The sequence below is a fragment of the Symphodus melops genome (assembly GCF_947650265.1).
Source record: "Symphodus melops genome assembly, chromosome: 9".
Lineage (NCBI taxonomy): Eukaryota > Metazoa > Chordata > Actinopteri > Labriformes > Labridae > Symphodus > Symphodus melops.
Genome location: NC_136699.1, coordinates 18144814 through 18263169, shown reverse-complemented (window position 1 = coordinate 18263169; position 118356 = coordinate 18144814). Strand labels below are relative to the sequence as shown.

The 118356-nt window shown below is 42.1% G+C and overlaps 10 protein-coding genes and 1 long non-coding RNA gene across 13 annotated transcripts; 7 read left to right on the top strand and 4 right to left on the bottom strand.

Annotated features, from left to right (window-relative positions):
* Positions 1-5632: 5632 nt before the first annotated feature.
* On the top strand, positions 5633-18636 carry clint1a (clathrin interactor 1a). Of its 2 annotated transcripts, none has more exons than XM_079352604.1 (12): positions 5633-5851; positions 8982-9086; positions 10851-10947; positions 11440-11548; positions 12193-12357; positions 12450-12636; positions 12792-13011; positions 13092-13179; positions 13694-13759; positions 14281-14582; positions 15942-16143; positions 16273-18636. In XM_079352604.1, exons 1-12 carry the CDS (start codon positions 5811-5813, stop codon positions 16572-16574), a joined length of 1884 nt encoding a protein of 627 aa, XP_079208730.1. In that variant the 5' UTR covers positions 5633-5810; the 3' UTR covers positions 16575-18636. The 2 variants fall into 2 exon arrangements, with proteins under 2 accessions (XP_079208730.1, XP_079208729.1); XM_079352603.1 differs by having other exon boundaries at positions 14278-14582.
* Positions 18637-19823: 1187 nt separating this feature from the next.
* lsm11 (LSM11, U7 small nuclear RNA associated) lies at positions 19824-22613 on the bottom strand. The gene is made up of 4 exons (XM_079352605.1): positions 21906-22613; positions 21281-21420; positions 21086-21169; positions 19824-20417 (listed from the first exon to the last, which is right to left on the bottom strand). Exons 1-4 carry the CDS (start codon positions 22360-22362, stop codon positions 20073-20075), a joined length of 1026 nt encoding a protein of 341 aa, XP_079208731.1. The 5' UTR covers positions 22363-22613; the 3' UTR covers positions 19824-20072.
* Positions 22614-22751: 138 nt separating this feature from the next.
* On the top strand, positions 22752-23414 carry LOC306829528. The gene is made up of 3 exons (XR_013779869.1): positions 22752-22944; positions 23125-23242; positions 23346-23414. It is a non-coding gene; the product is annotated as an uncharacterized lncRNA (long non-coding RNA).
* A 65-nt stretch (positions 23415-23479) lies between these two features.
* On the top strand, positions 23480-27318 carry thg1l (tRNA-histidine guanylyltransferase 1-like). The gene is made up of 6 exons (XM_079352998.1): positions 23480-23687; positions 23788-23964; positions 24058-24227; positions 24326-24414; positions 25799-25906; positions 26781-27318. Exons 1-6 carry the CDS (start codon positions 23491-23493, stop codon positions 26934-26936), a joined length of 897 nt encoding a protein of 298 aa, XP_079209124.1. The 5' UTR covers positions 23480-23490; the 3' UTR covers positions 26937-27318.
* A 1883-nt stretch (positions 27319-29201) lies between these two features.
* On the top strand, positions 29202-47386 carry adam19b (ADAM metallopeptidase domain 19b). Its single transcript, XM_079352615.1, has 23 exons — positions 29202-29499; positions 29763-29872; positions 30018-30088; positions 37489-37567; positions 37820-37896; positions 39306-39516; positions 39610-39675; positions 40371-40442; positions 40555-40721; positions 40919-41003; positions 41652-41791; positions 41909-42086; positions 42172-42261; positions 42404-42599; positions 43164-43272; positions 43400-43616; positions 43826-43903; positions 44454-44562; positions 44654-44783; positions 44926-45016; positions 45104-45412; positions 45502-45599; positions 45682-47386. The coding sequence occupies exons 1-23, from the start codon at positions 29385-29387 to the stop codon at positions 45728-45730; spliced, it is 2847 nt and encodes a 948-aa protein (XP_079208741.1). The 5' UTR covers positions 29202-29384; the 3' UTR covers positions 45731-47386.
* A 4220-nt stretch (positions 47387-51606) lies between these two features.
* Positions 51607-53948, bottom strand: gpr151 (G protein-coupled receptor 151). The gene has a single exon (XM_079352558.1). The coding sequence runs from the start codon at positions 53198-53200 to the stop codon at positions 51890-51892; it is 1311 nt and encodes a 436-aa protein (XP_079208684.1). The 5' UTR covers positions 53201-53948; the 3' UTR covers positions 51607-51889.
* Positions 53949-54917: 969 nt separating this feature from the next.
* On the bottom strand, positions 54918-100331 carry ppp2r2ba (protein phosphatase 2, regulatory subunit B, beta a). Of its 2 annotated transcripts, none has more exons than XM_079352554.1 (10): positions 99903-100331; positions 67480-67577; positions 65570-65735; positions 64543-64655; positions 61907-62084; positions 60910-61074; positions 58465-58634; positions 57804-57895; positions 57602-57725; positions 54918-56111 (listed from the first exon to the last, which is right to left on the bottom strand). In XM_079352554.1, exons 1-10 carry the CDS (start codon positions 99979-99981, stop codon positions 55956-55958), a joined length of 1341 nt encoding a protein of 446 aa, XP_079208680.1. In that variant the 5' UTR covers positions 99982-100331; the 3' UTR covers positions 54918-55955. The 2 variants fall into 2 exon arrangements, with proteins under 2 accessions (XP_079208680.1, XP_079208681.1); XM_079352555.1 differs by lacking the exon at positions 99903-100331 and adding an exon at positions 75174-76015.
* Positions 100332-100942: 611 nt separating this feature from the next.
* Positions 100943-104206, top strand: rpl26 (ribosomal protein L26). Its single transcript, XM_079352565.1, has 4 exons — positions 100943-101082; positions 101749-101920; positions 102007-102147; positions 104041-104206. Exons 2-4 carry the CDS (start codon positions 101753-101755, stop codon positions 104167-104169), a joined length of 438 nt encoding a protein of 145 aa, XP_079208691.1. The 5' UTR covers positions 100943-101082; positions 101749-101752; the 3' UTR covers positions 104170-104206.
* A 2754-nt stretch (positions 104207-106960) lies between these two features.
* Positions 106961-109430, top strand: atp6v0e1 (ATPase H+ transporting V0 subunit e1). The gene is made up of 4 exons (XM_079351546.1): positions 106961-107242; positions 107803-107850; positions 108824-108945; positions 109078-109430. Exons 1-3 carry the CDS (start codon positions 107139-107141, stop codon positions 108915-108917), a joined length of 246 nt encoding a protein of 81 aa, XP_079207672.1. The 5' UTR covers positions 106961-107138; the 3' UTR covers positions 108918-108945; positions 109078-109430.
* A 185-nt stretch (positions 109431-109615) lies between these two features.
* On the top strand, positions 109616-113522 carry bnip1a (BCL2 interacting protein 1a). Its single transcript, XM_079352335.1, has 6 exons — positions 109616-109854; positions 110835-110927; positions 111007-111098; positions 111372-111476; positions 111698-111816; positions 111930-113522. The coding sequence occupies exons 1-6, from the start codon at positions 109774-109776 to the stop codon at positions 112124-112126; spliced, it is 687 nt and encodes a 228-aa protein (XP_079208461.1). The 5' UTR covers positions 109616-109773; the 3' UTR covers positions 112127-113522.
* A 1301-nt stretch (positions 113523-114823) lies between these two features.
* Positions 114824-116464, bottom strand: nkx2.5 (NK2 homeobox 5; the record flags this gene model as incomplete). Its single annotated transcript, XM_079352992.1, has 2 exons — positions 114824-115498; positions 116113-116464. The coding sequence occupies 2 exons, from the start codon at positions 116462-116464 to the stop codon at positions 114900-114902; spliced, it is 951 nt and encodes a 316-aa protein (XP_079209118.1). The 3' UTR covers positions 114824-114899.
* Between the last annotated feature and the right edge of the window lie 1892 nt (positions 116465-118356).

Sequence of the window (118356 nt, the reverse complement as noted above, 5' to 3'; positions counted from 1 at the left end):
TTTCCTTCCTGTCCCCTGAGAGAAAAATGAACGAGTTCATTCACATCTTCGGATAACAAAAAACAGCAAAATAACATTTTCCATTCAGTTTTCAGTCTGTGTTTTCCTAATTTATATCTTTATCAGTCAAACATGAAGAAAAACATGTTTTTCTTGTAGATTAAAATTGCGCACAAAAGCACAATTACAATCATGTTTCTTTCTGTCAACCAACTACTGACTCATCACTCCCTCAAAATAATATTGAGTAAAGTGAACGTATCATCGTGTTCTACAAATGGCTCTCCACAAATGTGCAAGCACTGTGCCCTTGACTATCCCCCTGCTGAAAGTAAGTCTTAGCCAATTAACAACGCCTTCCACTAGGTCTACATGCGCACACTCACACACACCCAAAACCTCGCTGCTCATGGGACCAAACCTCATTAACTGCTCTGAGACAGACACTCTCTCTTTAATCAATCCTTTTCTAAGACTGATGCACACATGGAGGAACGGCGACAATACAACATAAGCACACACACACACACGTGTGTATGTATAGAGAGAGAGAGAGTGACAGAGAGAGAAAGAGAGAGAGAGACAGAGAGGGAGAGAGAGAGAGGCTTAGGTACATTCACACAGATCTCCCAGAGAGAAAAACATGGTCATTTGCCAGGGTGATTCAACTCTAAAACACCCTAATTACATCGACAAAGCCACTTTGTTTTGGTGCCGGATAAAATGTGAATGATTTAGCATATTATTATTATGCCTCTGAAATATTAACCAACCCCGAGGGACTTTATCTGCTCTTTTAAATATATGCAAATTATTTTATTTTGGTTTGGTTTGTTTCCAGTGACTTTTGTGAATTGTGTTTGGATAATTAAATGAGTGCGTGCAGATGTAGAATCGCAGCCAGTGTCTACACGATATGATGATGTGCCAGATTAGCATACAAAGTAGGAATGTTGCACCTCGACTGCTAATCGACTAACTTTTGTTTTCGCTTCAACCTTGACCTATTTGAAACATCCGCCCGGTGTCTGGCCTTGGAGTGGGAATGTAAACATTGTTTCCTGACTATTAATTGATAAGACTCATTTGATATCGCCCTTCATTCTGAAACTTTTCCCATTTAAGGTGTGTCAGGCTCTTTTAATTACAACTGCCCTCCTATCTCACTGCATTTTTGCATTGCAGATCTGCTGCACTGACTAAGCACTCTTGGCGTTGCTGCCATACTGCATGAAAGAACTTGTGTGTGAGGAATCATTATGCTCTGTCCAAGGTTGAGGAGTTCTTCTGATGACGTCTTGAGCCTGGAAGAGCTGATGTGCAGAGCTCCAACATTTCTGCTCTGTCTTACTTCACTGATTGCCTTGTGGATCCCTGATGGGTTCCGCTTCGTACATAATCATTTCCCTAACATGGGATAATTTGATTCTACTCGAACAACAGCGCAAACAAATTGCCTACGTAATTTAGTGTGCCAATAACCGCAAAAACAGATGTGGTAATGGTGCTGCGGCTTTCCGACCTCACTTTTATATGGACTTAAACCAAACTGGATGTCCTCATTAAAAGACATATAAGAATGCCCAGCCTTGAGTTTGCATCAACACTTTTCTGTGTCCAAATATGCACCATTATGGTTTGGCAAAGTGGTGATGTTAAGCCTCTGTTTCTTAATTCTTGCCCCCACACAGCTCCAGGACGGTTTTCCCCTGTTTCCCCACAACTTGTCACAGCTTTCCCTATGCTTATCTAGGTTTGTTTCCTGTGAGGAGGTTAAAGCATCCATGTTTCTTCTCAGATGTCTTTGTAAAAAAAAAAACTGCATTGCACTCCCTCTACAGTATCTCACCGTCCTTTTTCTCTACCTCTCCATTCACTGGTGTTCCCTATGCCCTCTAAAGCCCTCTGCTCTGTCCCATTTCTCCCATTGCCTCAGGTTCTTTTTGACACCCCTGGCATGTTAATGGGCCAATCAGAGACACTGTCCTTGAGAATCTCACTTTGGCTCATTTTCATACCCCCCTTTTCCTCTCTCAGATTTATAACCTCAGCTGCTTACAGCTCCAGATGTTTTGTTCTGCTTTTTACTCTCTGTAATTGCTAATTCAATCTGGTTGTAAAGGAGCAGATGCTCTCAGGACTTGAGCATACCTGTGTAGGTTTATGTCTTACTTGTCCATGTACAAAGCAACAGGATTTACTGTAGCCTAACATCTTGACTCATAAACATAAGCCCTCAAAATTACACCAAGCTCAATTCCTTGTGCAAAGGAATACGGGCACAGTGGTTTTAAACATGCAGAGAATTGCACACTGGCATCAACTTCCATTATACACTGAATTACTGTCACCCTTAAATCAGTGCTGTGGAGGTTTGCTGCTCGAGCAGGACTGACAGTTGGCTTCGGAGGTCTAAACTACAAGCCTTTCTCATCATCCTACTGGTATATTTTTATCGTCTTCTATCCTTTTTCTCACCAGGAAAAGTGGCAATCCAATCCAGTTTGGAGAGAAAAATAAACAGACTGGTTATCCACAAGAATGTGAATGCTACTTCAGTCCCATTAGGAACATCTGTGAGTGTGGTTTGAGATCAGAGCGGGTTGTCTGTGCAACTTTGAACATGTGACAAGTGGTTTCATTGTTTTAGCATATTCAGTACTTGCACACTGTGCCAGATATACTCTGTGCACTTTAAAACATATCTTTGCTGCATTTTGTGAATGCACACTCTCTCTCTCACACACACACACACACACACAGACTCCCACATCAGTCCAAGCTCACATGCCCCACACACGCATTGCAGTGGACCTGTCATGTGTCATGGAGACAGGGGTCAGATACTGTGTGATGTTTGTGGGGGTTATATCGCTTGGGAAAAGGACTAAAGATCTTACTGAGGCTGTCGGAGGGCCAACAATAACAGCCTGAAATATAACAGCAGTGAAAGAACCCACGCTCTGACAGGAGGGAAGCTGGGCCCCAGCGAGTGACTCCACACACATCACAACCTCTTCTGTGGGCAGAAAGATAGGCGGGATGTTTAATTCAGAGCTAATGTGCAAAACAAAGAACATTGTTTGGTAATGACACTGTAAAACTGCAGAGAGAAAAAAAAAAGCACAGAGTGTTTCAGGAGATTGGAAGCACATGTTCGCAGAGAAAGAATAATAGCTGAGTTGTAAAAGCGCCATCTTTTTTTGTGCACATTCCCAAGTCAAGATGATGTTTTGACCACATTTGTCATGGGAACTTCAGCCATGTAAACACACTTTGCCTCTACCCCCAGTGGTCCCCCTGACTGACACACACACACACACACACATTTCAAGATATCGAACACATTCACCCTCTGTGCAACACTCAGCAGTCGAGAGTACAGGAAAAGACAGAGTGCCCCCTAGTGCTACTTGTGTTACAATGACACTGTGTTTATCTGGCTTACTTTTTCATCTCCTTCAGCTCAAAAGTTGCAAGTGACAACTTGGTCTCTGTAGACCAAATTGATGATCAACCGAAGAACAGGATGATGAATGGAACTGGGTTATAAAATATGAAATATCAAGGAACAGCTGACTTTTTTTTTCCAGATCCAAAGACAGAATATGGGTCTGGTTTCTTGCAAAGAATGTTTCTGCGTCTCTCTTTTTGAAAATTAGAAAAAGGCTTCTTTGACAGCATGATTTAACTGAACAAACATTTATTGAAATCAGATTTCTACAATTAAACCTCCTGCCAGTTCGTTTTTTTTCAGACTGCAAAGCATCATTCTGTATTTAAAACAAAGCCTCATCCCTGCACACATGCACACACAGACAGACAGACACTCACACACACACACACACACACACACATGCATCCTTTGACATCAGTGTACACAATTCTGATCTTTAAGGACACAAGGGTTTTCAATCAAAGCTGTGATTGAATACTTTGCCATCCTCAGCATTCACACACTCAGAGAAACACACACATTGTTGACAGAGAGTGTCTTGAGCAACATCATTTACCACTTAGGCCCCTCCCTGAGGACCGTGCCATTCTTAATGCGTGGCAGATAGGTTGATAGCTCCGGTATCTGTCAAGAAGTGCATGTCAATCAACAGCTCACGTCAACGTCACTGAGGCAAAGTGTTTCTGAAAGATCTTTTTACTTAGTGCTTTTCTATTCGTCCTGCTGCAACCCACACACTCACACATGCACAAACACACACGCAGCCATTTCCATCTCGGCAATCACTTCTCCAGGAGTTCTCCTCTTCGGACGTGTAACCGTAATTGAGGTTGCTCCCTTGGGTGCAGTGCATTCTGGGCCGTTAAGTGCTGTTTCTTGTTGTTTTATTCTCAAATGGGTTGTATTTTGGCTATTGTGTTGTTTCTTCTTGCTCTTCCAGAAGTGTAAGCCATGGGCTGTATTTACACGTATCATTAGAGAATAGAGGCTCTGTCTGATGTGGGCCATTCTAGGACTTACCTTGCACACTGGAATATCAATCAATAGGACAAAGAGTCTTAATAGTTTTTTTTTGTAAATGCCCAGTCACAGGATAATCAAGATATTTACCCATTTCTAGGGGCCATCGGCTCTTCAATTCTTCGATTATACCCTTATATGTTTTCCTGTTCCGTATAGGCCTGTTGTGTATGTATGGGATATAGGAGGATACTTAGTAATTCAAGGGTGTTCACTTTCTCTGCTGACCTCTCTGCTCACATCAGGCCTGGCTTGAGTACACCCCGTGACCTTTCTATGCGTTGATGACGTTGTTCGTCCAGAAGAGGGAGTGATGGATCTGGATTGACACAAACAGCCAGTGCCCTGCCTGGCCTGTCACACAGCATCGCTGGGTCATTGTAGCATGCCTGAATGCCAGATGATGAGGGATTGAGAACACACCAGGCAGTGACCTGATGCAGGCTGCAGTTCTGGGCAAACTGGAAACACATTTGATCAAGAAACAAAAGGTTGTACCATACATACAAAGTATAAATGAAAGTCAATAAATGTTACCTTACAATCTGAAAAAAAAGAAATCTATGTATTGTTTTTTTTATTGCATTTTTAGGTCACTGACTCAGTGTTACCTGCAATTAAACTGAATACTTGTCATACTCATAACATTTATAAATGGCAACTTCATGTGTTACCATTATGCTATAAACAACATACAAATCAAGATTTTAATGTCTACTGGCCTAAAAACAAGAATTGTGAATGTTGCTGGAACAGTTTTCCAAATGACTTTGGCTTTTATTAAGAATATTTTGTACTGGATTTGTCTTAATGATTACTTTTTAACTTACACGATCCCATATCACAGGGAGTTTTTTTACTTTTATGCTTTTTTTATTGTGATTTTCCATCTTTAACATACACCACAAATTTACAAATCCTGAACAAATTTCAACGCAAGTCAAAAGAAAGAAGACAACAAAACATGAAAACAGATAACATATCACAGGGACCTCAACAAAATAGTGTTTTCAGAAATAAAAGCACGTTAATATTTCACAGTATTGGTTAAAATGCCCCCAAAATAGTAATGCATACAATTACAGTATGAATTAAGGTGCCTGAACACTACACAAATAAACTACAAACTCCAACGCTGCCTTCCGCATGTTTGATGACGTCACAGGGGCATTTCCCGTAGTAACCTTTCCTGTCTGGCTGGTGGTGCGTTTGCGCCTCCTGTCTTGAAATAGAGGTGAAGAAGAGTTTACTTTTCAGAGTTCAAGGTTTGCCCGGAGTTAAGGGTTTGCGAAGGCAGAAAGCCCCCCTTTCTTTTTTTCTTCACGGAGCAAAGATGCTGAGCATGTGGAAGGTTAGGGAGTTGGTCGACAAAGCGTAAGTATCTCTCATCTGTGCCTTTTTTAGTTTACCTGTTTCAAAGAGACACGTACCCAAAACTTTGACGTCACTCTAACAAGTTAGCTAGCCTGGATGCTACTAGCCAGTTAGTTAGCTTACCTTAACGCATACTATTTATTCTTCTTAAGTATGAGTAACCCTCCTGTCTCAAACTTGTGTCGCCCTGTTCCCAGTCAATGTAACAAAACATTTACGACATTGTGATATTATAAGAACTGTGTTTTGGGGTGTTTTCCCGACAGTTCAGTCGAACTCACTTAGCTAAACCAAGCTAGCTAATTATCTAGCTTGCTGCCTACGGGAGCTAACATACTCGGCTAACAGGCTAAGCTACTTTGACAGCTCCTGTCTTTCTTATCAGCGTCTACTTTACATCCAGTCCTTGTTTGAGCCGCCCTGTCGAGAAAATACATGTTAAACTTCTCTGAGAGGAGACATGAGATACTCTTCGGTCATAATGACACTTGTTGTAGCCGAGTTTATGGAAACAGCAGCTTAGTTGTTTATTACTGAAAACTACTTACACTTTAGACATTACATCACACTCAATGATTAATGTTTGTCCTGATCCCTAACCCGAGACTGCAAGTAAAACTAGTCCGGACAATAAAGACCTAAAATTAAAAAAACCTGTCTTTTACTGTAGATATTTCAGGGACAGAATAATTTTTAAAAAGTTGTTTTTTTATTAAAAACACGGAGGCTGTTAACACATTTAATCCAATCCACAGTGACAGTCTGATCAGATGTTAAATAACTTTGTTGCTATATTTACACCAAAGATCAATAATAACGTAGTGCAACAAAGGAGCATTGCTGTTTAGTGAAGCTTGTTGTTGGACATCCAGGGGATTTTCTAACTGCACTAAAGTAGTTTGTTTAAGCAGAAAGTGCACATTAGGTTGTGTTTACCTTTCCTGTTGCTTGTAATCTCACATGAGAAGCAGCACATGAGTTTTCTGAGTGTCTGGCTGGACTTAGATAAAGGGATAAGAAGTACACAACATGGTTTGTGTTCTCTGTGTCCTCCTCATGGTTATTTGCATAGTTTGAAGGTAATGTGATTGAAGGCCGACTGTTTTCTCTGAAGACTAAGGGTGAAGAACGTGTGGAGAGGTGGGTGATGTTGTGTGACATTTAGACATGGGCACTTTTAGTTTTATATAGATACAATTATAGTGTTTGTTATAATGTGCCACAAAGCCTCCAGTCATTACATCAACTGGCTCAACACAACCCTTCCTGATGTGATAATGGTGAAGATTTTGCTGAGCCAAGATAAAAAATGAAATGTTTCTTCATGTTTTCAGAAGGGCTTCCAAGCATAAAAGGAGCATATGATATATTAATTAGAACATATAGTTTGCCTCATTAGTAACTGCAAAGGATGTTTTTTTGACAGACGCAGCCTTACAACATTTGAACGGAAATCTGTGTGATGGTGTGTCACAGTGTGTGTATCACTACTTCCTTTTATCTCGATGATATCTAGGACAGAAGCCACCGCTGTGAAGAAGCATCTCCACATCACATCCTCTTGTGTCTCTCTTGCCACTCAGCTTAAAGACAAATACTCTGTGCATGGACAGCAAAACATGCCCCAAGTCAACTTCAAACTAAAGCCAGTCTTAACTAAGACACAACAGTAACGTTTGATAAACACCGATCAAGGTTCTGCCTAGGACCATTTGAAGAGAGAGTATTACCACCAGAAATCAGCATTAAAACAAAATCAAACCTTTTAACCTAGAATGTTGATTTGAATTGACCGAGGAAAATGCACAATGATCATTTATAATGTTGATGGCATGAAGCCATTTTACACAAGACAGTATGTTGATGGTGTGGTAACCCTGCCCTGCAGCTTGTAGTGAAACAGCCCTTCTCTACAACCACAGAGAGGGTGTATCTTTTGCACTAAATCAATGCTGCTCTTTCAGCCCGTGTGCGTTTTGTTGCTGATGTGGCAGTGGAGAGCGAGGGCTGAGAAGGTGCTTGGTTGAATGTTTTGGATCGAGATGTTTTTGCAAAAGCTGTGACAAAGTCTGGCTGTATTATCTGGAATAAGATTCTTGTCCTGTTATAAAATGTGCTCACATTGTCCTGTAACATATATTCTAACACTAAACTATGCGAAACGCAGTGCAAAAAGTTTCTGCTTTATGTTAAACATACTGTTTGGAAAATGCTTTCGAGGCTGATTTGTAGCTCTCCTTGCACCAAGCAATGCAGGATCCAGCATAACCAGTTAATCCAGTTATTTCAGATCTCCTAAACACATTTCTAATAAACCAAATTAGAATTCTGTCTTTCAGAAAAGTCAAACCCTCTCAAGTAGTCGATGTAATGTTAAGTACACACACCAGAGAGAGTCATGCATGTTGTACGTTACTAGAATATTCTTTGTCTTCTCAGCCTGCTCCGTGACATATCTCTGAGACAAATGTGTCGTTAGGTGGGTGGAGTTTACCTGTCGTCATAAAGGCTGCGTTTGACAGCACATATGTGGAGATATTGCGGGCCAATAAACAGAAGTCACACAGTTTGTTTGTGGTCTTTGTGAGCAGATAAAGGCTCATGCTTGGTTTGTCTTAGTTTGTTGTGTAATCATGATACTGAATCTGTTCGCAGATTGAACCTGCTGTTCTGCTGTTTTAGTTTTTTCTGTATTCATGACTTTGAGAGGTTCAATCATTTGTCCCATGTTGATTATAGAGACTGTTCGATTTCCCTTTTTTTTCCCCCTTACAACGTCACCAGGAGAGAGCTCGCACAGTGGTAACAGCGTTGTCTCATTTAGTGCTGTTTTAGATCTCGTTTATGTTTTTATATTGTCCCAGACTTGCTTGTATTGTATCTTGTTTCAGGTTTTGACTGGTGGTTAGTTTCAGAGCACACACAAAAGCACTCCCTATTGTCCCATGATCCTCAGCCTCTGGATGGAAAAGAGAGTGGGCGCGGCTGTAATGAGAGAGCCCTTCGTCTATTATCGTCTGTGCTGTTAGTCCCAAAGATGGCCACATCATTTGGGCTAAAATATGCTATGCTTTTTAAAGAATAATTTACACAGGCGTGATGTTTTTTTTTTTTTCCCTTCTTCTCACAGAACCAACGTGGTGATGAACTACTCAGAGGTGGAATCTAAAGTCAGAGAGGCCACCAATGACGATCCATGGGGACCATCAGGACAGCAGATGAGTGAAATCTCCAGGTGAGAATTACCACGTGTCCTGCTGCAAACATCCATCTCATTTCTAAATGCATCTTAGATGATTTTAAAGCACTCGGCAGCTTCAGGAAAAAAAAATTTGGAGCTCGGTGCTTTAGAAGTTCTCCTCTGTCCTGACCACAGTATCCTTTTTTTAGTTCTGTATTTTTTTGCCATGCCCACAAAACCCCATGTTTCCTAGGTAGTATTTATCTGGTAGGCTCAAACTACTGTAGTATCGGGGGCAGTCCTGAACACAAGCCTCACAATCACTACAACAAACAAACAGCATGCACTGAAACTGCTGAAGTGACTGGTTCTAGTATCAGAGGTAGGCCTGAAACGGTTCTTTAACGTTGTCAATCAAAATATCTGTTGTGCTCACTAAAAGAGTCAAAAACATATTTGAGTTGAAACTTTATTTTGTAATAGTTTCATGCTTGCTGCATACTTTTTTTTTTTATAGAAATGTTGGACAACAATCTGAGAATTTTTTATTATTTTTTTTGGAGCAATATTAGTACAAGTTAGTTACAAAGAGGAGCGTGCGTGCGTGGAGAGAGAGAGAGAGAGAGAGAGAGAGAGAGTTAATTAAATTAATCTCGTCCGTTATCTTGTCCTTCTCTGCCTTTTGGATCGCTGTCACCATTTGTAGCTTGTATCTAGAGCTGCAGCTATCGGATATTTTAGTAATCGAGTATTCTTTCGAATATCCTGATCGATTAATTAAATAAATCATACTTTTGCTTCATTAAGGTTTAACTCGTCTCAGGTTGTCCCTGCTTGTAGTCTTTGCTGCTACCATGGTAACACCTGCTTGTTACAAACCTCTGCTGACATTCACCATATTACTGACAGGGTCCCAAATAAACTTTTTGATTCACCAGCCGAGGTGGCAGGTCGATGAAACATACAGGGCTGACAAAACAAGTTCTCTCTTGATTTTAGCTTTGACAACATTAGACATTTAATATAATCAGTATGCTCATTATTAGCCATGTTTCTCTGACTGCATGCATTCAGCGCGCTCAAAGACTGAGACTACAGAGACTGTGAGAGAACGTTGCTATCGTTATGTTAGCTGCAGACACGGAGAGAGTGAACGGAGAAAAGCCGACCGTTTGACCAGATCACGTGTTCCCAACTCGGTCGTATGGATCTCTGATCAACTGTGTACTGACTAAAAGTTAAAGGGGACGTGCCGCACTCGTGTGTGTGTGCGTGTGTGTGTGTCAGACTCAGTGTGCAGCAGAGAGAGGAGCTGCAGCTGCAGCTACATTAAACGTGTTTAATTCTCATAGCATAGTTTTGATGACGCAAAAAAGAAGAAAAACAAACTAACCGAGGCCTCGAGGCAGCAGAAAATGTTTGTAATCGAATTACTTGAGTTACTCGAGGAATTGTTTCAGCTCTCCTTGTATCTGAAAGGTCAAATGTTTCCCTGCTGAGTCAAACTGCGAGGTGTGTGCACACATTTTGTTGTTGTTGTTTATTCTCTGCAGGTGTTTTTTTTTTTTTTTTTTTTTTTTTAACACAAATTCAGGCATGTTTGACTCTTTAATATATTATTGATCTTTATTTGTGGTGGAGATAAAAACTGAATGTTCTGAAACAACCAGCAGTTCCTGAAGTACTCCGACAGTGTGGAACCAGAGGCTCCCTCGTTAAAAGGACTGAGCATCCAGCTGCTGGTTGTCACACATTACAGACACAAACATAATCCCCCCCTCCCCTTTCTCTTTCTTCTGTGAACCTTTCTTTAATCAGATGCACGTTCATGTACGAGCAGTTCCCAGATGTGATGAACATGCTGTGGGCCCGCATGCTGAGAGATAACAAGAAGAACTGGAGGAGAGTCTACAAGGTCTGCCCCAGAACTGTTGCAACATCCCACAAACACACAGGCTGTGTCATGCACAAAGCCTCATACAACTCACGGCTTATTAGCTCAAAGTTACAGGTTGGATTTGAACTCAAATTCGGGCCAGACAAAACGGAAACAAATGTTCCGAATCCTTCTTTGAAATGAGCCTCTGCTAACAACATTACTGCTTTTACAGGCAGGACTGAGCTATCAGCAACGTTTAATTTGAAACAAAGAACAGGTGGTGAAGAGAAACGTTTCCAAAATAAATGAAATCTTTTTTAAAAATAAGTACCAAAATGAGTTTGGCCTCAAGGAAAGGATGCTCTGAAATAAAAGAAGTCTAAGACATAAAGGCATACCGTAACTCATCTAGTTGAAAACAATAAAAAGAAAACCAGGGCAGTGATTACAACAAGATGGAAGTGAAGATTGAGACGGGAGCCTTATTTTATTTTATTTTTTCCTAATGCTGTTGTGTGTGTTTCTCAGTCCCTGCTGCTGCTTTCCCATCTGATCAAGAACGGTTCAGAGAGGGTTGTTACCAGCGCCAGAGAACATCTGTATGACCTGAGGTCATTAGAAAGCTACCACTTTGTAGGTAAGCTATCTCTCTGGTCTTCCCTTTTCTACTGTACTCTTGTTAATGTATGTTGGAGGAGAAGAACTCAAACAAAGGAAACAAAACCAAAAAGAAAACACTTTCCTGTTTGTCTAATAGGTCAGGCACCTCAGCATGTAGTGTTTATTAAGAGCAGCATCAGTGTGAGCTGTAATGAACGCATGTGTTAAGCACTGCTTAGTCCACAAACTCTTAAAACACACAAGCACGCACGCACACACACACACACACACACACACACACACACACACACACACACACACACACGGGCACCAACGGCCTTAAAGCTGCTTTCATTGTTTCATGTGTTTATTTAAGGTGCAGTTTACAAACCAGAACTTCCCTCTGCAGCTCTATTTGTGTTGTGTTGTGTGTGTGTGTGTGTGTGTGTGTGTGTGTGTGTGTGTGTGTGTGTGTGTGTGTGTGTGTGTGTGTGTGTGTGTGTGTGTGTGTGTGTGTGTGTGTGTGTGTGTGTGTGTGTGTGTGTGTGTGTGTGTGTGTGTGTGTGTGTGTGTGTGTGTGTGTGTGTGTGTGTGTGTGTCTTTTTAAATGTGTTGTCATGTTAAAGGGGAAATTAATTTTACTTGATGTGTACTCGTGTGCCTCCACATTTCTTTCTCCAGATGAAAATGGGAAGGACCAGGGTGTGAACGTGCGTCAGAAAGTGAAGGAGCTGGTGGACTTTGTGCAGGATGATGACCGGCTCAGGGAAGAACGGAAAAAGGCCAAAAAGAATAAAGACAAATACGTTGGGGTCTCTTCTGACAGTATGGGATACCGCAGTTACTGTAAGCTCTGAATTAAACCAGTTATATCATTGTTTTAACTCAATGCCTGGTTCTGGTTTCCTTTTTCACCGACTTGAATTCCTTCTCTGCAGCGGGGGACAAGTACGACTCCAGCGAGAGCCGGCGGGAAAAGTGGGACGACGACTGGGAAAAGAATAAAGGACAATTTCCCTTCAGCGAGAAGTTAGGCGAGATCAGCGACAAAATTGGCAGCACCATAGACGATACCATAAGCCGATTTAGGAAGAAGGAAAGAGACGACTCACCAGATCGATTCAGGTAGGAGACTCGCATGGATCAGAGCAGAAAAGTCAGCCCAATCAAAACGGTCCAAATAAAGAAACAACTTTATAATAAAGTGCAGTAATTAAGAAAACAAACATCTGTATATCCTCACATAACTGGTTTTCTTCGATAAATTACGGTCTCCATAGTGACCATGAAGAAGACCGGGGTCGCTCATCTCAAAATGGCCAGTCAGCAAAAGACTTTAAAGATGAAGAGGAGACTGTCACCACCAAGAGTGTCCACATCGTCCAAGCAACAGAGACCACGGCAACACGGAAAAGAGGAGGGGTCCCCTCAAGGAAAGTAGACCTGGGGGCCGCGGCCAACTACGTGGGAGACAAGAGTCCCAACAGCGCCACCAAACAGGTAGAGCCTAACGCAGAACACACAGGTGAGGGAAGATGAAGAGTCGTTCATGTGATCGATCCTTTCGTTCTTTGCTTTAGCCGCAGCCTGCGGCCGCTCAGCCCAGCAGCACCGGCCTGGCCGACCTACTCATGGTGGACACGACACCGAGCAAGCCTGCTGCTACAGGTAGGGTACCACGAAATGACAGTCAGAAAACGTTGCGACGTTCTCCAGTTCATTACCTGACGAGGAGCGAGCTCACGTCATTGCTTTTATGTTGCAACCCTTTGGATTAAACCCCAGACTTGTACTAGCCCAGGATTTACTTACATGTCCCCTCCTCTCAGTAAACAAAGGTAACACCAGTAAATCCAGGATCAACTGTTTTGTTGAGTGTTACAACATTGTTGGATTAAGAAAACTCCACAGCGTGTGAAGGACTAGACTCTGGAGTGTCGCTGCTAAAGCTAGCTTCAGATTTTTGGGGACAGCAGGGGGGGAGGGAGTTGATGTATAGGAACTAAGTGCACCAGATGTTTTTGGAGCAGTCCCTGGTGCATGAAGAGGGCGGGAGAGCCGAACAGATGTTTGGTCTTCTCCACCTACACTTCTGACACTGAAGGAATGCTAACTATGTAAGAATGACACCTGGAGCTCGCGTGTGTAAAACTGATGTGTTCATGCGTCTCTCTCTGTGCAGACCTGATCGGTGGCTTTGCTGACTTCTCCTCGCCTGCTGCCTCCGTCGTCCTCTCCACAGTTACTGGTTGGTTTTAAGACTTTTCTGGGTTTTTTTTTTTTTTTTTTGTGTTTATGTGTGCATGTTTGTGCTCTGCTGTTGAAGCCACACTGCTAGAATATTCAAAGGGATGCTGGGAGGAAGCCCTGGCCATATGGAGCCTGCTACCTGCTCTGCATAACAAGAACAGACACACATCGACTCCTGTTATAGATGACAAGGAGACGGGGACAGAGGGAGATGTTGGTGGGGGTGGAGAAGGCTGGGAGAGATTGAGAGGAGGGGAAGAGAAAACGGGGGGGGGGGGGGGTCTATGAAAATTTAAAATGTGGCACCAGTGGTCACTGAGAATAGACAGGCCTCAGAGAACACTCCACCGATCCCTTCAATTGCTGTGACAGCTTAAAATTGTCTTGAGCCACTATTGTTTACAACATCTTGCAGTTATTTACACAGCTCGCTATACAAACATTACTGTTGGGATGGAAAAGTAAACATTCCTCATACTTTTATTTTTTTTTCCTCCTCTCTCTGTCTTGTTTCAGCAGCACCAGCCTCGAGTAGCAACGGAGACTTTGGAGAGTGGAACGCCTTCCCTGGAGGTCAGATGCCAGCATCTGCCCAGACTGTTGACAACAGTGGAAACAACCTTTTTGGAGGCATGACAGCAGGTTCCGCCTTGGCCCCTGCTCCCACCCCCATCTCGGCTGCAGGCACGGCTCCTCCCTCTGCAGACCTGTTTGACTTGATGGGGCCAACGCAGTCCCTCAGCTCCTCCCAGAGCCTCAACTTTAGTATGAGCAGCACACAGAGCATGAGCTCCACAGTCCTGCCCCAGTCTATGTCGCAGGTATGCATGACTGCACCCAAGCAACACACATGCATTTTATTAAATAATTAATTGATGTAAATATCATTACAGGACTTGTGAAGGAGGCTTAAATGTCACAGGTGGATGCAAAATATGTCCAGGGAAATTGCAACACACTTTCTGGTTTCAGACTAAACGAAACTGGTCTGATACGGTTTAGCATTATAGATGTGTTTAAGCTTTAATATTGTGAATTATCTGTAAACAAAAAAAAGTGAATTCTATACATAAATACACCACAGCTGCTAAGAAACTACATTTAGATACACAGATACTGAGTGGCTTGGGTCACACAGGAGCAAAGCAAAGATGATCAAGTTGCTGTTTTTTTGCCTGAAATAAATTCAGGACAAACGCTGTAAATTATATTAACAAAAAAAAAAAAAAAAAAAGATTCACTTCTAGGCTAATGCTTCATATCAGCAGTCAGATGAACTTTATGCTTTCAAGGCATTTCCTTGGATGGTCCAACAGCTCCTTCTTTTTGAAATTGACTTCTTTTTCAGCTCTGAAAACAATGAATCAGAGAGCCATTATAAGTCATTCAGTATCAATACTGTAGAATAAATAGTCAAACAATGGAAAAATGTAAATTAAAAAAAAAGTAAAGTTTGAAATCATGTTGAATTAAATGCATCTGTAAACATCAGCCTCTTAGATGCTGTGAGTGTTTGGATCCATTTCCTGCCTCGATCAGAGAAGGAGACGGGGAAATGAGTCAAAGTCAAATGAAAGAAACTTCAAGTAGTAATCCAATATGGAAAACAAAAGTTGCCACATTTACTGCAGGTTCACACTTCTTGTTGAACACACGAGCCGTTCTGCCTTTCTGATAAAGACGTAGCCTGTGTGACGGCACAGTGGTGGAGAGTGAACGTTCAGCCTCAACAGATGCTCTTCTACCCCAGAGACCGCCCACTAAGCACCCGCTCCTGCTGTTACTGACACACACAATGAGAGGAATCGGTTCTGAGTTACACAAAATTAAAAAGCACACAAAAGCCGGTAGATGTCGACTGTATTTCTGTTTTAAAAGGCTGCTGACCTACTTAAAAAAAAGAAAAAGAAAAAAAGTGCAGTCTTTGTTTCTCTGGAAAGACTCCCTTTATTCTCCTTCTTTGACGTGGTATGTGAGTTCAGAGGGAGATGAGCAGACTCCTCTGAAACTGTCAAGGTGAAGTGTGTCAGGCTCAAGGTTTAAGCACTTGATCGGCAGGAACTGCAGCTTTTCATCATGTATTAGTGAATTGGACCATATATGCATCTTTTCACTGTATCGTTCTATTAATGATTGATGAGCTCTTTTTTAAACTTTGTTTCTGTCTCCAACCTCTCCAGAACATGGGGGGTCCTCTACAACCACAGTCCCTCATGCCCCTCCAGCCTCTGCAGCCTGGAATGGCCTCTCAAGGTGCCGGAGCCAAAGCGTCCCTCCCCTCAACCTGGTCGGACCCCTCAGTTAACATCAGCCTGGACTTCCTGGGTCCAGGCATGCAGCAGCCCAAGCAGAGCCAACCTACACTCAACACCCTCCAACACGGTGAGAGGAACGGGAGATCTGGCACGAGCGGGGACAGCGCAGCGAGGCTCTCCTTCAAAGCACTCCGCATCAAATGTGATTTCAAATTTGGCATTTCTCATTTAATTGAGTTTGTTTTCTCATTTCCAGGCAACCAGGCACCCGCCAACATGCTCTCCCAGGGATTTTCCAGTATGAGCATTGGAACTACAACAGTCCGACCGCCTGTAAACCCAATGATGCATCCCAATGCTGGTATGGGGATGGGCATGGGCATGGGCATGGCCCCCAACCAGGGCATGATGGGGATGGGCATGAACATGGGGATGCCACAGGCCGGTATGACCATGGGGATGCCTGCTTCTATGGGGATGGGAATGGGGATGAACTCTACAATGGTCCAACAGCCCAAACACGATGCCTTTGCTGATTTTGGCAATTTTGGAAAGTGATGAAGTCTGGTGAGCGGAGATAATCCAGTGGAGCAGGATCAGCCTCTCTCTCTCTCTTTCTCTCTCTCTCTCTCTCTCTCTCTCTCCGTCCATTGGTAAAGGATTGTTAAGAGCTGCAAACAAAGAGTACTTGAATATATTAACTATCACATACCAACACCCTGCAATCTCCTTAATTTTTTTTTTTTTTTTTTTTAAAGGTATGCTGTGTCGTGATATGGATCTAAGTAAATGTGCGTTTGAACCAATGATCGGTCTACTCTGGGCCTTTGGTCAGACACTGATGACTGTGTGCCTCGTCAGTTACTCACGAGTCAGGGAGAAGAGGGAAGAGTGAATGTCGGGGATTTGCTTTATAACCTCAATCAAGTCAAATCACCAGAATAGCAAAAAAATATCTATCTATCAGTAGCTGCATAAATATTGTAAGATGAATTCTCAGTAACTTTACATGATCAGCAATTTTAACTTTCTAATGTACATTTAAGAATGTCAAGTTACCTCTTTTTTGTTGTCCTCGCTCTTCCTTTAAAGTGTAAATAGAACTCTGAAGCCCTTACAGATAAGTTATGAAGTTCTGATATGAGAGGTAGCGACGAAGATGAAGAGTTGAATCATACAGACCAAATCGGAGAGGAAATAAGACGGACAACGGAGCACATTGACACCTTCTCTTTGTATATACAGTATATATAGATAACCTGTCCACACACTCCACATGTGGCCTGTCAGTGCTGCAGGTCAGGAGTGAGCGGAGTGAAGGCGATTGATTCAGAGAAGCAGCTTCTCCTTTAATCGACCATCATTTGTGGCCTTTCTTATTGCTAAATAAATTATCTATTTTACTTATGAAAATTATAATCAGTTTGCATCCAAATGAGATAATCAGTAGGTAGAACGAGCCTCACATGGTGGGGGGGGGGGGGGGGGGGGTTCTTTATAATAGTGCCTGAAAGACCTGTTTTCCTCTTCAGTTATCCTCTTTGAAGGACGCAATGTGACTGTGTAGAGTTGAAGAGGGAGCGTCTGTACCGATGTACAAAAGGTGTTTGTACACACGCCTCAAGCAAAGCGTACTGTCTGTTCAGATATCAGATGCCATTGTATCATAATTTCACTCAGTCTGTTGTGTTTGTCCCACACACACACACACACACACACACACACACACCGTCGTAGTTTCCACTCAGTTCAGAGAGAAGAATCTAAACTTCTTTCAACACCTCGAGTGTTGACGCCGACTGTTATGAGGATCATGCATCCATCTGTTGTCTGTTAAATGTTCACCTGTGTGTCTCAGTAAAAGCTGCCTTCTTACCTTCCATTTTTACTATTGATACATGTTCAAAACTAAACAAAAACAGTGTTGCTGTCATCATCCTCACCAGTACTCGTCAGTCTGCAGGCTTTTTTTTAGTTCATCATAATGATGGAGTGAGAGGAGCAGACTGTACACACCCAGTATGTAAGAATGGTTGGATGAGGATGTGTGGTGGGACAGCGCTTCATAAACACTTCCATCCAGCTGTACACCGTGCACCTGAGCTGTCAGACGTACAAAGCATTGCTCTTCAGTGGTTCAAGTGCCTGTCGATGGTTCTCTTCTGACCCTTGTAATAAGTGATTGATAAGTGACTCTTGGCTGCCTGACATTTAATAAATAATTCACTGACCAGAGCAGAGGGCAGTGGATAGTGCAGCGCCAGGAGGATTCAAGTTGTGCTCTCCGGCTCTCCCGAGGGCTCTAGAGGCTGAGCGCACTAACACACGGTAGCTTTGTACGAGTCTGAAGAATTAAAAAATGACCAAAATCTGTTTGCTGTTTTATCTCAAATATATCACTAGAGGTTGTTTTATGCGTTATTTTTTTTCTACTTCCAATTGTTTTGATTTTCTCTGATATGGGATTGTTACTGAAACACTAGCATATGCAAATGTAAAAAAAAAAGAAAAAAAAATCTTCTGAGAAAACTTAATTTTTGCATTCCCCCCCCCCCCATTTTTATTTGATTTACACATCCAGATTCTTCATTTACGACATTAAACAGTTGATTGAAACGTCTTAATGGGGTGTGTTATTTGGTGTGACGTGTCATTAGCCTCACTCAAAAGAGCTTCAAGCAGCAAAAGGGAAGCCACTGCGCTTGACTTTGAAATTACATTTAGTTGATGTGAGTTTGTTAACTTCATTATTTGAGAAGATCAAACAACCCTCAACAAATATGCACAAGTCAAACACAAGGCAAAAAGATAAATGGAGCAGATGTCAGGATGTTAAATATTGACGCCTATGTAAAAAACAAAAAAAAGCTGAGGAGTATGCACACTTACATATTTTTGTGATAAGAAACTGTACAGAGTTATGAACAGAAACACTTAACTGAAACAACTGGATGAAGGTAACAGCTGAGCCTTACTCTTCACTGTTTGGAAACTCCTCCTGAATGACTCCTTTTCTTTGAGTTGGATCCTCAGTGAGTTATTTGCCTGATTACTGTCGACTTGTATGATTGTGTTCTTTCTTCTCAGCACTGGTGCTTTGACCTTCCCTTTAGTCGACTAAGCTCTGTTGGAGCAGACTGGTGTGACAAACAACTAAAACACAGCTTGCTTTGCACATTTGACCCCGTTTCATCTCTCTGGAGAGAAAGGCTGTTTAATGGGCTATATTACTAATATTGTGATAAAACGGTGTATAGTTGAAGCTTTACAGCCAGAATGTGTCCTATTTAAGTACAACAATATATAGAAAGAGGGTCAATTACACTCTGCAGCCAAGTAAGGAGACTGAAACATTTTAGCAACATACAATCACTGCGCGCCACTCATCATCCAAAAGTAACCTCCACCATTAAAAAAAAAAGAAGCAACATCTTTACAACTTCCATGAGATGCAGTAAATTGTGCTTTTATGGGTAATGTGCCCATTAAAGAGTAAAAGCAATCTGAGACGTCAAGACAAATGACAGCTTTTGAGTGCCATCTGCAATCTCGAGCTTCACAAACTCAATTATTCATAATGCATTTATGAAGCCCGCTGAGACTGCGCTGTCATTCCTGTTCAAACTAACGGGGGAAAGCAACATAAAAGGACAAGCTCTTTGAGACGACAATGGGCCCCCCCCAAACATGGCACTCGTGTGTTTATGCTGCCACCTTCTGGGTAAAAAAAGCATACTGCAAACACAGCTGTTACAAGAGACGTGTCACAAGAAAGAAAAGACAGAAAAAGACGAGTGACCGCTATAATTAGAACTGAGAAGCTTTTATTCTTCAAAAACAAGAGCGTTTCTCTGGTGGGCCGAGAAAATAAAGATTCATATCAATATGATACAACAGTCCTCGTTTGATTCTTTTGAATCTAATTAAATCATATCTCTGTCAGTTCATTGATGGTTTTTAACACCTATAGTTACAGATGTTTGGGGTAGAAATACACTTGAATTTCATTGATTATGGTCGCAGGAGTTATTCAGGGTAAATGACAGAAAACAGCAATCAGAGCGGCTGTGGGTTAACCAGGATGACGTTCTCGCCTCGGATAAAGAGCTGGTTGACGTGTCGCGTGTGGACCTTCCCGTACTTCTGTGACTCCTTCTTCTGACACACTTCTGGGCCCGGGGCCTTCAGCGAGACTCGTCGTTTGTCTCGTGTGGACGTATCGCTGTCTGGAAGCTTGGACTCGGCCCTGCCGTCTCCGCTCTTGTTAGCGGCTTGAGCAGACGCGTTTGTTGGGTCTGGAGGTTTCTGCTCCTGCGTGCTGGATGATGATTCTCTGGCTTTGCGCTTCTTTGCTGCCTCTTCAGCTGCTGAGCTCTCCTGCAGCTTCAGCTTCTCAAAGAGCTGGACAAAGAATTCAGGCACATTAATATTTGTGGTTTTAAAGATGGAGCAAAACTTAAACCTCCTTTGAGGTCAGTATTTCCACCAAAAGACATTCACCGGTGAAGTCTGCAGTTCCGCTGATAATCCAAATAAGTACATATGCTTACATAGAGTGTGCATACATTTTTTTACATTTGATGGGGTGATTGAACTAGTGTGTAACAACTGAAAAAAGCAGATGAGCTGCAGTTTTGGCTATTTATTTGAGTGTGGAATTTATTTCACTCTGCAGAAGTCCCAAATAAAGAAGTTAGCAGATTGTGACTTTAACCACACTGCTGAAATAAATGAAAAGGAACTCTTTAACATCATGCTATAACAGCGGGGCCAAGTCCACACGTACTGTAGGCGGGTATTTTCTTTAAACTGAGCTTCCACACACACTCTGTCAACGTGATCGTAAAAATGCAAAAATGCACAGTTACGACCGTCATGAGCACGTCGAGTCGACAGCTATGACCTTAACATGCCAACATTTTGTCCCCATTACTCGGCAATGATCAGTTCATTTTGTTTCTAAAAATCTTCAGCAGGAAGTAGTTTTCCCAAAAGGTGTGTTTTCAGTGAAACAGTTTGTGTGTGTGCTGAAGACCCCAGTCAGAACTACAACATCATCTGATGTTTACCCGTGTAAAGGTGAGAGCTTTCTCATGGTAGAGAGCTTCTCCAAGCAGAGGCTCTCTGTACGTCTCATCCACATCAACCATAGCCTGGCAAAGACAAAAATATCACATGTGTGGTGAAAGGTCAATAAACAGACAACAGATTATGCAGCTTGGTTCAAATGGAAAGAGCTGACGAACATGAACAGAAGAGCTCACCATGTTCCAGAATTTGTCGAAGGCTACGACAAAGCCCGAGCAGACTCCCCTCAAACCTTTAAAGGTCCTGATGTGGACCCGGACTCTTATCCTCTCCTGGACGCATCTGTACAGCTCCCCCAAAGGACTGCCTTTACATACTGAAGACAAATGAGCAAACACACCGATCACCTTTCTCAAACTCAGCTCAACTAAACACACTAGATTTACCTGAGGAGCAAAAAAAGAAAGAAAAATGTAAATCTAGTTTTGAAGTGCTTTAAGGTGGGCTATATTCTGTCCACTTCGATCATGTAGAAACAAGAGACAACATGCATTATTGCTGGATCATGAAGAACACATGTATCCATACAGGAGGTGACCTGAATAAAGTGCATGATGTGGATTATTGGCTACATGTCCCTCAGTAACCACATTCACTGCATTGCTTTTAACTACTATTTTAAAAAGGACAGAGTTCATTTTATACGGATGACTGAAGTTGTAGTCAAAAAGAAGTGATGGATGGATGCCAAGTGGGATGACTGAGGTCTGTAAACAAGACATGGGACACTACATGTTGCCTCTATTGTGGGCCTACGAGAGTTTAATGATGCTGAAAGGCACATCTAATGTTAAAACCTACAAGGCATCCTCGTCAGGACATTTTTCTGGACTTTGTGCCTCCTGCTCCTCCTCGCTGTGCCGCTCTTCTCTCCCTCCTCTTCCTCTCTCACCGGATTATTCACCATGAGCTTCTTCAGTCTGGCGATGCGCTCCGGGTCCGCCACTCCTTTCATCGCCTTTTGCCGCTTTTTCTCCACATTTTCCGGCTTGGCCCTTCCCTGTCCGCCCCTCAGAAAGCTCTCGTACGCTGACACGTTGTTAAAACATTTGACAGTCGGGAAAGGAAGCGGCACGGTGGGCGAATACAAGGCCAGCAGCGGGTCAAACTTGTCAGAGCAGACGTCTACTCTTTCTGCGTCGTCAGCTTTGCTGCTTGTCTCCGGTTGACGCTCCGAGGCCGACGGTGAGCTGGAGCAGGCTGCAGCGGTCCTCTCTTTGCTGCCTGTTGGTGCACTTTTTCTTTCCCCCTCCTCCATGTTTGAAAAACCCGCAGATTGAGCACACGACGAAGCAGGAAACCTGAGGAAATGTGTACTTTGTTGTTTAGGTTAAGCACTCACTCCGGACCCATTTGAGGAGACTACGTAAAGCAGATAAGTGAAGTGAATGTCTATTATTCCTAAAGCGTTAAATAAATGTTTTTTCCCTCTTCTCCAAGTCAAACTCCGTCTCAGGTTGTCACTTATAAAAGCTTTCTTAAAAACCCCATGGAAACCCCAAAAGAGGGGGGCATAGCATACACGTGCTCTCCGCGTTCAGTGAACGTTTTTTACGTCGCCTCTTACTAATAGACGATCTTTGTTTGCAGCGTCCACACGTTTGTCGCTAGAGGGAGCCAAATCATAGATGATGTTTGCTGGTTTCAATAACGCAATACTTTGAAATGAAATACGTTCTTATGCTGTTGCATCATCCATTGCAACAACATAAGAAAAAAAGCAATGCATGCACTGGATCAAACAGTAAGCTCTTGTTTTGCATTAGTTGTTCAATTCAGGTGCTGCAGAACACAGATTTCACTTCCAGCTGAATGGACAGCTGACATCATGAGACTTAGGGTAAGTCATACTGGGTTGAATGACACACGTTTATACTGTGGTTTGTACTGGGGGAAAGGAACAGTGACGAGTGTGCAATAGCATCATTAATTACATTAAAGTATGTAAATGAGAGATTGAAAGAAACAATCAGAGCTCCAGGGTGTGAATGTAATATGATGATGATACACTCTTGTACAGTAGATGGCGGTATGCACACCTCTCTGCTGTTTGCCATCCGCCAAAAAATCCCAGAGAAGAAGAAGAAGGTGAAGATTTCACTGACGGACTGCAGCTTGATCAAACTACAGTGAGAGAAGTGGGTTTGACTGTCTATCCGAATATCAGCACGAGGGCAATTGTGACGATGTGTTTTGGCTTAATCGTTTATTCGTATCATATTATTGTGTGACAAACAACAGATCAAGGTGTAAACGTTTAAAGTGATCATCACGAGCTCGTTAGCTGATCTATCGTGGTGACACACGTGACGGTCTTTTAAATCTACACGTTCAGCCAGTGGTTGGATGCTGACATGTTTGTGTTCATGTCTTTTGAGGATCGTCCATGCTGATCGGAAAGGCCTGCAGACTTGGTGAATGTGTCAGGTCTCTGGCTCTTGTTGGATCCTTTGCCTGTCTTCACACCTCGTCCAGAAACATGGCCAAAAGCAAGTTTGAGTATGTCCGCAAGTTTGAGACAGATGACACCTGTCTACGAAACTGCTACATTGTTGTCAGACTCGATGGACGCAATTTCCACAAGTGAGTCATTTTTTTTTTCCTGTGTAGAAACAGAGTGTTGCTGACTGACACCTCTTTGCTGCCTTCTTTAACTTCTTTGCCTCTTTTTTTTTTTTTTAAGGTTTGCAGAGCAGCACAAGTTTGTAAAGCCCAACGACGACAGAGGCTTGGCTCTGATGACCAAGAGTGCACAAACTGTCATGGAAGAGCTCGAGGACATTGTCATCGCGTACGGCCAAAGTGATGAGTTCAGCTTTGTTTTCAAGAGGACCTCGACGTGGTTCAAGAGGAGAGCCAGGTTGTTTGGTTTTGGAGAACAGAACATGAATGTCACTGTCATGATATATGAAATGAAAATGTTCTTACATCTGATCTGTTTTTCATCTGGCAGCAAGCTCATGACCAACGTGGCCTCCCAGTTTTCCTCCGCTTATGTGTTTTACTGGAAGGACTATTTTGGGGAACAGCCCCTCTTGTACCCTCCAGGCTTTGATGGACGTGTGGTCTTGTATCCTAGTAACCGTAACCTCAGAGACTACCTCAGCTGGAGGCAAGCAGATTGTAAGTTCATGCTTTGCTCTCACAGCTTTACACATCAGGCAATTTAAAAACCAGGACAAGTTGTTCTGGACTGAAAACGTGTCTTTTGTGTCTTTCAGGTCACGTCAACAATCTGTACAACACAGTGTTTTGGGCGTTAGTCCAGAAGGGAGGACTCACCACAGGCAAAGCAGACGAACGCTTAAAGGTGAGAGCAAAACACAACCTTCATTAAGACTGATGAACAATACATACATCAACAAAAGGCTTGTACTGATCTGCAAATATACCAATTGCAAAATATCTTCTGATTTAATAATGGTAGAACAGTTTGCCTTTTTTTTCCCCATTGGTCCTGAAAGTACACACAAATCCTCGCTTATAACTGAGGCCTCTCCATTGGCCGTCATTTCCCACGTGACTTTTGCAACAATCCTGCTGTGCAAGACCCACAAACGAGTGGACGTGTCTTTAAATGCCCGTGGGGTTTGTTGTCTGGCTCTCAAAGATCCATTAGGGCGTGGCTTCAAGGCATCAGGTGAAAGGTCTCCAGGTTCGCAGCCGAGCCTGTGTGTCTGAGCTCAGGGCAACAAACTCCCACAGCTGTTTGCAGATCGTCAGACACGCGTTTGAGGATGTATCCACTCATTTGTGGATGTTGCACCGGCAGGAGTGTTGCAAAAGTCACGTGACGTAAAATGACAGAATAAAAGCTCACTTTTCTGCCATGATTAAATCGGTAAACATTTTGCAGTTGGTATATTTTCAGATCAGCAGCATTTGTAGATCTGTGTACGACTTTTCACTTAGTTTTGCCACAATAAAACCTCCATACCTATCATTCTGGTGTTATTGGCATTACAACCATAAAAACAATCATTTATCTTCTTAATGAAATTCTCAAATAAAAAGTTAACGTGTGACCTCTGTGAACTGAATTTACAAAGCTCTATTTAAAACAATAATTTAATTATTTGCGATAAAGAAAACGAGTTCTTCTGAATGCAGTTTGTTTTTTCTTTTCTTTTGAGTTGAACACAAACTGTGTGTCGTTTGTTTTCTGAGTTTTTGACACGTTTATAAAAAAGTCTATAACTACCAAGAGTGTCACAGGAACAGCAAGACAACAGAAGAGCCAGCGACAGGTCTGTCTCTGTTTGTGGCTGCGTCCACTCACTGACACAGCGGTCCTCTGTTTCTCTGTATATAGAGTTGTGAAGGAGAGGGAGGGGAGTTGTGGTAACGTTCATTCTGCTGTAGTTGGATCTTGAGGCGACATGACTCACTCACAGCCCATCAAAACGTTGTGTCCCCCTCGTTCCCTTGATCACTGGGGAAACATTTCTGTGCTAATGAAACAGCTGAGATCAAATAGATGAAGCCATAAAACCACAATAGAACCAGTGGGTGTGTTTTTGTGTGTTTGGATGAAGTTCTGAAGAAGAAGTCATCATATACAACACATTGCCACCCCCCCCATGGTTCTATTATTGTTTAGTTTTGACCTTTGACCCAGAGAGGCATCTTGTCTGATCTGATCCTCTTAAGTGTGTGTGTGTGTGTGTGTGTAACGGTGTTCTGTCTCCCTCTAGGGAACATTAGCTGCAGACAAAAATGAGATCCTGTTCACTGAGTTTGACATCAACTACAACAATGAACCCGCCCTCTACAAGAAAGGCACCACAGTGTTTTGGGAGAAGGTGAGCTGCACACAGGTTTTTCAGCGGTGGACTCACTCGACATGACATGGGTGCTGTGGCATTATATGAGTGGGATTTATTTTACCCTGCAAAGTGAATTCATAATATCCCACAATGCATTGTGAAATGCAGTCTACAACCCAGTCTATCTTGGGATGCACCCGTCCTCAATATAACATTGAACCGTTCGGTACGGCTGAAAACACAGCTCTGTTTTTCTGAAAGCTTTGAATGATGAACTTTTCCAAAGTCTGTGTTTTGTTCGTCCTTTAAGTCAAATCCAGGTGAATTCATACAGTGCAAAGAAAACTGATAAAATACACTAAATAAAAAAAAAAAAAACATAGTCGGGAGGAGAACAATTTAAAAAAAAAAAAGTCAGAATTTTGAGCTCAGTTTGCATTAAAAGCCGACACAAAGAGGCGGGCCCTAAGTAAGGATTCAGCATGACCATTGGAGGGCGCTGTTGTGAGGTTAACAGGGAGAGCTGCCACCACTCGGGCTCAATCAGGTCGGGTTTCATCCTGAATCTAAAGCCAATAATGTAACTAGACTAAAATCCAAGTTTAAGTAGATCTTCATACCAGTGTGAAATGAGAAGGAGGTGCATGTTGGGAAAAACACAAGTTACAATGAAACTTAACTATTGTTGTAAGTAATTATTCTTTTATTCTATTGCAATATTGATTCATACACATGGCTTCTTCATGACCTAGAAGTGTAACCTGCTCTGATCATGTTTTTGTACACTGCTGAGTGTGTTTACTTCCTGTTGTTGTCGGTGCCAGATAAAAAGGAACATTTCTATGCGCCTGAGAGAAACAGATTTGAACTCTTTACTTGACTAATTGAGTTTCTTGTTTCTCGTGTCCAGCGAGATGAAACGGTCACCAAACGCAAGCTATCGGATGGGGAGACGGATGTGCCTGTGACTCGGACTAGGCGGGTGCTTCGGTCCGACAACGTCGACATCATAGGAGACGAGTTCTGGCGGGAACACAAAGACATCCTGGAGGGTGACAGCTGCTAACAAGTTCTGCTCTGCGGGACTGATTATGTACGAATTCAGTGACCACATGGAACAGGCCACTTGAACGTCAAGTGTCCTGAAAAGCATTTGTAGCAGCGAAAGCCTCTGATGACTGACTTTGTAGTTAAACTCTCCCACAGCTGGAACAAATGCTGACTTTGATGTTGAAACGTCCGTCGCACTTTTCAAGCCGAAGCTCGTCTGCTGACATTGTGTGAAGGCGTCATGCTCAAAGAATCGCGGATATGAAGATTTGTATTATCTACATGGGATGAATGTTGTGCTTCTGCACAGCTGAACAATGTCAAACTCAGACATCTATACGATTGTCCCCTACAGTTTATTGTTTTCAAAAATATAACCTCGTAAAAATGACAAGTGACATTGAGCATGTCCAACTTGGTTCTTTTTGTCTCCTTTTTTTTGTATCTTCACATCTTTGAGTGTAAACCAACAAGCCTTTTTTTTATAGGACCTGAAATTCTGTTATCTTTATCACGTCTATATCAATAGTAGATTTTTAGTGACTCAGGACGCCTTTATGCAACGTGTAGTAAAAAGGGTGTGTCTGAGGTAGAAATAAACCGAGTGAAGCAGAAACCAATACCCTGGCAGGACGTGCAGCCCTATCTTGCAGCCAGGAAACCATTTAGAGATGTGAATGGATTCAGTGGCCAGCACTGTCATCATCAGGGCTAAGAATACCTCACACACCCTGCGTCCACTCTATCCTTTTGACATGTGCACTGTGGAATATTTATCCTCACACTTAGAAATGACCCGCTCAGTATGAATGGCTGCTGGAGGCTTCAAGTGGCAGAAGCTTACTGTATTTTGTTACTGTAGTCGTCTCGGTTACTGTCAGGTATTAGTCTTATTTTTGTTGCAGTGGCCTTGTTAGAAGCCCAGTTGCTTGTGTACTGTACTTTATGTAGCCAGGTTTAACCTCAGCTGTTTGCATTTGGGATCAAATTCTTTCCTCTGTTATAAGAAGTTGTCTTTATAAAACGTCTCTTTATAATCACAACGACCCCTGCTGGGATCACAGAAGCTGCTCTTTGACATTGACTTACTTGGACCGATGCCAGACTCGACACATACACTGAGTGGACATGTGGCCCTATAGTATTAAAAACTTTTGAGTGTGTTGGGGCAAGTGGTGCAGTTATTTTAAGGCAGCATGTGTTTACATACAGATTAAAGTGAAACCCTTTGGGCTACTGGAAGCAAACGGAGAATAAACAACCTACAAGAGAATTTACAAAGAAATAAAAATCACTAAGCAGAATGCTTCTGTTGTTTTCTGACCCAAACAGTTTTCATTTGTTTTAAATAACACACCGAACACTTCATGAGCAGCTAATTAGGAATGCTTCTAATGTTTGGATATCCATCTTGGACCATGTTTCCAGAGTTGTGTAATTTGAAGATTTATTAAATGGTTAATTAACTTGAGCTTGTATAGCGCTCTTCTGGTCTTCTGACTACTCAAAGCGCTTTTACACAGCAGGTCACACCGGATGGCAGAGGCTGCTATGCAAAGTGACCATCAGAAGTAGCTAATCCCATTCATACAAATTAATAGGAGCAATTCAGGCTGAGTGTCTTGCCCAAGGACACTTTGGACATTTTACTGCAGGAGCAGGGGATCGAACCCTCAACCTCTACCAACCGAGCACCCATCCATTTGACACTTTAAAAGCTTTCACCAGTACGACCCAGTGAGTAAAAAAAGTGTTGTTTGCCGTCTGCACATTCTCTGACAGAGCTCAGATCTAATAATAAAACTGTCACTGTGACGTCATGGGTATCTCCCTTAGATGTTGAGTCATTAAAGTTGTGCATGTATTGAAGCATACACAGGATGCAGGATATGGGTTAAAGCAAATTTAATTTTAGACCATCATTAGTCTATGTGTCACTTGTGAGTCTGCCTTCTCTCTTGAAGTACCAAAATGAATTGATTGATGAATTGCCCCTTTAACAACTGATAATATGCATGTAGTCCTTAAACACAATGTGGAGGTTAATTAAGATGTGATCAGGAAAAGCAGCTTAAAATAAACAAACACAGTGACAGTGTTTTCCCTCTATAATTTCGAAGTGCTGTATGAGTCTCTGTACTGCATCTTTGCATTTTCAACTTCGTGCTTGTGTAACCGTGATTCTCTCCTGTACATCTTTTCATCACATCCTTGCTGGGCTTGCCTTCAATCACCGCCCGTCTTCGTGCGCGTGTGTGAATCGACCAATGGGGAGGGGTTGGAAATGAAACCGAGATGTGCGCCCTGCGGTCTGCCAGCATCTCATTCAGACGAGCAGCGGCAACGTATCGCGATGTCACCCCGCCGGCGGTGAATGTCCGTCTGATGTGAAACAGCCCGGCACGCTTTACTGCATGTTCATGTCTCCAGCTCAAGGATTCATTAGGAGCTGTTGGTTGTTAGAATGCGTCCAGGAGTGCGTCCTCCTCCTCTCGACGCCGTGCAGTCCTCCTTGTGTCTCTGCCTGCTCGTTCTGCTCGCTGTGGAGGCGACTGGCTCTGAAGGCGCTGTTTGCAATGGTGAGTGTGATTGTTTTTATGGACAGGAGACTGGAATATGTTTTTTTGCATATATTGCATTGTGCTATAATGTATTTCGTAGTGTTAAATTTCTGTATACTGTTATTAACAATGAGCAATGTGAATTGTATTGTTTTAAAAGGAATTTATACCTCGGGGAAAAAGAGAAATAGTCTAGACTCTAGGCCTACAGTATGTTTATTTTAATTTGTAGATCAATTGTCACGTTAGACCTCTTTTTTTCTTCTTCTGTTTAACATTAGGAACGAAGCAGGCTTCACTAAGGAGCATCCTCGAGCATGTACAGAGTTATGAGATTACTTCTGCCACATGGCTGCATCCTCACAGACACAGGAGGTCTGCCAACAAAGAGGTGAGGCTAACTGTCTCTGTCCATTTCACATTCGACATTGTTTTAAACATAAAATAAATTTTAAAAAAACCATGCTGATTGTGTTAAGTTGTTGTCATGGGTCATCTTCTGCTTTGTTAATCTGTGTTTGCTGTTTTCCTCCCAGCATCCTGCAGAGGCACAGGTTCAGATCACAGCTGAGGGCCAGGAGCTCACACTACACCTGGAGAAAAATGAGTGAGTCACACTGTGAAGTTTTCTACAACTCCTTCATGTTTCACACTAACTGATCTTGTATTGTCTCCTGCAAAATGTTGCAGAGTAGTGTTCCCAACCAAAATGAAAAAAAAAGTCATCCAAAATATTTTTGAAAATATAAAATCTGTCTGCTTAAATCGCTGGACTTACACAGGACGTCGAGACCCTTCCTGTTAATTTGAGCAGATGTTAGCTGTCACTGAGACACATTTATAAGATCAGCCCCCCTGGGAGCTCAGAGAGGGGGGTGAAGGACTGAAAACAGTGTGATGGTTTTGGACGACAGAGGGTTGACACCCGATCTGTATGCCTTTGGCAAACAGGAAGTCAGATTTTTGACTCTGCACCTAACATCCTGTAATCTAATGGAGCGGTTCCTGTGCAGGAACAATAGGATGGTGATAGGAAGGGAGCAGAGGATCTGGCTGGTGTAATGGACAGTGAGATTGCTGGGTGGGTGACAACAGATCTTTGATTTATCACTTTTCTGGATTAGAGCCAGCACACTAGTGGAAAGGGAAACTTTTATGAACAAGTCAATTTTGACTGTTAAATGCTGGCGCTCTCTGGCATTCATTCACTCACACGCACACACATTAGCAAACCATGACTCCTCTGTGTCTGACTGACCGTCCCCTCAGGGATTGCCCCCCCCGCTCTGTCTCCCCAGCAGGTGGTCACACTATTAGATGCCCCCTTAAGCAAGGAATTTTCATCAATCACACACACATTTTGTCTGAGTATGTGTTTTAAAGAGAGAGGCAGAGACAAAGAAGGACAGACTATAGATTATAGAGTTGAACGGGAAAGGATTGTGTGAACTCATAACTGTTGCAGGTTGTTCTAAAAAGAGGAAATAAAGTTCTGTAGAAAAAAAATGCTTTAAAAGAAATTGAAAGAAGTTTTGAAACCAGCTTCGGTGCAATGTCGTAACTGTTTCCTGCAAAATAAAGGGTGTAAAGATTTCATCAGTTGTGCCAATCATCCTGCTACAGTAACAGAACAGAAGGAGAGGATGAAAAAACACGTCTTTGATTATAAAGAATAAAGAAGAAAATACAAGTTCAAACTAAGTTACCTTAAAGCTCAAACCACATCCTTGTATTGATTCTTTAATGTACTCTGAGAGCTCTATTGACCAGGAAAAATAATGCAAATACGGGTTTTTTTTTTATTTAAGTTTCACTTAAATGAGCTATTATTACTTGTACTCTTCTAATTCTAGTTTACCATGAGCACACACATGAATAAATAGCATTTATCTACACCTTCTGTCTGCACTAATCACATCGACTTTTCAGCAACACAAGATAATTGCAACACATACGTCTATAAGCTCAACTCTTTAAGCATTTAAAAAAAAATAGGTACGTCCAAAATAAGAAGTACAGAAGTACTTTGTTTGTAAAGAAGTACATTTTTACTTTAAAAAATAGTATACTATAAAACTATGAGCTGCTTGTTGCAACACAGCCTGAATGGTGCATTTCAATGCAAGTCTCAACTCTAGCAAGGCAAAGGACCAATCATAGTAAAGACATTTGGGGTGTCCAATAAGATTTCAGGGGGGGCAGGTCACTCCTGGGGCTTGCTTTCCCCCCTGAAATCTCAGTGGACACCGGTTCCCTTAGGGACTGTATGAAAATGTTTCATGGAATGACAGGGTTTGGTCATTTTCCTCCACAAACAGTTATATTTTACACAAGTAAATAAGTACGTAAAGTTTATTTATATTGCACCTTTCAAGAGTAGACAAAGGGCTTCACAATAAAGGATTGAGCAGATACATTACAAACAGAACGTTATATAAAATCTAATGTAGTCAAATCAAACTAAGGCAAGTCCATACAGAGCAGTTTCTTTTCTGCTTTTTTAAAAGTGTCCACAGAGATCACGGCTCTCAGATCCTGGTGCAAAGAGCCTTTTGACGTTCGTAGAGCTGTCACTGGTGCCACTTTAAGTCAGCCACTGAAAGAGTTTAAATCAGTCACTCTTAGATTTTGGTTTATAACTTTAAAGTGGTTGGTTTTGGTAAACACGATGAAGTGTCCTTTGAAAACCAACATTTCTAAGTTCCTGTTAGTTTTATTTTAATATATAAAGGGAGGACGAGTTTTCCAAAGATGAAGGAAAGGCTGTTCAAATGTTTCTACTTTTGGAGAGCTTTTTAGTGATTAAACCACCACTCCACCCACACCGCAATAATTCTCATAAAGTCTCTCACAAAAATAGCTCTCAAGCTTTCAAAGAAAGAGTCTGCCAGCTCTGTCTGTCAGCCGTTTATTTAAGATTTACTACTTCACCCCATCACCAGGGTTTCTGTGTTTAGATTTGTTCTCTGTTGGCCTAATGTGGATAGGTATCTGACTCCATTACACTATTGGAGGGGGGTGGGGAGGTGGAGAAGACAGTAATTTACATCTGTGAAGATCAATGTCCGATTTTGGAGAAAAGCCAGTGAAAATGCTGCCAGTGTCCGTCTCTGTGTCCCGGCTACTCCCTCCTGTCCTCGTTGCCCCTGCAATGGTTCCTCTCACAACCTGCAGATAAGAGAGAACATGAACTATCTGTCAGATGGTCTTGATTTTGAGCTTCTCTTTGTCCTCCTTCAGTATTTCAGATTTATTTTTTCTTCAATCTCATTTTATTTCCAGTCCACCTTAATCTGCTTCTCCCTAAATGTGTCACTTAATCAAAGCATGGAGGAAGACATAGCTGTGTTTTTGAGCCGGAGTACTCCCAGTGGTTGCAGCAAAGATTCAATCAATTTTTGTCCTCCAAAGTCACCAGGCTAAGTGTGATGTGTGTGTGTGTGTGTGTGTGTGTGTGTGTGTGTGTCTGCCTGAGCTTTTATCATAATGAAAGGTTGTGTTGCACCCGTAGAGGGTTGATATGGCTAAAAGCCAAGTAGGGGCTGGTGTGCTGACTCAGAGTGCAGGAAAGGGGATGTAAAAAAAAAAAAAAAAAAAAAAGAGTGAGCGAGGGTGCAAAGAGTGTAAGAAAGGGAATGATGGAGCAGAGGAAAAGGACTGAGGTGAGAGGAGTCATGGAAAGAGGAAAGTGGAGACAGTTGGGGTCAGTTTGGGTGAGAGTTATGTACTTCTGCATCAGATATGAATGGTCTGGAAATTCTTGTTTCCTCCTCTGCGTGACTTTGCCTGTTCGTCTGTTTAATGCCCTTCCTGCACACTCGTCAGTGCATGAACCTGAATGAAGCACTCCCCTTGGAAAAGTACACATCAGTGTTCCTCCTCTCCTTTCCTTCTCCTTCTACTCTCCTCATATGTCTTCCACTGTCTCCTTAAAAATCAGCCTCCTATTCTTCGTCCTTTCCTCACCTCGTCTGATGTTCCCCAGGGCTCCAGCACAAACATACATCTCCCCCGCACTGGATAGTCAGAACTTTAGGAGGCCGTGGCCACCCGCAGTCAGATGACACACAGACACACTTGTGCACATATACAGCAGTGAAAAGGAACACAAACAGTAACGATTGAAAGCTTTGACCTGATTGATCGCACAGCCCCGATTAATTTGTTTTACCTTGTTTCCTTTGTTTCTATGTTTAGTCTCAAGGTGCTGGGGTCTTGTCTGCTTATATGTCTTAGTCTCGACTGCATGTGTGTTTAGGAAACACACGCACACACACACACGTAAAAACACACATAGACAGAGCATGCAATAAAAGCCTCTTCATCATGCATTGCTAAGTGCTACTTTGACTTTGCATCAGCCTCAAACGGTTTTTCAGTGATGTCATCTGATACTATGAGAGAATGCGACCCACTGACCCTAATGAATTACCCGCGTCCCCTTCTCCCTCCTTCACTATCTCACAAGAACATTAGCATTATCCCCCCCACCCCACCCCACCCGCCCCCCCTTTCTCCTGATGAGGTTGAACCAAGCCTTTGTCTCAGCCTGTCAGACAGTCCTGATTCAGCTCGTACTGCGCTCCTCAATCAGAGCGTCTGTCCAACACTCGACCACATCCAAACTCTGTGTAGCACTCACATCATCACGCAGGGTTCTGCAGACTTGATTTGAAATCTCTTGCTGCGTTTATGGGAATGCAATGGTCTGGGATATTCCAAAAGTGCTGGCGCTTTAGAGGGGTGGATTTAAAGGAAAAGTTCCACATATTAAAACCACAGCTTATTGTTGGTACAATTCTGTTTGGTACCACAGTGTTAATTAATCTATCTTTAGCCAGGATAGCTGTTGCTTAAGAGCCTTTATTCTAAGCAAACACAACTTGTTGCTTGCTGGCTTTAGATTTAAAATTATTAGGTCACGAGACAAGCATGTGAATTACAAATGTATGACTGTTCCTTTCAAGCTTCGAAAAAATAGTCAACTAAGTATGCAAGTTGTCGTTGCACCAGTTAAACTAATTTCAATGTGTTTTGCAAATCAAAGACAGATATGGAAATTCTGTCACTGATAGACTTAAAAGATGGGCGTTTCTGTACTTTAGCTGAACAAAGACGCTATCAGTGTCTTTACTTACCCAAATTAACCACAACCCCTCTTTCTCTCCAATATTTAGAAAGATGGTTCTTCATTCACATTTATTTTAACAGTGTATTTATCATGTCATTTCAAAGTCCACAATAATGTGTTCCACAGTTCTTGTCTTCTTTAGTCCTTAAGTCTGGTTTGCTTCACCTTTTAGAAGCATAGACTTCAATTATTTTGAACATGGACACAAAAAAAAACAGGTAAACCAGGGACATCATACAAAACTATATTTGGATTGCAGATGTCCTATAATGTTTTATCACATCATTGATTGTCCAATGAACTAAACAATTTCCGTTAGGCGTCTGTAACTTATGAAAATACTGATCAGTCAACTTGAAACTAAATCACAACTGACTATTGTATCGGGCGTGTCTGTGGTTTATTTATGCCAGATGACTTTATCATTCAAGTCTTTATATGTCAACAAACCACCACTTGGTACAAGAACAGTTACCCCAGCATTAAAAAGTCTTGAATGTTGCTCCTAATACCTGATAAGACAAGGACTAACAATTTGAATCATTTACTTTACTGAACTTTACTGAGTTTTATTCAGTGTGTTCAGTGATTTGGAAAAAGTAAGACAAAACCTTGACATTGAACCTTTAGAAACCTAAACAGAAATATTCCCAGTGTGCAACTCTGGTAATCTCCGTTAAGCTTTGGTAATGCTGATAAAAGCTTTGTGCTAAAGACACTGCTGCTCTACCTCGATAATACAACTTTGAAGGACATTGAATGTGCTGACTTCTTTGTTTTCTTGTAAGTATTTTTGCGGTTTTGCCGCATAAGATTTGCTACTGTTTGAGTGTGCTCCTTTTTCTGCTGTGTAGCCTAATCTGTTAAACATGTGGTATGTGTATCTGATGGTTATCAAAACTGTCCGATTACTAGTCTTTACAGCTGCAGACTGACATGTGAGAATAAGGGAGAATTGAGGAAAGAGAGTCGTAGATCCTTATTGAAGAGGTGATTTCTGGGGAAAAAGAAGGTTAAAGTTTATCATCAGCTCATCTGAGAGCATGATGGGAATATTTAGTGCGATAGAGAAGTCGGAAAACCAAAGAAAAGCCATATGTAAAAAAGGTTAGAAGGTCAAATCACAACACTGTGGGGGTTACCCGTTTTGGAGTGGCATCGTGACATCATTTAGCTCTATTAGCACTGACTGATCATTTCTTTCAAGGTTTCTCTTTAAAAGTTGTACATGTGAGCAGTCCCTCTCATCCTCCCACCCTGATGTGGTTATCTCTTTAAGGATGAATCAGTTGTTTCTGTCTTCCTCTTGCTTTGTGGCTGATTGCATCAACAGGCTGTCATTGTTTGAGAGGCTTGCCTCCTTCAGGCCATCTGACGGGGGAGAAAAGAAAAATCCCCATCTTCCCTTCATTTGTCTCTATCGTCCTTTTAAATGAATACTGTGACATTTGGAAAAAGCACTTAGCCACTTTCCTGCCAAGAGCTAGATGACAAGAATGATACTGTTCAACTTCAAAAAAGAATCTAAGCCTGAATCTGTCCAAAAATTACTGCATCTGCTAACTAACAATTCATTTGTTAAATGTTTTCCAATGGGCTAATGTGAGACCTAAACAGCAATAACACAGCGATACTAATTATTTCAGAATTTCTGTGTTTAGTGCTGGTAGGTGGATAGCCAGGCCAGCTGTTTCCTTTGCTTAGCTTCTAACCGATATGCTAAGCTTTGCTAGCTAACAGACATGAGATTGCGCTTCACTCATCTAACTTTAAACCATATTGGTGTATTTCAACTGAGTTAAATTTATTTTAACAAGAAAATCAGATGACAAACAAGATAACTAGCTATTGCCCTGAAGTAAAGCAACAAATTGGCTTGAATGGAAAATAAATGAAGATACACAAAAAAACGGATCAAATCTTAGCAGTACTAATCATTTTTATGTTTGTGTGAGACGTCTGCCAGGATACACTTTTAAAATGCGTCAGTTGATGGATACAGGACTCCCTGCAGCTTGATTTCACTGTGGTCACAGCGTGTTTGATGGATCTGACTTTGACAGTGTGGGTGGAGAGACGAGACCTAGAGAGTCAGAGTAAAAGCAAACCAGCTGTGAGGCTGACCGAGTTTATGAATGAAAACAGGAAGAGTGGATTGAGACAGAGTTTAAGGGAGAAGGACAGGAAAACAAGCGTCTGTAGGAGATGTAAATATTGGGCCTACAGGCTGACAGAAGTTTGACATGAACAACCCGAATCTGTGAACACACACACACACACACACACACACACACACACACACACACACACACACACACACACACACACACACACACACAGATGAAGTGTGCAAGGGTAATGCTTGCTTAATACCATTAAATGAATGTTCCTCTTGATTTCTCCCTGATTTATGTCTCTCTTGAGCTGTATGTTTAAACAACTAATGGTGAAAATTACAGTAAAAGAAAAAATAGAAGGATAAAAACCTTGTCAAACAGGACAAACTTAAACACTCACAAAGAAATGTAAACATTTTCTGCTGACTCCACAAAGTAAATAAAGGGTCATTTGAGAAAGGTCCATGCTTTTTACTGACTTTCCACACTTTTTTTGTATTGTCCATTATCTCTGTGAGAATCTTAGTCTAAATCTTTAAAGTGGTCTGGTTTTGTAGTGTGTCTCTGTCAGACTGAATGTTTTATGAGCTGTGAGCTGCTGGGCAGACTCTGTCTTCTTCTGTCTCATCGTTTTCCTGCAGCTTCTACTCTGGATATTTTTCAGCTTTGTCCCACTATATTGATGCTGTTTCAGGAGATTGAGTGTCTGGCATTACATAGTATTAAATCTCTTTCAAATTGTATTTGGTCTTTCAACAGGCAGCTGTTGGCCCCTGGATATCAGGAAATTTGGTACTCTCCTAATGGAGCCCGCAAGTCCTACTCTCCTGCACACACTGTAAGTCCGTGAGACAGTTTAATGTTAAGAAATAGAAAACAAAAGAAGCAGAAGAGAAAAAAGATTTTAATGAAGGAAACACAATCATAAAAGGAAGGAGAGCAACAGACAGGAAATATAAAAGAAAACGCAGCAATTTTGCAAACATCACAGGGTTCTTTTGCTGGATTTGTTGTCTGTCGTATCACTCCATTACCATTCTTCCTGCCACAGAGACCTTTATGTTGAGATGTAATTGTTTTTCTTTGCCAGGGACACTGTTTCTACCACGGGGAGGTGCTTGGCCTGGAAGGCTCAAGCGTTGCTGTAAGCACATGCTCAGGACTCAGGTATGTAAACTCCCCTATGGGCTGTTTTTATAAAGTTTTCTAAGGTTTAGATTTGGTCCCAATGGTTAGAAACCTTCCAAAGAATTCAAAGAAGTCTCCCATAAGACTGAATTACTCTTCAGATAAAAAGCTTCTCAATAGCGAAGAAGACTTTTTTAGTTTTCTTGGGTTTATTCATCAAAGTTGTAAAGAGAAAAAGCAGAGCCAAGAGAATAGTTTTCCCAGTTCTGAAAAACACAAAGAGTTAGAGCTGTGGATCCTGTCACGAAGGATGATGTCTGTGACTGAGCTCATTAAAGATGAGTTTGCATCACGCTTGTACCAATTTAAACTTGTAGCGCTGTTAAAAGCAAATATTGCAGCATTTATTTGATTTGATTTCCAGATTATGTGAAAACTCATTTCCTTCATGTTTCTGACTCACTGACAGAACTCTGTAATTTCTAAAGAACACAATGCACCGATTTGATCATTTCCTTTTTTGGTAAGATTACCAAAATACACAAGAAACTTTGTCACCGACCTGAACATGCTTATACACAATCTTTTATTTTACTTTTATTTTACTTTTATTTTACTTCTGAATTTTAAGAGCTAAGATTAAAGCTCTCCGTGACCATCCTCAGACGGCATGTGGAGGATTTAGATATATGGAATAAATAGGAACTATAGTCCTCACAACTGTTTGGGCTTTGGTGAAACAATGGAAAGCTATTGTGACAGGGAACATTTTGTGTGTAGTGTCTTGTGCCGTCCAGTAGGTTAGTAGGTCATTGGCTCAAGAGTTGGTTCAATGAGTGCAGCTCAGTATGGAGATCCTGTATTTTCTCCTGCTGTAGACCCAGAGCTGCTGATCCAAAAAGACACCCTGAGAGGAGAGACCGGCAGCAGAGGAGGAACTGGCATGCCTTATGTCTTATGTGTGTTATAGTGGTTCATTGCTCTGCAGCTGGAAGAATAGTGAATGAATACCTCTCCCTATTAAATGTAGATTCTGTGGAGAAATGCAAACACAGCATAGAGGGACTTTGACATGTGGGCGGCTGACCTTTCCAGATGTTTTCTGCAGCTGCCTGACCTGATGCTGTGTGAATGCTCGTGTTAATGTCTGCACTCTTAAGTGTTTTTTGTGATAATGCATAGCTCTGTCTGTCCCTGATGACCTAAACAGAAGTAAATCTTCCGAGACAAGTCAATGTGATCCAACAATCTGTAAAGCCAGCGCACACAAAAAGACAATCAATCTGACATACAGTACAACCATATCATTTAACCAGTCTCTCTCTTTGGAGCTTTATAAGGACAGTAACGTTTTTTTCCAGTGAATACCACAGCGTGCAGATAAACAACATTAACATTTCCTCAAGCTATAATTGGATGGAACCATCAGCTGCGTCTTGTTTCCCCAGGGGACTCGTTTCTCTGAACGCAAGCGTCAGCTACCTGATAGAGCCCCTTCCTGCCTCCACGGATGCACAGCAGCATCAGCAGCATGCTGTGTTCAGAGCCGAGAGTCTTCACTTAACCGGAGGAAGGTGCCTGCATCACCATAGCAACAAGGAGCATGAGGAGGAGCTGAATGACTTCATCCAGGGAGTGACGTCATCATGGAGCAGGAGGGTAAGTTGAGATATAAGAAACAAACAGACACTTTGACATGAATTGATACATTACTACAAACACATTTTTTGTTCTTCGTGTCTCTATTTTCAGGGAAAAAGGGACCTCAGCAAGAATATGAAGTATGTAGAGCTGCTGATTGTGGCAGACAAGGCGGAGGTAAGGAGTCAGTTGTTACTGATGTGGTTTTATCTGGCCACTTTTTAGTTTGAGACTCTTTTTTTTTTATCACATCTTAAAATGTTGAAATACAGCACATGATGTTGCATGTGGAATCAGCTGTGCAGGAGTCCAAATTAAGGATCATGAGATATGCCTGGAACATTTATTATCAGTCTGAGCTACTTCAAAGACTACAAAGACCTGCATGTACCGTGAAAATAATGATAATAATGAATTACACAAAGGTGTGAACCTTAGCATGAAAGGTTGTTCATATCTAGCCAAGCCTTTCATACAGGACTATGCCTGGGTGTATTCAGCAGTTTACCAATTCACTTTTTAATGTGTTTTTTAATCCATTAGTGCATGCATTATGCAGCATGCCAGACCAAGACAGATTTTAAGAATTGTTTGTATTATATCCCCTTTTAATGCTGGAAACACCCCTACACACACACACACACACACACACACATATATATATAAACACAATAAAAATAATTTATCGCTATCTTACACATATTTAGGATAAACCAAAAGTATTTTCAAAAACCTGAGCAGATGTTTTTTCCTGAAGAAGTAATTAAGGATAAAATGCTCTGATTCACATGCTGTTTGTCATCTTAAATATGACGTCTTTATTTTGTGGTAAAGATAAGTTGTATAAAGTGTTGGTTTTGTGTTTGTTTCAGTTTGACAAGCAAGGGAGTAGTCTCGAGAAGACTAAACTGAAACTAATGGAAGCGGCCAACTTGGTTGACAAGGTAACTTCTCATGTTAAGAGGGAAAACCACAAACACAATTTTGTTTGCTTCACCAATACTTCATCATGACAAGTAATAATGAAAGTACAATTCTGTGTGTCGGCTCCTGCAGTATTACAAGGCTTTGAACATCCGCGTGGCTCTGATCGGTTTGGAGGTTTGGACCAACCAGGACTTGATCAATGTTTCAGACAACCCTCACAGCACTCTGGCAGCTTTCCTGTCCTGGAGACGTAAACAGCTGGGCAGGCTCCCCAACGACAATGCTCAGCTCATCACGTCAGTCACTCCTCTTCTCGTTTCTCATTCTCCACCCCAGTAACCCCCCTCTTTCCCTTTAAACACCCTGCCCCAGGGGGGAAGACTTCTCAATTGATTTTATCTTCATTGTGTGAGACATTCACCTTTTACCAGTTGTATCCCAGTGGGTCACTGTGCAGCTTTAACTAATAATCATTGGCATTTTGTTTCTCCAGGGGGAAGGGATTCCAGGGCACCACCATCGGGCTGGCACCTCTTAAAGCCATGTGCTCCGACTACCAGTCTGGTGGAGTAAACACGGTGAGAGCCAAGAGTCTGTTAATAAATCAAACTCTGTTTTTATAGCACTTTTGATACACTCGAAAAGTAGTCTAAACAAATGTGAATTATTTTGCACTCACTTGAATGGAAATTGAAGCCCATGTGTGAGGTTAAAGGTCAAATGTAAGTCGCAGACAATCCCCACATTTTGGTTAGTCTGTAATTGTAAAGGGCAGCGGCTTTGTTCCCAGTTTCTCCTCTACATATGTTGAATTATTACTTGAGTAAAACTTCATTACTCTTTATGTATGCTGCATGTTGTTTTTTGGTTTTCACCAAAACAATGTACAAGTGAAATTCCCTTACAGGCCAACCTCTTAATATAGAAGGTGATTTTAGTTCAAACACAAAGAATGATCTAATAATAAGGCTCTCTTAAGTTAGTTTAAAATAAATAGCAACATATACTAGCTATTCTTTTATATGATGTGATTTTGTATTACATTAATGTGTTTATAGATTATTAAATGTATCCAGCGGTGGTGATAGTGTCTCCAGAAAGCCAAAACTAAAGAAAATTATTATTATGATTATTTTTTAAGTATAGTATTCAGAAGTTGAACTGTTGTATGTCTGTTTGATAAGAAATACATGTTTTCCTTAGTAATCTTTGTTTGTTTTGAATAGGACCACTCGGAGTCAGCTGTGGGTGTAGCTGCTACCATGGCACATGAGATGGGCCACAACTTTGGTATGAGCCACGACAGCGCAGGCTGCTGCCAGGCGAAGGCCGACGATGGAGGATGTATCATGGCTGCTGCTACTGGGTATGAGAGCCAAGTGTCCTTTGTCCTAATTTAAAGTCATAATACATAATTGAGTAAACGCAGAGAGAGGATCTAAAAACAACATTTCCTATTTGCTCTGCTTGGGTTTCTCCACAGGCATCCATTCCCACGTGTGTTTAACGGCTGTAACTTGAAGGAGCTAAAGAGTTACCTGAACTCCGGAGGAGGGAAGTGTCTGTTCAATCTGCCCAACACCAGAGCCATGTACGGAGGGCAGCGCTGCGGCAACGGTTACCTGGAGGATGGAGAAGAATGTGACTGTGGAGAGGAGGAGGTCTGTGAGGGGCATCTCTCCTATGTTGCTGAAAATCTTTTCCGTTTATGCCAAGACTCATGACTTTTCTTTTCTCTGTGTGTAGGAGTGTACCAGTCCCTGCTGCAATGCTAACAACTGCACTCTGAAATCAGGAGCCGAGTGTGCTCATGGTGTCTGCTGTGATAACTGCAAGGTAGCGATATTAACATCTGGCCCCTTACTGAAAACAAAAGGAGGAGGAAAATACTCCTCAGTTACGTCTGGTTTTGAGATCAAACTGTTAAAGGACATCTCTCTGATCTCCAAAAACCCCCTCTCTCTTTCTGTGAGTCCAGTTGAAGAGCCCCGGGGTGCTGTGTCGTGCCCCCTCAGGCCCGTGTGATTTAGCAGAGTACTGTGATGGTAAAGCAGAGAGCTGTCCCGCTAACTTCTATTTAGTGGATGGTACGACGTGCGCAGAAGGGCAGGCTTACTGCTACACCGGCATGTGTCTGACCCTGGAGCAGCAGTGTCGCTCTCTCTGGGGACGAGGTGGGTAAACCGGCAAATCTGTCATTTGAATCACATGTAATATATAGAAAATATATAGTGCTGTGAATGTCGAAACCTTTTATACATACAACACTCACATGAAGCTTTAGTTTGCACACCTACACCAATGCTGTTGAATGACCCTGTTCAAACTAAAGAGTTTTTTTGTTTAGCTTTATAGACTCAAGATAACCCTTAAATAGCAGTTATGTATAGCCACACGTATGTTATTGTATATCTCTGAAGCAGATCAAAAGCAACCCATGTATGATGAAGCAGAGAGGCTGGATGTGGTGAAAGATGAGCCCTCACTAGGTTGCAGGATTAGGGACCGTTATTGGACAGAGTCCATATTCATGTTGTGACAGAGCGTCCCTGGAGAGCCTTTGTAGTACCAGAGCAGCCACACGAAACAGTTAGGGTGCCATCTGGTCTCCGTCAGGTGGTCGCATAGCACACTGCATGTGTTTACTGGTGTGTTTGTTTGTCTACATGCAGAGCTATATTCATTTTCGTTTTGTGCTTTCTCTCTCTCTCTCTCTCTCTCTCTCTCTTTCTCTGCAGATGGCCGAGCAGCTCCTGACCTGTGTTTTAAGAAGGTCAATGAAGCTGGAGACATGTACGGGAACTGTGGCAAGGATTTGTTTGGGAAATACAGGAGCTGTAAGGAGAGGTGAGGTCTTTTTGTTTTTTATCCATCGACTTATTTATGTCAAAAAGTCACATTTCCAGAGAAATACAGGCCATGAGCAGTCACAGATAAATCTCAACCAGCTGAGAACACTCTCTTTATTACTCAGGGATGCTAAATGTGGGAAAATCCAGTGTTTAACTGCAGCCTCAAAGCCGATTGAGAACAATGCTGTTCGAATTGAAACCACGATTACTGTGGGCAACAAAAAGCTCCACTGTATGGGGACACACGTGTACAAGCCTGGACAAGGGGATGAGGAGGCACAGGGTGACACCCTGGACCCTGGCCTGGTCATGACAGGAACAAAGTGTGGCGTCGACTCGGTGAGACTTGTACATGTGTTGAGATGTTCGAGATTAATCGATTTAATAATTACAACCTTTATGCAATGTCAGTATCTATTTGTGGGATAGGAAAGTCGCATCTCATTTGGTTTCTTCCAGTCTGTTTTATTAAGTAAAATTGCATCAATTCTAAGAACAAATGACCCCTTCTTTGTCTCTCATGCACCACCCCTCCTTTTTCTCCTTAGATGTGCTTTAACGGAGAATGCCGCAATGCATCTTTCCTCAGAGCTGATGAGTGCAATGCCAAGTGCCACGGACATGGGGTGAGTTTATTTGTGTGTGAGGAGGGATTGCTGGGGAGATTTCCAAGGAGTGTTGGGGAAGTTTTGGCTGCCAGCCCCGTGCACTGAAAAGCTTGCAAGCTTGGCTTGGATTCAAGAAGTGTTTGGATCCTTTTAGTTGATTCAAATTAGCATCACATCAGCGCAAAGAAACTCAAGTCCAAGCAGAAGTCATGCATTCACAGTCTTGCTTTAGGAAAAGTAAAGGAGTATTTTGAGCTATATGCACCTGAATACGACTTTAGTAACTGTTACATTTCTATCTGTTGCAGAGGCTTCAGCTTTCAGATAGGTTTAGTACTTTTTTTCTTATAACTGCAGAGACATTAAGATAAAAAATAGCAGTAAGTTTAGCAAAACACGTTCCAGTAAAGTACAAGTGCATAAAGGGCTTTTTGTAAAAGTAACTCTGCAAAGGTATTTCCTGTCATTCATTAAACATAGGATTTTCGGTATTCCTCAAAGATGATATAACTCTTATAATCGCATGTCACATGTTACAAATTTAATTTGTTCTTCTTTCATTTCATAGCTGTGCAACAACAACCATAACTGCCACTGTGATGCCGGCTGGGCTCCTCCACTGTGTGATCAGAGGGGATCAGGGGGTAGTGTTGACAGTGGACCCGTCATCAGCCACTGTGAGACAACTGTGTTTTTTAAATGTTATTAGTCAACAATATTCCTTTGAGAGCAACTTCTCTGACTCTGTTCTGTTTTAAATTGCCACAGACAATCTCCTTCCGGTCCTGGTGGTCCTCCCTCTGGTTCTTTTTGCGGTTCTGGCTGCTGTCGGACTGTGGTGCTGCTACAAACATAAACTTCAACCAGTGAAAGCCTCTGCTCCACCTCCAGTGCCAGCGTGTGTATTTTTGAGCTGTTCGATAATGACACTCAACATTTTATTGAACAGCCGTTTAGATGTGGAGTCATGTTTTGCTTTTGTCTACATATTGATGTCTTACTGAATGGTGTGCACTTTTGTGTTTATGTTTTAATCTTAGTTGTTCAGTCCCACTCAAAGGGAAGCCTCTTTGTGCTGACGGTCATACCAACCCGACGTTTTTGCTAAAGAAACAAGCCCCAGATCAGCCGGTAAACAAGGCCATTACGTAATTCACACTGTGTCGTATTTCTATGTTTTTGATATTACAATAAACAGCTGAACTTTTATTTCAATAGGTGAAGTCCTCTCCTCATCCTAGCCCGTCTTGCTCATCTCGACCCAGACATGCTATTGTGCGTCCAGCCGTTAAGCCTCCCCCTGTACCAGCGTATGCTGCAGAACAAAAAGAGGTCCAGCCTCCTCAGGGTTACACGTCTTCAACTCCCTTTAAATCTGTGTTACTGAAAGACAAGGGAGAAAACCAGGCTCCACATCCACCCTCAGGACCACAACTTTTACCTCCCCAGGACACCAAACCCAACAAAATCAGACCAGACCCTCCAAGCAGACCTCCACCACCTTGTCCTGTTAACAAGCCATCAGTGGTCAGTATTGTATTGAGTTCTTGATTAAAGGCAGCTTTTGCTTAAATGAATACAAGTGACCATGACCCTCTCATTTTTTTTTTATCAAGGAACAAAACCAAACAACAGGCCTGCAGGTTACCACTAACGCTCTGCAAAGAAGAAAAGCTGCTTTGGCGCCACCTGCTGGTCAGAAAAGGCCAAACAGGTAATTCTGTCAGTTTTTTACTAATGCAAATCTTTATTAACCGTCATTAACGTATGCTTTGTTTTTGTTTTTTTTCTTTTAGAACCAGTGAGCTCAGGGAGACATCAAGGACCACCACTATCATGAAATAACACTGCCTCAAACTGTTTTTTTTTTGTTTTGTTTTGTTTTTTTATAATAGCAGCCGAAAATGCGGCAGTACGAAGAAGATGAATGCTCTGATGAATCTCTGTGTGGATTCTGAGTACTTACACTTAAGTGTAAAAGGGAAAAGGGTAACATTTTATTCATGGTACATATCACAATGAGTATGTTTGAAGTCTTTAAGTTGAAGGCTTTTTTATTGTATACTTACACTTGTTTCCCCTTAAACAACTTGAATTAGCCAGAGCTGTGAATTTTAAGACTTTTTGTTTTTGTTTTTTGTCCCCATGATTTATGTTCATGTGAAATGGTTCCATATGTGCAGCAGTGATGAAACACTGCTCCAGGATTATTTATTCACAAAGAAAAACAAATGTTTACAATGTAGTCTATGTAGTGAATGTGGTGTCTCCTTAAAGAGCATCAGCTTAAAAGGGATGTCTTATATTAAGAATAGTTTCCAATAATGAAGAGCTTACGCATCTCATGTTTAAATAGAAAGGGATATCAACTGGACTCATTGAGATCAGTGAAAGCCCTTTTTGCATGCTGTTAGTAAGCATTTTATGAGAGGTGTTGGGTATGTTGCAGAATTATTCGTATTGTTTTTTTTTTTTATTGTAATGATTTGTTATGGTGTTGCACTTTAGGCAATCTTTTTAATGGTCAAATCCTCACCTCCAGAAGGTGCTACAGGTGGCTTTTTGACTTCTTTCCACAATGTACCAACTAGTTATAATCACTTTTGGGTGGTATTGTTAAGAAAAGAAGGAATGGTGTCACTTTAAGTCACCTTTTAAATCTACTGTCACTAACAATTATTCATAAACCTGGCTGTGTCGAGGGAAACATCTCAAATCATTTCTAACTTAATATAAGATCAATTATAAAAGTAACGTGTAAAACAAACACCATCTACTGAAATCAGTGATTCTTAAAGTTGAACACCATTGTGAAGTGTGTTGTATCATTGAAAAAGCATATCTATAAATTGGGACCTCTTGAAACTATAAAATCTGTTATTTTTTTCCAATACTCCTGCCCACTTTAGTCTGTGCCGATAAATCAACTCTGATATCATCATGACATGTCTGTCACTTCATAGTGCGCAACGATATTTTAAAAAAAAATGCAAATAAATAAAAAAACACCTCGGAGCCAATATTTTCTCTGATTCTTAAAACTGAATAACTTGGAAAGTATGTAGCCTGATTTTATTGTTGCAAAGTACTCCATAGTAAATTAATACATTGTATTATGCTTATCAACATTACAATAAGGGGGTCCTTGGAAAATTTCTCAGCTGAATGGGGTCCATGTTCTAAAAAAGTTTGAGAACCCCTGATTTCAATCATTTAAGCATGTTTATCCAAAGATGCCAATACAACTGTTCCAAACAAAATGCTGCAGAAGATGATCGTATGTGACTGTAGGCTTTGTACTGTAAGATACTGTTAAAAAAAATCAACTAGACTACTGGGCTAGATGACCCGGTTTTATCTGTAATATGGAAATGCAGTTTGTCACCTGCCATGTTATACCTTCTTATCAGACCTATGCAAACCCTGACACTGTGTAACACTGTGTCTTTAACTGGAATTTAATGAAAGTCCTGGAAATAAATAAAATCAGAATGTTGTTCATTTTAAGTGTTTGTCTTTTGTTAATACATGTGATAGCACCCCAACATACTTAATTTCTTTTTCGAGAACATACTTTGGAGACTACAAGCACCGAATGCTTTACTGTGATAGGCTAATCGGGTGAAACATTACAAGTGTAAAATATATGTGTTACTTACTTACTGCTTCAATTTAACTGAAGGACTTGCTACTAAATTGTTAAACTTCTGTTTTGTCATTTTTAATTCACCTAAATCAAGGTGGTTAAATCCATCACATGGATAGTCCATAGTCAGACTGACAATAATCCTCAAATAGTAAAATAACAGAATCCTAAAGAGATGAATAATAACATGTTATTGGATCAATTTATGGAAAAGTTTCTATGTTTGGGAGGGGAGAGTAAGTTTACTGTCATCCATATGTTGGCCTCTTGAGGGCAGTGTGACTATCTGGGGGCAAAACACTAACACATGGCATGAAAACAGTTTTGTTGGCAAACATCTCAGCTTACAGTTTAAATGCAAATAAAGTAGGACAAAAGCAAAATCTTTCATAGCTTTCATGTGGAGCCTTGTTTGTTGACACCTGAAGAAGGTGAGTTCAATTTTCACTTTCCTTTCAGCTGTTTGGTGACAGAGGGAAAGATGTGCTCTCTGCTATGCTATGACGCTAGTGATCCTCTGTTGCTGTAGTTTCTGTGTCCTGTCTGCTGCTGGTGTCAGGTGAATTGTGAGCAGTAAGTGTCATCTTTACACTCATGCTCTACGTTTTTGAGCCGAAAACCTTTCACAGATGAAATATGCTGAAACCAAGTGCCCATTCATGTTAAAGATGCACATTTCACCTGTGAAAAACCGCCTGGTCTGACTAGAAAGTTCTGTACCTGGCTGTTCTTTTGGACCTGTCCAACACTGGAAAAAAACAATGTTCATTGTATCTGATTAATTTTAGATTTAGACATTCGCTAGACATTGAGATTATACAGCCTGCATTCCCCAGCTCTTGTTGTTATTTTTAAAGGTTTGTGATAGATTTACACATGCTGTCCTGCGTTGCTTAGGATTGTGGGTAACAATTGCCAAAGAAGCTTGTTGGCTTATGCAGCCATTTGTAACCTGATCTTGTCAGACAGCCTGATGTTTTTACCACACTTTAATGGTCATAACTGTATTTTGACATCATTGAACTTTTCCTGTATGATGTGATGCATTTTGGTTGTTGGCATACAGGTTTGGGTTCAAACTTGTGTGTTTAATGGTGTTGTAACGAGTGCACACCCTTGATCTTGCTTTCAGATATAAATCGATATGGTGTGCATGGTCTGAATTGACTACCCCCTCTTGGGGCTCTGCTGGAAATGCTGCAAGGTGCCTGCCCTTTGGATTCCCACATCCTTCACTGAGATGAAAGCTATCTGATGTATTCTAATCAAAAGACTGCTAAATACCAAGGCCAGCCCCCCTGAACCAACCTCCCTCCAGGTTAAAATTACCCAAGCACACACTCCTAGGTCGACCCTGTGCGGACTGAAAAGCCAAAGGACCAATGGTAGCTGTGACTCAGAGGGAGGCACATCATTGGCAGGCAAAAGGTTTTAGCATGTGGCTTAATTGCAGCCAGTCTCTCCTGCTGAGCATAATTAGTATAAGCTGACATGTCATCCCCTGTGGAGTTTCATTTATTAGAGATGATAGAGGCTTAGGGATAAAATGCAGTGGGGACACCCCTGCCTCACCTCACAGTGGGAAGGGGCCAGTAAAGTGAGACGTTCACCTGCTGGACCCTCCAGTAATAAGCCCCAATTAACCATGAATTGTTATTCCCACTTGTAATGTGGATTAACACTCCTCATTCAGAAACTTTTTTTTTATTTAATCGAACCCTGAATCTGCTCACTTTATTATCATGAACCTCATGCCTTTATTCAGTCTTAAAAATTTAAAAATGATGAATGTATTTTTAATTCTACAGGCAGTCAGAGCTTGTGTAATGGTGTGCACTGCACACTGCCTCTCACACACACAGGGTCAGTTGAAACACTATGTTCGAATGAGGTCCGGCTGGAAAAGTGCCTCGTCATGCTGCTAACCTGCACAGATGTTCCCCAATATTCTTCTGAACGAACTGTGGTTAATGTGGACAGTAAGGCGTTACTGGGACTTGCCTGAGTCAAATAGCATGGCTGCTTATGAAATTTTTGTACCACTTTGTAAAATGTACATTTTGTGCTGTACCACAATCTGTCCTGTATTTCTATGCACAGCCCACTTTAATATACATCTCAACAAACTGTTAAATATGTGACCGTGAGATGTGACAACAAGCCGTTAACTAGTTTAAATTTGGGTTGGGAATCTTTGGGTCTCACTAATCCATATTTTCAATTCAAAACGATTCTGGATTCATGATTCAAAGTCTATTTTTCAATTAGTACTTTAGGATCTACTCCAGTCATCTGTGAGACTGGCTGAATTTTATGCTGCTCCATTTTACAGACTGAAAGAGCGAGCGTTAATACGTTTACTAGTTTATATTATTGGAGTGCAATTGTTTAATTTACCGTTTGTTTTGATCAGTCTGCCATGGAGTTGAATCAGCAGTGCAGTTTTCCGGCTCAGGTGGACAGTTGAAGAAGTGCAGTTTTTAAGGGCAGTTTACAACTTAAAAAGGTTCTTTAGATTCTTATTGTATAGCATTCATGCAGAAGCTTTTAAAGGTAGTTATTATATCTACAAAAAAGATGACAGCAATGGCAGTTACCTGCCATTGCTGTCATCAATTGTCTGACCACAACATATTCTCTGGGGTCAAAGGTCAACTCAATGTTAGTGTGTTTTACAATTATTTACAGTTTAAACAGCGACTAAAGAAGTGAGAAAGTGGTGCTCTCCACATGAGTTGACAAAGCATATCGGATCATTTTTACTTCATGTGAACATTTGCACTTTTTTTTGTCATCTGTTTTAATAATCCCTGCTTAAGCATCAGGTATCAAAACATGCAGGAAATAGTGTGCACATTCTGCATTGACAAGGTGTGACAACACATCATAGTGTGCAGAGTTGCTTTTTTTGTGTACATTAACCTTTAAGGGTTTGATATTTAAGCAGCGACGGGTAAAGATTGGGCCCAACAATGACAGTTCAGCTGCATGTCTTCAGTGTTTATGGCCAGGTCACTACCCCGGGGACTGATGGAGGGTTATGTAGTTAAGTGTTGCTCTGATTAAGGTACTTGCCTCTGGCAATAAAAGGTCAACATAAATGATTAATGAGAGGAAAATGTCATAAATGGAGAGAAGGAAGCATAGAAGGTGTAAGGTCAGTTTGAAATGACTCGTGCAATTATACCCTCAAGATGTTCCCTTCTATTTTCACTTTTTGCAGTTTTTAACGATGCAAACAGTCTTTTGTATCAAGCTTGGAATAGGGGTCTATCATTAAGCTGATGTTGTGATGTGATGTGATTTACATGTGGCTCTTTTGTTCAGCACATCTGAGTGGGTGTTATGTCAGACAGAAGAATCCATCACAGATCAGCTTAGACACATTATCAATGTTGTTTATCCCTTTAAAAATGTAGTACATAATCGGTGCAGATCAATGAAGAGAGAATTCCTTACGCGCCTCCCACTGAGTCTTATGAAATGAATTCATCTGAGTAGAACTCATGGCAGTTCAAATTGTTGCCCCTTATCAAAATATATTTAATGACGCCATGTCAGCAGGGGACCATCCACTGATGTCTGAGCCATCTCATTAAGACTTTCAGTGTGTGTGTGTGTGTCTGTATGTGTCATTCGCTTTACCAGATACTATAACGTTCCTTATTGAAATGAACACGCAATACACACAAATCATATGTAGTGGCTTTATTAATAGTGTATGTCAGTCTCGTCACATACAGACTACATTTTTAGAACACATGTATTATTTATTGTGCACCGATCATACTGATGTTCAATAAGTCTCACTCACAGACAGAGGGCAGGAAACACTGACCATTAAAAGCTGCCAATTTCAACATCTCAGGGTATACACGAGTAATGATAGCACACTAGCATAAAGTCTATACCTGCAGGCCAGTCAATAATACACTTTTATTCAATGGCATGATTAGTATTATGTCAAAATACTTTCAGATAGCTGAACCTATTGATCATCATTCACCACAAAATATACTGAATATATATTCTGTATTTACATCACCTTTATTGAATTCACAATGACATTCTTACCAGAAAATGTAATTCAACAAAATTCATCTTAGACTAATTAATATCTTTTTCCTAAAACAAGAATAAGGCAGTCAACATGTTAAGCAATATGCAGACGATACTGTATTGTACTCCACAATGAATGCACTTCTTACCTCTGAGTAATATCATAAACACAGGTGACAGAATACACATTATTTGCTGTGCTGCACTCAGCACTCCGTTCCACTGTGGTGTGCTGATGAAGCTGCTTCCATCTTAAGGGCTATTGAAGAGGATGAAGAAGAAAAGCTGGAGAGCAGTTGTTATTGTTTCCCGTCGTTGCTCTGGTTCTCCCACGGCACTGGATCGTTTTCGGCTGTGAGGGATCCAGTCTCCCTCTCGTGCCAGAAATGCTCCAAATCAGGCAAGACAATGCCATCTTTTAGGCTAACCATGTCTATTTCCCTACCTGTGTCTTGCTCTGTCTGTGGCTGAGCCTGTCTGCTGTGGCTCGAGCTTGATCCAAAGCTGTTCTCCCCTCTTAGCTGGACAGAAGTCTCTGGTCTGGGACAAGGGGACTGAGGAGCTGTAGGCTTGTGAGGTCCAGCCCTCTGCTTTGGAGGAAGTTGTTTGCGCAGGGTAAGGCGTCTCCACAGTCCCTTGTAGCCCTCTCTGAACTCCTCTGAGAGGGAGAGCACAATGAGAGGGTTCACCAAGGAGAGAGAGAAGGTGAGCAGCTGAGCAGAGAGGGTCAGAAAAAGAGGAGGAGAGGATACCAATGGCTTGGCTCCTTCGATTTCCTTCTCTGCAATATGACGCTCCCAAAGCCACACCACCCAATGTGGAAGCCAGAGAAAAGCCATGGCCACCGTCAGGCTAAACAACATCAGGGTAAGCTTCCTTGACCTAATCTGTGTGCGCAAGTTCTGGGTCTTACTGGAGCGACGCTGGCACTGGCCATAAGCCTTCCAGAAATAAATCAGGGCAAAACTGAGAGGGGCGCAGTAGACCACTAGTGGGTATGCTTTAACGTACACCGACATAAAATTCTGAGCTTCAGGAGGAACTGCAAGCACACACGCCAGCCCGCGGATCCGTTTCTGGAGCGTAGCAAACAGCCAGTGAGGGATGGTGACGGAACAGGCAGACAACCAGATGAAGAAGAACACCACCACGATGGAGCCCAGGTGGATGCTCACCTGCTTTGTTGGGTTTGACACATAGCGGTAGCACGCTTTGGCCATTACAGCCACTGTGAAGCTCTTCGCTGCCATGCAGGACTGGAGAAACCAGTCTGCTGTCTTGCAGACCACCCAACCCAGATCCCAGCTAGCTTTGGAGAAGGAAGCAGCCCTGAAAGGCACCGAAAATGCCAGCACCAGTCCGTCGGCAAACACCATGTTGAAGATCAGGGAGTTGATGAGAGACAGTTTACCTCGGTGAGCATTGGAGAATAGGATGACCATGGCAATTAGGTTAGAAGCCACACCCAAGACACAGATTACTCCCAGAATAGCCGGAACCAGGACTCTCAACTCTCTGGGGTCCAGGTGTTGGAAAGAGCGCTCATTGAATGACCACTTGTCAATGGAGGCATTCGCCACAGTCGCATTGTTCCCACTCACCATGTCCATTTTTCCGACAAGAGATTTTGAAGCTAGATTTTGAAAAAAGTCAAATACATCAAGGTAGGAAAAAAACAGTCTTGTTAAACATCCAAAAATGGGAGTGCTCAGCTTGATTTAATAACTATTTAGCAACAATACCTTTCTGAACCTGTTGAATAATCGCATCAGAGAAGGTATCGATCGACGATCAGTGATCACAGAGGAGCTCCTGCCTGTCCCCGGGTTTATCCTGAGGCACAATGATGCAGCTTCTGCAGCTGGTTATAAAGATGCTGTTTGATTGACAGTTGTTGTCCCCAGTTGAAAAAAAAATGTGCGTAGACTACAGCCTCATGGGGCCAATTAGAAAACTCTGCATAATGTGCACAGTATGACAGATGAATGCATTGGATCTCTAATTTGTCATTTCAGTCATGACAGTGAAGGTTGTTTTGCTTATAATTCATCACAATGATGTTATTACAGTGAAGGCAGATTGCTTTTGGGTACTACTTGAGCTAAATATGAAATCTAAATCATCCATTATCGAACAACACTTTTTTTTCCCGTCATTTGTGTGTTATATGATAAGTAAGGGTTGGGTCAGCAAAGGTTCATTATGTAAATTAACATGAATAATCATAAGGAATTACCATTGACTTTTAATTTGTAATCAACCACCTACTGTGTCCAGTTGTTGAAAATCAGGAATTTTGCATAAACGGGGCTTCCCTTACATTACTTTCTCTTCATCTACCAGTAATCCAGAAGAGGGCACCGTTGTACCACATGAACATGGACAGGAAATGGATCACTTGAGAAGTCTGATGGGTAAAAAAAAAAAAAAAACATGGACCAACAACACTGTGAACTTGCACATCTTTATTCTTTTTTTTTTTTTTATTCAAAGAAAGTCCAGTAAGCATAAAGACTGCATGGTGTTTAATTGCATTACAATACATTCTGAGCTATAAAAGGTTTTTTTTTTTTTTTCAATTAGTGTCACAAAGGAGATTGTTTAGAAGACATAACTGTTTAAAGGAACCACACTTAATAATTCCCTGATTTGACAGAGTTCAGACCTTTGTCTGCTTTGTTTCGACCTTGCCTGCTTTCCTTTATGGGAGTTGGCTCAAAAAACTAATTTGACATAAGTATGAATCTCCAAACTCATCAGAGCTGAGTGCTGGAATACAGCTTGACCATGGAACGTATCTTCATTAAGATAAGGAACATGGGCAAGCACTGCAGCAATAACAACTTAAACTTTTCAAGGCTACCTCTGCAGAAAGTCTTATACTTGCATAGTGCCTCAGATGATCTGTAGATGCTCAAATATCTGTATGCCAGCTGTTAATTTCATTGGACTCAGATCCGAATACATGCAAAAAGAGCTTGACTAGCATAATGATACACCAATAAATATAAAGTTCAATAAATCAACATCAAAACTCTTCTGCCATCTACAGATCATTTTCAGTACTATCCAAATCAGCTCCAATATGTGGAGAGTTCAAATTTGAAAACCAATGAAAGTGGCTCTGTTGTGCCTCCTGCAAACAGATGACATCAGACTGACTGCAATGTGATAAAAGCAACAATCACAGTCCTCTCCTGACCTCACAAGCATGTAGTCGGTGCTTTAATGTCATTTTGACCACATCGCTTCAAGCATTTTGTTTTCCACTCGGGACCTCAGTTGAGCCTTTTTTTTTTTTTTTTTTTTTTTTTTTTTTTGTCTTTGTTGAAGAGAGGAAAAAAAAAAAAATCAAAAACAAAGAAAAATGCTATGTTAACATTTCATTTGAAACATTCACACTCCTGCCTTGTACTCAGTCCCCCCCCCCCCCCCCCCCCCTCCCGCTCCCACTACATCAAACCCCCACATACCAAAAGAAGGCACCACAGCTTCTAAACAGACTCATTGACCGAGAGAAGGACTCAATAAAACAACAGCATGAAATAAAACCATTGACACAGCCTGGAGGGGCTTCATTCACATTACAGACTACAGCAGTCTCACCGGGGAGACACAGAATTTGAACTAGAAAGACTGACCACGTTTTTGAATCACAGGCAGAGAAAACATCGTTTCTGGGGTCAGAGATGAATAACAGTCTCCTCCTCTGCAGCGGGTGTCACTGTCCTAAAACGTAGCCTCAGTCAGAGGCGGTGTGGGTTGATCACATGCACTGTAGCATGAGCAGACTCAAAAGGCAGGGGGCACTGTTGCTACATGACAATGAGCCACTATCATGTAAGCTATGTTTTCTGTCTGTGTGCTCTCATTAATGTTCGGTGTCGCCACATCCAGCCCCTTTTCTTCAGGGTCCAGAGGGCTGCTACATCCTGTTATTCATGCAGCAATCCTCTTGTTGCATAAACGCACGGGATTCACTTTTTTTTTCAGGTGTCTGCTTCGCTGAATAAATTAAATTAGGAGTCAAATTGAAGAATGAAAGTCCATTCTTGGTTTTGAGGGACCCTTCTGCTCAAGTTGTATCCAGGTTGTATCAATGTCCTGTTTTCCAAATATTCCCAGTGTCCAGTTACCGGATCCTTTTCTCTGCTCTTCCTTAGCAGAGTGGCGAAATTCAAGACCGGCAGCCAACAAGACACAGGGAGAGGAGGAGGAGAAGTGAGGGTGTAGATCAGGGATCCATCGCTGTCCTTCTCCAACCCTTGCCTCTCCCAGCAGCCCCTCATGTATGGGGTGGGGTGTGGGGAGGGGGTCAGGGTGGGGTGGGGGGGGGGGATGTGGTCAACAGGGTCGCATTGCCCTTTAGTTGACCTTGTCTTGGAAGATGTAGAGGTTATTGGTAGCCGCTACGGCGATGATGTTCTCATGCGGGTGCCACGTAGTGTGAAGGATCTTCTTGCTGAAGTCTAAGCTGTCCACGCTGATCTCATCCTTGCGTCGCTTCCCACCCACACACACCTGGAGGACAGCAGGGGGGGGGAGACGGGCGTTAAGATATGAGAGCGTGTACCGTTTTCAAAGCATAACATGGCATTCATTCCAGTGACATTATAGCAGTGTTCATTTATTCATGGCCATAACAAACTGTGAAATACAACACTGACGTTTTACCACATCATTAAGTAGATGTGTTAAATGCTTTGGTTAAGAGTTTATTGATGTCAAATTCAGTGGACAGAGGAACACCACCAGCCATGTTTGGAAAAAAGAGTCTTTTCAGCCTCTTCCTGAATCTCAGGGGAATATGCAGCTTTTCAGCTGCTAAATCTTTCCGTATGTCCTCCCGCATGCTGCTAGATGAGTCTATTCGTAGCGTTTAGTCAGTTAATCGTTGATGTTTTTTCCTTTTTGGTGGACACAGCAGCCATGGCTAGAAAATTGGCTTGATGAGGTCGTTAAGAAAACTGTTGGTTTGAAGTGACGCCAACGAAACAATAAGCTGAAAGGGGTTCAAATGTTTTGGGGGACAGCAAAGAAAGGTGACAATTCTCCAACCAGTTTCACATAATCTATCCTGTGACCCATTGTTTGTGTAACGGACAAGGTCGGTGTCTGCTTTAACCTGAAGAACATCACTTGTATGTTCTTCAGTCTCGCTCCCTCCAGTCAGGGAGAGGTTGTCTTTTTCTGGGTAGATTTATTGTGTCACCTCTAACATTTCATTTGTCACATGTCAGCCACATTACAGTTACGGTTTGTACTATAGTTAAGAATAGAATTCCCTCTAATCACGTTGACTGAATGTTTTAATTTAAAGCGAGGAGATGGAGACCACTTTAAAGCCCCGTTTCCACCAAGCGGTTCGGAACGGTTCGTCTCGGTACAGCGCACAGTTTGCGGCGTTTCCATAGACTAATCCCGGGAAAGATTCCCAAATAACCGATCCGTTCCGTCCCACTTTTTGGGACCCTTCCGTTGGGGTGCCAAGAATACCGAGCCAACCCGAAAAGGTGGAGCTAAACACTGCAGTCCGTTGATTGGTCGAGAGAATCGTCACTTCCTGTTAGACATCACCAAACAGAACCCCACCGTGTTTAAACCAACTTGATTGAGCTCTTGTAGTAAAGAGTCACATGTCAATGACCGAGTAGATCCAGCGTTGGTTTTGTTTGTGTAGCGTTTTTGTCCTTTGTTGAATTTATTAGTTAGCTGTTAGCGGTTAGCTGCTATCTTGTGATGCTATTACGTAGCGTCTATTGGCATCTGGCTTACACGCCGCCTACCAAATAAGGCATGGGTGGCTGTGGAAACACAAACGGGATCAGGATAAATCGAACCAAACTGTACCGATCCGTACCGGACTGCTGTGTGGAAACGGGGTTTAAGTGAAACACCCGGGCAGAGATACTCTTGAAATAATAAAAGTAAACTAAAAACACAAATCCATCCCACTGAAACACATGAAAAAACAAGTATCAGCTATCTTGTACTAATGAGCTGCGGTGTACCTTGCGAGGTTTGAGAATGGCTCTGGGTTTGCTGTTCTCTCTGGATGCTTCCAGTGTGACGTCACGTTTTGTGTTCCGGTCAAACATTCGGAAGAAATTGTTATAGGAGCCGGTCATTATGACACTGAGGAGAAGCAGAGGAGAGGGAAGTGTTATTTGTATGGATGGATGGATGGATGGATGGATGGGAGATAAATCGTACCTGTCTGATCCATTCCAGACACACTCAAACTTGTCAAAGATGCAGTCGTTCTCGTACAGAGAACAAAGTTTGCCTCTTAAATAATCGTGGACCTGGAAAAAAAAACAGACGTAAACATCAATGTCTGAACTCCTTTGTGGATTGTGTCCTTACTTTTTCCAGCGCCTTCAGTTCATCACACACCACAATAAGCTGCACTGCCATATGCTCTACTTTCAGTAATCTCTTCAGACCTGCTGACCCAGGCTAAGGATGTTAGGTAGCAGGTGGAGGCGGAGCTGGAACTGGACAGAGAATCCCTCGAGCCCAGCTGATCGTCCGATCACTCATGACCTGCCTCTGCTGATCAGAAAGTGTGGATGTGACCCCTGGTGACCTCACGGTGGGAGGTTTTGCCCTTCTGGTTGCATCTGCACCACCACAATCTGTCTTTCTACTGACGCTCTGCTCAGTAAGCCCTCCTGGGTTAATCGCTAAAGATGACACAGTAATAGATTGGCAAGAAGACCCTGAAACTGGATTATGTTGAGTGATGAGCCTGAAATCAATACCTTTTGATTTAAACTCAGCCTAACCATTTTTTTTTCTAATGTCCCCAGCCGATACTCTTTGGAGCCTTCAAACTGTCCAACAGGCACGTGTAAGCCTGACAAGAACTCACCTGGTACGTCTCCAGTGGTTTGTTCTCCATTTGAAGGTCCCACACTTTCACAGTGAGGTAGTCCCGTGTCATCAGGTACCGACCGTTGTGGCTGAATTTCACATCCGAGATCGATGAGATGATTTCAGAGAAAAAGGAGCGAGTGGAGGGATCCTCTGGCTCCTCAAAGTCTACGCGAGATTAAAAGAAAAGGAAGTTAGCTTCTAAGAGAGCAAACACATTTTCCTTCTGTGGGAGGTCTCAGCCTAGGAGAGGCGTTTTACCCTTAACGAAGGACAGCAAGGAAACACAAAGCACGTTCTGTATGGAGCTGTCATTAGTGAGCGACCGAAGCCACAACAAATCGGGTTTCTCTGCAGCAGCTGCATCTCCTCATGGTATTATTTCGGTGTGTGTTTAGGCAGGCAGGCATGGGTCAGCATGCTGGGTAAATATTGGTTATGATTCATATTGATTCTGGCAGCTGCTGATCTGTGTGCAGGCCAGCACGCTGGGGATAAGAGCCAGGCATTCCATCGTTAGCTGTCAAGTTATTGTTCCTCCTCCCACCCTTCCTCCACTCTCCCCGCTCCATCTCTCCAAATATACCCCTACCCTCCCTCCCTCCCTCCACCTCCGCTGAGGCCCGGGGAATCGCTCTGTGATGTGTCAATGGGGAGTCTAACTAGGGATGGGGCGTGAGAGATAAAAAATGGGGGGGATGAGGAAAGGATAAGAAAAACAAATCAATGTCAAAGTGCAGGGCCCATTTGAGCCCTCATAGATGTGCGTGTCTGTGTGTGTGTGTGTGTGTGTGTGTGTGTGTGTGTGTGTGTGTGTGTGTGTGTGTGTGTGTGTGTGTGTGTGTGTGTGTGTGTATGAATGTGCGTTTTGTGCATGTATATATGCATGCGTGTGTGTGTGTGTGTGTGCATTATGTGCATGTATATGTGCATGCATGCATGCGTGCGTGTGTGTGTGTGTGTGTGTGTGTGTGTATGAATGTGCGTTATGTGCATGTATATGTGCATGCATGTATGTGTGTGTGTGTTTTGGAGTCCTTGCCCTCCTTCCCTCCTGGCATATAATAGGGTCCCTTGGGAGTCAGCATGGAGGCTGTTTGGTCCCCATCTCTCTGTCCTGCAGCTCTGCACTTCTATCCCTCACTATCCCTTCATTCATCCGTCCCTGTATCCATCTATTCACCCGTCTGTGCATCTGCACATTCAAGCATCCATCCTAACGCTAATGCTGATGGATAGCAGCAACAGAGAATTACTCCTGCAGGAGGGAGAGTATGATTGTGTCTTTGGTTGTTTGTGTAGAAGGTTCGGGAAGTGTGTGTGTGTGTATGTGTGAGAGAGAGAGAGAAAAAGAGAGAGAGAAAGAGAGAGTGAGTGTGCATGTCAGGGGAAAATGAAGCTGTGTGTAAATGTGTGGGAGGTAGTAGTGTATCATACAATGCTCTGAGCCATACACATTCATGCAGTGAGACAGTAGGTCAGTATCAGCAGACCCGTCCTGAGGCTAACAATAGCACCTGCCTGCTCTGTGTGTGTGTGTGTGTGTGTGTGTGTGTGTGTGTGTGTGTGTGTGTGTGTGTGTGTGTGTGTGTGTGTGTGTGTGTGTGTGTGTGTGTGTGTGTGTGTGTGTGTGTGTGTGTGTGTGTGTGTGTGTGTGTGTGTGTGTGTGTGTGTGTGTCTGCCTGGGTGTACAAGCACCTGTCTGCTAACAGCACGTTCAATAAAAAGACTAACAGAGACAAACCTGAGCCAGCAGAATTTCAAACACACTTAACATTTGTTCTTATTTAGCTTTCTTACCGTCGTGAAATTAAGCAGGCCGCGTCGGCGTACGCTCCACTGAACGCGTCAATATGTCTGAGGAAATGACCGACGTTATTGAACAACAAGCTGTGGCCATGTGGGACTAATGCGATTGCTCTTAAGCCATTGATTTTTCAGCCAAAATGTCAATTTATTCATTATTCATTCTCCTAAAGTGTATGCGTGCGTTGTAAAGCTTCAGAGAAGGCCATTCATTGTTTGAAACACACAAGGGGAATTATTGATGGGTATCAAGACTCGACATATTGAACGGGGGTGTGAATTCGCAAACACGATGTTTGCATATTTGTAAGCGTTCATGAATTTTTATTTTCTATTTTTTTGATTGAAATGAATTGGAATTTTCCAAACTTGTTTCACAAGAATAATTCTTCTCATGTTAAACCTTTGTTTCATTGAGGTTGCGGAGATCTGTTTGTATGATCAGAGGAGTTTACAGTCTACAGCTACATGAAATAAACATCTCCTGTTTATTGCTGTGCGAACGTGGACATAAAAGGAAACAGTAGAATAAAAAAATAAAAAAAACAATGGTTCATGTTGGATCGCCTGACGTTGGCTTTCTCTCTCTTGTTACTTCTTCCATCATTATCTCAGAGTGCTCTCTAATGGTACTCACATTTGCAGTGTTTGTCACAGAGCGCCGCCTGTCTCATGTCACACAGGCGTATCGAGCCCTTGCTGCTGCTGTAAGCGAAGGTGTGACACTGCTGGGGATGAAACTCGGCGGAGGTGATCACCTCTGTCAGCTCCTCCATGTTGGCTGGCTTGATGTCCACGATGTCTGACAGGTAGAAACTAAGGAACAACTACAAATGTCCGACATGCAGTGGATGACTGAGACTGTGAAGAAAATCTAGATAAATACATGCTGTTTTTACCTTTTGTAGCGCCCATATTTTTCAAATAAATCTAAATTATTAGGATTCATATTTGGAGATTTGAATGCATCTTTTTTGACAGTTCAGTGGATAAGAGTGTGACGTTAAGGAGAGAGTGAAAATAACACGGGTGAAAGGAGTCAGAGGTCTGACTGCAACCCACAGATCAAGTCTGCCGCAACCGCTGATCACATCGAACCCTTCTCTTTGGCCTACTAAGTTATTAAAATATTTGCTACTTTCTGATCTGCATCCGAGGCGACTCCACCTGGGATTGTGTTCTCGGCTACCAGCTGGTATGTCCAAAGAAATTATTATCTGTACTTCAGCAGAGCAAATGTCACTCAGGTCAGGCAGTTTATTTTCTAACTATTCTCCACCTGAGCATCTATGGCTAGACTGTAAGCAGCTTTCTGAAACTGTGTAAAGCCTGGCTGACAGGTCATTGAGTTGTTCCCAATATTGTTGCCACTTTTTTGGAGTTGGTACAATCAAACTAAACTTACATGTAATGTAAGTTCAGTTTGTAGTAGTTTGAATGATTATATAGTATTCCAGTACTTTAACTTAAGCAGCACATTCACTACGCATCTCACTTGTATTGGAGTCATATCTGATTGAATCTATACTTTGACCCAAGTTGTGTCCTTTTCCCACCACTGCCTGAAAGCTATTGATTCAAATGTTTGTCACACAAGCGTTGCTCCTTACGGACAATCCCGAGTAAGAGGATACTGAAGCTGCGGTCGGTGATCTCCAGGTTCCACAGGTTCACCCGGAGGTCGTCGGTGGAGATGAACGTCTGAAGGTCGGAGTTGACAGAGATGGAGTTGATGTGGTAGGTGTGAGCGTTGCTGAAAACTCGCCTGGCTGTCGCCTCAACCATCAAGTCCATAGGCTGCAACACCGGCACCTGTCATTGAAGAGAGGTCAGTTTAGAGAGGGAAAATGGGAAATACAGAACCAATGCAAGAAATACATTGTTGAAGGCTTCTCTGGGTTTCAACAGGGATCGACTGACGAACGCACTTTGATGCTGGTTTATGTTTTTATCCAGGAAACCTCTTCGATATGAAATCTGTGGCTGTGTGAATGTGCATGCCTGTGGGGGAATTTGGGCATTAATTTATTGTGTGAGTATTCAGTGTGTGGATTTGTAGGTGTGCTTTTTTTAAGTGTGTGTGCGAGCCACAATAAGATGGCTTCAGGGTTGCATGTGACATTTACTCCACAAATCTTAATGAAACAGAGACTGCAGGGCTCCCGGGCTGTTTGATGAGCTGCCTCAATCAGAGGAAATCTGTTTGCTGCATGGATACTCGGTGATCACACCTCTCCCTCTCTCTCTCTCTCTCTCTCTCTCTCTCTCTCTCTCTCTCTCATGGAAGTGCTGAAGGTTTCACCCCTGTTTTTTTTTAATGCAAAAGAAAGCCAGAAAAGAGAGAAAGCTAAAAAAGGTGGAGAGAAAAATGGCCCGAGGACTTCGCTAGGCCCTGCTAAGGAATGATAACTGAACTCTGCAGAATTAAGACACACACACCCACACACACTCTCTCTCACACACACACACACACACACACACAATCACAGAGTTACTGCTCGGGCTTCAAAGACACTCAGCACCAGCCTGCATGCAGCCCCCCGTTGGCCAGATAAAACCCAGACAAAGAGCGATGGGAGAGGAAGGAGGGGGAAGAACAAATCGACTGCTTCTTCTTCTTCTTTGCTTCTCGTTCATTGCTGGCACTGACAGAGAGACATGGCAGCCCAGCAGGCTGCTGTATCTCCATGGGTGTCACTTCATTTCCATGTCTTTCACTGGTTGTCCAAAGAGACACGGACCGTATTAACCCCTAACCTCAAACACTGACAGTTACATTATTCAGCTGGCCTTAGAAGAATCTCTTCCTTAAGACTCAGTATTTTGAATTGACATATTTCTACACTTAAAAAAAAGGGAATCCTCAAATAACACCATCCACCACATTGAAGTTTCCCCCACTTTGAAATAGATAATAAGCACAAACATTATGCTATTTGTCTTTTCATTGTATCCTGAATGGAAGACTTGAGACGATATAAAAACGAGTACCGGTACTCATTGTTTGATCTTTCTGTTTTTTTGGGATACATTTCGAAATATTTTCCTGAGCTTTCCTCCTCCTGTTTTTCCCCATGTGCAGATTTCACAGACCCTAAACAGGATTGCCACGGTGCTGGCCTGTCCTCCAGGTTGCTATGATCCCCTGGCCAGCCAGACAAAGAGGAAGCGGACACGCAGAACACAGCACTAATCTACTATGGCAGACACACACACACACACACACAAATGCTGTCCTACGTGCCCGCCTGCTCTGTGTGAAAATTAAAGAGGTAGTGGAGTGAGATAAGAAAAGAGGGTGGCTGTGTGTGTGTGGGTGAAGGGGGGGGGGTGTCAGAGAGGATGATCCCCTCATGGTCTTCACCTCAGTGCACATTACAATCACTCATTCTCACTTTCCCACTGAGTGTACATTCAGAATTGTTGAATGGTTGTGGTTGAGTGTTGAAAGTGAGAACATAATCAGCAGATATTAAAAAAAAGAAAAAAGGAAATCTCTATTAACTTTGATGGACACAGTTCAGAACGCCAGTAGGTGTTGCTAATAAGTTTATCGAGGCTTAAAGGCATTCATTGCATCACGACTCAATGCTTTATTTTCATTTAATCAGCTTAACTCAGCTCTACTTCTCAGATTTTATTCCATGGGCAAACTGAGAACAGAAAAAAAAGAGAGAATTTTAAATGACGGCGTAATAAAGCTCAGCCTTTTCATTAACCCTAACCAATGATGGCGTGCTTTTACAAAGCTTCCCCTTTCAAAGGTCCAGTTATTATTGATGCTCCACACTTTAATGAAACTGAGCTCTGCTGGCTGAATGAACGTTGGGTCTCAAACAGAAAGAGTATGGTTTTGACCTGCTCGTAATGTAAAGTCTTTTGTTGTGATTTGGTGCTATATAAGTGCATTGTGTTGAATGATTGGTCAAGTGAAATGTTACTTGCATTGACACGATGATCATAAGTCACACTTTATACAACGATGTGCTTCAGTGTAATATCACTGTGGAACCACATGGACTTCTGAGAACTCAGTTCAGGGGATTTTAAAACTGACCAGTTTCAGTTCATATTTATGGTTGCACTGTTTTTTTGTTTTATAACTACTATCCTCTTTCTTGAAAGTCTCTCTTTGTGGCCTTTTAAGATTTATCTGGAATATATGTCTTCAGCTAAACCTGCAGTTTGGCTCCAAGCCGAATGTAAAATCTGTCAAACACAAGCAGAACCATGACCATGACATTTCAGGTCGTGTAAAACCTGATCTTACCCGTAACGAGGTGATTGTCGACGGGTTTCTGATCCGCCCATCCTCATCCTTCAGGTTGTAGCCCTCTGGACGCTTGTCTCTCTCGCTGATTTTCCACAGCTTCACTGTCTTGTCTGAGATGGATCCATCACACAGAGATGCACACAAACGCAAAATACAGTTAGATCACAGCTCACTACAGTGAATCACTGATCCAAGATGGATGCGGGGGGGGGGGGGGGGTTGGGCAGCCAATCTGGCATGTAGCTGGGCAACAGCCAGCAAGAATGATGAATGGTGGCTCCTGTGAACATTTTCATGTCACTGATATCAATCTACAAGTTGACGACATTTCCCGACTGCAGTGTACGCTCCCCCCCGAAAAAGCCATCTGGATGTGTTTCAATCTGCATCGCACAGACACCAGTTACATCCCATCGTCTCGCTCTACTGAAGGGGATGTCGACGGCGGTGGCAGTCAGGTAGTTGCCTGGTTTTTCTTTTTTCTTTTAATTTCCGCTGTGAATATTGCTGTCAGAGCAGCGAGGCCATCGCCACAGGATTCTCCACCATCTGCTCCAGCCACCGCTAGCACTTCTGTAGCAGCCATGCATGAAGCCGGCAATCTGCAAGACATCTTTTTGCTGATGTGTGTGTGTGTGTGTGTGTGTGTGTGTGTGTCACTGTGCATGAATAGTGTGTGATGATTGCGCACACGTTGATATATGTATGTGTGTTCCTGTTGTGGCAGCCATGCATGAACTTTTATATCCGAAATGTGTCTGCTGGTGGCGTTTCTCACTGAAGCACAATAAATGCACACAAAAGTCAAGAAGACATTCACGTGATATAACATAAAAAATTATGTTATCAGTTTTATTAACTAATAACAACCAAATGAAGCTTCTCAACATAACACTGGTTATGAACTAGCGCTATATAAATTATTGTTGATTGGTTAAAATGCCCACATTTAAACATGTTAATATAACTGATTAATGGTTTATTTGCATTGCACAACCAGGGGCTCCTTAGATAACATACTTACCGTTGGTGGAAAGCAGGAAGTAGGCGGCGTTCTGCTGAGGAAGCCATTTGATCTTGTTGATCTTCTCCTCAATCTCCAAACTCTTCAGGTAGTCAAACTCGGGCTCATGGCTCTGAAATGTGCTGTAAACATTGTACTCCCCTCGACGCTGGGGCTGACTCTTACTCTGAAAGAGTAGGACGAAGGGAGAAACAAAGGAAGTGAATGATCCGTTTTCTCTGAACTGCCTAAGAGCCAACTCTTTAGAACACATTTGTGACAACAATGAATATTTGTGTAAAAATCAAGTAATAAAAAATAAGTTTGTTCAATACCTAATTGTACCCTCAGTAGCTTTAAATCTGCCATGCTAGCAGCGGGAATTTAGTGTGTGCTTCGTGTGAAGGGATGGTCCAGATCATAGACTGTATATGCTAGGGGCTACACAACTTCAGGTTGTTGTTGTTGTTTTTTTTTGAAGTTGACAGTCATGTTATTCCAATAAAATCGATGTCAATTTAGTCGATTTATTATTGGAGAAGGGAATGCTTATCCAAACAGCAGAAATATTCATTAGCAGAACTTAATGTTTATGCTGCTTGAACCAGGCAGTCAACCCTGAAAGCAACAGCAGGTTGCGACAGCTGCAATACAAAAATAACACGTGTGCTACAAAAAAAACCCTCACGTAAACAGTGTTTTTGCCTTCTCACTGTCATAGTTCTTGTAATTTTCTATCCTGAGAAGTAATGAGTCGACATCAGGAATAAAGTTTATCACACAGCTGTAAAGTCTGTACAACCAATAGTATACAGTTACAAATGGGCAGCTCGCCTCAGCCTCTTCATGTTAAACAGAATAAAGCCAAAGTATCCCTGAGGTGGGCTCTGACTTCATTTTCAACCAGCATCTGCGCAGTAGGAATCTGCTGAAAGAGCCGCAGTATTGATGTTGGTATTGACATCTTCAGCTAACCAAAACGCACATTTAACATGCAGACAAAATAGTGAAAATCAGTGTAGTGCACAGCTGATTCTTGTTCAGTTTGCAGCAGACACACAAACAGAAATTCAGTGAATCTTTTGTTCGTGTTTTTTATGTTTTCTCTTGCTGTTGTGCTGTAGTGTCAATCATTGCATTTTATCAAGTTTTTATAGCATCAAATAAAACTATGACACTTCTCAGACATTTGCTACATGAGGCGCAGTCTTTAGCTTACCATTCTTTAAACAATCTACGGTCTACAATAAAATATATGTTAAAAGTATCCAGAAGGCGAACTAATTCTGACTTTAATTGTTCCCAGATATTAAAACTTTTTGTTGCTTCATGACTTAAGTCAGCTGCGTTCTTAGGCTTTGAATCTAGAGCAGATAACGTAACATGAATCCTCAGTTTTACTTCTGTTTTTTTTTTTATCTATTAGCTAACGGTAGAGATTGCTACTATGCAACTTTCAAAATGATGAATATAGTAAACGCATGCTTGCTCATCATCCGCATGTTAGCATAATCACTGTGTGCTTATGAGGATGATGTAGTTAGCATTTAGCTCACAGCACCACTAAGCCTCTCAGAGGCGCTAGCATCCCATGCTGTCTTGTTAAGATAACGTAATGTAGAGATGTCTGCTGTATATTAACAGTGAAATTCTTGTTCTGGCACCTTATTATAGAATATATAATATGTATGTCATTTGCATACATTTGTCTTTGTCATTTGACAAAGACAAATTTCATCACCATGAAATCTTTACTGGCATTCAGAATACATCTGTGCTCCTCCGTGTAACACACTTTGAAAACAATGAGTCCCAGCTCAGATTCTTTGTGGAGATTTTTGCTAGATGTGGTTGTCAGATATTTTCTGCTGAATTCTATCAAACAATTTTACAATCAGCATAATCAGTGTTGCATTGTTGGCATTTCCTACCTCCTGCTCCCTCTGGAAGACAACCACTCTGCCTCCTTTATCCCCGGTGGCCAACAGCTCCCCCGATGAGTTAAACTCCACCGTTGAGATAATGTCAGCTGCAAAGCAGAGCGGGGAAAGAAAATGTCAGCATGGATGTGCACAGAGCTGTCAAGGTATGAGTCGGACAAAGCGAAAGATCTTTTCAGACATGTCAGAGGAAGGGAAGGGGAATCTCATGATGAATTCACAAAGGATGCTCCAGCACAGATACCCTTATTTGGGGAAATATGGGTCAGGAGAAACGGCTGCAAGAGTCACTGCATGATGTCAAGTAATTGTCTGAGTGAAGTGAGACAATCAGTGTCGTTTAATAGCACTCCTGCTTTTTTAAGACACTCTGCAGCTACACTAATAATGCCATTCCCCTCTCTCCTCCTGGCTGTAGGACCCCGTGCTGCTCAGTGGCCCTTTTGCTCCTTCATTAAAAAACACAGTTGTAACCCTGGAGACCGTATGCTGCAGATATGTCTTTTTGTGTAGCATACTCTCCCGTTTTCTCATAATCGTATACACTGTATGTCCTGTTGTCCCCCATGTATGTCCCCATGTCATGTTTTGTCGGCGCGCAGCCCTTAAAATGTACTGTTCTGGTGAAAAAGAATTTCCCCTCTGGGACAATAATTTCTAAAAGCCTAAAGTCAGGCATACTGTTCAACTTCAATTCTCTGCAGTGCATCACCGGGATACATCAGTAAAACACAATCAGTCAAAATATTCTTCCTTTTCTGAATTGTCTCTGTGTGTCTTCACAGCTACAGTTTCCCCAAAAGTAAATATTAGACACCTACCCTTAATGTTGCTTTTCCTCTCCTCCTCATAGACATACATCTGCATTGATTCAGGAGAGGCTAATGGTGACTGTAATTAATATACAGCCCCAGGCAAAAAGGCACAGCATAATGTCTGTCACACACACACTATGCAAAAACACACTACAGGAGAGGCTGTCCCTCTTTTTAACAGTGGCAATAATATTGGGCTAAAAGAGAGAGAGAGAGAGAGCTTGTTGTTTTGTACCCCCAACGCCCTCTGTGGACCTACTGGCGGAGCGCTGAACAGGAGAGGGGTATGTTGCTATGGAGACCGTTTCCATCTCTAGCGGCAGTCAGAGGGGTGTATATATGTGTGTGCGCACGAGTGTGTGTGCCAATAGCTCTCAGTCTTTAGTTGCTGATGCTAGCTGTAATTCAGCAGACAGAGAGAGTGCTGCAATAGAGTGAAAACCTGCTACTGCATCTGGGGGAGTGTGTGCAGTTCAATGCAGCAGCAGCAGCACACAACTTTAGACAATGGAGTCCCTCTAGACTCTTCCTCACATAAAGCTGCTGTGCATTGTGGAAATGACTAAGCGGCATGTGTCTGAGTGTGTGTGTGTGTGTGTGTGTGTGTGTGTCCTCGCCTTGTTTCATTGCATTACAAACAGCATTCAGGAGAGATACCAGAGGGATTCTTGCAGCCTGGTGTTAATAATTGTGTGAGGTGGGAGGGGGATCCTAATCACGTTGGAATCTAGAAGCTAATAATGTTTCACTGACAAGACACACTCTGACCTAATTACATCCTGGGGGAACCCCACACTGACACACCTTTTTGCTGTCACCCACACACTCATGCAAACACATTAACGCAAAAATTCAGCACAGGACTTATTAGCTTTTTCTGTGTTTGCATGAATCAGCTTGTGCATGCCCAGGGATTTCTTGAAACCCCTTTGCACCCTCACATCACACATACTCACACCACACACAACTTGCACAATAGTGTCTTTCCCAACACAATCAGACAAGTCACTGGTGTGAATCGAATGGAATCGGCTTAGAGGTCAGCTTTCTCAAATCAAAGCTCTTTCTCTCTTTTTGTCCTTCACTCTTCTTTTTCCTTTCTCCCTTGCTCTCCCCTTTTCTCCCTTCTTCCCTCATCATCATCACATTAAGTCACTGAGGAGGAACAGTAATTGATGGGTGCCATTTAATGAGTTTACACACGGATACATCCTTAAATCATCTCAGTGAATAAAGAATAGGGGAGAGCTGGCGAAGCAAAAACCGCAGTTACATGATGGAATGCTTCCTTAAATGACTTTTTCTTCATGCAAATGTATTCAAACCTGATGAGACAATATATTCTGCCACTGACGGGCTTGTCTTTGAATGCCAGTATACAGTTATTTGAGATAAAAATTCTATTATCGGGAACAAATTGATTAGCAGCTGAGTCGCAGGAGGGCGGAGCTTCTGGGATGTTTTCCGCTTGCGTCAGTTCTGATTTTAATACATCAGAAGGTTCGAGGTGGACTGGATTTAGCAGCAGCCTGGTGATTCTGCTAATCAAATGTGTACTTACACACACTGTCCCTTTCTGTCCAACACACACACACACACGCACACACGCCGCTTCATCGGCAGACCATAACGAGATGAAGCTCATAAATCCTGTGGTCATCCAGCTCTGACACAGACAGGTCAGCAGCTTCTTGATGCATCTGTGAGGAACGCTCGAGATAACGCGCATCCATCACCAGCAATAACAGACATGCCTGCGTGTGTGTATTTCAGCATGTATGCCTGAAATAAAGCAAATCTGTGCTCTGCCCGTATGTGTTTCCCTCACTCTGAACCTAGTAACCCCCCTTCAGCGAGCAATATAGGATCATGAGTCCGACTGATTGGATGGAAACATAGATATGCATTGATTCTGGAATGAAAACGCTGTGCGAGGAGCCAGCGACGCAGGCAGGGCAGGGAGTGTATTGAATGTATTTATAGACGCCCCAGCGTGCAGCATCTATCACGCACAACAGAGAGGGCCGCTAAAAGAAACAAAAAAGGGGGGAAAGACTGTACAGGGAGGATTGTTGCTCTAAGTAGGTCAATAAAAGATTGTACAAAGAGTCTCCTCGGCACAGGCCACGACCAAAATAGGAGCTCCACGGCTAACCTCTAGACAGCATGTAATCCTGTCAGGGGTGAGAAAGGAAAAAAACAAAACCCAACTAAAGGCTTGATCCTGTGGCACTGCAGGGTTGTGTAAGAAAAGACAGCCCCGAAATGGTGTGACACGTACACGGAAAGCAAGTTGCATAAGTGCTGGCAGTAATTCCAGGTAGTAGGAAAAGCGATGTTAGCGACATGGTGTCGTGTAGATGCTTTGTTAGTGTTAGACATTCAGAGGAGAGGATTACTGCACTTGTGCTGAGCCTGCCTGCGTCAACGGATCAGGCCTGGGGACAAATCAGGTCCTTCCTTACACACTGTCAATATAAATCGACGATGTCGAGCGCGTACACTTTCTCTGCGTCTTTAACAACAAACGCGCATGTGGGAAATGAACATTTCCGCCTCTCACAATTCGTGTGCTTTAAAAAGGCAGTTGATAATGGCTTCATTTCACACGAGCAACAATGGAGATCAATCAGAATTTTAAGCACACCCTCCTACCTGCTGGTCTGGTAGCCTTGATTAAGGCTTTATTAGGCTTTATTAGCCGCACACAAAGCAACAGAGCACAATGCAGCTCTCTACATCTGAAGAGTACGACTCGTTGTAAGATCTGGAGTGAACAAGCTAATTAACCTGGTTTCTGCAGGATCAGCCCCTTGAGAGTGGAACAGAGTGTGTATGCGTACGTGTCTGTGCATGTGTGTGTGTGTGTGTGTGTGTATGTGTGTGTGAGAACCCTTCCTCTTTTGTGTGTGCGTCCTTCTCTGTATCCCCACACTCCAGGGAGTTGAGGGTGAAATGGGCGAGACGTGTTACTGCTTCACTTCTCACACTTCATTAACACTTCGCCGTGGCACACATCTGACTGCAGACATAACAGGACGGGGCCAAGAAACAAGAAGGAGGTAAAGAAGTGAGGGGAAAGTGGCGAAATCAGAGATCGATTTGCGCTCGCACTAACATGAATACCAAGAGGGATGATTCCAAATGCTTGTTATTTGGTATTCTCTTAGAAATTGAAGATGTAGGAGGGGGATGGTGGGGAAGCGGGGGCGCGCAGAATTATAATCCAGCACAACAAAACAAAAGCTGTCTCTTCCTCTCGACTGTCTGTCTGTCTGTTGCTGCTTTGGTGCAATCCCTTTTATGTTCCTGTTTTCAAGGCTGGAGTGAATCAAAGATGAGATGGTTGTCTGTACACACTGAGATCCTTCTTCTACAGCGACCTTATCGCCAAAAAACATGAAAGAGAATTTCTAGGGAGGACACGTGAATTAGCTATCAAAACATACAAACGTAGCCCATTATAAAGTCCAGAAAGGTCAAACACTGCTTGGCCTCCAGGCTAACGTTGCACCCACTGACTCCCGTACAGAACGTCTATCACAGCAGCGCCCGACCCAGGAAGTGGGAGAAAAAAAATAGGAATTTATTCTTAATTGTTCTACAGTAGCAACTCCGCCCGTTTTCTCTAATAAATTCTCATTAAAATTTCATGGAGCTGCAGACTTAATAAGAAGATAATCAGGAGATGAAAGCAGCTGCTGAATAAGGAGTGTGACTCGCCCCAACTTCACAGCTTGCTGTTAAGCACCCTCCACCCCCACAGACAATATCCTTCTTTTGCTATGTGGCGAGGTGGGGCTCAGCGTTTTGAGTGTTTCGTGGTGAATAATGGATGGGACCTGCGGGTATGGTAGGCTAAGTCTTTTTTAGTGCAGGGGTCCTAAAGTGTGGCCCCAGGCCGTTTGACTTGGCACAGACTCAGCTCTCATCAGCAGCTGCAATAAAGGCTGTGAGCTCCGTGTTAAGGGCCTGCATCAGTATTCAGTGAGGGCTGGAGGGGTCACATCACACACTAGCTTGTAGTCACATCAGACAGACGTGTATGTAGCAGAGAGAGAGAATGAGAGAACGAGAGAACGAGGGGGTGGTGGAGAGAGAGGAAAAGGGATTACATGTCCTACTAGATCTTTTGGTCATTGTTCTGGTGGCTAAATTGTAAAGGAGCAGAAATCAATACAGCAGCAGACATTAGGTGAGGTCCTGCCTCACAGCGGGGAAGCTATTTACATTTTTACACACACTGTGGTGTTCTGCTATTTGATGATTTCATTCATTATGGAAATGTAACTGTGGCCCATGTTGTAGGTAACAGTCCATTGACTCAACATACAATCACTGCAGTCAGACACTACAAATCAATTGTTGATGTATCATCTGGTGGAAGAACGCAAATCAGATACTAGACAACAACGATGACAAAAAAAGTGACGACCAGCAAAGTGTTACTTACGATGTATGCACATTATGTACGTGTAACCAACGGGTCAATGTACCCGCCCACAGACCCACTGAGGCGTGGGATTGGTGCAAGCCAAAGGTCAGAGCTATGACATCATTAAAATGTGACATCATTAAAGCGTCCTGCTGCTGTGGGCAAGCATGGCCTGAGGGGAATCCCAGCAAGGGACCTGTGTGTACATACGTGGTACATACGTGTGTGTGTGTGTGTGTGTGTGGTCTGATCACTGGGCCTGATGGAACATGTGCACTTTGCTGAATTTACGAGGACCAGCAATGGACCCAGACACAGACCTGTGTGATCATTGGCTGCGGACTGGCTTCACACCACTTACGAGACAAGGGTTCAGGGAATAAATGGGCAAACTCTGACACACACACACACACACAGACAGACACGCTCAGTCATGATATATGAGCTGTGACGATCAGTCATAAATTAAAGCCATAAAAAAATAACAAAAGTAGCCCCCTCTTGTCTGAAAGCGCAGATGTGCAGCAGAGCAGACAAACACATTTACACCCTGTGACTCTCTGCACTCTCTCTCTCTCTCTCTCTCTCGATCCAGTGAATATGACAGAGTCAGAGAGCGAAACAGAGAGAAGCTGCAAGACAGAAGATCCCCTCCTGCTTTTTATCTCAGCACACATCAAACAAAGATATCCATCACTCCCACCCCCACTCCTTCACTTCTCGCTCTGAACCAGCCTGTGTGTGTTTAGGAGTGACAGCAAATCATCTGTAAGTGCAGGAGTGGAACGAATGATGATGCTGTTGTACATTTAAATGAAAAAAAAGGGGGGGAGGATAGAGAAAAAACTGCCGTCTGAGCCGAGACTTTGTCACTCTACAACCTGTATTGACTTCAGTTACATAGCTGTTAAAAAATGGAAGAAGCTGCTGGCTCTGACCAACCCTGCAGCCACACATGCCCTCCAACAACCTATAGTTTCAATCTATTGTTCATAGAGCTGCTGCATATGATTGTTAAATGACTCTTTCAACAGTCATATTTCACATTTCAGTATGTTTATGCTGTTTTCCTATGTTTTAATATCTTGCTAAGATATCTTGCTGGGGCTGAAATAAGTCCATTTAAGAATTAAAAGCATGGAACTATAGAGAACATAATTATGACTAAACATTTGAGACAATACGTACTCATGTATATAAAAATATCCTTTATCAGGATGGAAAAATACTGCAACAAAAGCACATAATATTTCATCAGATTCTTTTAGTAAAAGACGCATTTAAAATGTGACGTGGTATAGCTAGAGTGGATGTCTCGTGCTACATTACAGCATCACATAATGGGATTATGGTTAGTGTGCATATAAAAAATCTGTTCTAACTGCTGCAATGAAAAGCTCGGTAGTTTTATTGTCTCTCTGATATTAGCACAGCCGTAAACGTCCATAACCGATCTGCATAATCGCTGAATGGAGACCCAAGCTGGTAACGAGATTAATGGAGGCTTTTACCTGTAAATCAATGCTTTATGTTGATCAATGAGCTAAGCAGCTTGCGGAGGACAGATGCAACTGATTGGTGGAGCATTGGGGAACTATTAAGCATCAAACAGTTAACAGGCTGATAATCAAGAGGGTGATGTGTGTGGTCAGTGAGGAGGAAACGCAAATAAAACAGCCATGTGCAGGGAGCTGCATTTCTAGCTTTGAGGCTGCAGGGGAGAAAAAAACTATTGTGGAGAGCTGTAGTTAGGAGTATGTACAGTAGAAATACCCAGTGTGTGAGTATATGTGAGGTGTGCCAAAGAGAGGGGGAGATAAATCGAGGTTTCCTCTTAAAATTAGGACATCTTCTCCGTCCCTGAGTAATTATTTCAACAGACTCCTCTCCCCTCTGAGAAAAAAAAACTAATCTTTCATGATTAATCATTTCTACTGCATCACATGTTCTCCACAGACCGTAAAAAGAAGCTTTTATTCCACTGCTGCCTTTAATACATATTAAATCCCTGATTCCCATCAGTCAAGATAGTCAGCCCGAAATAGCAGGTATGATGGGAAGCCACCTCATCATCCTCTATTGACACCACGCGCCCTACTGCCTCCATGTTTGTGACAAATGGCCAGAATATTCCTCCTCTGTACCTCTGTGACATCTTTAACTGTGCCTGACGAGACTTAATGTGCATTCATATACCTTAGTGGTGACCTAGGACTCATCATAAAGCCTTTAAAGAGGATGTTTAAATCACCCAATAAATTAACAGTAAAGCACGTTTTTATTTATATGCACTTCGAATCATTTTTATATATTTTGCCTTGCTTTATAAAATCCAATGTATTGACTTGTGTTGTGTTGCGATACAAGCATGCCTCTGGCTACATCCTCAAGTTATTTTCTCTTTTTTTTTTACTCAACATCATCGATTTAAATACCTTCGGTTGCATAGTTGTGGTCACGAAGGAAGCTGTTGTTAATTTTCCGGGTGTCACTCTCCTCCTCCATTGATAAATCGGCTTCTTCGGGATCCTAAACGCGGCAGACCTGCTCCCATCCTGCCCGGTACCGTCAGCAGGCGGGCTGTGGGACCAGCGGGGGGCCTGTCATGGCTCCAGATCTCCGATGGAAGCAACACAATCCTGATAAAATACCGGCTATGATGATGGTGATGATGATGATGCACGAACAGGTCCTGTCCACACCTCAAAACGCATCCAAACGCGCTCTGTCCGCGGCGCAGTGACAGTGCCGAATCCAACAGGGAATTCAATCGCCTAATGATGCGCGCATTCGCTCCTCTGTTTCCAGAGAATTCTTTAAAAATAAACCTCAACGAAATATTAAAATAAACTCGTATCAAATGTGTTCTTGCTGGCTCTGAACCTGCAGCAGCTCACTCCGTTAATCTCTTTGGCAGGATTTGAGTTAAGGCAGGCTAGATTTGCCCCCTCCCAGAGCCGACGGGGCGGGTGGGATTATGCGTCAACAAGCTTGCTCCGATCACTTCTGTGTCCCCGTTTCAGATTCTCCTGTCCAGAGTTGAGTTGAACACCGCCTTTCTGTCTCCAGATCTTGCAGAGCTCTCCTCTTCTGTCTTCATTCATTGACTTGCCGGCGCCTGTGATCCCGAAGCTGACTCATTGCGCAGAGCTCCACTGTAGTTACGCACCGCGCTGCTGCTGCTGCTGCTGCTGCTGCTGCTGCTACTGCTTCTGCGGTTCAGCAAAGCAGGGCCCCTCCCATGCTGCTGCCTGCCTGGCTCTTTAAAAAACTCACAAGCAGCCAATATGACGCTCCCTCGAACCACCAGCAGCACAGACGAGGAGTTTAAACATTGCATTCAAAGTCGACAGCTGCCGTATGGTCTAGTAGCAGGTTGCCTCTTAACCCTGCTAGATCACCATCCCTGCATGCTGCTGCAGAGGCATCTATGCATTTAGTAGTGAGACTATGCTCTCCTCTTTGTAAACGTATAGAAGTAGAAGACAACAGAGGCTTGTGACATGGAAAGCACATTAAATCACATATTGCTTTGCAAAGCACTTGAAAGGGCACATAAAGTTCAGATTCAGAGAAATCCAGACAGAAAGAAGGGAAGGAATGATGAGTCGAGAGAGCGACAAAGAGGACCAGAAAAGAGGGCAGAAGAAAATGGAAAAGAAAAAAAAAAAAAAACCCAGACGCTGATTAATTAGATTAGTAGGGCCGCCGTCTGCACCTCTTTCAGGAAAAGATCTCATTTACATGCCGAGTTTAATAACACCACGCACATCCAGCAATCTTCTTCTGGTCAAACTCTTTGATGTGTGTGTGTGTGTGTGTGTGTGTGTGTGTGTGTGTGTGTGTGTGTGTGTGTGTGTGTGTGTGTGTGTGTGTGTGTGTGTGTGTGTGTGTGTGTGTGTGTGTGTGTGTGTGTGTGTGTGTGTGTGTGTGTGTGTGTGTGTGTGTGTGTGTGTGTGTGTGTGTGTTGCTTTCATCACTTTGTGCATCCTTGCCCTTATCTACTCACTTTACCCTAAATCTCCTCAGCTCCACAAAGGGACTGGGCATCTCCCCTGCGCGAGAATCAACATACACACACACTCACACACACACACACACACACACACACACACACACTCACACACACAGGCAGCAGCAGCAATAAAGAGATGGTGGAGCCCCCTCTCCTAAACGCATTAGCTCTCTAATCCATGCAACCATTTGCACACCCAATCCTGGGCTCCTGTACTAATGGGGATCTGGCTGTGAGAGTGGCATGCTGCTCATACCATAAAAAAAGCAGGGGCCATCCTACACATGCTATTTTACACCCCATCACCCTCCAACCTTCATCGCCATCGGAATATATTACAGGGTGGTAGCCACGCGGGGGGATAATGAAGACTGCTGGAGCGGTCGTCGAGGGCCCGTGATTCACATGCTTCCATATTTACAGTCATCTGCTCCCCTAATGAAATCTGCTCTGAAACTCTGTCATCCTTGACCCCGGCTGAGTCGGCGGTGCTTCCATTCTCTATCAATATTTAAACAGAGTCTGCGAGCACAAAAGAAACACAAAGACTTGTGGGCTAAGTTACAGCTGAGCAGTAAGAACGAAATGAAATTGATATGGAATCAGTGAAAGAAACAATGGATTTAGCCGAATGAAGCTGCATGGATCAGAGGTTCAGGTTTGTCAGGAGGTGAGGGGGAGATGCAGACAGATGAAGGGCAGGGTTGGCACTTATATTTGACTGTATAATGAAGGAATAAGTGGAAGCTGCTGCATGGAGCTGGAGCTTGGGATCAATGCTTACCCACTAATGACATTCACCATTTTCCTGCCTGCCCCTTATCCAATCCCTGTCTATAAGCCAATCTTCTCTTCCATTATTCCCCCACCCTTCTATTCCCCCTCTCGTCTCCTGCTTTGTCAAAAATGTCCAACATAGTTGAAAAAGGATAACAAACTCGGCAGCATTTTTTTCAATGCATCTTTCTATCTCAGCCCATTCTGTCACAGCAGAATCCTGTCCAATGCGTCTGGTTCTCCTTGAGGGTTCTGCCTGTTAAAGCAACAATATTTCACTTTACCACGTTAAATTAAGTTTTAAAACAAACTAAAAGAACAACAACTTTCAACAGACAGAATAGTGTATCTCTTATTTCCACAGATGGCCCAGGTTGCAAGCTTATAGCTCGATCTACTTTAAGTTTGATCGCCATCCACGGTTGTCTTGCGATGAGTGTAACAGCTCTACTGCACAAGCCTGTTAGCCTGTCTTAGTGCTGTTTGAAATCATGGCTGAGGCTAAGAGACAGAAGAGGACGGTGACGGATGAAGCTCGGGGGAGAAAAAGAGAGAGTGACTAAGGAGGAATCCAGGCATAAAGTAACAATTCAATTCAATTGAAAACTTTATTTGTCCCCGAGGGGCAATTCAAGGGCAAACAGAGCAGCAAATGAACGACAGTGCAACTATGCTAAAACTGACATGCTAACAAACCGAAGGCAAAGTGTACATCCCTGCAGATATTATTCACAACGATATTATTATTATTATTGCATTGTAAAATTGGGCTGTATCATAATTTTCTCATGTTTACCTGCATCTTCAAAAGGTTTAGAAAGTCATTGATTGAACCTAAGTATGTTTTAGGTTTGCTTACCGATCAATGAATAATTTAATTTTTAAGCAAAAAACATCTCTACAACCGGCTGTAGCAAAGTCATATAAGTGCAACATCTGGTAATATTAGTGGTCCTTGTCAGTTGAAATTGGCTAATTATAACACACCGCCCCTCGGCTTGTCAACAAATGCACGTTGATTGTGACAGGGAGTCATAACAGCACTGTGTTTTATGTGTTTAGTTTGACTCAGACACCTTCGAGGGGCGCCAAAGGGCACCAAACTAAATTCCTACATATTGTTGCTTTAAAAGATTATGTTTCTTTCTACTGTTGCCAAAGTCTTTTTCATGCTGGATTAATTCTGGGCCTCTTTTCTAATATTTGCAGATATACAATCTAGACATGAAACAACTAAGTTACCTTTTGTTGTGGTTCGGTGTTACTGAAACTAAAATGTATTGATCTTGAAGCAACAATCCTCTTAAGGTCGATGCTCAAATCACAGGAGACCATAATGTCTATCCCAGGTTCAAACACTTTGTAGCCTTTACACAATGTATTACAATACATTAAAGTCCTAACAATGTTCAGGGTTTGCAGAATATTTGAGTTTATCCAGACTTTGTTTCAGCCAGCCCAGTAGTGACATTTCTGCAAAAAGTCAGGACTGTGTGAAGTGCAGATACTATGCATTACAATTCACCACAGGCAAGTGAATGGAGTGATGATGTTTTGAGCCTGCGACCACTGAGACAATGTCTGTGCAGATAATGAAGCTGCCTGCTTCATTTCTCTTGCTCGAATGTTTTTTTGTTCAATCTTTCATTTACTGTATACTGTGACTATGTCCTATTGATCGTAGCATTATTGTAAAGGCAAAAACTGCCATCATAGCTTGGGACTCTGTAGATTTTTCCGCCATCTTGGATCTGTTGTAAACATACACTGTGGCGTCCACAGCATCCTTTCACTCTTTTTTCCTGAGTCCCCCCTCCCCCATCCGACAAGGAAAACATAACGCTGTGAGGAATAAGTGAGAGAGCAAGTCATAAAGCTTTCAGGGGCAGGCTGCCCTGAAATTTTCTGAAAATGTTTATTTCGTGCATAATGTGAAAACGGCTTTATATTCTTATAGCCGAGGCTCAGAACGTGTAAAGTTACTGCCCCCCGTGTCTCACATTATGCTGCCTCCTCTACCTCCAGCCTCTTTTCTCCTCTGCTTCCTCACTTCTCTCGCTCATCACTCCACACCTCCCACCTGGCTAGGTAAGGGACAAGTGACAGCGCATCTAACCCAGCTGCCGTGTGGCAGGCTTGCAGGAAATGCTCAGGGGGCCCCAGGAATTGAAAAGCGTGTCCTCAATTCTCCTCGATCATACGGACAAAGTGGGTTAAATTAGGCCTGAGCAGCCCAAACATAGGGACACAATCACACAGCAATGATATTTTAGTCATGCCCAATTGCTTTCCTTGATGTGTGGTAATTGTTTGACCTGGGGATTCCCGCACAGGGCTACAGGCAGCAAAGACGCCGTCTGCATACCAAGCACCATATAACATGTGCACACAGTATAGATATTTGACCACACCAGCACAATTTTACACCATTACTGCAGTCCTTCACAGATCAAGATTGCAATCAAAGACTTATTGAATAATGCTCTACAGAACATTTTCAAATATTTTATCCACTGAATCCACTGAAGTCCACTGAATAGTAGATTACAAATAATCTAAACTAAATATATTCAACCAATATTGATCAGAAAATCATTGAGCTACAAATTGTATGAATGAGTAAATAAAAATTCAAATTTAACTCATGGATAAATAAAATAGAAGATTTGAGTAAATTAGTCAATTTATGTAAACAGGATTTCCTCCAGATAATAAAGAGACAAAAATATGAACTTGTTTAAGAGGGTCAAGGCAGCCGTGATCACGAGTTGTTTCTAGGCTGAATGGAGAAAGAAAACCATACAAGGCTTATATGTTGAACTTTGTCTTTTCTTGTTTTATGTATCTAGAAGAGTCAAAGAAACGAACACAATACGTCAACTTTCACAATATCTGCAAATGGCAGCAGGCTGGATATGAGAAATAGTTTCTTATACATTAAATATAATGCCATGTTGGAATACCTACGCGTACTGTGTTTGAATAAATCTCTGCAGTCTTTACTGATTGTTGAGTCCACAGTGCTAGCATGATGAGTTTCAGCTGGTTTTATATCAACCACCAGCATCTTAGCATGCTATCATTGGTACATAAATAACAGTACTGAAAATGGTAATTTTACTGATTTTGCAAATATCTGAACATAAATATAGCTAAGACTGCCTTCTCTGTGCTTTGTCATTGATCACAATAGTCATTGATTACACTCCAACAGTGGATTGAAAACTAAACTTCAATGCAAATATCTGTTTATAGACTTAATATTCCCATATTGCATTACGTCTGATGCGCTCAACCCCTTCTTGCTCTCCGTTTGGACTGTTTACTTGTATACAACCATACAGAAACACTAGATAACAACAACAACTCTCTAGCTACAAACAGAAACAGAACCACAAAATGTGTAACATCTGCTTTCAGATTCTGAACCTTGAAGGTTAAAATGTCATAGAGAAAACAATTCATTTATTAATTTACTTATTTGTTTTTAAGTGTACCATCAATTATGTGCCCTTTTTTTTTTGCATTTCTCATGGTAGTGCAAAAAAAGGTTTTGGGGGGGTCGCCAAAGTCGACAGGCTCCTTCCTCCGGGAACCATGAATGATTGTACAGCATTTTAGTGACAATCCATCACACAAATGTTCAGATATTTTAGTCGGCAGGAAAATGGTGGATTGGCCAACATTGCTATTTGTTGGAGGCGTGGTGCAGGAGTGCTATTAATTAGGTAGTGTGATGAAGCATTTTATTTTGTTGATCTATGGGAACAGCCAACATATTTTTGTGCAGTCATGGATTATAGAGAATTACTATAAACTGCAGACAACACGTCTATATTAACTGATGAAATGGAGCCAAGTCATACTGTATGTTTGGGCCACAATAACACCAACGTCAACATGATTTGAGACCAGAGGGTTGAAGATATTTACAAAAATCCTTTCGTCAACTTATTTCCACAATGCTGAAGCAACAATTTAAAATATATCACGTCATTATGGCTTATGTTAGCTCTCCTCCATGTTAGTAAACAAATCAGGATGATCGTCATTCAGTGGCCTGGGATTCTCCCTCCAAACATTTATTGTCTCCCATTAGCCATGCATCCCACCCTGGCATTAAGAGCAGCTAAACACATGGGAGTAATAGGATTGGCCCGGCAGTCCATCTGTCAGGGGACAGAGCAGCAACAAACCCCCGGGACGCAGCACCCTGGCCTGGATACACCTGCTTAGTCTGCCCTTTCTTTGCTTTGAGATATTTATACAGCGTTTAAACCAAACCTCTGTGAGAGTAAAACACGTCCAGTCAAGTGTGTAAATGCCATAAGGAGTGAGTAAAACAGTAAGAAATACACGCTCTGTTGGAACTTTATAACCTCCTGTCTTTACATATTATAACACACAGCTTCTGTTCAGTTAATGGAGTACAGATGGAGATACATGGCTGTAGCTGGGGAGTGAATGGAGTGTGAGGCAGGGTGGGGGAGAAAAAAAACCAGAGGAGGAGGGCAGAGAGTCTGGATGAGTGAATGAGAAAAAGATAAAAAGATGAATGTATAGTTTTGGTAGGGGGCATTAAATCAAGCCTAGAGGCTGTCCCTAAATCAGCCAGCTTTACTCTTGGTGTCATTCCAATTACATCAGGATGAGACTAATACTCCATTGCTCTGAGACTTCAAGACCCCCCCCCCCCCCCGACTCCGCTTTCCCCTCCCCTCCCCCACATCTCCCCGACCTCAGCTCTCCCTCTACATCCCCTGATAATAAAATAATTGAAAAGAATGCATGTTCAGTGATTAGCTGAGGATGACGCATATTGGATGAAAATGAATTAAGTAAAATCATTTTGTTTGTCGAAATTCTGACTCGACTCGAGGGTGAATAGATGCACACACACGTCCCGCGACACACAAATACATTAACACCTGCAGCTTTCTTTTTCCAGAGTTGAAATCACTGGAGCAGTTTATTGACGCCTTAGCTTTATGTTAAAGAAGCAAGCACAGAGTGGGTCTAAACGTGTTTTCAGAATACACAGTGTGGTCTTGCTGGGAGAAAATGACGCCACTTAACAGAAAATCATTGCATTGTACCGTTCTGGTTGCTAGGAAACAGCAATTGAACTGGCATTGCAATGCAGCACAACAGCTGTCAACATAATTGGACAATTAAGATCTTAAAATGTCATTATTTTGCTCATATTCATCTCAATAATGGTTCAGGCGCGTCCCAACACGTTTGCTACCAGTTGGGTTAATGGGCCGAACATGAGGAGTTCATGTTGGGAGTGACGCTGGGTTTCATAAAGAGAAATGATCAGTGATGCATTACGGGTGAGGATACAAGAACAACAACAGAGCACAGTGGGGTTCATATTTCTCAGGAAGCTTCGACGGCCACTGTTAATATTCTATATTTATCCTGCAGCACTTTCCTCTCTGTGGACAGATGACAGGGCTGCGGGTAGAAAGTAGGTTAAGCAGGTTAGTGAGTGACTACAAAGCCACCTCCCCATATACATGTATGAGCAGGGAGTCGTATAGCTTCTGTTCAGCACTGTGGACAGCTACTCACCCAGCAGACGCTGAGGCAAACAAAACTGTGTCAGTTCACAACTAGTTCTTAATGCGGGTTAGATTTGAACAAGACAGAGGGAATATGAATGGTGACAAGTTTTAGACCCGATGTATTAAAAAAAATGTACATTGAACAGTACATTATGACTATTACAGCAGTCATGACCATCTTAATGAAATATTCATGGTTTTATGTATTCATAGGTTTGAGCCCTACATGCATTAATGATTATTACATATCATATTATACATTATATTTTATATTATTATATTTTTCTATTCTCAGGATGTCCGTTTGTAGCACTCGGACATTCAGCATAGCATGCTAACAGCAACAACATTGCAAAATATCAACACCCACAAAGTACACCAACGTCAATACGAGTTTTACCTGTTTTGCAACTTGGAGATGAGACAAAGTGATAAAGACATCAAAAGTCTGACCGATGGGGGAAAAAAATTCATGGATCAGCGGTTCATTTCAAGAGAGGGCTGAGTGTACTGATTTTTGGTAAACATGAAGCGTGAAAGTGTTTCAAATTTTGTGCAGCTTCAAAAGAGATAACCGAGATATTGCCCTGAAAAAGTAAACACTTCCATCCTCAGCTTGTGGGGCTGGAGGAAAGTTCAGGCAACCTTCAGGATTCAACGTCCTGTGCCAATAGATGTGAGCCAAAATTCAAATATCCACTTTTGCTTTCTGATGAGGTCAGTGTGACTAAAAACAAAACCTTCATGTGTAAATATTTGACAGAAAATCATTGGAAGTGTTGAATTCAGTTGTTTTTTTACATTTTACTGACCATACACCAAAATGTAATTGGATCAACTTTATGGACAAACAGCCATTTTTACAAGTCATGTCACATGTCCTTTACCAGTTATATTCATCTGAAGGATGAAGTCTATTTAAACAAGCTGAATGTTGCTCATAAGAGCAGCAGCAGCCAAGAAAAAGGTCTGACTCCACATCTGAACCCACTCCCTCCCCTCTCCTGCCTCAGTTTGCCAGAGAGACTTCAGTCATGATCCAACCAGCCCCATGTGACAGGAGAACATGTTTTCATTACACCTCGGCTCAAGACCCCTACACACACACACACACACGCATGCACACACGCACACACTTTAACACACATGCACACACAAAAAACACACAACTTTATTACAATGGTCCTCACACGCACTCAGTCAACAACAAAGACAAACACATGCGAGCGTGTCACACTTAGAGGCTGTAATCTCCAGGAAAATCCCATTTGGCAGAGCAGCTGCCAGCGTGGATCACAGATAGTCTGTAGTCGCGGTGCCCACAGGGTGGCAAGCTGTCCATTTCATCAACCACACACACACTTACACACATACACACGTTTGAAGATGAGCTTAAGGTGGGATCAGGCCCCACCACTGTGCTGATAGATTCATGCCACTTGTTTTAATAGAAACATGTCTATTGGCTCAAACAGCCAGTTTCTCATTTGAACAGGGCTTAATTTTTATTGCTGGCTGTATTGATCTGTCAGGAGGGATTTTTGTTGCAATGCGGCCTCAGGGACTCAACATATCTGACGTACAAGTGTGAAGGGACAGGCTGGCAAGAATGGTCCGTCCATCTGTCAGTTTGTAATGCTGGACGTCTGTCAAAAACACTTTCTTCTGTTTTGGAAAGTGATATAGATTACATGAAACAATGAAATGATATACCTTCAAAGTCTCCTACAATTCTAAAATTCATTGATCAGACACTTTAGACATATCATAGAGGAAGTACAAAACAAGCAAGGATCATCTATCTATCTATCTATCTATCTATCTATCTATCTATCTATCTATCTATCTATCTATCTATCTATCTATCTATCTATCTATCTATCTATCTATCTATCTATCTATCTATCTATCTATCTATCTATCTATCTATCTATCTATCTATCTATCTATCTATCTATCTATCTATCTATCTATCTATCATCTATGCTTACATGGAAAAGAGCAGGTTATAATAAAATAAAACGGGCGTTATACATGAGCAAGCTGCCTTCATTAGATCTGATCTTAGAGCACCACCATGTGGTGAAAGAAAGTATTGCATTGTGGAATCTGTACAAGATGCATGAAAAACATGAATTAACTTGTTTCCTCATTCGATGATTTCATTAACTTGTTAAAGGTAGTTCATGCTTAGCAAGAGCGTGTGTGTGTGTGTGTGTGTGTGTTTTGTAATTCAGGTAATGGAGATGTCTCACAGATGTTTGATGCTTAACAACTACAGACTGCTCATTGCCCTGTGCACACATACCTAGCCTGTTCCTGTTTGTTTCAGATTAAAATGAGATGGAATGACCAGGCATTGTTAGGTTAGACAGAGTGTACTTCAGCTAATTATTTACTTAAATCAAAGTCAGAACCAAGTAGCAGTAAATAAATAGTGGACTTCTGAACCAGATAGAACAGCTCAGGAAAATACACTGTATGATATGCAATATAGCTACAGATAACAATGTCAAATACTTTTTGCTCAATATTCTTTTCTTTACTTGTTAAAGAGTGTCGATAAATGAATGATTTTTTTTGCATTAGATCAATAACAAATATTATAACTTAAGGCTCCTTGATTGTCTGGGAAATGATAGAATAGATTGTGCAATTCAGCTTGGGCTAATACTTGGCTTCAACAGTTTGCTTTTTTGAAACAAGAAGAAACTTCTAAAGTGCTCGTTACAGTTGTTCTTCCCTAACTCTGCAAAAAGCAGAAAAAAGGCTTTTTGTTCTCAAAGTGCTAACCTTGAGAGATTTGCAGATTTCAGAATACCTCTTTGACTATCATTGCACTTCATGGAATAATTCATCCATCACGACACTTAAAGTAAACTGTCTCTAAGACAGAATCACTTTGTGGCCAGCATGAATGGACAGGTGGGACGATAAAAAGCAATCCTTGACAAGCCGCGTGTTCACTTTCAGCACTCTTACTTTTCCTGGAAGGTCACATGAAATGCCCCAAAACGAACAATGTATTCACACAGGAAGAATGGGTGCAGTTTAAAGTCATAAAAGGGAAATACAGTCGCTGCCTATAAGACATTAGTGTCTTATTTCACTTTTCAAATATCCTGCAGACAAATAAATAAACAAGGCCGTGATGTAAAACTATACACAGTCTGTAATACAGTATCTACTCGGTGGTGTTGTTTTTCTGCGTAATCACCCCCAAAAGCAAAACATTTTCATCTGTGTGTGTGTGTGTGTGTGTGTGTGTGTGTGTGTGTGTGTGTGTGTGTGTGTGTGTGGGTGCACTTTCCTGCATGTTTGTATGATGCATGTGTGTGCACGCCTGAGCCTCAGTCCAGATTTCAGTCGATTCCTTCTGCATCCTAAATCCATGGTTAGCCATCAGATGACACATGAAGGATGACGAAGGGATGACACAAATTTGATTTTATTTGTCTTCGTATGTATCGTGTGTGTGTGTGTGTGTGCGTGCGTCCCGAGCGTCATACATGTTCTCCCCTTGCAATGTGACCGCATCAATATGGGATCCATCTTTTTGTCCACAGATAGCTTCAGACGCCAAAGCAGAACTAACGACTCTGGCAACACTGAGACCACAGCACTGTCAGCTGAGGGCAGAGATCTGAGGAGAGTGATCTGTGTGAGAGGAGGCGATGTGGGAGCGTCTCTAAAATGTGAAGTGTTCGCCACAGATGTATGAGGTCATACATGTGGGCATAAAATCGCACGCATATCTGATAAGAGTGGTGGAGCATGCAAGGAGAAGGAGGGCGGCTGGGACTTTTTGCTCAAACAGACACGCTCCAGCGGTGATACAGTGAGGCAGCATACTGAGGGGAGGTTTCTTCATGAGGCAGACATTTCCACCTTTCCAACACTCTCCCCGTGGTGCAAACCCAGCTGCTGGAATAACACTTCACTAAAAGCGTTTACATAACCACTTTTTTCCCCCCCTTATTTGTTGCTTCTTTATTCATAGTTAGCCTCGTCTGAATGGATGTGAGATTGAAAAATCTGAGTCGTGATGTAACACACACGCACAACAATCTCCCAGTGAATGGTTTAAGTTTGGGGTAAACAGTAAACAGCCTCTTTGCCAGGACAGCTCGGCCCTGATGCACATCGTCAATGCTAATGACATCAGGATACAAAGTATTGCTATGGAAACGCAGAAGCCCTGGCCCTATCCCACATCCCCCTGTAGAACCGGAAAGACGGGAGAAAAGGCCTGATGGTAGGAGAAAGACGAGAGTGGAGGTAGGAAAAAAGAAAGGAGGTAGTGAATGAGAGTCAGAGAGATGAAGAGGGGGAAGAAAAGGGTGAGCCAAAACGTCAGAGGGAGAGAAAGAGGAGGAGAGTCGGGGTGGGTATGTTGGGTCTGAGGCATTGGTTGGTCGGAGCTGGTTAGGAGCCAGAGTCAGAGTGCTCGGTATGAAAACAGGCGGAGCAGTGTGCCGCAGCCAAGCCTGAGATTCAACTCTGCCGGAAAAGAGCTTCTTTTTACCCCCCTCTGAAATCTGCACTCTCATCTTCTCTCTCCCCCCCCCCCCCCCCATCACCCCATCCATCACCAGCTCTGTTCTCCCGCCTGACCGCCTCTCTTAGACTCAGCAACACTTTCAAACAGGCCGGATGGGCTCAATGAAATACACCCCACTGTCTGCAGGGGGCTAAATCACTGTAATGCTACTTCTCTATGAGCTAATTTATTTCTGAGCTGCTGTGACGAATAGATGGTGTGACACAGAATCAGTTTGGCAAAATTAGAGGTAATGTTTCTCGAGTTGAGGCCTGGAAAACATTTAGTCATTTCCAGGTATTTAATCAGCAGAACAATTGGCTGCAGATGTGTGTCCTTATTTAGACTTTCTGCACTTCGTGACTCGCAGGCCTCCAGTTACAGGTTTTGCTCGCTGAGTCACCGAGCCGTTTGGTCAGATCAATGTTCGTTAATCGCTGAGAGCCAGAGCTGAGAACCAGCTCATTATAGCAGAGAACAAAGCTCATTTATAATAACAGATTGGGAACAAACTTCTACTCATAAGTGAAAGTAAGACTATGGCCAATACATTCAACTGTAAGCTCATTTATTCAAAGGTTAATACCAGCTGATTATTAAATCAGTTGTTGTTCTGACAAACATTTTTGCAAGTATCCGATTGTTGTGTAGCTGCACATGATCTGGCAATTGAAATCCTTTTTTTTTTTCCTTTACAATTTTAAGTGTTTAGAAAAGTTGTAGGTGATGGAAAACAGTTAAAGACAAATGTTCTGGACTATATTCCAGGCGAACTGGTAGGGATGTCATGAACTGATACTTGTGTTTTTCTTTAATTAAATGTTGATGCTCAATCATGTTTCTTGTTATTCATCTAAACGACCGGGCCGAGAACCGCACTGTAACAACATTGTAAAAACAACAGTGAACATTGGTAGAGTCGTTCTTACTCCGTCTTTGAGTAAGCACAAATGCAGCTGCAGAAATGTTCAAACCATCTAAAACCTTCTTTTTTTGAAAACCATTTCTAATGTTTCTAAAATATCGATAGTACACAAATACAAACATAAATACAGTAGGACTGACTTTAAGTGTTTTCGACAATCAAAATATTTCTTCAAAAAACACAAATCATAATGTCGACTAAAACATGGGGATAACTCGATTGGCTTCCTTAAATCGATGCCAGTCAGGAGTATCGGTTACTGCAGTCGTTGAACGACAAATTATTTTACGATGAGTCATACGTGTCAACAGGGTAAGCATCTTCATTTATCAAAACTCAGCCCATATATCTGTGCATCCCTGTAAAACTGCACCCATACTGAGCCATCCGTCATGTCTTCTTTGATTTCATTTGACGTAAAAGGTGACATAAATCTTCCTCGACCCGAAATGAAATCAGGCCAGGAGTCTCTGTCTCTTCAGCCTTTGGTGAATATGTTGAACAAATGAGATAACAAGTGCTGATCCCACAGAGTCTCACTCAGTCACGTCTGTATAATCCCATTCGGGGGAGGGGGGGGGCACGGTAACAGACTCAGAGGACGGATTTAAAATCTGGTTAAATTCCTGACAGTCAACGGGGATTAAGGTAAAACATTCCACACAGGTCTGTATGAATGACAGCAAATATTAAGACAACTGTAATTTTTTTTTTTACCTGCAAAGGCATATTTGAATATGTTGTTATTTGCAGTCTTTGAAATTCTCCTTTGGGTTTGTCTATGCTAATGTGTGCTAACTCTTTCATGGGCCTACATTTCGAGCTCTTGAAAGCAGGCCTTTAATCCTAAAAGAAATATTGACATAAACGTATTCTTGACTGTTTTAATGTCCTATTCAGTAAAAGCTCAGTGACTGTACACGGCTTTGCGCCTGCAGCGATTATTGGTGTTTGTGTTGGGAAAACAACCGTAAGTTTATGAAGAAAGGCAAAAAAAAAAAAAAACACACAAAAAACAATGGCTCTCCCTGTCTGGCCCTCCCCTGGTCATGTTGAGGCACTTATAGCGGGTCAGCTCTATTTCAGCACACGGCCTATCTTGCCTGGTTCCATATCTCCAAGCTTGTCCACTCCAACAAGTTGAAACAGAATCTGGGTCATAGAATCTAGGCAAAAAACCCCTATCAGTATGCAGACACTGAGGATTTCATCATGTTCACTTTCAGCCCGTGGAGGTCTGTTCATGTAAAAGCAACATTTAGTTCTTTTAGTCTTAGATTCATACACTTCCACAAGGCTTCATGATCACGTGTTTTTGGTCTGAACATCTTTCATTATCAGCATGCTCGCTCTCTTTATCTCTCCGTCTCTCTCTTTCCATGAGTCTGATATATAAACAATATTTCCTTTACATCCAGCCCTGACTCTTTTTGGGGTGAAGTCTAAACTACGAGAACACTTTGTAGTTTTAGTGTGTGTAAGAAAGCCCTGACCTGCCATCAGATTAAAGCCGCGAATAAGTAAACCCACTTATTGTAGTTTTTTGTTGAGTAATTCATAATTCCTTCAGTAGGCAGGGTTAAATTGAGGCGACTGTAGCATTAACATATTTGAATAAAGACAAGTTTGAATCACACAAGAATGTGGAAGAACGTTTCCACATAAAAACGGTGCGTGCAGGACGCGCTGGATACGCACGTATGGAGGCTTCAGTCCTCACGCGGGCGGCCCGGGTTCGACTCCCGCCCGCATGTCGACCCCCTCTCTTTCACCCGGATTTCCGACCCTGTCCACTGTCTCTCTCTCTAATAAAAGCAAAAGGCCAAAAAAATAACTTAAAAAAAAAGGTGCATGCAAATCCCCAGGAGTGAGACGCCTCTTAACCTCTTCACTGACCACTGAACAACCAAACCTCTGTCCTTGTTTTCTAACCGATAGACATCAGAAAAAATGACAACAAGAGTCTGCTGTGAATGCGAGCATGGTCATCATTTAATAAGCCGAAAATCATGATGCTAATCTACATTATTATTATGTTTAATGTGTGCTATGCCCACCGTGTTAAGTGTAGTGTTAATGTAAATGTATATTGTATATGTAATGTAATGTATATGTATAATGTATAAATATGTGACCATTGGCTGTAATAGTACCAACCACGAGCTATAGAGATTGTTGATTCTATTAAATTTGGGTCCAAACCAAAAAACCACTGACAGATATGAGGAAAGATGAGAAGAAGAAAGGCGATCACTGGATGTGAGAACTTACATGTAAATCTATCCAGTACTGTCTTTTAAACGTTTCAGAGTCAATGAAAAGGGGGGAAGGGCAGTTTATGTACACCCACACAGAAACACACCCACACATAAATACAGTTGTCCAGGCATGAATCTGAAAATGTCAGAGCGACTTCATTTGCTCTTGCTGATGACTAATAAAGCTCAAACATCAGGAAACTTCACCAGCTTCTTTTGCTGAATAACAAGTACAGCTATAAATAAGGTGTGCCTGGCACTGCCAACAGACATTTATGCGCTGCCTGGAGGTGCCGGTTATCACAAATTGTTAATACCAGAAGTCTGACACTATACACAAAAATATAAAAGTACAGAGGCAGACGCAGACAGCTGGAGAATTGGTTTTCTGATTTATGACTCATCATGTGACATCATGTGTCGCCCACCCATTCAGAGAGTTATGTCTTTCTTACTGTGTGTGTGTGTGTGTGTGTGTGTGTAGTGGGGTCACAGCAAAGCAGTAAAAAAATAAATAAAATTTAAAAAAACCAGAAGGGAGAGACTGGTGCTGCATGTGCTGCTGCCTCATACAGCAGCATTAGGCTACATTATTTATCTAGATACCTTTTCTTTAGTGCTGAACACCGTTCACTTTGACCAGTCAAAGCCTTTACTATCGTAGCACTCTCTAAAAGTGATGCTCCTCTCGAGCGTCACAACACACACCCCGATACTCTGTCCATGGTGCTGACAGGCAGACAACACAACACACAGATTTCTATCTATAGTAATCTCTACTCCAGACAATGTTTGGGTTTGATCCCTGCTCCCTATCGACCTTGTTACTCAGGTGACTCTGTACAAACAGGAGTGTGATGACTTTGCAACAATGGCTGGCTATTTTCAGAGGGATATTGGAAAAACTCTGCTGGGAAACTTTAAAAGGGCAACTAAATACGGAGCTATTTGGTTCAAAGCCATCGCTGCTGATGGCATGTTTGTTGTTTGCAGAGATAGTCCACCTGCTCGGTTTCTACAGTCCTGACAGGAAATGACGTTATCTGTCAATTTTAGTCCCAACCAACGACTTACTGAAGCTTTTTGGTTTGGTACGAACTCGATGTAGTTATAACAATGTTTGTGTGTTTTTTGGTTTCCCGCAGAGCAACGATGAGTGTGACACTAAAGGAGATTAAATTAAGACCCTCCTCCTCTGTTCATCTCAGAGAACCTCAGTTAGGACATTGTAGGGGTCCTTGCTTACTGGCTCAGGGCTCCTGGGAAATGTATTTAATGGCATACCTCCCTGGGGATTCCTGAGGTCAGCCAGACAGAGGTGCTCTACGAGATCAGAAAGGAACACAAACATCTGGGGCCTTTCTACCTAAAATCTTATTATCTTTAATTTATTCAAGGGAAGTCAACTGACGTCTGTGTTCTTGATCACAACATCAGCTCGTCCTTCACAATGTGTGGAAATCCTGTATTGTTACACTTCCTGTTCCTTTTGCTGTGGGCATGTTTCACACGTCACTGTTTTTTTGTTTGTTTTGGAAATAACTTCTAAAAGCAGAGGTCATGTTGTTATGCAGCCCACATAACCCACATTTTCCTCCCATCTTCTCTCCTTTCTCAGGCGTCGAGCCAGCCAACCTTATAGTCAGTACAAACAAAGGGACGAGTTAATCTTATAACAAGCTGGAGTTTTGTTTGATAAGCCAAATGGTGTAATTCATGGTCCACGCTCAGAGCTCCATTTGATAGGTCAAATCTTCACATAGTGCGTTTGAAAGTCAATATGTATGTTTTGTTTTTTTTCTATTCAATACAAATCAAGCAATCATATCTGTTCTTTGATCAAGTTTATATCAGGATTACACAGGCTATCCATCTGTTACTTGTCCCTTTTAAACCCCCCAAACATCATGGGAGCACGTGGACAATGCCCCTCTCTCTCTCTATCACATGTTGTCGAAGCAGAAAGAAACAGTATATGGGATCCTTAGTACACAGTCCCAGTACAAGTGATAATCTAACCATACATACAGGTAATTTGCCCATGGCCTTTTATCTGTTGCATAATTTAAAATATGTGCAGTTGTTGTAGAAAGTAAACAAATTGTTTACTTTCTTCAGAAGCATTTGTTCTTCCTATCAACTGTGCACCCCCCCCCCCCCCCCCCCCCCCCCCTTCTTAGCTGCTGCGAAACCTCATTAAAGTTTAATCCAAGCTAGTTTATTCGTGTGAATTCAGACAACTCTAAAAGGCTGCAATGTAAATTGGGAACACTTTTATCCATGTGTCCCACCTTGTGCTGAGCACTTGTTATACTTCTGCCTTTGTCTATTTTGTATGTATTAGGGTGTAAAGGGTAAAGGGGACTAGGACTTGGGTTGCACTTTCGTAGTCTTATTTGTAAATTGCAGGTGGACAAAGTCCAAGGGACGTTTCTCCAAGGGGATAATGAAAGTATACCTTGTCTTATTTCATCTTATTTGATCTTATCTTACCCGTTGTCGGAGACAACTCAGAGCTGCTTTTACACCACAGGTCCCATTCACATCAGTTTCAGAGACTGATGGCAGAGGATGCTGTGTAAAGTGCTCATCAGTGTGGGACAGTAAACATGTCAAAGGGACGTTCAATAAACACAAATTGAATCAAACAAAATCTCAGAGCAAATCAAATTAAAATATTAAAAAGTCAGTAACGGATGACTTCATTGATACATTATTCTCTGAGTTGATTAACACAATGCATTAGTTTTACCTCGAGGTTTAATGAAGGGATGTGAGGACAGACGTGCAATCCTGTCTCACTTCAGCATCTTTTATAAACCCACAGATGAGTGGAGAGGGAGTGTCAGAGAAAGAGGAAGCCCATCCTGCTGATCTATATATATATATATATATATATATATATATATATACCCCCAATCCCAATAGCAGTGTTTGACTCCATGCTGCAGCCTGCCAGCCAGAGCAAAAGGCCCTGCAGAGCGGCTCGATAAGGAGCCTTTCAGTCTGCCTCTGAAGCTGCTAACGGGAGCAGAGTCGATGCTGCACACAGGCGAGAGGTGAAACGTTAATGCTGCTTCTTCAGATTGTGAAAGGATAAAGAAAGGGGAGACTGAGACTGAGACTGGCGTCACGTGTGTTTGCTGTAATGATACGCTGCCTCCTACGAGGCTGTGAGAGTGAAGGGGAGTCTCAGTGACGCTGTAATTGCTCTTTCCTTGTTTTTCATGTCAACTTGCTGTGGAGAGCTAGCAGGACGTGTTTGTGGTAAAATGAGACTGCGGACGAGCGCTGCGCTAGAACTGGTTTGTTATGCTGGTTTTCTTTGGTCTCGCTGTTCAGGAGAACATTGTGTTCACTTGGTTCCCACAGGCTCCTGAAAGCCACCTGGTGGGATTCATAGGACACGTTTTAGCTTTCTAACTACACATAGACTTTAATTTATGTCGCTGCTCGGCATTTTCCGAAGCACACCATCAGGTGTCATAATGGCTTTCTTGCTTCCAAGCAGCCATTTGTGTCCATTCATTTCAAGCAAGTGTAAAAGTGAGTGTTGTATTGCCCATAGGTATGTACCTAATCAATACAACCATTCTGTCACCCTGTCCCGCAGCACTTTGACAATAATGCAGCTTAATCCCATGTCCTAACCTAAAGGCCTCTTTAGGTTGTATAACCATCCTCATGTCTGAACTTCACCATTTCTCTTCTTGCTTTCCCACCTTTAAATGTTCCGACGTCACACATTGTCTGAACTTCTCACGGTTTCTCTCCAACTTGGAGTGACAATTATTCATCGCACTCGATGCCTCGGGATAGTTCACACTATCGTGCAAACCAATGTATTGCAAAGGTCTGATGCAATGCGCATGTCGTCGTCAGCCACTGCTCTTCACATGCCAGTGGAAAGCCAAAACCCACCGCACAGACACACTCATCAACAGATGGGAGCGACGACTGCGGCAACAACGTCACGACGCCAGCACAAGCTTACACTCTCTGGATGGTGAACAACTTCAGATTGGTTTGTGTGTTGTTTTATTTTCAATAGCAAGAGTCATGGTAACTGCAGTGATGTGGTTACTGGCTGAGGGTGTGTCACGATAAATCACAACTTTCATGTTACACATAGCTCTTCAATCCAATGACAATTACTGCTGAGTGCAACTTATAACTTTACAGGGTGATGATATGAGAGCGTCAGGCATGCAGATCAAGCAGGATACATTATTGGGCTCTGTTACAAAAAAAAAACATGTAAACAGAAAGAGAATTTATAAAAACAAAACAACAGACCAGCAATGATAATACCTTTTAATTTTTTCTGATCTATTCCATGACTGGACTTTCTCTTTTCATATACGACACAATACGATCTGCTGCTATACAGAAGAGAACATGAAACATTTACTGTGGGCACAAAAGTCACTCGCTTCAGGCGTTGATTTCACTCTGACAGGGTACACTCCTTAAAGCACGAGCCGCAAGTTCACCTCCTTGCCTCTGATCTCCTCTGCATGTCAGCCCCATTCTCTTCTGCATGCACTCCCTGTCTCTCTTCAGTTATCCTATCAGTAAAGGCCAAAAAAAGGGTCTTCCTTTACGATATTTCCGTATTTAGAAATGAACTGACTTCCTTTAAAAGTTACATTATTGTGATAAGGTGAGCAATTCTAACTATGGAAACGGTTTTATAACATCATCAGTGGGTCTGGAGAAGCTTTCAACAATCTGATGAAATATCCTTTATGTCATGGTTATGTCATCTGGGTTATGATGGTTTGAGGATCGATTAGAGGCTGAACAAAAAGCCCAGTATTTACTGGGCAGAGTCTGCGTTTTGGTACCTTTCTAGGGGCTAAAACGCTTAATATCATTGGCTCCGCTGATTCAATTAAACCATCACTGTCTCGCAAGTAGCTCAGTCCGTGGGGACGTGGGCTGGGAACCGGAGGACCAAAATATTGAAGTTGGTCTTGTAGCTGGAGCGGCGCCAGACCGCTTCTTGAGCACTGCCGACAAACTGTCTACATGTCCTGTTTGTGCATGTGTGTGATTCAGGCCTGTGTGTGTGGAAAGCATGTCTCTAGAATAACCCCTTGGGGATTAATAAAGTATATTAATAAAAAAAAGGCCATCAAATATATGAGAGTGCAATGTAAAAACAAGAGCAGCCTTCTCCTTTGTCGATGATTCCTTGCTTGTCAGGATGATAAAATGTTGAAGAGCAAGGCAACTTTAAAAACCTCAAGATACATGAATGAGTTCTCTTCTTCCTGTCACCTTCTTCCCCTCTGGCATTCTTTAAGCACCCTTTTGTTCCTCGTTGTCTCATCTTTCTCCCCTTTGTACCGAAAAGCTGACTACACCGAAACACACCAGTCACATATATGAGCGTGTGGATGCCTTATGAGTGTGTTTGTCGGGTGTTTGTCCCCGACGGCATGCAAGGACGGTAAGGGCTACGAGAAGTGTGTTCTGAGCTGTGAAGTGGGTGTCTGTCAGAGTAACAGCATAACAGGATTCACGATAACAGCACACTCACAGACCAGCATACGCTGTCTTCCTCACCCACCAAACTCCAACTGGGTGTCGTGCTTCGTCACAAAGCTGACAGAAGTGTCCCTCAGGCGCCGCCATGACAAGCTTTCTGTTCTTCTTGTGAATAAAACAGCTTAAGAAAAATGCAAAACACACGTATACAAAAACAGCCACAACACAGGACATGATAAATGTGGGCTGTACAGCCATTCATCATCAAGACTTTTCTAGTAGTCACACGTATAATCCTAAATATTCATTATTCTGCTTTTCTTTTCTTTTTTTCTCTCTGTCACGCTCAAACTGAAAGAATCTTGAGCTGATATTACAGATTTTACAGAAGTTAGAAGGAGGAGAGAGCAGAAACAGGACACGAAGGCTGATTGATGGCAGCAAGGCATCAGTTGGGGACGCACATTTTTCCCTGACTCAAACATAAAACAGCAGAAGGGAAAAACACACACAAACACACCCTTCAGAAATCTTAAGACTTAATCCATCACCAGAACTGACAGAGTGATCTGATATGGGGGGAGGACACCGGGGAACAAAAGAACAGAAAAAAAAAAATACATGAAAGCCACACTGAGACTGGTGCAAACTTACACAGGGTTTCAAAAAAACACAACAAACACACACACACACACACACACACACACACACAATCACAGGCAGTCAAAAGCTGTCTGTTTCCCTCTGAGTGGACCCAGGTGAATCCGAGTGATGCTGGCACACTGCTCCCCACAATGGCCCAGATAAACAAACACACACGCTCAAACACGTACACAAAATACGGTCCAGCACAGGGCTTATATAATGTATTTTCCACTAACATGGTAACTGCACACTCATCTTCCCTGGGGTGAACTCTGCTCAGCTGGAGTCGACATGAATGCTGGGGAATTTTGAAGGGGGGGGGGGGCGTTGTGGGCTTGGAGGGGCTTGAGAAGGGAACAAGAAGGGGTGCACGGACCGGCCTCCTCAAGGCCAGGATGCCTACCGGAAAGGCGAAACACAGCTACAAGGTCAAAGCATGAAGTGCAAACACATGGGGTAAACAAACACGGGCATTTTTTTTTTTATTGGGAGCACAAAAATATCCAGATATACACACACACACACAAACACAGCTTGCGTGCAGATGAGATAGTCCGTGTCATTAAACACATCATGTTTCCAAGGTCGTCTGCTGTGTCATCACAGCTCGCTGGCCTCCGGCACATGAGAGTCAACGTCTCTGATTTGCTCTCCGTGTGCGACTGTTTCATATTGCTCCATGCAGAGAGCGGTGCAGGATCACATATCCCATTACCGATTACAGAGGCCGAGGATTGAAGCTACACGTTTACTGATCTACCATTTCCTCCGTTACACCACTCCCTTATCTCCTGCAGAAGCTCTGAGAGTCAGACAGGGTTAAGAGAGTGGGGGTGGAAGATTGTGTTACTTGACATTAACTCTCAGATGCAGGAGCTCCTGTTTACGACAATCATAATTCTACATAGGACATGTTTGCCTATAGATCCTACAGAACAAGACGCGTGTGGATGAAACAGTACAAACGACAAACATTACATTTCAACAGAGCATAAGCAGCTGTTGTGATTGAAAACAGTGGCACAGTTGGAGTTCTTGGCTTTGAGAACAGTCTTTACTCACGTTTCACTGTCTCGTGTTTTCCAGAAGTCTCAACCACACCTGACTTTCTGTCTCACTTGATGGAGTTTTCTCAGAGGTCAAAGAAAAACACTTGAGCTACTTCATGAGAACACACTTCATATTCTATACAATCATGGTAATATTATTTTTTTGTCACGCTTGTTGACTTAACTTCCCAAGACATATTGTGTAAATCAGAACCGTTGTGTTTTTTATTTTAGAAAACCAATTACCCTGCACTCTTCAGGCCAAAGGTCAATCACCTCAAACCCTTGTTAGCTTTGTGTTATGATCTAAATCCTGATTTAGTCATAACATCGCATTTCACTACTAAACTTGAAAGCCTAAAGTCATCCCACAAATGAAACCGAATCTGATTTATTGCCGAGTAAGTTGGTGCAATACAGTTTGCCAAGTTAAGGTGATAACTGGCATGTTGGTCACGGGCACTAATAATACAAGCAGTGCGATTAAACCTGAGTCTGCCAAATCTGAGAACAGCAGTCTGTAATTTGAAAAGCTGCATCGTTTCAATACCAGAATATAACAATGTATAACAATTTTGCTGTGATCTACTGAAATATGTTTTTGTCTCATGGTTCTGAGACTGTTGAACACGTAACAAACACAGACGTGTGTGTCAGTGCACTGGCTGTTGTCAGACAAAACACCAAAGGAGCGTCCAACAGCATGCGGGAGGATTTCAATCCATTTCTTGTTTATTTTTTGTGGAAGATAAGGTGGTGTGAGAGCATTGTGCCGTTAAGCTACACCTTAACTATAAAGGGCTGAAGGAAACACTGCAAGTAGAAAGTTAGTGACCAGCATGCTCTCAGGGACTTACACAAGATTAAATAAACAGTAAACAATAGAATACATAATGCAAGATCATACAACATATGTGCAGTAAGAGCAATAGGATATTTCTGCCAAACGTTGAATTGCTATTTTGTGTAGAATTGATTAAAAGCACAGTAACAGAGCGATTGAGTAAAACTTTATAAAGGGATCTGATGGCGCATTACAACTTAGTGAGAGTGGGTAAGTGAGTGAACGAACATATTTCCCATTCGGGTCTTTCTTCTTACTTAAAGAATATAGTGTAGGTCACTGCAGGCTTTAAAGGCCCTGTCTCTGACCCTCACACACTGTACTGTATACACTGTACCACACCATCTTCCTTCCTGTGCCAGAGGGCAGAGCGCGCACAGGAAGGAGGGCAACCATGCAAAGCTAAATAATGCAGTGGCTCAGTCTCCACATTATGACCCAGTAAATGGCTTGTTATACAAACACTCAGACCGTCCTGTCAGACAGCACAACGATCAGGATAAATGGAGCTGCTCTTGTGAACTGTTTCATCGCCGTCGTGGCGGAGGTCAATTCTACATTTGAACTTTTCACAACTCTGAGACTACAATTGTATACATGCATGGTGCCTTATGGTCTCAGTTTATCATATCCTTCTTCTGAATTAAGTGAATTAAAGGCTTGCTGGCATGCGTGCTGTCTAAAGTGTGTGACAGGATGAAATGAATGTGTTAAGATGCAGCGAAAGACTCTTGTCATGCAACTCCCTAAACTCAGTGTCTGTCTTGGCATGTAGGCCTGTGAGTTGGCATCAAGTGCCACTATATGCACACCGGTTATCAATACAGACACCACACATCTTACATGTGAGAATGGCTCCACAACTTCATGCTCTGTGACAAACCTGCAGTGAGTGACCAGCCCCACAACAGCACAATCTAACTTCTGCACACGTTAAGCTGCTGCATGTTTGAGGTGCAGAAGAGCAGACAAAACATTCGTGTCACACGCTCAAAGTACTAAGCAACTCAAAGCCCCCCCTGACAGCCTCATCGGCGTCCCACCCTACCTTCGGTGTGGCAAGTGGAAGACAGGATGGTGCTCGGAGGGCGGAAGAGGTACGGCAGATAACGGGAAAAACATTTCATCTTCTTCTTCTCCAATGCTTTCCGACGGCTGAAGAGCGTTACGTTGCGGGCTCCACATCCGCACTGCTGCCGCGACAGTCCGCCAGAGAGGAACCAGAGGGATGTGCGGGAGGGGAGAGAGGATCTGTGTCCGCGGCGCAGGGGGCTATGACAGCATCACTTTGAGCAGGCAGACAGACAGCGCAGGCAGCGAGCTCCGGGGATGAAACAGCACACGGTGTGAGCGCAGCCTCCGCTTCCTCGTCGGTATAGTTCACTTCGTGTGTGTGTGTGTTTTTGAGTGAGAGCAGGACGCAGGGGTCGCCTCCTCTGTCCTCTCACATGGACCAGTGCATGTGTGCTCTGCCGATGTCATCATCAGGCTCTTCCTTTCGGGCACGTTTGTTCGCAGCAATTACAGCTGATGACAACACATTTTTATTCCTCGATCATCTTCAAGGCTATGACCAAAATATGCTGTTTATTTATAGGCTATAGTTTAGGCCTACGTGGAATTCACGTTTCATAATTGTACCAGTGTAATATAGGCTTTCCCACAGCCATTTGCTTCTCCAAAGTTGCTGGCAAGCCTATCTAAGAGAACAGTTTAGTGAACAGACCAGCAGCTGATAAATCATAGACAAAACTTGTTTCAAACTGCTCTGCACTTCATTGATTAATTGGGTTTAGCGCCATCTTGTGGTTATATGTTGTATGACACCAAGTGGGAAACCCCTCATCACACTCAAAATAAATTAGTTAACATATCTAGGCTGTGAGAAGTTTGGGGTTTGGGTTGGGTAGTGGGGTTTTTTTAAATAGCCTAGTCTTGCTTAAAAAAAAAGGATAGTGCTACACTTAATATGCTAACTTCAGGTAAAAATAGATAAAAATAAAACAACTACAAAGTTCACCCAGAATCGGAACGGAAGTAGCCGAATATATAAAATGCTTTGTGGCAACATGCACGTTTTTGTGTTTTTATTTAACAGTGAAATCTGTTTATTTGAATGTTTTGGTCCATTTTCCGCCGACATATCGCGAGACTTGGTTGTGAACTAATGCCAGCGGAAGTACTCTGAGAGCCTCTTTTCCGCCGGCCATAGAGGAGCAAACGGCAGGGTAAGAATTCCTGACGAATAATTTCACTAAAGTTATCACTATCCATCCTTCCTGTAATGTCCATGTGTATCCACTTAACTGCCCAAACACCCAGAATACACACTCACGATTAAAACTCAGTGAATATTGAAACCATGTTGATGATAGATTATAATTTAAACACCCCGATGTTTCGTCTCCATGTTAGCTCGTTTAGTATCCGCATGTCGGCTAACTACACTGAACGTGTATTATTCCTGATGCAAACGATATACGAGTTACTTCCTTTGCTGTTAATGAGTTTATTCTAAGTATATATCTTTGACTATATACTCTTGCGGTCACACTGTTTAGTACGCCTGTTTCTCATCAATGTTGTGCTAACTTGAGTAGCGTCGTCTAGCTAGCTTAGCTTTACACAAGACACCAGCCTGCTACAGTTAAGTGTGGACGTGAAAGCTCTGAAGTGGCTGATTTGATAATTCTATGCTTATTGTACTACACTATACCCCATTATTTTTGTTCATATCGGTGAGTTTCAGTCCAGGTGTGCAGACGTGTCTAACTCGCAGATGACATTGATGTACACGCTAACAGGATGATTATTTATGTAAGATAAAAACTGATCTTGACACCTGTAAAGCTTGTAGTAATGTTTTAATAAATAAGTGTATTGTGTTCTCACAGCATCATGAAGCTGAATCCATTTGTAACCTCCTCCCGCCGCAAGAACCGCAAGAGGCACTTCAATGCCCCCTCACACATCAGGAGGAAGATCATGTCCTCCCCTCTGTCCAAGGAGCTCCGACAGAAGTACAATGTGAGGTCCATGCCCATCCGCAAAGATGACGAAGTCCAGGTACACCAGTCTCAGTTACAATAAATAACTGTAGTAAAATGACAATGTGCAGCATATACTAATCTTGCTTTTGTGGTTTTAATTAGGTTGTCCGTGGACACTACAAAGGCCAACAGATTGGCAAAGTAGTCCAAGTCTACAGGAAAAAGTATGTCATCTACATCGAGCGAGTGCAGAGAGAGAAGGCCAACGGAACCACAGTCCATGTCGGCATCCACCCCAGCAAGGTGAGAAACTTTTGCGTACACCTGGTCTGTGGGAGGGTTATTACCCGGGTTACTAGACTTCAACAAAGTCCTGTTTCCTTTTGGATGAAACTTTGAATGCAGTGTAGATTGTGGCACGAGTGCAGCCGTCTCAGTGGAAAGTGTAGTGACTTAACGTAAATGTTTCTAGGCTACACTGGCAGTCTGTGGATGTAGATCACATAAAGCTGTGTATTGTGTAGACTAACACCTGTAGTGTCATTGTTATATCTGAAGGAGCGCTTGTCCTGTGTTTCTTCTATTTAACTTGAATGTGTGTTTGGCTGATGTCCTTAACATTTTCTAATGGGATTTAAGCAGCAATGAGCTGATGTCGTGTTCACCGTTGCTTTGAAACAACTCTGAAAACAAACTCGTCTAAATGTAGAGTATGTGAAAGGCGAGCTCTAGGTTTTATTATTTTGCGTCCATCACATTGGATGAACTGGTGTTTTAACTTTTTTCTTTGAGGCTGTTTTTGGTCTTCATAAAACTGCACTATATCAGATGTGTCTTTAGTTTAATATTTACAGGCATCATGTGTAATGCAAACACAAAGTGCATATCAGTGTTTAATATAATTTCTGCTCTTGTACCCTGAAGCACCAACTTGTATTTAGTTGCTGGTTCAGATTTCTTGAATAGTTATCTTCAGGTGTTGGTGTCAATAAGGAGCATCGAAACATGACTGATTGTGGGGCATGTTAAAGAAAATGAAGTTAAACTTTGTCTTGGGATGGGAGAGCTTAGTTTTGAAAAGAGTTGTATTCTTTAAAAGGCCTTAGCTTTCTTTTTTATTTTAACTGACTTCTCCATGAGAAACAGAAACATCCTAAATGTATGACTGGGAACTGATCAACTAAATAACTGAACAAAAGTGGACATTGAGTGTTTGAAGCCATTTGAAGAAGAAATACTGCCTTCATTCATCTTGGAGTCATAGGTGATATCTGTTGGCATCTAGTTTAAGGAGTTTGTGATTTTTAACAAGTATTTGAACATGAAGCAGATCACTTGTATGTGAACCTGCTGCCTTCATGACTCTGCACACCCTGATGTTTAGAATAAAAATGTGTCCATTTTGATGCGTTTTCTGTAACCTGTAGATTTTAGTGTATGTTTGGTAGATCCTGAATGTCACACCTGGACATGAGCCTACACATTTATTGCACCCACTTAATGTTGACCCATATCACAAATCAAACATATCTGCTGAGAAAAGAGCTTTCAACCCAAACATTAAATGTTCCTGTTTATTGAGGCCATAATGCAACTGCTGCTTTTTTTTTGGTCTTGTATATGTTTTTATAAGATTCTGTTGGAAGTAAATGTGCTCTGAATATATATTGAAAACGGTCTCCAGACAGGACTGAGGAAAGTGCTGCACAGCTCATGTTTTATTGCTCAGTGACTCTTGAACTCAGAAAGCAAACTAAAGTTTTCCTACTTTAAGTGGAGGATTAGGAGGATTTTTTTCATCACAAACAGTATTTAACGGAACAGGTCCATTTTACAGAAACAAGGTTTTAATTCAATAGTTTCAGAAAGCTATGACATTCCTGTACAATACCTGGAGTACTAACATTGTGAACTATAATTAAAGACTGCCTTGTTTGAGGATATTTGAATCGTACGTACACGTTTATAGTTGTGGCAATAAAACAGGAGAGCTGTTACCATGTCAGTCTTACAGACGGTACTGCACCTGTGACTAACTTACTGAGGGCTGTTCAGTATCCGTTGCTGAATTTTACATGAAAACTGGAACATTTGCTATAAGTTGTAAAGTAAACTTGTTTATTTATTTAACATGATTGATACCATTGACAGGAGACGTGTCATGGCTTGTTAACCAAGTTTTGTTGATGTTTGCAGGTTGTTATCACCAGGCTAAAGCTGGACAAGGACCGCAAGAAGATCCTGGAGCGCAAGGCCAAGTCTCGCGCTGATGGAAAGGAGAAGGGCAAATACAAGGAGGAGACCATTGAGAAGATGCAGGAGTGAAATTGATCTTTTGTTATCAATAAACTGTATAAATGGAGTTCATTTTGTCGGTCTCATGTTTTAGTTGTTTGCTCATTCGAAGGTTTTTGTTTTCCAAACATGCATTCTTAAGGATATGGATACATTTTATTGATCTGTGCAGCAGCTAGATGAGTGTCATCCAACCCGATCTGTATGCAGCCTTGGTGTTTGCATACAGTAAGTCCAAAGTTTTATATTCCCTGGTGTGGCAGTCAACCTGCTGAAAGAAGTTAGGGAGAGTGGCAGACGGGGAAGCATGATTTGAAGTCTCCAGAGGTGAGACTAAAAGGCTGGAGCTGTGATGTCTGTTGCTGAGACACCACACTGAGGATGAGTTCAGGATTAGTTTTATTGGCCAGGTATGTTTAACATGAGGAATTTACCTTCAGCAGACTGCTCTCTCTCTACAATTTAAATATTAACAATTAACTAAAAATATAGACAGACTAATGTGTACAAGACTGAATAAGATGATACGGGCTGCAGCAGAGTCATCCGAGGAGGGGGTGTAAACTCCCTTGGCAGGTAATATGGCCGCATGCCTACCAGAAGCCTAGCCAGGAAGGCCACATCCTTAGAGCAGCGTTGTTCTTTAATGATGTGGCCAGAAAGTAGGAAAAGATCGTTTGACATCACTTATTACAGACAATATCAGGTTTTTGCGACTTGTTTGTTCAGAGCACAAACAACCATCCTAATGCTGTGCATTTAGTTAAACAACCGCTTCAGATGTATCTGCAAAGTATCTTTTAAAACTAACGGGTGTTTGTGCTGACAGGACTTCTCTCCGGAGATTAATGCACGTATCTGTCATTACCGGAATGTAATGACAGTATTTTGAGCTTGGTGGCTCTAAATCCTATTCTTTGAGTCCTGACATAAAAATATTTAAGAAATATTAGGTTTTAAGTAGATAAGCCCTTCAATAGACCCAGGAGCATGTGTCAATTTGAAATAAACATGACACGGGACCTGTCACTGATCGGTGCAGAGTCAGACACCTAACTTCAACATCTGCAGTTCTAAAATATATTTTCATATACACAACTCACAATAAGTTAGAGATATTTTTTACATGAGTGTTTTTCCTATTTGGTCTGAATTTTAATGTAATAAGTAATAGTTCCATTTGATATTACTATGAATGAATGAGAAGCACCATTTTCATTAGTGCAATATTTATTACCCCAACAATTTAGAAAGCAACATTGCATGCTCCTAACAATCCTCATGTTGTTCTGAGGCAATACGTTCCACTCGGGGTCCGAGCATCCAGTCTCTGCTTCAGCTGGTCCCAGACGTGCTCTGTGGGGTTCAGTTCAGGGGACATTGCTGGCCTTACCATATGAGGCACTCCCACTTCCTGAAGTCAAGCTGGTACAATGTGGTGGAGCATTGTCATCCATGAACAGAAAGTTGGGAGTGTGCTGGTGGAATTGAGGAATGATGATGGGTTCTTCTATGATGTCTCTGAGGTAAGAACGTGCAGTGACTGGGCCGTCTACGATCTGGTGATGCCTGCCGAGACTGTTCCACCTCCTCCACCAAAGTGAACCCTGGGGACCACGTTGACCTCGGCGTATCGCTCAACTTGCCTTCTCCAGCAACGCTGGCGACCATCATTTCGGTGCAAGGTGACCCGACACTCATCAGTGAACAGAACGGTAAACTGCTGCATTTTCCAGGTCACATGGTCTTGTGCCCACTCCAAACGGTCACAGCGGTGTCTTGGTGTCAGTGGAGTCACCTGTAACGGTCGTCTGGCATTCAAAGCCAAAGCGGTGGAGTCGATTGCGAATTGTTTGTCTGGAAGCCCTCGTACCCTCGTACTTCTCGTGAACGGGCCTGCAGCTGTGTGGTAGTAGCATGACGGTGTATGAGTGCATAGGTCCTTAGGTGCTGGTCATTATTGCGGTCCATCACTCCTGGGTCTGTCACGAATACTGCCAGTAGTTCTACGTCTGCCACTGAAGAAACTTTGAGACACACTGAGTGGCGCTGCTCGTCCGTTAAGTGATGTTGTGTGTTCATGGCTGCTTGAATGATGAACTGGAAATGACTTGCTGACAATACCAGCTTTTTATACCCCCAGAATGTTGAAGTTGATGCCACATTCAATTTTGGTATTGGCCCCAGTAGGCTATGAAATGTGCATAGTACACAGTGAGACCATTACATGGAAAACACAATGAGGTGTGTTTATCATTCTAATACAATTGCCTCCCTATCCCAAAAATGACTGAAGTGAAACAAAAACCTTATGTATAAAACCCGCTGAGGATCTCACAATATCCCTAACTTATTGTAAGTAGTGTTTATGATACATTATTAAATTAAAATTTGCACAGTTTTCTGGCCTGATTAAAGAGGTGTGGTGTTCATGTTTCTTTTGCTTATGAAAGAAGCAATAGGTGCAATTCTCTTTATTTTTACCACACACTTTTATTACTATTCCAAAACCCTTTAGTACATTTATAACTTGGAAATGTAATCTTTACCTAGCCTAGAAAAGAAAAATGTTCACGTAGGCTACATTTGGACAATAAAACAAATCTCTGGAAGGAGACATTTAGTGTGCTGGACACAAAAACAACAACAACAAATGTTTAAGTTAAAACATGAAGAAAAATGCTGGATTAAAATTAATGGACTGAAAAACAACCATAGACTGTGAATAAAGTTATGTTACAGTCTTTTTAACACTACCAGGACGGAGTGTGGTTCCTCCCAGTACCTCTCTAGTTCCTCCCAGCACCTCACTGGTTCCTTACAGTCTATGGTTCCTCCCAGTGCCTCACTGGTTCCTCCCTCTCCCCTCGGTGGTCATGTGATACGTGCTGCCTCTGTCGACTTGTGGATCCTCTCGCAGCTGGAGGACTTTTACCGAAAGTTTCTTAATTTAAAAGTTAGTTGTCGTGAGATCTCCTCCTGGATTCAAACACACCACCATGGCAGAACTCGGTTTCGTGATCGCCATGTCGGTGATGACTCTGTTTTGGGGTATTATCGGAGGAGTCGTGCCCTGGTTCATCCCCAAAGGGCCAAACAGAGGGTAGGTTTGTTAGCTTCCCTTTTAGCCTTTAGCTGCTTGGACAAAGTTTATATTTCACATATTCTCGTGACTGTCATGTGGTGCAAGTTGAGAAGTTTTTCTTGCAGAACTTTTGCAACGTAACTTGTAAAATGTAATGACTTTAAAGTCTGTAATGAAATGTGTGTCGATGTTTAATGAAAGTTTGGTGTTAGCTAACTGAGGCTAATTTGACTTATCTATTCCTGTACTACAAACACAGTCATGTTAGCTTGAATGCTGACATTATTCACTTACTTAAATGTTAAATTGCTCTTTTATTATTTATACACATCAACTCGAGAGTAAATAGATTTAATACATGGAAAATGTGTCAAATGCCACTTCCCTTATTTCCCAGTTTGTCACTCACATCACGAGTTCAAGCTGCTGCATGTCCCTGACTGATCTGTGATCTATCTTTATTATAGTTATAGTAAAGAAACCTGATGAATAATTATAGTTATAGTAAAGAAACCTGATGAATAATTATAGTTATAGTAAAGAAACCTGCTTCAAAGTGTTTGTCCCTGTTTCCACAGAGTGATCATCACAATGCTGGTGTTGACTGCAGTTTGCTGCTACCTCTTGTAAGTATTGTGATTGTGTTTTCTGTGCACCATTATCAAGGACAAATGTGTCGCTCCGTATGCACAGTACATCTACTTACCAAGAAAGGATTGTGTTAACATTGTGTTGAGGTGTTCTAGTTTAACATGATGTCTAGTAATGGCTCATGAGCAATCTATAACAAAGGAAGTGCAAGAATCGGGTCTTCAACATGAAGAAAATAAACATTAGTCTGTTTACTGAACACTGAAGAAGAGACAACAGGGGAAGAGAAAACTCCAGACCAAAAAACATTGGTATAAATAATCCAGCTCCCGACACTGGAGAAATGTTTGTAGAAATCTTAAAGGCCTTTAATTGTGAGATTGTTAAAAACAGCAACACATGTCCTTTTTATTGTTTTTGTCAAATGATTAATAGCACATCTTCTAAGTTTTATATCTGTCAGAAGTAAAATCATGACAACTGAAGGGATCATTTTCTTTAGTGATCGTTTTATAGACATGCGGGTAAATACATAAAATAACTGGGAAATGAATCAATTCTGATGTTTCTCTTATTGCAGTTCATATGATGAACAGTGTAAACAATAAAAGTACTATTTCCTCTTTGTTATTATGAACACGTATCACTGAAGAGTTTTATTGTATTTGGTTGCTCTTTATTTATTGTGTGGACTACTATCTCAATGTGAAGCTTGTTTTGGGAGTTTTGATTCATTTCCAAATGATACTTGCATACTGTGTTTAATAATTGACACTGGAGAGCAGCAGGAAGAGTCATGTTACATGTCAGAGGCTCTAAAGAGTGCAGTAGTGTTACAATCAAGACATGTTTTGAAGACTTCTTAAGCAACTGGATGTTTACTTATGAAAAAAAGTCATTGACCAACATTTTACATTTTAGTGACAGTAGATGTAAAATTGGCCCTCAGGATGGTTTATTTAGGATTTATCTTCCATATGTGACCATGTTGTCTTTTCTGTCAAACAGCTGGTTAATCGCAATCCTGGCTCAGCTCAACCCTCTTTTTGGACCTGCTCTGTCCACTGACACCATCTGGTACCTGAACTATCACTGGCCTTAATTCACAGATCCAGCACTCCGTCATGCAGGTGAACTTGTACCGCTGAAATCAGAGAGTATTGAATCCACATTTGTTATTAAGTTCTGACCACTGTGCCTCTTAAAGACAGTGCACTTTATTTCCTCTAAAATGTTTCATAAAACACATTTTGTCTGCAGAGGAGGACCCCCCCTGCTGCTTCATACCAATGACTGTTTGCTCCTCACGCCATGCAGAGATCATTCCTTCTGAATTGCCTTAAACTCAGACCCCACTGAGTGGTGTCCACCTTGGTGCCTTGTGTACAAAACAATTTCCAAAGGACATCGGGGAAATCTCACCGACTGTGCTTTTTTTCCGAAACACAAGTAACCATCACTTGGTGTTTGTCTGTTTCTATTTAATGTATATTGTTGCTGTTGTTCATATGAGTAGTTGATGTGTGTTGTGTTTGATCTCTTCTTGTCTGGAAATATTAGTGATGAGTAAAATGCTCATCAAAGCTGTAAATTAATAAAGAAATACTGAACTTCATTGGTCTGTACATGTTGTTTTTAGTTTTGCCTTAACATGTAACTAATATTTACACACACACACACACACACACACACACACACACAATATGCTTCATAGTGGTGTTCATATAAAAGAACATCTTTGGTTGCTTTGTTTCAGCGTTTGTAAATAATTGCTGAGTCAATATCAAACTGTACATGTTTTACTAACTTGTATATGTTTTGTGTGGTTTCTTTTCATATTTCTGCACAGCATATGTATTTTGTGTGTAAGCACCATTTACCCACACGCGTTGGCCAAAATCGAAAATCGAAGTGAAAAAGCAGGCTTCCTGCTTGCCGTAGCCGACTACGTTGACAACATGGCGTCTATTGATGTCCACGTCCGAATATGTGAACAAGAAATACTTAAATATGATTTGGAAATAAAGGCTCTCATCCAGGTACGTGTGTGTCTTTGTTAAGATCAATAGTTTGTGCCTCACTATGATTCATGTTTGGTGTTTGACATTGAGGAGAATCGTCTTGTTGACAGATCTGCTGAGTGTCTCCAGTCAGCTGCTGAGCTGCCACCAGCCTTATTATTATTGTCGTAAGAACGTGGAAACAGACTGCTAAAGCTACTGATCAAGTGATTAAAACAGTTTATATCAGGTGGGAAACCAGAACTGGATTTAATAGAGGGAAATAGGTGGATAAACGTAGCTGCACCTCTTTAGACTTGTTCAATTAAAACAAGGAAGAGTTTCCTAATGTCTTTGCACTGGAAACATAGAAACTGAAAGTCTGTTCAAGATCTTAGATTACGAAATAATTTGACATATCTCAAAATATATGAAAAGATTATAAATAAATCAAAAATATTTGAAATGTCTTATTAATTGGTCAATTTATATGCTCAAAGTTTAACTTTAAGAACAAGGTATGGAAATAATATTTTAGGAACTATGATTGTTGTGTTGAGTCAATTCTTAAGAACAAAAAAAAAAGCACCTACATTTTTTTAATCTATTTACCATTAATTCCTTTTATTTTTTAGCTTTAAAAGATGGATCTGATTTGTTGGACAGTGGGGAAGTGATATGGGGATATGTTCATGTTTTCTTTGATTCTTTTGGATGATTAAAAACAATCAGCATTCATGAAAATGAAAAAGAATGATTGTCAGATTAATTGTCAAAGAACACCAAGAGCAGCTTTTATTTTCGAGCAACTTCGGGGGTCTTTTTGGCAGATTAATCCCACTTGATGAGATACACCTCTTGTCTATTGTAAGGTCAGAGCTATTTCTTCTCTGACACTTGGCCTGTCAGAACACGTATCTAGAAGTGTGTTTGCAGTCAAAAATCACAGCAACATGATGACACAAATGAGGTTACAACTTGGCACTGTTTATTTAATCCCTGATATGATGTCTCACCAGGATATTAATGAGTGTGAAGGCCCTCAAAGTCAGCTAACGGAACTGAACGCAGATGTGAAAAAGAGTTTTCACAATCTCAGATTGCGTATTCAGGTAAGAAACACTATTTGTGTATGTGTGCATACCAGACATACAGTATAGAAAGAAATAACAGTGTTATTTTATTTGATAGGATTTGGAGCAGATGGCTATGGAGCAGGACAAAGAGTCTGACAAGCAAAATTTGATGTCTCAAGTCGAGGGACACAGAAAGCAGATGCTCAGGTAATGTCTTTAGTTTTAAAAAATAATATTATGATCTTTAACTGATGTGTAATGTGTCGTGTTGCATGCCTTGTGCTATCAATACTGCAAAAACTGTGGAATGGAAACATGATAGTTGGCTGCTGCACATGCATTACAGTCATATTTTGTGTGTATGTATATATATATATACACACACACACACACACACACACACACACACACACACACACATACATACATACATACATATGCTTCTTCTTTTTTTTTTAATTTTTCCAATTTATTTTGCAGTAACCAGACCGTTTGGAGGAAAGCCAACCTTGCAAGCAAACTGTCCATAGACAACATGGAGAAACAGGCCCTTCTTAAGGGAACAGACAGTACTGCGAGGCAGAGGTGAGCTGACAGAGCTGAGCTCTACAGATTAAAGAAGTCTCTCTAACTAGACTCATCAGGATCAGCTAAATGTCAAGCATTATGAAACAGCCTAATGTCCTTGTTGTTGTTGTGTAATCTGAAAATGAACCTTTTAAAAAATATAGTTTAGCTCTTTTTTTACAAACCCCTTAAGTACTAGAAAAACATGTTTATTCATTTGATGTCTCTCTCTCTCTCAGAAAGATGAACAAAGAGGGCATGGCTCAGACATCCAGCGACATCACAGAGAACCTAATGAGCATCAGCCGGATGATGGCGCAGCAGGTTCAGCAGAGCGAGGAGACCATAACGACACTGGGTTAGTAAAGGAAGGAAACCACTGAAAAGTGTGTTCTCTTTTCGCTTCCTTCTGGGTCACTGAGTTGGCATGGTAACACTGTGAGTTATGTTCATTTTCTCTTCTGTTCAAAGCGACCTCCTCACGGACAGTCCAAGAGACCAACGATGAGTTTAAGGCCATGACGGGGACCATCCAGCTCGGGAGAAAACTCATCACCAAGTACAACCGCCGAGAGCTCACGGACAAACTGCTCATCTTCCTGGCGCTCGCACTCTTCCTCGCCACCGTCCTCTACATCCTCAAGAAGAGGCTGTTCCCCTTCTTGTAGACCAGGTACCTTCTGAGGACTCTTCCTTTTCCACAAACAGTTCTTTACATAGTCAGCCTGAAGGACGTAAACAACTTTGAATGCTGCTTGTCACATGACCCACAAGTTACACACGCTCAGAGGAATGTGGACGGCTCACTCTGCTGATCTGTGATGCTGCTGGGGGGGAAAATGTTGCACAGAGAGGAATATAAACCTACAAAGTCTTATAGTTTCAAACAGTGTTTCATTTATCAAACAATTACATTAACCACATAAAGGTTTGTTGTGTGACAGCAATGCTGTGCATTGCTTATACTGAAATCACTTGAATGAAATTGATTTATGATAAAACTATTTAACGTAGTTTCAATATAAAGGAGACTGATTACCAAGATAAATCTTTTCTTCGCTACAATCCATCAACAGCTCAGATACTCTTTTTAATTTAAGGGCAAACAATTGGTTCTTATAAATAAAGTAAACCAAATAATATATAATATCATAATGATTTAAAAAAAAAAAAAAGAGGCAATGACCACTTGTAGTTCAACAACCAGCTTTGATTGGCTAAGAATTCAATGAATTACTATTATGTACAGTAATAGTTGTCTAGTCTATGTTGTTGTTTTCCTTGTGGGGGAACAAAGTACTGTTTTCTCTGATCTGTGATGTCTGCAGATTAAGAGGAAGCTCATTATTGGCTGAATATTTGAACAATCTCCGGTTTCTAACAGAGAAGGGTCCCATCATATATTCCACTCTTTTCAAACACTGTTTTGAAAAAAATCATTGTCTTGTGACTCTAACTGTTATTAACGACCTTGTACTTAAACATTATGGTCAGACTAATTATAGCGCTATAATAACTCTTATGGGGAATAGCATTTGACACAATATACTGCAGTCACTGAGTTTGCAGCTCAACAGCTTAATCATCAGGTCAGCACATCTACTTATACATGTGCAATTTCGCCTTGTCCTAATGTTGTGTTCAACATAAACAACACTACAAGAGAGTGCACACTTCACTCCATCTCTGCCCGAGTGAGCTTGGCTCAGGTCGGCAGCCGAGCAGAAAATCTCCGAGGAGCTATGGCAGCGATCACGCTGGCAGAGATAGAGCAGCATGCATCCCTGCCTTTCTTCAGATAAGACCCGGAAAAGCAGATTAATCCGACCCGTTTCCCTCTCCCTTTCCAGTGTGGGTGGAGGGTGAGGGAGGGGATATTTTTAGGTTTGTGTGGCGTTGTTATCTGACGTTGCCTTTTCAACACCTTCGAGAGGGGGGGGGGGGTCCAGATGAGATACATGACCTTGCTCCCCTTTTCTGAAACTGCCTGGCATTTGCATAATGTAAAATATATGTTGATGCTGTCAGTGTTGATGATGAATAAATTCCAAATGTTCTGGCTAATTGTTTGACACATCTTCTCACATGTATGTTTGTTTATTCTTTCAAAGAGCGCGAAGACAAATGAGCATGTGTGGAGAGTCCTGAGAGAAGCCTAAGCATCTCTTACTCATGTAAAGTGGAGGCAGTGGGTTAGAGCCAGTCTGCAGTCTGTTCATAGAACCACTCACTTAAACAAGGCCTCTGGCGCTCTGTCAAGCAAATTGGACTATTCTTGCATTTAGCACTGCGATAGTGTCAATCAAGTGTTTTGGTTTGTATCTAGACAAGTGGACCTGGGTCTCATGGGAGTGTACGTGGCGACAAACTCAGGCTAAGACACAAGAAGCAGACAGTCTCTGGAGATCTGTATTCATGTTTTAAAGTCTGTAGAAGGCATCTCTTCATCTCAGTGTTTATGTCAGTACATGTTTTACTGTTTCTACAGAACAAGTACATCCGCTCAAATTCTCCATAAAACTAATACATACAAAAAAAAAAAAAAGGCTGAATCATATACACTGTCCTAAACTAGATAAATAACTTGGATCAGGTCGCACCTTAATGAGTTCACATATTGACGAGAAAAATCATTCCGGATGGTTTTCAGCCAGAATAATAAATACAACTTTTCCACATAGAACAGTTTATGAAAATCCAAATGTTTGTTGTTCCAGTATTTTCATCATCAGGATGACAATTTAAAATCCTGTAGTGCAGGTCAAGGTCATGACTCACAGCTGTCTGTGTCCCAGCAGCTTAAAACATGATTTGAGACTGAATGCATGTCTGACAGCAGGTTGTAAAGATTCTAAACTTTAACAACCTTTTCACCTCGTAGAGACATATTGAAGGAAGCCTCCTAATAGCCACTTGAACTTTTTATCGAGACACAAACCATATGTGGGCTGCACATATACAAGGGTCCTTAATGTTATTATTATTTGTATTTTATTTCATTTATACAAGTGTGAGCCACCAAAAGAGAAGCCAATGATTAATACACTTTTTAAAAAAAAGCACAACACCAGACATAGTAACAGGTGATAATAACATATTTTGCTTACATGGTTACATATAGTTTGGGTTGTATGTTTCACATTTGCCCATTGAAAAAAGAGTCGGATTTACCCCGTGTGTAAAACAAAGAAGAATACCAACAGACCTATAGAGAGTTGTTGTGGATTTTAGAAGAAAAGAAATATTACATGAATGTATCTTGTACTTTTTATTTTCACTCAAACTACAAGACTATGTGCTCTTACTAAAATAAATAAAATGTCAACTTCTTAGTCAAAAAAAAGTTATTTAGCCTAATATAAGAGAAGCTAAACAAACTCGTAAACACGTTTAAAACGCATGCATTAAAACTCTCCCTTTAAGTGAATACGAGCACTTCTTTCACCACGTCCTGATGCCGTGTAACGAAGAAACTCCGTTACTAGAGGAGAAAGAGTTCTGGACATTATTCAGGTCTCCCACACCAAAGTTCATATAGTTCCCGTTGTTGTTGGATCCCTGCATTGTGGCTGGAGGGTAATTACAGGTATAGTTTGTGTTGCAGCCAGGGCCGGTGTAGTTACTAAAGGCCGGATAGTTGTTATAAGTGAAATGGTTGATATGGCCCATGCTGTAAGAGGGGTTGTAGGCCGCAGTGTCCGCCGCCAGGCACGGCTTCCCGTCCCGAACCAGCACCGGCACAGACACCCTCCTGGGCGGCGGCAGAGACACCATCTCCAGGCTCTGGTCCTGCCTCTGCCGCTTACACTTGTATCTCCTGTTCTGAAACCAGATCTTCACCTGTGTCGGTGTCAATTTGAGGACTCCGGCCAGGTGGTCTCTCTCCGGGGCGGACAGGTACCTCTGCTGTTTGAAGCGGCGCTCCAGCTCGTACACCTGAGCCTGCGAGAAGAGCACGCGCGGCTTCCGGCGTCTGCGCGGCTTGGGCCGGTCCGGATCCTCCGGTTTAATATCTTCCACAATTGAAGGACCGAACTCCCCTGAATACCATAGAGAGAAATATGTTTCAAACAACCTTTTTATCTGCAGGTGTGAGTTTTTCCAGAGATGCGTGTACAGAGTTCATCACTAAAGATGGATTATTTTGAACTTAACATCTAGGCCTATGTTATTTGAAAGAAGAAAAAAAAAGATCTAAAATAATAATGTAACCAATAATTAAAACACAACGATGCCTATCTTTAATTTGGCATTTAATATTAAACATGATTTGGTCGCTAAATGTCTCTTGTCAGCCTACTGCGCATTCGGCGAAGGCATTGGAAAATATATTTGCATTTTGGTATCACAAACAAAAAACGTGTGACACATTTGACATACAGCTTTTTTAAAATGTTTTTTTTTCAGAAGTTTCACAATTCCAAAAATCACATCTTTAATCCTACAAACCACTTTCATCTCGTATATGTCCATAATTTCTCAAAATCCACAATCAAGGCGAGCGTTAAAGCTTTTCCTACATTAACCTTATTGCTCTAGATCTTAGAGCTTTTAAAATATGGAACATTTTGCAAATCAAAAACACAAACCTGCAGGCCCTATACTCTGCGCATGCAGGCCTACAAAATCAAACTGTGTCCACCCTTTAACTCACCTTTTCTTCTTTTCGCCTGAAACACGTCGGTTTGTCCGTCCTTCACTAAATCCAACTCCATGAGAGATTTCCCATAATATGTATTTGCAAAGTTGAGAGCATTGCCTCTGCTGGCCCTGGGCTCGTGCGGGTCTTCACCAAACAGCGATCCGGCAGTGTTTGAGGACGACATGTCCCGGAGAGGTTCCTGCTTCAGCCGGGCCAGCATGCAGGTGGACGAGGATGTCGGCACGGTGCAGCAGTCCAGACGAGATGGGGCATCCAGAGAACACACCAAAGCATCATGACTTTGCTCCAGGTTTAATATATCCTTTACAGAGAAGGGAGTAGACGTGCTGGGGCTGGGAAACATGGCCAAGAACTTAAAAAAAAGTAACCTATTAACCTGTCACATTTAGGCAACAAAAAGACTCAACAAACCCTCTCTCCTTCCTGGTAATATTTAGGTATTTAAGAATTAGTTTGATGGAGTAGACTGATCGTGAGTGAAGTGTGCATTTTGAATGTCAACTCTGTCTCCAAACTTTTCTCTTGGCCTCTCTCTCCTCGCCCTGAAAGAGGAGGAGGAAGAGGAGGAGGGAGCCAGTGAGATCCTCTAAATGGAACAGATCATCCTCCCCCTAATTTCCTGACGTAAAAAGATGTCTGGTATGTAAGGCCTATATGAATCACTGCTATTTATTCAACTGTCATGAACACAATTCTTTGCCTAAAGTCACTATGATTGAACTTTGATTTTAAATATCTTTGTAACAAAACATGTATTTAATTTACAGTTAGCACAATGCCAACACTTCTGAATTATTACAGATAAGCTTCGAGTTTATAGTCTTAAAAATAAAGTCAATAGAGCTATTGTTTAAATTGCTGAGAGGAATTAACTTAATGTCTCTGATAACGCTAATTGTGCACGTGAGTGTGTTTGGGGTCCACCGTGACTGCGCCCCCCCTTCCGACGGGAAATGGAGCAGACATCAGGTTGTGTCCTGAACACGGAACCTGAAACCAACAGCAACACACTGCTGTCTGTCTCCAAGAGATTCTGGAGCCACCGTGTTCGTTATCAGGACGTGATAACAGACGACAACAAACCTGCACACACTAATACTCCCACCCACGCTGCAGGCTGCTTAATCTAAAGACGTGTCATATTTTACACCACCTTTAAGCCAGTTGTATTGCTTTGCAACTTTTAATTTGAACTTTGGTCCATTTACGAAACAAAAAGTTCTGATGACAAATGCACTATGTGATGAATGGTGCACCATTCATGCGTGCACATGTGCACGCGCAGGGTTTAAAAAAAAAATAAGTAAACGAAATGATAACGATGAGCATTCAAATAATAGTTTATAAAGTCACAATAAAAAAAGTTGAACTATTTCCACCAAACAGCAGTAAAATAGTAATAACAGGGCGTAATGACGCATAACCTCCAAGTGTGTCTCCCCGCACTGTTAGCACTAAACTTGCGTTTAATGCGTGTGGAGACGGTCACAGGAGACAGACAGTATTATCGTTTGTTTTATCTTCAGCGTTTAGCCCAGCCACGGGCTAAATGGGTCCCCCTGTCTCCGACCCAGCGATGGTGTTTATATTCTTAAAGACTATTTGTGCGCCTCGCGAGCTGATGAATGGTCGTAAAATTGGTCTCGTGCACAGTAAGAGTCAACACACTGGCCTGGCTCTCGCTGTAATAATTGTGCGAAATAAAGTAAACGCACTGAAGTGGGGAGGGCACGAGAGATTGGGGGGGGGAAGGTTTTAACCCTGAATGATTCCCCCCGGTCTTAAGTTTAATTCCACACTTTCTATTAATTTGCAACATGAAGTTTAAAGTTCTTAATGCTGCAAAAGGATACAACGAAAAGGCCTACAGTAAGATCATCTGCGTCTTTGTCAACTACATTGAACATGAGAGGCCTGGCATGTGTTTCATATCCCTAATGCTCCGTCCTGCAGCAGCTTCGCGCTCCCCTCTGACCTGTCTTTCTACAGCACATCTCACACTCAGATAAAGCTTCCGATAAGGTTGCTTAAAAACTTCCGCTGCACGGACATGTGGGTATTTTGAGGGTGTGTGTCGGAGTGAGGAGTCGGTGTGTGTGTGTGTGTGTGTGTGTGTGTGTGTGTGTGTGTGTGTGTGTGTGTGTGTGTGTGTGTGTGTGTGTGTGTGTGTGTGTGTGTGTGTGTGTGTGTGTGTGTGTGTGTGTGTGTGTGTGTGTGTGTGTGTGTGTGTGTGTG

Coding starts and splice junctions, on each gene's coding strand:
- clint1a (XM_079352603.1), top strand. CDS start 5,811: ATGCTGAGCATGTGGAAGGTTAGGGAGTTGGTCGACAAAGC. Junction 12,358..12,449: donor TATGGGATACCGCAGTTACT/GTAAGCTCTGAA, acceptor CCTTCTCTGCAG/CGGGGGACAAGTACGACTCC. Junction 14,583..15,941: donor TGCCCCAGTCTATGTCGCAG/GTATGCATGACT, acceptor CAACCTCTCCAG/AACATGGGGGGTCCTCTACA.
- lsm11 (XM_079352605.1), bottom strand. CDS start 22,362: ATGGAGGAGGGGGAAAGAAAAAGTGCACCAACAGGCAGCAAAGAGAGG. Junction 21,421..21,905: donor TGTCCTGACGAGGATGCCTT/GTAGGTTTTAAC, acceptor ATTTGTCTTCAG/TATGTAAAGGCAGTCCTTTG. Junction 21,170..21,280: donor TCGACAAATTCTGGAACATG/GTGAGCTCTTCT, acceptor TGTCTTTGCCAG/GCTATGGTTGATGTGGATGA.
- thg1l (XM_079352998.1), top strand. CDS start 23,491: ATGCTGATCGGAAAGGCCTGCAGACTTGGTGAATGTGTCAGGTCTCTG. Junction 23,965..24,057: donor TGGTTCAAGAGGAGAGCCAG/GTTGTTTGGTTT, acceptor TTCATCTGGCAG/CAAGCTCATGACCAACGTGG. Junction 24,228..24,325: donor CAGCTGGAGGCAAGCAGATT/GTAAGTTCATGC, acceptor TGTGTCTTTCAG/GTCACGTCAACAATCTGTAC.
- adam19b (XM_079352615.1), top strand. CDS start 29,385: ATGCGTCCAGGAGTGCGTCCTCCTCCTCTCGACGCCGTGCAGTCCTCC. Junction 30,089..37,488: donor CTACACCTGGAGAAAAATGA/GTGAGTCACACT, acceptor GTCTTTCAACAG/GCAGCTGTTGGCCCCTGGAT. Junction 43,617..43,825: donor CAAAGTGTGGCGTCGACTCG/GTGAGACTTGTA, acceptor TTTTCTCCTTAG/ATGTGCTTTAACGGAGAATG.
- gpr151 (XM_079352558.1), bottom strand. CDS start 53,200: ATGGACATGGTGAGTGGGAACAATGCGACTGTGGCGAATGCCTCCATT.
- ppp2r2ba (XM_079352554.1), bottom strand. CDS start 99,981: ATGAAATGTTTTTCCCGTTATCTGCCGTACCTCTTCCGCCCTCCGAGC. Junction 58,635..60,909: donor CTGTGACAAACACTGCAAAT/GTGAGTACCATT, acceptor AATCTCGCGTAG/ACTTTGAGGAGCCAGAGGAT. Junction 57,896..58,464: donor AACCACTGGAGACGTACCAG/GTGAGTTCTTGT, acceptor TTTTTTTTCCAG/GTCCACGATTATTTAAGAGG.
- rpl26 (XM_079352565.1), top strand. CDS start 101,753: ATGAAGCTGAATCCATTTGTAACCTCCTCCCGCCGCAAGAACCGCAAG. Junction 101,921..102,006: donor GCAAAGATGACGAAGTCCAG/GTACACCAGTCT, acceptor GGTTTTAATTAG/GTTGTCCGTGGACACTACAA. Junction 102,148..104,040: donor TCGGCATCCACCCCAGCAAG/GTGAGAAACTTT, acceptor TGATGTTTGCAG/GTTGTTATCACCAGGCTAAA.
- atp6v0e1 (XM_079351546.1), top strand. CDS start 107,139: ATGGCAGAACTCGGTTTCGTGATCGCCATGTCGGTGATGACTCTGTTT. Junction 107,243..107,802: donor CCCAAAGGGCCAAACAGAGG/GTAGGTTTGTTA, acceptor CTGTTTCCACAG/AGTGATCATCACAATGCTGG. Junction 107,851..108,823: donor GCAGTTTGCTGCTACCTCTT/GTAAGTATTGTG, acceptor TCTGTCAAACAG/CTGGTTAATCGCAATCCTGG.
- bnip1a (XM_079352335.1), top strand. CDS start 109,774: ATGGCGTCTATTGATGTCCACGTCCGAATATGTGAACAAGAAATACTT. Junction 111,099..111,371: donor CACAGAAAGCAGATGCTCAG/GTAATGTCTTTA, acceptor TTTATTTTGCAG/TAACCAGACCGTTTGGAGGA. Junction 111,477..111,697: donor GACAGTACTGCGAGGCAGAG/GTGAGCTGACAG, acceptor TCTCTCTCTCAG/AAAGATGAACAAAGAGGGCA.